This window comes from Gallinula chloropus (assembly GCF_964237585.1).
Source record: "Gallinula chloropus genome assembly, chromosome: 16".
Lineage (NCBI taxonomy): Eukaryota > Metazoa > Chordata > Aves > Gruiformes > Rallidae > Gallinula > Gallinula chloropus.
In genome coordinates this window covers 10,648,034-10,788,800 of record NC_140101.1, presented here as the reverse complement: position 1 = coordinate 10,788,800, position 140,767 = coordinate 10,648,034, and the positions used below count along the sequence as shown (strand labels likewise).

Genomic DNA, 140,767 nt, shown 5'->3' with positions numbered 1-140,767 from the left:
TGACGCAGAGCACACACCGCTCCGAGCTCCTCTCCCCGCAGCAGCACACGGCTCTGGGCTCGGCTTGTCCCGCCGGCACTCCTGGCACAGTGGGAGCAGCTCCTGCGCCAGACAGCCCCTTGGATCACCATCAGGGCCTGGAGCATCTCCCCTTGTGAGGAGAGGCTGAATAAGCTGGGGCTGGTCAGTCTTGAGAAGAGAAGACTAAGGGGGCATCTAATTAATGTCTATAAGTATCTGAAGCAGGGGATGCAGGGGGAATCAGCCAGCCCCTTTTCAGTGTCTGTGGAGACAGGACCAGGGGCAATGGCTGCAAGTTGGAGCACAGGAAGTTCCGCACCAACATGGGGAAGAACTTTTACACAGTGAGGGTGACAGAGCACTGGGACAGGCTGCCCAGGGAGGTGGTGGAGTCTCCTTCTCCGGACATATTCAAGACCCATCTGGACACTGACCTGTGCAGTATGAGCTGGGGAGCTGCTTTGGCAAGGAGGGTGGACCCGATGATCTCTCGAGGTGCCTTCCAACCCCTACAATTCTGTGATTCTGTGATCAGTGTCTCCCGTGCTGTGGCTGGATGGGTTCCCTCCCAACCTCCAATGTGGGGCTGGGAGTCTCTTGCTCTGGCATGTTCAAATTGAAGATTATCGACCAGTTTCCCACCAGTGCCCACTCCAGGGTGGGTTACTCAGTCTTGCTGAAAAGCTCCACTCCAGCCCATCTACCGAATGGTTTGTATCTCTGCACAGCCAAAGATCCTCTACAAAAGTTGTTTGATCTCTTTCCATACAGGCAGTATGCTGCTGTCTCATTCTGCTGCCAGGCAGTGATGTGATTTCAGCTTTGGTCTGCCTTTGATCTGCAGGGACACATGCTCCATCTCTCGTAGTGTCACTCACAGGCAACGCAGAGCTTGTGGTCTGCCTGGGAAGCACTGATCCCTGGGAAGCACCGATCCCTGTGAAGCTGCTGAGCTGGGAGCTGCCAGAGGGAACCTCTTCCATCAACCCATCAATAGAGCAAGGTACCGAGGCCAGGCAGGGAGTGTTCAGGAGCAAATTGCCAAAACCTCTGGATTAAGACGTGTGCTGACAGTGTGGCCGGCAGCAATGCCTGCCCGGGGGGAGCCTCCCATGGCACTGGCTCGGGGCAGGGCCAGGCTTGTGCAGGTATCCTGCATCCGTAGGTAATCCCAGAGGCACGTGGGTTACTGCCTGGAGCTTATTAAAGAGCCGTCTGGAATAATTATCCACATGCTATTTACATGCACGCCAGAGGCAGGTGAGCAGAGCATAGTTCCCCAGCTTTCATGTCTAGCTGGAGAAACAACTGTCTAGAAACATGTTGGGCTATTTTATTTTGTTGCCTGTTCCCTGCAGCCATTGCCTTCCAAACTTGGGGGCTAAGCTGTCTCAGTGACGCAGTTCTGAACAGTGCTTGCCATTCTGCCAACAGGGGCGACCACCCAGCATCCATCATCTGGTTCAAATTTACCTTCGGAGAGTCAAAGGGCTATTGCTGAAGCAGCTCCACACACCCGCCCAGCTCCTTCTGGCACCTACAGCCTCCTCAGGGTTACAGGGAATTATTCACTCCTCCTGACGTTTATTATATTAAATTATTAAAGTGCTTTGATTGTAGCTTGGTGTTAGTTCAGTGTCGTGTTCGCAGCACTGCACGGGCTGGGCTCTTAAAGCCCCCTTTTCAGAGCCCGAGGTCTCAGCTGGGACTCGGCTGCCTGTGCACACAGTTAGGCATTATGTGGTAAAGGGGAGGGGGGGACCAAGGGGGGGCGGGGGGAGACACAGCCTTTCTCCTATGCTGCTGTTTGTGAGCCTTTCCCCCTCCCAGCTCAGCCTGGCGTCGCTTAGTGCTGGGGCTTTAGGTCAGGGTGCGAGCGTGCTTCGAGGTGCATCTCCAGGGGCTTGGCCCTGGGGTTGGAGGTGGGAGATCCCCAGGGCATTTGTGGGTAACACTGGCTGTGTTGCTGTGTCCTCTTCCATGGGAAATGAGGCAGAAGAGGAGGAGTGCCTGGCATGCTTCCCCAGGAGACACAGCACTGCGCCGTCTTGCGAAGGGCTGCCTGAGATGGGCACACAGCTTTGGTAGGCGCAGACCCCACAGCTGCACTGCTGGGTTTAGGAGAGCTGATGTTTAACACCAAGCCTGAAAATCAGCCCTCTCCTTCCTGGCAGTGAGCGCAGGGCATTGCTTGGCACTTTGTCCTGTCTTCTCAACCTGTGCATCGCTGTGTCCCACTGCAGAGCACTGCAGCTCTGTGCATCCCACCTTCCTGCTCGGGCTGCTGTGCTGGGTGACCCAGCCAAGGGTCAGCTCAGCCTTCCCCTGCCACTGCGTTGCACATCCCTGCTGAGACAGCCACACTCATGGGGTGGAACGCAGCCTGGTCCCCACATCACCTTCTGCTCTGCAAGGGCAGGTGGGGCAGGGAGGTCCCACAACACCCTGTGTGTGCGCCCTTGGGCGACGGGGGGAGCAGAAAAAGAACCTTATGGGCACCAGGAGCAGCAAATCACCTGCACTGCCGCTTCCCAGTTCACTCAGGTTCACCAGCTCACTCTGCATGGGAAGGGACCTGATTGTTTCAGTCCTCTGGGAACGAAAGTACCCAACTGAGGACACCAAAATACAATCCCATCAGCTGTTGTCTAGGAACAGAGCCTTCAGACCAATCCTTTGTACGAGAACTTTTAACTCATGGTAACACTGTCCTCGAGTGCAGGCAATGCCGAATTCAAATGCAGAGATTTAATTTGCTGCTTTTCTTGTTTGCCTTGCTGGGAAGCTGGCTGCTCGGTAGTGTGCTGGGGACTTGCCACCACAGAGGGCAGTTGTTCTTTCCTGGGCTTGGGGAAACCAAAGGTACTAATAAAAAATATCCATTTTAGAGGTCTGGGTTATATTTTGTAGAGAGAGGGGGAGAAAAATGCCTGCAGTGCTCTTGGGTATGGAGTCAATGCAATGTTTATGCAAAAGGAAAAGCCATTAGAAATCACAGCAATGAGAAGCCTGCAGTTTCTGGCTTCCCTCATTCTTCAATGCCTCCTTTAATCCAGCCCAACCCAACCCACAAGCCCTTGTATATTCAGGGGTATTTATAAATCCTATATTTTCCTCACTGCACACACACACAAGTGAAATTCAGCCTTTTCTGGGCTTGGGGGATTTATCGACCACACCAATGGCAAACACCAGCCAGGAACAGGAAGCACAAAACCCCTGTGGTGGGGAGCTCTGCAGGGGGACCAGGGGCCAGCCCTGGGGTGGTCACCCCAGGCATAATCCCAGCTGCCCCCCAGCAGCACCAGCACCCTCAAAATGCCTGAGTTTGATAACACAGCGTGGGCTCATCTGCTGGGAAATCCAGATAATGTGGTGCTTTACTGCAGTCTCCTTCTCTGCTCCTGATGCAGCCACTTCTGCTGGTGTGAAGAGGAAGGAAAGTGCTGCTAAAGCACTAAAGCACAGTCCCATCAAGCACTAAAGGTGGTTCCTACCAGCCCCAGACTGATGCAAGCGCTGAGAGGAGGTGGAGCGCTGGGAAGGTCTATTCCAAGGTGTCTAAGAAGCCTCTGCTGAGGATCTCCATCGCTACAGGCAAGGCACATCACTTGGCCTTGCCTGAAGCTTGACCCGAGGCTCTGCAGCCCCCGGAGCTCTGCTTGGCAGCTCCTTGGTTCAAACTCACCCCCAAGGCTGCCTGTGCCCACAACCTGCAGACCCACACTCCCTGCTCGCTGCACTTCAAACTTGGGCTCCCCTTTTCCTGGGGCCTTCCCAGTTTCGGGGGCTCCCAGGCGCGCTCCCGCAGCGTGGGAAGATGGAAGAAAAGAATTAATTAACGAATCAATTAAAAAAAAACCCTCTCCCTGGCTGCCAGGCTCCTGGCAAGGGCCGGGAGTACCCCCGGGGTGCGCACAGCCCGGTGCCGCCGTACCCCCCCTGCCACCGCCCTTCCCACCTGCGCGCAGCCCCCAATTGCCCGTGGGCACCTGCACGGACGGGACCTGCAGGACGGGGCGGGACCCCGTGGGCATACCCCCCGCCCCCCCGCCCTCACACACACCCCCCACCCCCCCGCCTCCCACCCCCAGCACTGCCCCGGGGCTGGGTCGGGCCGCGGCGGCCGTACCCGCCCCCCCCCCCCCCCTCCGCCCGCTCCCCCCGCCCCGTTAAATGCCGCGCGGGGCCCCGCCGCCTTCTAGCGCTGCCGCCGCCGCTCCGCGCACCGCCCCGCTCCGCGCAGCTCCGCGCCCGGCGTACCTGACCCAGTAGCGCGGCGGGGAGCGGCTCCGCGGCCGGCACGGGTGAGTGAGGGGCTCCGCGGGCGCCTCCGCCCCTGCGGAAAGGGAGAGGAGGAGGAGGGAGGCTGTGAGGGTGAGCCCGGCCCCGCGGGGCTGGACCGCGATGCTCCGCGCAGCGCCCAGCGCTTGGCAGCCTCGGGAAGGGTTGGGGGGGTCTTTTCCGCGCAGCGGGGCTGGCTGGGGGTGGGGGAAAGCAGCGACCCTGGGCGTGAGGAGTAGAAAGGAAAGCTGGGGAGTGGGGAGCAGAGCGGGGAGCAGGCGTTATTCCCGAAAGCTGTGGGCTGGAGTCCTCCCGCAGCCCCCCCTTGTGTGCTCCTGTCCCCCCGCAGTGATACCAGCAGTTGCCCTCCCGAGCGCCCCGGCCTGAGGGGGCGGGAGGTGTGTTGGTTTTGGTGGGGCAGGAGGAGGGTATGGTACCCCCCTGTGCCTCTCGGTGCTGGGCGGAGGATGCCAGCGCTTCGCCGTGGGGATGGCGCCGTTTGCAGCCCGCCTGCGCTGCGCACCTTTGCCTGGCTCTCGGGCAGTGGGTCCTGCTCTTAGCAGAGACTAATAAAAGCCTAGCACAGCTGGGCAAGGCGTGCCGAGCGGGAGGAGATCAAGAGCCTACACAAAGCTGAGCTTAGCGGCGTGCCGAGGTTTGCCAGCGCAGTTGGTTTTCAGCACAGCTGGAAAATTGGGGCTGTGAGCGCTCGTAAATGTGTTTGCACATGTAATCGCTCACCTCTGGTTTGTAATTCCAACCCTTTCACAGGGAAAAGTTAGCTTTGGGCCCTTTTGTTCCAAGCAATTGTGTGGGAAAACCTGTTTGGAAAATCAGATTATTCTGCCCTCGGAGTATCTGTGCTGACACGCAGCCATCTGAGTGGAGCTGGGCACACGCACGTTGTGGTGGGATCTTCTGCACAGACCCAGAGGAATTTTGCTTCAATTGAGCCCAGATTATTTCTATAGTTACTGTGAAGCCTTCCCCATGGGACCCTCTGTAGCATCTCTTGATAGCAAGGATGATTTGTTTTATGTTCCCAAGAACAGGAGCAATTAATCACAGGCAGGGAGCTTGAAGGTTCTCAGGAACAAGTAGAAACTGCATTTCACAAGCAGATTCTTGTGATCTCTTCAGGGATTCATTACATTGGCATTTGAAATCGGCAAAAAGTGTGCGGGGGAGCATCTGCTCTCAGATCTCAGCCCTGATATTTGCCACCAGGGTATGGATACATTTGGCCTCACACTTGAAATACAAATTCCCATCTGGAAGGCATGCAAGAGGTCTCTGTGTCTGTAGTAAAAGCAGCGCGTTCCACTGGAGCAGGCAGAGTATTGCTGCATCCAAGTGGGAAAAAGCTGTGGTTGATCTTGGTGGAAGTTGTAACTTTCATTTTTCTTGAAGAATTAAAGGAGATTTATGAGATTAGTCCAAGACAGACTCGAGAGCTGCTCTTGTTGGCTACGGTAAGGAAAGCCAACAAGGCAGCCCATTGTAGGCAAGCTGTGGTCACAGAAGATGTTTATGCTCTGACTGCTCATAGCACAGCATTTCCCTCGAGGTTGGCATTAGGGGTTAAAGGTTTTCAAGAGAAACCTTTGTTTAAACATCTTTAAAGTTTCCAATAGGGGCCCCTTTGTTCTCTTTGGGAGGAGCAGTGTGCCTGCCTGCCCACAGCCTCAGCGCTCCTGAAATGCCACTTACAAACGCAGGATGAACTGGGCTGCAGTGTGGAGTGGGGAGATAAATAGTGTTTGGATCTGCACACCTACACATGTGTGTGAAGGACAGGCAGGCACCGTGTGGGTGGATTAATGGGACCTAGGAGAAAACACAAGGGATTGGGGGGAAAAATGTATTGGTGCCTATGAAGAAACTTATAAAAATCAGCTACTCCCCTAGAGCCAGTCGGTCCCTCTCCTGCCAGATGACACACATGTCCCCTCCAGCCATGCCAAGAGGCTGAGTGGCTCCTGCTGCTGTTGTTACCTCTCAGTAATGGTGTTTTCTCCACTTTGGGCCCAAACAGTGGCAAATGGATCAATTGGGCTCACCTGGCTGACAGGAGCTCACACAGCTGCTGTAAGGGCTCCATTGAGCAGTGGGCACAGGACCTGGTATTTGTGCTCTGTTATCTGCTGCAGGCTGGCAGGAGTCACCCCTCTGTAGGTACTTGATGGACTTTTAGGTATTGAGTAACACTTCTAGCATGTCGAAGACTTTGGTTCATTCTCCCATCCTCGTTAAGTATGAAGGGTTTTAAATCAGCTGTGATAAAGCAGGGGATTGTGTAGACATGCACTGAGGAGGCTCCAGAGACTGGTACATGGCTATGGTGGTGTTTCCAGGTGGGATGTCCCCAGGCTGCTCTGCTGATCCTGTGCTAGAACCTCTTCTGGTTCACAGGCAGCTTGTCCTTCCTGGTGTTTGTTACTAGAGACTGGATCCTTTTCCCCCAGCAAGTTCCTACCCTTGCCAGTGTCTCTTCTGCAAGCTTCTTTCTCACCTTGCAAGCCCTTGGTTGCATGTGTGAATCCATTGCTAACCTGATCCCTCTGGTGACCATTGGGATCTGCTGTGGTCCCTTGCAGAGGGGTGCCTGGGCTGTGTCATTCTGCGTTGCTGGTTTGCTAGTGTCAAAGTTCAGGATTCTTTGAATTGCAGTCTGAGACCCATAGTAGTCCATGGTCTATGTCAGGGATCAGTAGGAGCTGATCTATTGATGCCAGAGACCTGCTCTGCAAAAACCTGTGTCTTGGTTGGCAAATTAGCAGGATGGAAAGATGGAAAAATCCTGCCTTTGGGTGTTCACAGCTCCTACACTGGCAGCTGGACTTGGATGGCTTCCCCAAAGCGTTGCATTAGACACCTCCCTCATTTTCTTCCTCTCTTTGCAGCATCTTGCTTTGGCTTTAACAGTACCAGCCAGGATGAGTGACACCAAACATGTCAGTCTGTGCTCAAATGCCAGGCAGCAATCTCACTACTGCTTCTCCATTCTCCCAATCATCTGCTGAACCTCTCATGTCAAGTTGTTGAGACAGAGGATGGACTGAGAGTGGCTGCCATGTGCTCAGGTGCTCTAAAGCATGTCTGGGCATTTTCTCAACTGTCTGAAGTGCCCATTTCATCCCACAAGGGTCTGTGCCCTCACCCCTCAATGCTGACAGGAGAGCCAGCCTGGGTCCTGGCTCTGCCACAGACTTCCCATGGTCTTGAGCAGGTAGCTTTGACTCTCCTGGTCTCCAGTTCCTCGTGCCACAATGTAGGGTTCTCCATGAGAATCCTAATGAGACCTGAAAACCTCAGAGAAACAACATCCAATTGTTCCCTGTTCTCCTGGAAGCAAAGACCTTGTAGGCACCTTGGCAAGAACCCTGCCAATGCAACAGAACTGGATGACTTCAACTAGTTGCTCACAGGTTGACCAGAAAGGGCTAATCCCACGTAGGGGTGAGCCTGAGGTCAAGTGATCCTCAGCCACGGCCTCACATGCTGCTTCAAGGCCCTGATAAGGTCTTGCATGAGGTTTCCATGCAGCACCTGAGCATGCTGACAAAGACAGGGTGATGCTGAGGCACAAGGGTCCCCAAGGCACCTGCTCTTTCTTCAGCATGGTCAGAAGTGACACCACTGTGGCGCTGGTGGAAGTTCTGTAGTGCATCTCCTCTGGGCTGATGGCATCCTGGTGCAGGGACAGCAGTTCTCCTGCTGTCAGAGGGATGTGGCAGCCATGATGTTAAGTGGGGGCAGTTTCCTGTGCTACCTTGGGGGTTCTCCCTGCAAAATGTATCTAGACAAAGAGTTCAACCAGCTTGCTTTCCAATCTTGAGGAGGCCCGAAAAGTCTCTGTGTGCTTTTCTGCAGCCACCAAACGCTGCTCACTCTCTGCTATTTCAATTAGACATGCAGCAGGATGGGTAGGATGAAGGGGAGAGGCATAAGAATATTCTCCTGGCCCGTTTCCTTGTGCCAACACATTGAGTCACGTCTCCAGAGTGAGAAATACGATATAAAGATTTAGAGAGGGAGGTCAGGCCGTGAATCCATGATTGTGGGGCTGAAATAGCAGGCGCTCGCTGTGGTTGTCTGTGCTGTGTGAGTTTGCTGGAGGTCAGCTGGGGATATTGGTCACAGCAGATTCGGGAGACACACATCGTGCTGGTAACACTCTAGTTGTTGGAGATGCTGTCTCTGATGCACCAGGAGCTCAGCTGACACACTCTGCACCAGCCCAGAAGCTGCTCTGGGCTGTTTCTCCTTCCTTTGTGGTTGGACACGCATACTTCTGGGGAAGTGAATGCACTCTAACACCTTCCTCCCGGAGCGAGATCTTGGGCTGTAGATTGCTGCCTCAGCTTCTGGATGGCCCAGGCCTCCTTTCCTCCAAGGAAAGTGCCTTGGCCCAGTTCAGCTGTCCTCCAGGGACCCGTTCACAGAAAAGCATTTGCCTTTTGAAGAGTCAGTAAGGCAAGTCTTTCCCCTGTTGATTGCTCTCCATCAAAATCTGAAAGTAGGCTGAGATCCCTCCGGTTTCACTTAAACTGCTGGGCTGAGTCTGCCTGTTGTGCAGCTCAGGGCACAAGTGCTGGGTAAGGTCTTGAGTGGGACAGAGAGGAGCAGAGAGGTGCCACCAGCAGTCCAGAAACAGGAGCCTCTCTTGACGTAATTAGTTGAACAAGGGGAATTGGCTGACCACCTGATCTCTTCTTCCTCGCTAGCTCTGTATCCTGCCTCAAAAGGCCACGTTTAATTTGCAAGTGAACACGGCATTTATCCTTGCCTGGTGCTGCAGCCCAGGTACAGAGTGTTTCAGTGCAGAATCTGGCTGGGCAGGAGGCTGAGCTGCAGAGCACCGGGAGTTGTTTTAGGCAGAGAAGGACCCCGTGTGCTGTCATGGAGAACATCTAAAAGGGGATGCTCTGTCCATTGCTACATCCAGCATTTCCCTCCCAAGAGGACTTCAGGTGTCATCTCACAGGACCTGTCCCATGAGCTCTGAGACAAAGGCACCTGTCACTCAGCCTGCAAATGGACCTGGACAGGGAACCTGTTGTCCTCCTGCCCCCTTCTGAACATGCTAATCCCAGTGAGTGCAGGAGCAGGCCCCATAAAACGGGGAATTGGCCTTTTGGGAGAGCACAGGGAGGGAAAGAGAAGTCCCTGCCACATCCAGCAAGGTTTCCCTGTTACAGCACTCCTGCCGATTCGCTCCTGTTTGGTTTGGAGCCATGAAATGCTGTTTGAGAAATGCAGCCTTGTTTTTCAAACAAGGTGTCCTTCCAAGTGGCACTTGGCCCAGTAAAGCTGCCACAGAGTTGTAACCGGAGAGTACTGCGATGTCCTGGAAAGAGTCTGCTCTTGTTCTCCCACACGTGTGTTTGGGAAGAAACAAGGACACACCAGTCCTTAAAAAGGGGGGGAAACCATTTTGGACAGGGAATTCATCCCATTTTCCTGGTCTTAAGGTGCTTGTGCTCCCTGATGTTTCCTTGCTCTGAAAACCATATTGCTGTCCTCTCCTGTGGGATTTGCAGCTCCTTGCCCAGCCTCTGTACAGTATGAGCCTTGACATGCTGGAACTGTGATGAAGGGTAAGGTGAACACTGCCTGTGAAATGGTCCTGAGCAGCAGAGGTGCCATTGAGAGCTGTGCACCTGCAGCCAGGGAGCATCTTGAGTTCTGCATTGTGTTTGGAAAAACCAAGCTTTGGGCAGCCCTGTAGGAGGGGGTGGATCCAGCTCCAGTGCTGTCCTGGACCTCATCTGTTCCCAGGGCTATGGACAGGGTGCCTGCAGTCCATCTCATTTTCCACAGCAAGATCAGATCAATCTGGGAGCACCTCAGAGTTGTCTGTGTCTCTCCAGGTAGCTCTGGCTGTTTCATTGTTCACTGTGCCTGGGGCAGGATGCTTCAGTCATCCCCTCTTGGTCCCACGTGCACTTTTTGGGCAGCCTTTCTCTCAGGCATGAACCTGAAAGATAACTTCTTGTCCTGCTGAGGATGTGAAAATTTGTCTCCCCATCCTCTTGCCTGAAGCCAACTCTTGCTGTCCTGCTCTTGTCCTGGCAGGACTCTTATCCGTGCCCTGGCTCCTGACCCTATTGTGGGGGTTTTTGACACTTTTGTCAAATAACACCCATGTGGAAGCTGAGTTATGGACTCCCAAAAAACCAAACCAGGGTACAAGGAGAGGCAGGTGAGTCTGAGACATCACATCTAGGGCTGCTCTACCATCAGCTGAGGTTTCCAGCACATGCTATTAGCTGGTAGCACATGTGGCATCAGTGCTGTGGACTACTGCCACCCATGACAGTCCACACTGTGTGTGCCTCCTCCTGTGTGCATGGGCACACTGTTGGACAGCCCCCAGCTGTGCTTGTGTTGGGTAGCAGTGGGCTCAGTCAGAGCCCCTGAATGTGCTCCACTCCCTGCAATGTGCAGTGATCCCTAGTCCTGGCTTCTCAGGGGCTCTGGAGCCAGGGAGGAGATGCTGCTGGTCCCACAGTGTGCCACAGGTCTGCCAAGCCCAGGCTGGTGGCTGGAGCTGTGTTTCTTTGCCCTAAATGGAAATCTCTGCTGAACACTGATGTGTCCAGCTCTATGAAATCCCGGATGTGGTTGTACCTCAGCCCTGGCTCATGACTCCATAGCTGTGGTCCCCAACCTGCTTTCCTCCTCGTGACACGGCGGTCAGGGCTTTCCTTGGGCTGTGAATGCGCTGCCCACTGCCACCTCCTGGGCCCTTCTCCCCTTCTTTCTCCATCTGCTTCACCCCCCCTACCATTCAGTACCTAAAGCACCCACACCATAACACGGAGGGGAGGGAGCCAGCCGCATCCCTCCCCTGCTCCCTGCCATGCCCCCTCCTTTTGCCTTGCCCAAGGGGGGATGTGCCTGGGTCTGACCTGCACGGGTGAACCAGAAGAAGAATATTCAGATCTTTTCTGTTAACCTGTAGCCAGGAGAGAGCTGCCAAGGAGGCCAGGCTGAAACCTGAAGCGTCTGTTTTTCCCGAGACTCAGCACTTGGCAGGGAGAGCAGACGGACAAGTGGCGGAGTGGGGAGGGAAGCAAGTGCCCCGAAGGGCAGCGGTGCTGGCGGAGGTGCCTGGGGAAGGCATGCTGGCTTACCTGTTTGCCTCTGGGGATTCATCTCCATGTCCTCCTTGTCCGAGATCACAAGGGGAGCCGGGAAGAGGCTGGGGTCATTGCTGACCCTTCTGTCCTTATAGGTGGCTCTTCCTTTGTGCCATGTACTGGGCGTCTCCTTCAGCCGGGACAAGCAGAGGCTGGTGTTCCCCTTGCATTGCTTGGAAGGGGCAGGAGATGGTCCAAGTGTCCCCCTTGCTTGGCTGCCGCGGGGTTTGGCTGAGCCAGCCTGGCCAGCAGCTCACCCTGCTCAGACCTTTTTTCCTTTATAGCTCAGTGTTATCTCAAGGTCTCCGGCACTGCAGCCGGCACCGTGTTTGCCTTCCCTTGCAGCACCTGCCTGCCAGCCGGCCGCTTCCCAGCCATCTCCCTCCCACGCCTGAGAGCTGACTTGGGGGCAGGGACAACCCCCTCTGAGGGGCTGTGAGTCAGCCCAGTGCTGCCAGCCCCAGGGAGTGAAGACAGCAAGTAGCAGGGGTTAGTTGTCCACCATGGGATGGTGGGAGAGGTACTTGGGGGCATCTGTCCCACCTACTTTGCTTCCACGTCCCCATCAGCCTTGCTGCTGTGTCAGGGCTGGCTGTTATACTGAATAGGGGACCAGGGCACTGTCCCAGCTGGTTCTCTCCTTCCAGGACCGGTGCTGGATGTGTGGCTGAGCCGCCATGCCTTGCCCTGTCCAGGCAGCATCAGTCCCTCCAGCTGTGAGGAGTGCCAAGGCTTCATACAAAGCCGAGATGCTGTTAAAAATAGATCAGTCGTGAACTGGTTTTCTCCTCCTTGGTTCCTGGCCCGAGAGCTCATTCCTGTCTCTGGGCTGGCTTTGAAGCTATCTGGATGCTGCGAGACGCAGGCGGTGTGCCAGCCTGCCATTGCACAGAGGCTTGCAGAGCAGGGAGCTGTGGAGACAGTACCGGTGGCACAGCTGTCCCCAAAATACTCAGTGGTTAGTGAGTGCTCTCTCCTAAAAACATAGTGTGATAGTATTGCTGGGAAAAACATCTGCTATATAAGTGGGGGAATGAAGCTGGGCTGAGGGCGGCTGTTTGCTTCTCTGCTTGCACGTGGTGCTTTGAGGGGCGGCACGAGCACCCACAAATTCCTGGCTGTGGCCACTGACAGCGGAATACAAAGTGGTGCTCACCCCAGCCCCATGGCTTCCTGACAGCAGATACAGAGCTGCAGCCTCCCAGGCTGGCTGGGCTGCTCGTGCTCCCCAGCGAAAGGCGGTGTCTCCCACTTTGAGATGGGTGTGCTGGATGCCTGTTTCCTCTCCTAGCCCTTTTCTGTCCTCCTAACTCTCCCATGTGGCTTTTTCAGGTGCAAACACTGAGTCTGGAGACAGTTGTAAGATGCAGCTGTGAAACCTATTATCAGCATCACTGCTATCAAATACATTGGGTTCAGGGCTGCACATAACCACTGAGCAATTAAATGGCAGCCCTGGTGATGAATTACAACTGAGACCTCCTGGGGCTAAATAAATATCACCCGATAACTACCGATAAAATGAATTTCTCTCTGCTTTTTTTTTTTTTAAGCACCCTTCCCAGTGTCTGTGCCCAGTCCCAGCACTGCCCATCTCCTGGGGGAAGGTGTGTTAACTGTGGCATTTCCCCTGCCAGCACCTTGGGTTCCCAATTGGAGCTGGAATAAAAATAAACTAAATAAATTGGTGTCGCTGCAGGAGCTGAGTAAGGGCAGGGAAAGGTGAGGTGAGGCAGCATGGGCGTAGGCAGGGAGGCAAGTGACAGCCTGAGGTTTTGGGTAACTGGACTAAATAACTATTCCCCCTACTATGCCAAGTCAAACCTGTTGGGGTGCAAAGCAAAAGTGCTGGTGACAAGGTGGGGGAGTTCTGCCAGGTGATGTGAAGGAGAGCTGGCAGTGCTTCACCCTGCCTGGGGGGATGGGATGGGTGCAAGCCCCCCCTTACACCTTATGTCTGCAGAGGCTTCTGCTCTCCGCTCTCCAAAGGTAGTTTGGAAAAAGGCAGAGAATAAATTTATGGAGCTTCTTGGAAAAAATGGTCTTTGGCAGTGACTTTGAGGGTTTTGTCTGTGCTAGTGGCACATCTGGGGGCTTCTCTTCCCAGTGTGTTCCCGTGCTGAGGGACTGTCAGTGGGGCTGGTGTCCCGTGTCCCCCAGCACAGCCTTCCCACTCTGGCTGGCTGCGGAGAGCAGCCACACAGCCAGTGAAAATGCCTTTGGCTGAACATCCCCTCCGCCTGGTTTGCAAGTGAAAATAGGGCTTGTCGGATGGCCAGCTCCACCCAGAGCAGAAATTCAGACCCTTTGGCAGATCCTTTCTCCTGTAATGAAATGGAGCAGCGCTGAGGCTGCCAGTCCTCCGACGGGAAGAGTCCCACGTGGGTTCGGAGAAGTTTGGGGATGGATCTGTCACAACCGCTGCTGCTGCTCAGAGGTTTTGGCACCTGCTGGGGAGACCCACTGCAGGCCCCGTGCCTCAGCCCACCCTCAGCACTGACTGCAACGCCATCTTCTTCCCCACAGCCAGTCCCCCCAGCCTCGGAGCCATGTGGTCCCACAGAGCCATGATGAAGCTCCTGCCCGTGTCCCCTCTCCTCCTGCTCCTCCTGACGGCGCTGGAAGCCAGGCCGAAACCTGCAGGTGAGAACGGGGTGGGGACTGCCTGAGCAGAGAGACGCGAGTCTGTCGGGGCAGGGAAGCCCTCAGAGGATGGCTTGATGCTTGTGGTGGGGGGACCCAATGCTGCTTCTTTAGGGGGCATCCCAGGAGGGTGGAGGACCCCTCTGACCCCCAGCATGGGGGAACTTTCCAGCGCTGCCTGGGGGAGCAGGACCCTGAGCCCAGTCTGAGCATAGTGGTGCCACTTGCTTCAGGCACATCCTCAGCCTTGGCACAGCCCAGCGCAGGGCTTGTCACCCTCCTGCCCACAGGCTCCGACCTGGGCAGGAGGCACAGGCACGAGGAGGGACCTCTCCCCGCACAGGTCTCCTGATAGAGGGACAGAGCAAATCCAGGGGCACCCACTTCTCTCCTCCCAGGGCCAAGGGAGCCACATCAATTCCAGTTTAAAAACAGTGAAGGCACTGAATGGCGATAGGAGCTGAGCATGTCTTGGAGACCTTCAGAGCAGTTGACAGCCCGGGTCTGGGCATCCTCCCAAGGGGACTCAAGTGTTTGCTTACAATTAGGGCCAGATTCTCCCAGGCTTTGGTACACACAAGCCAAGCCAAATATGTTCATTGGCATTTCACTTGCTAAACACTCTCCTGGTTTGCACTGGAAGTTGCACCCATATGTCCCAGAGAGGCTCTTTGGCTCAGCCCCCACCATCTGAGTGCCCTCAGCTGTGCTTCTGTCTCATTCTCTGCCCTTACAACAAAATCCACAGCAAAGCAAGCTCTGGGTTTAGGCAGAAACTAGACAGATGCAGTGTAAAGCGGGGGAAGCTAGAGCTGTGGGGGAACTCTCCAGAACAGTTGCCTGGAGCAGGATTTTCATGCTTGGCCCTGCAGTAGGATGACCCCGTGTGATGCAGAGGAGCTGCCGCTTGCAGAGGAGCAGCACAAGGTGCTGGGCTGGTTTACGCTTTGATGCTCTGCTTTTCCACAGAAATGAAGATGCTGCTGTCTAACCCTTGCCAGGGCAGATGCTGACGGCCAGAGAGGGGTTCCTGGAGCCCCTGGGGCTGTTGGCTGTGGAAATGTAGGGAGCAGGAGCTGGGTCTGGCTGCAGGGACAGTGTTGGGGAGAAGGGGACACTACCATTTCCCCATAGCTTGGCCACATCTTTCAGCCTGTTGTCCCTGCTGCTACTCTGCCAGCCCCCTCCATGGGTTTATTTGGCAGTGGGAGTGTGCTGGTCCTTGGGGACTGCCCAGACCTGCCCTCTCCATCCCGCACTGAGCACCCTTTCACCTGTCAGGGATGGCTCCACTCCCAGCCCCATTCCCCACAGGCAGCCAGGAAGCTGAATCATCTCTTTATTCTCTTCCAGGCCTGAAGTGCAGGACAGGTCCCCTGGACATCGTGTTTGTGATTGACAGCTCCCGCAGCGTGCGCCCCTTTGAGTTTGAGATCATGAGGCAGTTCATGATGGACATCATTGGCAGCCTGGACGTGGGCCCCAATGCCACACGGGTGGGGGTGATCCAGTACTCCAGCCAGGTGCAGAACATCTTCTCCCTCAAGACTTTCTTCACGCGGGCGGACATGGAGAAGGCCATCAACAGCATCATCCCACTGGCCCAGGGCACCATGACCGGGCTGGCCATCCAGTATGCCATGAACGTGGCCTTCACCACGCAGGAGGGTGCACGCCCCCTGCACAAGAAGATCCCCCGTATCGCCATTATCGTGACGGACGGCCGGCCCCAGGACCGTGTCACTGAGGTGGCCACCCAGGCCCGGAACGCTGGCATCGAGATCTACGCCGTGGGCATCCAGCGGGCAGACATGAACTCGCTGCGGGCCATGGCCTCAGCACCGCTGGAGGAGCACGTCTTCCTGGTGGAGTCCTTCGAGCTCATCCAGCAGTTTGGGAAGCAGTTCCAGGACAAGCTCTGCGGTGGGTGAGAGTCGGGGCTGTGGGGTGGCAAGGGTGACCTTGGGGTCTGCTCCTCGCTCAGGCTAGAAGATGACCTTCAGAGAGGTGTGTGGGGTGGCTGCCCTTGCTGGGAGCAGCATGGGCAGGGAAGCAACCTCCCCAGTGAGGTACTGGGACAGGCAGCCTTTCCTCTCACTTACTGTGACTTTTGCTCACCATTCCTGGGGCAAGAAAAGGAAAGCTTGGGAAGCCTCATGAGAAGGTACTTCTCTCCACCCAGCTCTGCCCCACGCCAGGGCACTGGGGCAGCAGTGATGGGAATATTAAAGCACAGGAAATGTGGACCTGGTTTCCCTGGATGTGAGAGGGAGGGGGGACACATCCCGAGCCCTGTGTATGGATCAGTGTGGCTCTTGCAGGGTGCTGTCCTAACACAGACACATCTGCTGTGTGTGGGTTTGCACTGCCCTGGCTGCGTGGTGTCATTCCAGGGTGGTTGGCTGGGCCTGTGGGAGCCAGGAGGCTGGTTTGCACCCTGGCCATGCTGGCTCGGGTCAGGAGCTTGCAGGCTGGGACCTGTCTGTACCCTGCCATGCTGGTGGCCTTTCCTGGAGCTGTGGCACTGCAGCAGGCTGGCAAGGCCTTGCTCTCATGCTTCAGCATCTGTCAAAGGGCAGAGGGAGCTGCCAACCCTTTTTGGGCAGTGTTTCCTAGCCAGGGGCTCCTGTGTGCCTGCAGTGCTGCGTCAGTGCCCTGGGCAGGGGTACAGGGCTGACTGGATAATTGTCCCCCTGGGCCCTGATGTGCTCCTGCACATGATGCCTTTGCTTACACCCTGCCTGGTGCCTGCCCAGCCTGGTGCCCACTTCCCAGGGGTCTGCACAGGCTCCTGGCCACATTGACAGACAGACCTGGCCCCGGCAGCACATTCCATCTGAGCTCAAGCCTTTGCTTACTCAGCTCAAGCTATTGACAGTATCAATTAATATTGAGGGTTGATTTAGTGTTTGGGTAGATCAGAAAGCTGAGACAGTTCAGAAACCTTGCCCCTGTCCATGTCTCTGCACTGGAAATCAGTGGGGGAGTGCTGGGACTGGAAGGATCGGGATGGGTCATCCCCGGTGGCTTCAGTTGCAGGGACTGGGCATGTTCTGGAGTGGGGGTTCCCGTGCATCTGGTGTGCCTGTGGGCTGCTCTGATGCTTGTTCTGTCTTGCAGGGGTGGACTTGTGCGTGGCACAGGATCATGGCTGCCAGCACAGCTGCGTCAGCATCCCCAGCTCCTTCTACTGCGAGTGCAACCCGGGCTACAGGCTCAACGTGGATGGAAAGACCTGTTCCCGTAAAAACCCTTTCTTTATCCTAACTCTTGTGGAGGACTTGTAGTTATAGGCTTCAGGAAAGGAAGCTGCAATGTGGCAGAGGACCCTGCAAGACCAACAGCCTGGATGCTCCATTTGCTAGGCATGCAGCCTCCTGGGGCCGAAATGGCTGTGGATGGGGCTCAGCCTCTAAGTGCCAGTCACCTCTTTGGGAAGGGACACTTGGGGCTCACAGGGGAACAACCAGCTGCCTGTCACCTGAGGGAGCTCCAGGCAGTGGGTCCCACAGGATGCATGTCCTAGCCCAAGTGCACAGTGGTTTGGCCCTGTAATCTGAGTGCGAAGGTGTATCAGTGGGTTCTGGCCACCACCCTGGGATTTCTCCTTGTTTTGGGTGCTGGGGGTTGCCCTGAAGCCCTGGAGCAGTTCCTGGGGAGTCCCTGGGCTGTGCTGGGGAGACCAGAACAGGAGGGCAATGCGTGTCCTGTTCCCCCACAGCCATTGATGTGTGTGCAGAAGGGAGACACGGCTGTCAGCACCAGTGTGTCAACACTCGTGGGTCATACTTGTGCCGCTGCCGGGCAGGTTACTACCTCAACCAGGACAAGAGGAGCTGCACCAGTAAGCGTCCCTTCTCCTTTCCCACCCCTTCTTCATTTGCTTCTCACTCTTCCTCTTCTTCACTTGCCTTTCCCTTTCTGCCCACCCCTCTTTCTCTCACCAGTGATCGATTACTGCAGCTTTGGAAACCACAGCTGCCAGCATGAGTGCGTGAGCATCCCCAACGGGCACTACTGCCGCTGCCACAGCGGGTTCACGCTGCAGCCCGACAGCAGGTCCTGCGTGGGTACGTCCTGCCGCAGCAGGTGAAGCCTGCGGTGTACAGCAGATACCTCATCCTGCCCGGTCCCCAGGGGAAGGACTGTTCCTGGGCTCCCCTGCCCGAAAAGGGATAACCCTGTGCCCTTGGCTTGTCTTCCAGCCACTGACCTCTGCAACGGGGTGGATCACGGCTGCGAGTTCAAGTGTGTGAGCACAGAGGGCTCCTACCGCTGCGTGTGTCCCGAGGGCCAGCAGCTCCAGGCCGATGGCAAGGCGTGCAGCAGTGAGTACCGGGATGTGGCTTGTGGCATCCTCCATGTCCAGGCTCTGTGCTCCTGGTGAAAGCTTACCTGAAACTAGGCTGGGGGGCTGAGTGGGACTTTGAGCTGGGAGGATGGAGAGCTGCCTGGGCTTGGGGGAACACCTCAGCTGCTGTGGGGATGGATGTGGGCTTGTGTCCCAGAAGATGCAACAGGAGCTTTGAGGAAAGGTTCAGGAAAAGGGAGACCTAGGAAAGACTTTAAGGGGCACTGGAGGTGGTTGGGCTGACACCCTTTGGCACACTTTGCCCCACTTCCTGACCTCACCCAGCTGCAGGACCAGGGGCTCCATGTGGTGTCATGAAGCCCAGCATCTCTGCCCTAGCCCTGGGTGTCTTCACCCCAATGGTGCCCCTGGGCAGGCTGGTCCCTTCTCACCTTCCCTCTGTCCCTGCAGAGTGCGGGGCTGGGCACGTTGACCTGGTGATGGTGATTGATGGCTCCAAGAGTGTTCGTCCCCAAAACTTCGAGCTGGTGAAGCAGTTTGTGAACCGCATCGTGGACCTGCTGGAGGTGTCCCCCCATGGCACACGGGTGGGGCTGGTGCAGTACTCCAGCCGTGTCCGCACTGAGTTCCCCCTCAACAAGTACCACAGCGCGGATGAGATCAAGAAGGCGGTGATGGAGGTGGAGTACATGGAGAAAGGCACCATGACAGGCCTTGCCCTCAAGCACATGGTGGAGCACAGCTTCTCCGAGCTGGAAGGTGCCAGACCTCTCTCCCACAACGTGCCCAGAATTGGGCTCGTCTTCACAGATGGGCGCTCCCAGGATGACATCTCCGAATGGGCCAGGAGGGCGAAGGAATCAGGTGCAGGGGGGCTGGGAAACCCTGGATTGTGGTGCTTTGGATATCCCAGGACAGTTCCTTGGGGTCGATGGCTAGTTCTGGGAGAGGCTGCAGCATCCAGCTTTGGGATGCTGCATCACCCGGATCAGCGAGGTGGACGCATTGCTGCTGTGGTTGCAGGGTGCTCTAGGCAGCATCATTTGTGCAGCAGCTTACCCCATGGCAGTGGTGCTGTGTTCCTGCTCGTCCTTCCCAAATCTGGGGAGGCCCAGGGAAAATCCTGCATCCCTGGCTTTGCTCCCTTTGGCCTTGGGGGCCGCTTGGAGCAGGGTGGCTGATGCAGTGCTCAGGGTCTGTCCTTGCCATGCAGGGATCGTCATGTTCGCCGTGGGGGTTGGCAAAGCCGTAGAAGAGGAGCTGAGGGCGATCGCCTCCGAGCCGGTGGAGCAGCACTTCTCTTACTCGGCAGACTTCACCACCATGACCCACCTCGTGGAGAACTTCAAGCTGAACATCTGCCCAGGTGGGTGCCCCAGACCTGACTGTGCTGGGGGCTCAGTCCCGGGCTGAAGGGAGCCCTTCTGTCCCTGCAGGGGTGGTTTGAGTGTCTATCACCCTGTGTCTGGTGCCACAGGGCCAAGCTGGGCTAGTGTGAGCCTGCAGTGTCTCATTGGGCTGGTTTGGGTGTAGAGGTGAGTCTCAGCGAGGCATTTAGAAGATGAGGAGGAGCTGGGAGGTTTAATGTAAAAGGGATGGGGCATCAGCATCCATGCCGGTGCTGTTGTGTGGGCAGAGCCTGGGGTCTCACCTTGCCTTGAGGGATGCTGCCCCAGCTCCAAGGGTGGCCCATCTCCTCCTCCAGACCTGCTCTTCTTTTGATGCTGGGTGGAGGGGGACCATGCTGGTTTACCATGGGGTTCTCCCTGTCCTGGGGCAGACTGGGGCTCCCCAGTGCTCTTCAGGCTCCTGGGAGCTTCCATGGGGCTGCAGACGTTGGGTCAGTGTACCCCCCTGCCACCCTGGCTTGAAGGCAAAGCAAAGCTCAGCTGCCCTCAGCGCGCTGTGACCATGTGTGTGAGATGCACATGGTGAGATTCCTGGGCTCACAGGGGTGTAGCCTGGTCAAAAGAAGCAAAGATGGAAAAAGAGGAAATGGGAGAGCCCCACAGCTCAGTTCCAGCCCCAGCAGGTGGCTGTAGGGATAAGGGACCCGTGCTGGGTGGGAGCAGGGGAAAGCCAGGCACCATGGGGCTGTGGCTCTGACTGCACCCAAACCCCTGTGGCCGCAGAGGAGGGCAAAGGGGAGATGGAGATCCGCAGCCCCTGTGAGTGCGAGGCGCTGGTGCAGTTCCAGACCAACACCGTGGCCATCCTGCAGAGCCTGACTGAGAAGAATATCCTTTGGGCTGATGCCTGGGTTTGCTGGGGCGCAGGGCAGCCTGGGGACAGACCATGTGTGGGGAATGGAGGGGTGGATAAACGGGAGCAGGGAAAACTCTGGGCTCCTTCAAGGGGAAACTGGCCTGTGCACAGCAGACTGTCCGGCTCACGGTTTCCTTAGCACGTTCACTTGCTCAGATGACAGCCAGGCTCGAAGACTTGGAAAAGCAGATTGCAAAGAAGAAGTGATCCTTGCAGAGGGCTGCAGAGCTCGGACTGGGCACGGGGACCTACGGTAGCTACGTGGCATTGTTATTGCTAGGTTATTGTAAAGCATCAGTGTTTGTTCTTGTATCACAAATCCCAAGGGGGATATGGAGACTATTTTAAAAAAAAGTACTAAAACCCCCAAAAGTACCTTGAGCAAAGCCCCCTGCTGTGAAACCAAGGGCTTCAGCCTTTGCTGTTGCCTCCTTCCTCCGAACTGGCAGCTCTGGGATGAGGTGCAATGTCAATGTGGGCAGGCTGGGCTCTGAGCAAGGAGACGTGGCACCCAGCCTTTTCCCAGCCCCCCAGCCTGCTTTGCAAGGGAGAAAGCAACACGAACCTCTGGTGAGTGCACCCTGAGAGCTTCTGCCATCTCGGCCTCTGCTGCCAGGCGTGGGGAGCTGGGTGCTGCAGGCAGCGCATGGATGGGTGCTGCCCGGCCGGGTCCCAGGTCAGCACCCATGGGAAGGTGGGCAGCAGGAATCCACAGGTCCCCTTGGCCCTGTTTTGGCAGAATTGTTTGGGAATCAGTCATTATCTCGTTTGGGTTTGGTTTTTTTTATCACATAGAAAGAATTATTACTGGTTTGCTATAAATACCTATATGTGTGTGTGTGTATATAATTATATATATATTTCATTTTGAGAGCAGGGTAGCACTATTTTTAAACACTTCTTTTATATAAAGAAATTTCTATCCTGACAATAAACACCCTGAAGGTTTGTATGACATGTCTGTCTCCTTTCGGCTGGGCTGGAGGGCCACAGGGTCAGCTCTGCTCAGAACAGGGGGTTTTGCAAAGCCCCCCCCATCCTCAGGCTCTACAGCTCCTTTGGGCAAGTCCTTGCTCTACGGACACGGCAGGATGCTGCAGCCCCACCTGGAGGGAGCCAGCGTGGCACAGATGCTGTGCCACTGTCCCCTGCTTTTCCTTCCAAACCTGTGCTTGTCGGAGCATGGGGAGCTTGGTGAGTGTTTATGGGGGTATAAATGTGCCACGGCCGGGGTGCAGAGCCACTTACACCTGTGGGGATGTGGCCCTGGCGCAGGGACATGCATGCTCTTGGCAGGAGAACCACCAAGCTCCCTGGCTGGCTGCAGGGGGAGGGATACTGGGACAGCTGGGGACCCTGCTCCCTCCTGGAGCAGAGGTAGCTTTTTAATCATGGAAGGCCACCTTGGTGTAGCCCCATGCTCGATGCCTGAGAGGGAAGGAGGTCTCTAGGTCTGTCTCCTGAATGCAGGCAGAGGCTGCTAGATAGGGACAATGGCAGGTTTGTTTGGGTTTTTTTTGGGGGGGGATCTTTCATGTACCCACCTTGCTTGCTGGTCCTGTATGCAGGTGAGAAGCAGGACTGGGAGGAGCTGTTGCTTCTGAACTATCAATTTGAGTGGTGGAGCTCTCAGGGCTGAGCAGCTCTGGGCTGGCGAGAGGAGGAGGAGGAGGAGGGTTATATCCTGTGCTCACACCACTTCAGCACAGCTCCTTCTCCCCAGGATGCTGTCAGTGGCTCCATCACCCACCTAGGCCAGTTTGCTCTGCAGATCCAGGTGGGTTTACAGGGCACTTCCAGGGGTGGCTGGGGGACATATCCTGCTGGTCCCACTTCCAGGAGCAGTTTGCTCCACGGGACATGTGTCTTAGGGGGTGGTTTTGCATGCTTGGGGCTGGGATTTGGAGCCAAGGGGCAAAAGGTGCTGGGCTGTGGGGCTTGCAGGGCCTGCTCTGGGGAACAGAGCTGGGATGTGTCCAGGTATTTGCTTCACGAGGTGAGCAGTAGCTTCTCCCACAGGCAAACAGAAGCAGTGGTCCCTGGGTTGGTGGGGGCGGGGGGGAGGTGGCTTGTGAGTGGGGGGGTCTTGTCCTGCTGGGCAGGGACTGAGGCATCCCCAGCCTCATTATATCTGTTTACCGGTCAGGTCTACCCATAACCCTGCTGGGAGCCCCACAGTCCTCCTGTCAGCTCCACATCCCACCCGTCAGCCCCATATCCCACCCATGCACCCCTTTTGGCTCCCCTATCCCACCTGTGCACCCCTTGCAGCTCCCATAGCCGACCCACCAGCCCCATATCCCACCCATGCACACCTCTTGACTCCCATATCCCTCCCACTCACCCTGCAGCCCAGGGGGTGGGGGTGGTGGGGAGGGTGGGCAGTGGGTCAGGAAGGTGCTGTTGGTCACCAACCCCATCCAAGCCAGATCCTATTGCTACAGACCAACATGCCACAGCAGTGTGCTGCAACCCCAGAGCTGAGGGCTGGGACTTCCCTGCTTGGCATGCAGTTCCCTAAAAACCAAAACTGACTGGTAGCTGCAGGGGGAAAAGGGGCCTCTGAGGGACTTTGGGTTTTGTAACCCTCAGTTGGGCTGACAGCAGAGAGGCTCTGGGAAGGCTGGCATCCTTGGGGATGGCAGAGCATGGGTGGGGAGGTGTGACAGGGGAGGATGCTGGGGACGAGCAGTGGGAGCTGGGCATCAGTGGAGGGGGAATTTTCCAGAAAGCATCTCCGGGACAGGCTGTGAAGTGGCATCTGGGAGCAGGGCCGGGACTGCCCAGCCCTGCGGCGCCTCGACAATGGCTTTTCACTAGATGGCACCAGACACCGGCGCTAATGAGGATTCTCCGGGAGACCCGGCCCCCGCACCTCGAGGCGGTGGAGCCGGCGCAGGGGCAAGCGAAGCATCCTCAGCCGTGAGCCAGGAGGGATGGCCAGGGCTGGGCGTCAGGCTGAAAGCTCTGCATTGCTTGGTGGGGGAGCACGGGATGCTTTGCGGGGCACAAGCTGTCCCTCGGGTGCTTTGAGCACCCCGCTAATGGCCATCGTCAAGCCCCAAGCTGGGGGACCGGGGGTGCTGGTCTCCCTCTTTGCCATTCCCAGGCAAACCAAGCCAGCCCTGCCCTGGCTGGGGAATGGCAGCGCCAGCCCGCAGCATCCTCAGCACGGCACAGCTCGGCCCCTGCTGCTTCAGGAGGAGGCTCCCAAAGGGCTTGGCATGGAAAAGGGTGTGGACGGGGGTGGGGATGGCTCTGCAGGATTCTGAGGCAATGGGTGCTGCACAGGGCCAGGAGGCATCCTGTGCACAGAGACACCATGGCCCGTGTTACTCCATTGGCCTTTGCAATAGGAGCAGGTTTTAGAGCTTCTCCCTGTGGCTTGTGGTGTATAAAGCACTGGCAAAAGTCCTTCAGAGGGATCACTTTCCCCTGCCCCAGTTCCTCCACAGCTGACTCCAAGCCTTGGTCCTGGGTGATTTCTTGTCTCTTGGAGGTACACCAAGCACCACCTTGGCTAGACCCGGGCATAGCACCATCCTCTCCAGCTCCAGGAGCAGCTTGAAGTGGGGAACATGATGAATATTGGTTGGTCAGCAACAAACTATGTAAAGGATGTGCAAAGTTCTGCCTAAAGGACCAGAACGCCAGCACATGGTGTGGATTGTGATATCTCAGGAGAAACAACTTTTCTCCAAGAAGGGGCTGATAAAGAGGAAGAGGGAGAATGAACAGGAGGGGCCTCAGGTTTGCTTAAAATTAATATGGTGCTTGTATTTCTCATTAAAAGTGCTAAATTGTTGGTGCACGGCCCAGAAAGTCTATTTGGGTTGGCTAAATATTCTCCCAGTTATTAAATAAGAGACTTTATGATGAGCTAAATACAGCCATAGGGTCATTAGGGAAACCAGAGACTAATCAAAGAGATACCCAGGATGTCACTGTCCAGTTAATGTGAGTGGGAAAGGGCACAGTAAGATGCTTACCACAGGCTGGATGGAAAGCCAGTGCTCCAGGGACAGGGGGCTCGGTGGCTTCTGTGGAGCACACAGGGGCAATGCCTGGGTGTTTGCTGCTCCTTGCCCTGGCCAGTTGCAAAATCACGGGGTGCCCCAGCCTGCCCTTTGCAGGAGCAAAAGGTGTTTGGCTCTGGGGTGCCTTCTCCTCCCAGGGCATTCCCTGCACCCCTTCCCAGCACAGCTTGGGTCCCTGGCAGCCACAGAAAACACAAGGAAAGGCTCCAGGAACCTGTTACACAAGGCAAGGAGGACATTGACCCACTGGTGGGAAATGGAGTAATTTCCCATTACCCAAGAGCACCTAAAGAAAACAGCTTTGGCTGGAGCAGGGGTACAAGCTCCTCAGGAGGGAGGAGATGGGGATCTAAAGGCTGGTGAGATCTCTGCCCTCTAAGCAAGGACTACAGCCATCAAGTTAGGGCTCAGTCACACCATGGATGATGATGGGCTGTACAGAGCTATGGAGCTCCCACCCAGCTGAGGCCAGCCACCGTCCCTCCAACCTGTTTCCCACACAGCAGTGGCCACCCAGACAAGATGCTGGGGTTCAGGTGACCACCCCCCCCAGACTTTAGGAAAGTCTCATCCTTTGCTAAGCCAAAGCTACTTTCCCCACACTAGTTATGCCACCAGTGGTGCAGGACCCAGCAGAGTTTGGGGCTGGGGTCCTCTGAGAAAACCTCATAAGACTGTCTCTGGGCAGGTACAGGCAGTTCCACACTGCTCTAGGTCAGGATTGGTTTGCAGTGCCCCACAGGAGCAAGGCACAGAGGGGAACCCACATCATGGACCCCCCAGAAGGGAACACAGCATGGTCACCGTGACAGTTTCTCCTGGAGAAGCATACATGCACAGGAGAAAGCAGCTCCACAGCTTCCAGCCTGCCTGGGGGGGGGGGTGGGGGTGGGGTGGGGGGCGATGCCCTGGACCATCTCCCCTTGGCTTGTCCCTCAGCCCCCCGGCGTGGGACGGTTGTGCAATGGGATAACTGCTTTTTGAGCAGTGTCTTGTGCAAAGGGCTTCCGGGAAACAACGCAACAGCAGGGCAGAAAGGTCCAAACACTGGCATGTTCCCAGCCCCCTTCCCCTCCCCGCCCCAAGGGTTTAAATGCCAGCAACCCCCAGCGCTGCAGGCTTGCACCTCTCAGGGACACGGCAGCATGAAGGCGGTGGCCGCCCTCCTCTTGGTGGGGATGCTCATCCTCTGGACAGAGCTGCCGACAGGTATGGGCTGTCCTGGGCTAAGGGACAGCCAGGACAAGCAGCAGGGCTGGGAAGGAGCTGTGTTTGCAGGGGTCGCGTGGGATGAGAGGGAGGGGTGAACCAGCAGCCTGGAGCAAACATCCCCCCCCCCCCCCTTGCAGGCAGCGCCTGGTCCTGCCCGCCTGTCCGCGTCACCTGCGCGATCCCCAACCCCCCGCACGCGTGCTCCGCCAGCCGGCCCTGCCCGCCCTCCAAGAAGTGCTGCCTGACCTCCTGTGGGACCAGATGCCTCTCACGCCCTCCTCCTTTCCGCCCCTCCTACGGTAGGGTCTCAGGATCCCCCCCACCCCCGCACCCATCTCCTGGGGGCTGGGCAGGCACCCGTCAGGATCTCCTGGGTGCTGGCGGGCTGATCACTGGGCACACACGTGGGGGGTATTCAGCACCAGACAAAACCTGTTGCCTTCTCTTCCTTTCCCCAGCATGAGCTCCTGCTCCCAGGACAGACCGAGGGCTTTCTCAGCATCCCTGTGCCACTGCTGACAGCAGCCAGCTGCCCACACCTCTTGCTAAGGCTTGTCCCACCCAATGCCAGCTCCCAGGAGGATGGGGACAGCCACCACCACACGCTCAGAGATCACCTTGGCTCTGGAATCACCCTGCTGACAGTCGCCACCTGCTTGACTCCCACCTTCCCCAAACTGCCTTAACAAATAAAAGAGCATGTCCTAGGGAAGCTTGTGGTGTGTGACTCCTTTCCCTGCCTCCTCCTCACAAGAACTCTCACACCTGAAATCTCACACAAGAAATCACACAAGAAGTCTCACACAAGAAATCTCACACAAGAAATCACACAAGAACTCTCACACATGAAATCACACACGAAATCTCACACATGAAATCTCACATGAAATCTCACACAAGAAATCACACAAGAAATCTCACACAAGAAATCTCACACAAGAAATCACACATGAAATCTCACACATGAAATCTCACACAAGAAATCTCACACCAGAAATCTCACAAGATATCTCACACAAGAAATCTCACACCAGAAATCTCACAAGATATCTCACACAAGAAATCTCACACCAGAAATCTCACACAAGAAATTTCACACAATCTATCTCACACATGATATCGTACACAAGAAGTCTCACACAAGAAATATCACACATGAAATCTCACATGAAATCTCACACAAGGTTGGAAGAGACCTTTGAAGATTGAGTACAACCATTCCCATCCTATGCTAAACCCATATCTCTAGGTACCTCATCAACCCTTTTCTTGAGCACATCCAGGGTTGGTGACTCAACCCCCTCCCTGGGCAGCCTGTTCCAGGCCCTGACAACTCTTTCTGTAAAAAATTTTTTTTTTTAATATCCAATCTGACCCTGCCCTGGCCCAGCTTCATGCCATTGCCCCTTGTCCTATCTCCTGTCACCTGGCTGAAGGGACCATCACCCACCTCTCTACAACCTCCCTTCAGGTAGTTGTAGGTGGTGATAAGGTCTCCCCTCAGCCTCCCCTTCTCCAGGCTGAACACCCCCAGCTCCCTCAGTCGTTCCTCATATGATTTGCCCTCCAGCCCCTTCCCCAGCCTGGTTGCCCTTCTCTGCACTTGCTCAAGGAGCTCAATGTCCTTCTTATGGTGGGGAGCCCAGAACTGCACACAGTACTCAAGGTGTGGCCTCACCAGTGCCAAGTACAGGGGCAGAATTACCTCCCCAGACCTACTGGCCACACTGTTTTTGATACAAGCCAGGATGCCATTGGCCTTCTTGGCTGCCCAGGCACACTGCTGGCTCATATTCAGCCTGCAGTCAAGCAACACCCCCAGGTCCTTTGTAATTGTGGGTTTCCCAATCACCAGTCAGAAACCAGTTAATTCAGTTACAAAGTTTTTTATTAATTTAGCAGGCAGCAAACAAGCAAACAGCGCCGGGTGGCCGGAGAGTCTCAGCTCTACCAACGGCGCACACGGTCCCCGTCTGAACTTAGGTTTTTATAGTCTTTAAGTTCCAGGTCCTGATTGTTTCACTGAGGCTTCTGCTTGATCTTCTGCACATACACCAGTTGTTGTTAGGGGGTCATCTTCTACCTCCTGGTGGTCGACGGGATGAAGTTGCTCCTCTTCCTCACTTGTCCCTTAGTTGACCCCTCTCCCATATTTGGCCATCTTTATCAGCAAGCTCATTTATTGGCTACTCAATTTCCATGGTTTCTACTTCTAAGTTACCTATAACTCAATTCTATGCTTGGTTAGCAACTTACAATATACGTTACACAATCATTCTTACAAAATCAGAATGTTATGACCTGTTTCAAGGTACATGCAGTTTACTGAACAAAGGCTCATCTATCACATCCTTCTCTGCCTGACAGCTCTCCAGCCAACCTCCCCCAAGCCTGTAGCTCTGCATGGGGTTGTTGTGTCCCATGTGCAGCACTCTGCACTTGGCCATGTTAAACTTCATCCTGTTGGTCTCAGCCCATCAGTCCAGTCTGTTCAGATCCCTCTGAGGAGCCTCCCTACCCTCAGGCAGATCAACACTTTCTCCTGGTTTAGTGTCATCTGCAAACTCACTGAGGGAGCATTCAATCCCTTCATCGAGGTCATTGATAAAGGTGTTGAGCAGAACTGGCCCCAGGACTGAGCCCTGGGGGATGCCACTCGTGACCGGCCTCCAGCTGGATTTGGTTCCATTCACCACCACCCTTTGGGCCCGGCCATCCAACCAGTTTGTAACCCAGCTGAGGGTCCACCTGCCAAGGCCAGTAGCAGCCAGTTTCGCAGTCAGAATGCTGTGAGAAACCGTGTCAAAGGCTTTACTGAAGTCCATGCTTTCACCCTGGATCTTCTGCCTGGGGAAGAGGATGGAACAGCCTGGCTTGTGAGCGTGGTTAGTGGCAGGCTCAGAGGAGCAAACCCATCCAGAGGCATACAAGCCCAAGGAGGAGAGGGTAATAGCAGTGGGATGGAGTGAAACACGCAGGGACATTTTAGGGGACTCTAAGACACTAAGACATTAGAGACAAGCATTTTCCCACCAGGCATAACCCCAGATGGGCAGGGCTGTGGAATAGGACTGACCCCAGGGCCATGCAGAAGGCAGAGCATCCCTGGGGGTACCCCTCTCAGAGCACATCAGGAGGGCAGAGAAGGGGGTATACAAAGACCCCCAAATGGTGCTGAGCCACTCACTGAGTCCAAGCTGGGGGGGAAACTTCAGTTGAAGAAAATTGCCTCAAACCAGGGCACAAAACCACAGATGTGTAGAGCTCTTTCATTTTTGTACAGCCAGGTACCAGGGCTAAAAATCCAGGAATGCTGAGACACACCAGCCAGAGGGCATGTGTGCAGCATGCAGGCTGAGGGACCAGCCCAGAGCAGCAGCAGAGCCAGGCATGGCCACCACATGTGACAAGGGCAGAGCATCACCTAGCCTGTGCTGATGCCCAGCAAACAGTGCCTGCCAGACCCCCAGCCCCAGGGCTGAGGCCAGGTTTGCATATCCATCACTCATCTTCCCAACATCAGACCCATCCGGACTGGGAGAGGAGCCTGGTCATTCTGCACACACTAGAGAAAACAGAGGGAAAATTAGTGTGTGCTGGACAACAGGGGGAAAGGAGCATTTGTGTGGGACACAGCCCAGCTCCAAGCCATCACACCTCCCTGCCCAGCACTGCCTGAAGGTGCCAGCATAAGGGCTGAGCTAATGATCCTCACTGCTGGGCACCAGAGCACAGCCACATGCACAGCAGCCAGATCGTTAAACCTCTCACAAACACAGCAGGGAGAACCCTTTGGCTGTGGGATGAACATCTCACATGGCCCAAGGCAGACACTGGAAGGTGCCTGGCCAAGGCTGGGGAGAACATCTGCTGGGGTAAGCCACCCCCGTGGGGGAACTGGAGAGAGACAAGGCTCAGAAGTCATTTGGTGGCTGAGAAGGAAGTCCTATGGCAAAAGATCACCTCCCTGCTTAGCTCAGCCAAGGGAAGGCTGAGATAGCTAGAGAGCTCCAGCAATGCCAGGGGAAGCTTGAAGCACCAGGCTGGAAACTCATCAGCCAAATTCCATGTAAAATCAGACATCACTCCTGACCAGTGCAGTGTTCTGTGGGCAGGGGTAAAAAACCCCCTTACACCAATATACCCTCTGCACAGCAAACACAGTGCCATGCAAACCACAGGGTGACAGGAGCAGAGCCCCAGTGCTCCCAGCCATCCCCACACCCAGGTGGTCCAGGCTGGCCCAGGGCAGAGAAGCCTGATTACACCTCCCACCCATCATTAGTCACAGATCACAGCTCTGCCTCCTCCATCGGGACCAGCTATTATCAGCTATTAAGCAGACATTTCCATACAGCTGGTTAATTTGATAATGCTGCAATTATCTTGGTTTGTTAACAAGATTAAATTGCTAATTGGTTTGATTAAGCACAGAGCTGCAGGCACAGGGTGCCTCTCAGCTGGTATTGCTCACAGCCCAGCACTGATGGCTGCTGTGCCCAGTGCAGCAGTTCCTTCATGCAGACAAGGGCAGGGCAGCAGCTCAAGAGGGGTTCATCATCCCTGCTGCTTGAAGCCTCTAGATCTCCATATGAAGGCCTGGAGAAGTCCCTCCTTCTGCCCAGAGACAGAGCCTGCTTTGCCCTTGTCACCACTGTCACCTAGATGCTGGCCCAGGCAGGCAGGAGACGACTATGGGGCTGGAGAAGCTATGGGGACATCTGGTCTGCCTCCATCCTGCTTCTTTCTGTTCAGGAGCACCAAAAGTTAGACCCCCCTGAGGCAGTGCCCCAGCTGCACACATCCCTGCATCAACAAGTCCTCTGCTGTCCCCTCCCAGAGCACAGGTCTGTGCCACCACACACAGGGTTTCCAGCTACACCCAGCTCACCACCACAGCTGTACTGGGGAGCTCCCATCACCACGGGTTAGCCTCACCCATATCCCCCATGCAGCCAGCACCCACCCAGGAGGAGCTGGGCAATGCCTCAAAACACACACAGGGCAGGATCACCCATCGCAATAAGCTCCTGACAGTGTGCTTTGACTGAAATCCTTTGTCTCCAGGGAGGAAAGGAAAGGAATCCCCCTCTGCATCCTAGGTGTGTGCCAAGAGACAGCAGGAAAGGCAGCGAAGCCTGTGCTGGTGTTTCCATGCTGGGTCTTCCCCTGTCATCTGCTTCCCCAGAGCTAGAGTAGCCTGGGGATGGAGGGGGCTGTTTTCTCTGCCTTGGGGCTTACCACCATGGGACCTTCTGCTGGGACATGCTCACCAGGTCTGGTGCTGGAAATGTGGGTAAAGGACCCAGCTTTGGGCTATAAACATCCACTGTGGCACGTCACAGCCACAGCACAGAGGGCAGGTGGCACAGCAGGTCTGCCTTACTCCATCTTCCCTCAAAAGAAGGGTTTGGGGGTCAGTCCCACTCAGGCCAGTCCCAAGGAAACACCCAGCACTCCCTGACATCCCAGGGGACAGGATCCAGAAGGGATTGCTCATCCCTGGGAGCTGCCAGTACCAGAGGGACAGCCCCTCTGGCCTACTCCAGGGTGCAGACAGGGCAGAGATGGACAAGTCATGTCTCACACACCCCTTGAACACCCAAGTGTCTCTTAATATCTCCTTGGCACCTCTCCCTGCATATTTTATGCTCTGGCTCAGGAGACTAGGCCTTCCAGGTCTGAATACAGAAGAGTTTGGTGCTCCAGAGTGATGTGAGACCTTTTCAAAGGATGATTCAAGCCAGTCTAATAAGAATTACTGCAGCTTTGCAAGCTCGTGAGGAGAGGGTTATTTAACTTGCCTGGCCCAGGAGTGGGAAGCTGTAGTCCCAGCAGGCTGCAGCAATCCCATTGAATCCAGAGGAGGAAAATCTGAGCAGATCCACCCAGCAGCAGCTCTGCCCGTGGTCAGTCCCCATCTCCCCTGCAGAGAAGCAGCAGCAATTCAGGTAGAAAAAGGAGTCAATACCCTTCTGGTCCCCACTAGAACAAAAACACATACACACCTCTGCAGAGAAAGCCATCCTCACACTGCTGAAGGCTAACAGATGGGTGAAATCCCTCTGTGCTCTCTTTGTACAAACTCAGGTCCTCACCTGGACCAAGCCAGCCTCCAGCTGCAGGGAAAGGGTGGCCAGAGCCAGAGCTCTCACACCAGCATTTTCTCTCTGAAGACACAGCAAGGCCCTTTTCCTGCTCTAGAGACTCTGTACAAACCTGCCTTGGCTTGCCTGGCCATGGTGCATCAGAACCCTTCCCAAATGCAGTGAGGGGTACTGTGTGGCACCAGCTCCCACTGCACTGGGAGGGCAGAGGGGGAGCCAGGTCCCAGACTGGCAGAGGGAGGCTGCAGCTGCTCCAGGAAGCCTTTGAAGAGTCAGCGTGGGAGATCCTTCTGCTTGGCTCCAGCACGGCACCCCTGCTGTGCCCCACACCCAGCCTCTGTGGCAGGCAGCCCAGAGCAGTGGGCTCTGGCAGAGGACAGGGCTGCAGCCCCGGGGATGCCAGAGCAGCCTGCTGCAATTCCTCACCTGCCTGAGACCCTGCCAAGCCTCACAAGCAGCTTGTGACAAGATCCTTCATTCCAGTGCAGCAGCCACATTCTCTGTGATGGCCAAGAGGCAGCAGAGCCATGCCCTGCTCAGCTGAGCCACCTGGCTCCATCCTCCCCCTCATCCCACAGGAACCCTCACCAGGCTGCTCACTGCTACAGCAGCATGAAGCTGCAAACCCAGGAAGCCTGTCAGATGCTGGCAGGACTTCCCTGCACCAGGGAGCCAAGGGAAAAGGCTAAAAAATCCCAAGGCACTGCCAGCACCCTGTAGCTGGGGGAGATCCCTGCATGGCAACAGCCCCTTGTCCCCACACAGAAGGGGAGTGAGAAGACAGAAGTCTCTTTCCTCTGCATCCAGCCACAGGGCATGGCAGCATGTGCAGGGGCTGAGCCCAAGGTTAGGCAGCAGTGCTCCAGGGACAGACTCATAGCCCCTCAGACAGCCTGACACCTGCATTCAGCCAGGCATCTCAACAGCCGCTCTGGCAGAGCTCTTGCTCCTCACATGGAGCAGCAGGCAGAGCTCCTTCCATAGGCACCTGCCCCACAACAGCCCCACTCACACACCAACCTGCAGCACAGGCTCAAGCCAACACACACACTGCAGGCAAGGCCAGCACCATAAACTCACCATCACTCCTAAATCTGACAGCACAGGTATCAGGGTACTTACTTACCCCCTCCCAAATGGGGCTACTCACCCACAGAGGAAACCCTCCCAGCTAAAACCAGTACCCCTCCATAACAAGGTGCTGGAGGAGGGGAGGGTGGGGTCTTTATGCTATAGGGCAGCCCAGCCCAGCTCTGGCCACTCCCCAGCCCCAGCTGAGGCAGAGAAGCCATTTCCCAGCTCCTCTGGGTCCCAGCGCTGGCTCCCTGTTAGCACCAGCAGCCTTGCATGGGGGAATTCCTGCCTCCCCAGCCCCGCCGGTGCCAAGGCGCACACAGATGCTCCTTTCCCCGACAACTATGTAGGTTAATAACATGCAATGTGATTGCAAGACACAGGGAACCGCAAAGCTATGTCAATATTTAGCTTTTACACATTTGGCTAATTAGAGAGCAACCTGTGATTCCCTCCAAAGGAGGCACGGCTGCTTCGCCCCCCTCCCTCCCCTTCTGTTCCCAGTTCAGATGGGATAAACGTCAGCTCATTATTTCTGGAGTTCGCTGGTCGCAAACGGTCTGTCCCAAAATGCTATTCCCAGGCACTGGATGTCAGAAATCATTATACTAAATAAAGCCTCATGAATGATTCATGGGGCTGGGTTTCACATTAATCAGGGAGATGGGCAAAAGCAGCGCAGCATCTCAGACCGCCCTGTCGTGTTCTTGCCCAGGCAGGCGAAGGCAGGGCTTTGGCCCTTCAAGGCACAAACCAGAGATCTGAGAAATGCCCTGCTCCCAGCATGGCCAGAGCCAGGGCAAGTGGACACCAAAAGCAGCCAACGGGCTGTTGCCCAAATACTTTTCTGCTTCAGGAGCTCCTGCGGCTCAATCATGTTAATGAGCCCAGGGCAGCCCAGGCTGCTGCTCCGAGCATCCTCAGGGATGTACGACTGCTTTACGCATTAGCCCTGGTCCCCAGCGCAGTGCCGGGCTCAGGACTCACATACTGACTCGTGTCTCTGTGTGCTACAGCCACTGAAAATGGAATAATGTTTCTCTGAGGAGTCATCCAGAGGCTCCTTCCAGCACCCAGGCACACAGGGCTTCTACCTGGACACCACGCTGCCTCCCAGCACGGGCTGTCCACCAACGGGACACAAATTCTTCTTGGGACACAGATAATTCTTGGGACACAGATGCTTCTTCCACTGCTCTGAGACTCTTGGTACCTGAATCTACCTTAAAAGGTGAACCCTGGACCCCATAAATCAATCAAAGCATGAGGGGAGCCCACAGCCTGGCGATGGGCAGGAGGCAAGGGAGTGTGGGATTCCACGTGCATTTTTCCCGTCCCTCTCCCGTCCAGCCTGGCTCAGCCAGTGAGCTCCATCCTCGGGTCTGCCCCTGCATCCCTGGCTGCTCCTCTGCTGCTTGCTCAATGAATCCTAATAAGAAACCCCTAAAACTACAAAAATGCAGCAACAGGAAGCACAGGCAGCACTGAATGGCAGGAAAAATCCATAGCTGGTGCGGTAAAAGCTGGGCTCTGGCATGTGACAGCAGCAATTCTCCATGCAGCAGCAAAGGAATATCTATTAGGAGGCTGAGGAGCCATCAGACACCCCTGTTCCTCCCCTGCTGTGGCTCTGCAGCCTTCCTGGGGCCAGCAGTGAGTCACCAGATCCCAAACATAACCCTGATCTGATGCAAAGACACCTGCCTGGGGCGGAGCAAGCGATTCCTGTGCCAGCGAGGGGCTCCCCAGAGCCACCCCACTCCCCACTGCCCCTGTGTCTCGCGGGGTGGATTGACAGTGCTGCAGCCCCATCAGTTCCAAGTCCTCTTCCTTGGATGGAGGTGTCCTGCCCACACAGAGCTGATGCCCACAGGAGGGAGAAAGGCAGAGGTGGGATGAAGGGAGCCAGCAAGTCCCTCAGCATCTCTCATGGCCTTGAGATCTGAAGACCCCTCTCACCACCCTCAGCACAGCCAAACACTCCCATAGGTAGCCTGAAGACAGCATCCAGAGACAGGTGAGCTGCTCCCCCACCCCAGCCCATGCCCTGCTGGTCTCTAGCTGTAACTGCTTCAGCTCTCATACCCTGGCCAGCACAGATCCACAACAGAGCCCCAGGGCAGGTTGTCTGGCCCTCCTCTGGCCCGTGCCAACCCCCCACCTGCACTTGCCATGGGATCTGCAGAATGAACCGTCTCAGGGAAATGGCCTCTCCCTTTATCCTGCCCCCCTAATTTCCTGGAGAGACCGATTTCCAGCTTGCCCCCTCCCATCATCACTAGCCACTAAGGCAGTGCAGTGCCTAGGGCAGCACCAGGGCAGGGAGCAGCCCTCCCTGCTCTGTCCTGCCCAGCCGTGCCCAGCGAGGCTCAGGGGCCACCATGCCCCCCTCCTCCATAGCCATAGCCGTGGCTATGGAAAGCCAAGTGCAGGGTGAGTGCCTGCACTGCACGAGCCTGTGCAGAGCCAACGGCTCAGCTGCATGTTTGGTTATGAGCCTGACTCTACCTTCAGTAGTGTAATAATTAATTACAGTGAAATTTGTGCTTACATCTTCAGGGGTTCCTCCCCTGGCAGGGGAAGCACGCGGCCTGCGCTGCCCGGCCGAGCTGAGGTGTGATGATTAGTTGCTGTGACTCTGGCTGTACTAGTAAATTAAATGTGCCTGGGCTGCCTCTGGCACCGAGTTGAGGTGGCAGGGAACAGACCAAGTCCTCACTATGAGCATCTCCTCACACACCGTGCTGCCCAGCCCCTGGCAGCAGCCCTGCCTGTGATGGCTCCTAACTCCGTGGGGAGGGTGTGGAGAGGGCTGCCTGGCCCATGGGGAGCCCTGACCTGAGATGCTCCAGCAGATTAATGATGAGCCTGGGAATGGCCCTTGACTTTGCTGAATTAGATTTTGGGGATGTGTCCTGGGCTCTGGAGGGCAGTGAGACAACCTGGGCCAGGGACAGAGCAGAGGGAGTGGATGCTGCACAGGGGAGGTGGCAAGTTGTGCTAGGATGGAGGCAGTGCAAGTGGCATGTGAAGCCCTCCAGACAGTAAATCATGGCTCTGAAGCGCCTGCCCTTACACTGCAGCATCTCCCTGCTCCCTCCCCAGAGGTTTGTCATCTACATAAAAAATAGTCACCGCTGTGTTAAGACTCTCTGATTTTCCTCATGTTTCTGGTCACAGCTTCGGAGCCCAGCCACAAGCCAAGTCTCCAGCAAGCTCAGTATATTAATCTTGCCTGGCTTAGGCACCCAGCGGGGTCAGTAAAGCTCCAAGCCAAAAGAGTTTGAGGCTGTCAGAGCAGTGGGCTGCAGCCAGACGATACACCAAGAGCCTGTCCCACGCCTGCCACAGTCACCTTACTGTGGGGAGGCTGGGTGTTGTGGGTACATCCGAGGGCTCCGGTGCAGCCTTGGGGAGGCTCAAACCTGACGGAGGTTGAAGAATCTCCTGGCATGGAAGGCTGAGATTCTCCCCGATCCCTGACAGCAGCACCTCCAGACACCCTGTGGCTCTGGAAGGGAGATGGTGGTTGTGGGGATGGGACCCCCCAGAGCTAGTGGTCCCCACTCCCCTCATGCTGCTCAGAGGATGCTGCTGTCATGACTCTGGTCTCCCTCCTTGCCATGCTGGGGAGAGGCAAGGCTGTGCAGGGCCTGCTGATGGCAGGGGAACAGGGACAGCAGATGGCAGGGGAAGGAGAAGCCCAAACCCCTCCAAGCCGGAGCAGTCCCCTCTCAGAGCTCACAGGATGCCTGAGGCCAACAAACACATGAGCGAGTGCAGAAACCACCAGAAAACAAGAATACGAAGGGAAACCCAAACATCTTCGCCACTGAGAAACACTGACTTCTGCATCTGCCCTAATTTAGCTCTTTCCTTCTGGAAAGGACTATCTGTTAAATGCTTTGTGCTCTTGTCCTCAGCATTACTCAGCCCCCGTCGGCAGCTGATCCCCACAGATCCCCTGCGCTGGCAGGTACGCCGGCGCTCGCCCGCTCTATCCCACCCTCCCACGTGGCAGACACCCAGCAGCTCCAGCCTTTCACAACGGATGTCCAAGGGGCTGAATAGTGCTTGAAGATTTCCCTGTTAATTAAAGGAGCTCTGCAGACATGCTATATTCATATGTATTTTTTCCCCCTATTTTTTAATTTATTGCTACATCAGCTATTAAAAAAAAAAAAAAGAGGCAGAAAGAAGAAAGGAAAGGAGCTGCCACAAGCTGAGCGCCTTTCGGGATGACTCACTGCAGTCCTGAAATGGCTGCTGGCTTCAGGCTCGCCCTGCCTCTGCGCTGTGCTGCCATACTGCAGAAGAGACCCTGGAGAAGAGGTTTTGCCCCACATCCCCACATGGAGGATTTGCCATGTGCTTATTGACATATCCCCCACCTCCCCGGGCTTCTGCAGGAGGGAGGTTTGCCTGCCCCGGGAGAGGAAGATGGGGAGGCATGAAAGGAAGAGGTGGGGAGGCATGAAAAGAAGAGGTGGCGAGGTGTTTCCAGCTGACCTGATTTTCTGCCTGTTCCCAACTCCACGTCACTGTTTGGGAGTGGTGACATAGGCACGGGGCAGGCCCGTGCTGTGGGGAGCTGTGCCCTCCCAGCACAGCTGCAAACCTGGCTGCACCAAGCAAGGGCCCTGGCACCTCCATTTTCTGGGAAAGAGCCTTAAAAATGAGTCTCTTTTTCCTGCCATGGCTCACCAGTGTCAGTGTGAAGCCAGGCCAAGGCCAACAAGCCCTTGTCAGCTAATGAGAGGGTCAGGCCTTTGGCTTCTGACTTTGTGCAGCAAAGGGACGAGTCACCCCAAGTCCCCTCTGAAGGAGGCTGTGATGCCAGCACACATCTGTGTGGCATCTCTGGAAGGTGAGCTGCTTCCAGCCAGGGCTCCGAGCTGCAACAGGAGACATGGAGGTGTCTCCCCTCCCCAGCCCCTTCGCAGGGAGACCCTTCCAGTCTGGAGCATTATGGGCAGAGCCCCAGCAGCTCCCTGCCTCCCTTCCTGCTCATGCTTCAGCTCCTCTGCACAACTCAGAGGATGCTCATCAAACCTCCTGGTGCTCTGAGAGCTGGGATTTTTTTTTTTGCGGGGGGAGGACAACAGGGCTCAGGTCTGCCCTGTGCTGATGTATAAAAGATGCCCTGACGCGGAGATGAAGCGCTGGATGGAGTGGGGACCCTGGCAGCATGAGGCACGGCCCCTTCCCAGAAAAATGGCTGACTGAGGAATACTTTCAAAGGGAAAAGGAAATCCACCCTGATCACAGGGTGTCAGTGACAGGCAGGGAAAACCCCAGGCGGGAGCCAGCCCTCCTCCCACCCTGCGGGCTGCACCCCGCTGGGGCTCAGCACCTGCTGAGAGCTGGGCTTCCCAGCGCCCCGAGCAGACAAAGCTGGGCATGTTTATCTCACAGCTTCCAGGGATGCTCAGCCATTCCTAATTGCCATAAAAATAAATGCTTTTTGCTTCGGATCACAGAGCAGAGGAATTTCCCTCAGTTTTTTGGTTGTGGGTTTTTTTTTTCCCTCCTCCTTGTGTTTTGGTTTGGGTATTTTTTTTTTCTTTTCTGAGGCCTCCCTCAAAGCCTTCCCTTCCCCCTCCCTCCGCTGCCTTCCTCCCATGTAAACAAGCACACGGCACACACAGCCTGACACATCACACACATGGAAACACGCTGATGGCCCCACAGTGCCGAGTGCTGCCTGGCACGGGGACGGGGGCTGCCGGCACTCGCGGCAGCGGGGGGAGGCCGGTGTGCGGGCAGGGGGAAGGATGCTCGCCACCAAAAAGAGCTCTCAGCCAGATGCACACAAGCCTGGAGAAGGGTGAGCACCCGCAGGCTCCGGCTCCTGAGGCTGGCATCAGCGAGCAGACAGATCCGATGCGGAGGGTGGTGTGAAGTCTCGCCCCGTGCGAGCCGCCTGTCTGACACAGCTGCTCTGTGCCAGCTGCCGGAGCAATGAACCCTCGCTGCGTGGACAGGCGGCCCCAGCCGTCACCCCAGGAAGGTCGCCCATCCTTTCTTTCCTGTCTCTCTGCTCCGGCAGCTGACTTCTGGGGGAGTTGGTGTGCTTGCAGCAGTCCCCAGGCCATGAGGAGATGGCCGTGGGTGCCAGCAGCAGCTGTCTTACCTGAAACACAGCGTGTGCCATGCCTGGGAGTCACAGTCTTCAGTCACCTCTGAACAAGCCTTTAAAGAGACAACGGGGAGCTCAGCAAGCCAGAGGGGCTCTCTCCCAGGGGTCTGCCCTGGTGCCCTATGGACTCCGTGGCCCAAGAAGATGGAGCTGGATCACATAGAGGGCAACGGCAAGGGCAGAGGCACAGCGTCTGCCCGGCACAGAGTGGCACCGCTGCTGGGGACCTGCTCAGCCTGAACACCCGTGGCACAGGACAGCACGCTGCATCCCACCCAGCCCCGGGGGCTCCAAGGTCAGCGTCTCCTGCTTAGACACCTTTGCAGAGAGCTGGGATAGGCCAGTGCTGGGCGAGGCACGGACCCCTCTGCAGCTCCCACCCGTTATCCCGCGGGCTCTCCCGGCTGCTGAGGGCACTTCCAGCGGGTAAGGCCACGGGGGCAGGTGTACCTACAGGCAGGTGTCCTGTCCCACTGCCATCGTCGGCTTGGCCCCACACAGCCACCCCAGCGCTGCCTTCGCAGGGAAACCCACCCGGAGCGCCGCCCACCTGCCAGCCGGTCGTGCCAAAAATCAGGTCCCGGTGGGCTTCCCCGGGCATCCCCCTGCACAGAGCTCAGGGGCCGCCCCGGTACCGGCACGGACACACGGCTCCGCTCCGGCTCTATCGCAGCCGCCGGGGACAGGGGACCGGCCGCGCCTCCCCGCTCCCACCCCGCGGCTCCGGGAGGGCGGGCCGGAGGGCGGCACCCCCGGGAGGGGCTGCGGGGCGGGACCCCCCCCCCTCCCGCCGGCCCCGCGGAGCTTCTGCCGCCGCCGCCGGCCCCGCAGGGCTCCGCGGCTCCGCGCCGGGCGCGCAACGCTGCGGCGGGGGCGGCGCCGAGGCAGGTGAGCGGCGGCGCGGGGCCGGGCTCCGGTACCCCGGGTGCGGCAGGCACCGGCACCGCGGGGACCCGGGGCACCGGCTTCCCCGGGCATTGCAGGCACCGGCATCCCGGGGCGGGGCGAGGAGCGTGGGATCGGCGACCCAGGGAACAGCAGGGAGCGGGGCACAGGCATCCCGGGAACCCGGGGTACCGGCTTCCTCGGGCATTGCAGGGATCGGCACCCTGGGGCGCGGCAGGCACCTGGGGCACCGACATCCCGGGGTGAGAGGGCAGCCGGAGCAGCAGCATGCGGGGGTGAGCAGGGCTGGGGGCAGCGGAACACCGGGATGAGCGGGGAAGCGAGGCACCGACATCCCGGGATAAGCAGGGAGCCGCTCTACCAGTACCCTCATCCAGGGATGCTGGTGGGACCCGGGATACAGGGATACTCCTCCTGGTCCTTCTGCAGGCGGGTGTAGGAGCGTCCCTCTTCCCGAAGGCTTCCCCCCACGGGGGCTGCATCTCCCCCTCCCCAGGGAGTGGGGCAGGGCGCGGGATTCCCCTCCGGGGAGCTGTGTGGGACCTGGGAGCAGAGGCTGGCAAAGGGCAGGACATCATCTGCAGCAGGCGCTGGGCTGCCCGCTCGCAGTAGAAAGCCGAGCTATTGGTAATCGCCCCCTCCTGCACCCCGACACAGGCAGGGAGCACCCCCTAGCCCCCTTCCCCCCGCCGTCATCTGCATCCCCAGCCCTGGGCATTTTGGTGGCCTCTCGGCGCGCAGCAGCAGCTTATGATCTGCCTGCAGGGAGCAGCCAGCAGTGGGAATCCCCCCTCTGTGCCCCCCCTCGCTCGCCTGGCAACCCCCCCTCCCCAAAGAAGGGCTTGGTCCTGAGCATCTTCAGGCCGATGGATACAGGGACGCTCGGCGATGGGGACGGGGTCTGCAAGGACACTTTCGGATGGCCAGAAAGCAGGCGTGTCCCCAGCCCTGCCCCAGCACATGGCTGACGGGGACAGCATCCTGCAGGATCTCGCAGGTCAGCCAGCCCCACTCCCCCCGCAGGGACCCATCGGGGGATCCCCGGCCCCACCCCAGCCCCAAAGGCATCCCACAGACTTCCTCCAGCGCTTTGCAGCCACCTGGGACGTGCAGGGTCACAAGCCCGGGGTGACAGGCGTTTAGGACTGGGCTACAGGCACAGCATGAAGGGTTTCCTCCTTCTCTACGCATATCTAATGGCTCCTTTGAGACAAGCCACACGACTCCCTGCTGGGAAGCCTCGCTGAGCTGTAAGTACAGGGCTTTTTATTTGGACTGTTAATCTAAATCCATTGTACCTGGCTGGAAAAGCCCCTGTGTACAATACTCCCTGCGCTTGCTGCATCCTGACTTGAATGTCTATTAGCATCTTCCTTCCCACTCCCTTGGGTCCCCTCTGCCAGTTAGGATAAGCGTACATAACTTCCATTTGAAAGCCTTTAAGAAAGCAAAAAAAAACCCCCCAACGTTGTCAAGGGAAACTCTTCTGGCATTTCTTACAGATATGCTCGATCTGGTTTTATATTTTTTTTACTGTCAGAAATGCATATAGCAGAGATTTATTTTTTTTTTCTCCACAAGATACAGATTCATTTGAACATCCAACACCCAGCTCACACTGGGCTTGTGTAATTCTGATGGTTGTCTCCTTAAAATAGCTTACAATGTATTTCATCATTTACCAAGAAAAGACTGGCTTTATCTGTTCTATTTTTCCAATAATTCCTGGGAATTTGGGTTAGCTAAAGGAAAATTTTGCAAATTCACATTATTCCAGACAGACACATTTATATTCTCTGTCCATTGTGCTTTAAAATAATAAGAAACCCCCAACCCAACCTTCCCAAAGTCAGCTCCTGTTCCCCAGCAGATACCCCTGCAGATGTGAGGTGGGTGCCTACTTTGATGATCTAACAGGGGAGATCAGCCAGGTCTTAGTTCAACCCCATTTTGTTCTAAAGCTGAGCTTAGCTAGTCGTGAAACGAGTAGGCAAGAGTTATAAAACTATTAATTGCTGCTTCAGATGCCTGGATGAAAGCTGTATGTGGGCAGAAATAATTTGCTCTATTCAGAAGCGAACATCAGAAAGGAGCAGCTCAGACAGTTCACGACCCTTCTTGTTCTGCTTCCTGCACAGGAGGGGTTTCCCCAGGGTGCAAAGGCTTGCAGGGGCCTGACACCCACTGGGGCTTGGGGTTTTTTTTAAGCAGGGAGAGAGGTGGGAGCTGGTTCCCTCCTGGCTCTCGGTGTTTGGCACATCTCACCTAGAGATGCAGCGTGCTGGGGATGCTCCTGCTGAGCTGGAGGCTTTAGGCTTGTCCTGCCATCCCAGCGCAGCCCCTGGTAACCCCCCTCCCTGCCGCCCCATGCCCTAACCCAGCCCTAAACCCACCTTCCCATGGATTTTGGTGCCATTTGGCCTGCCCTCTGGAGTGGTGCTGAACAGGGCAGGTGCCGAAAGAGGCTGAGGATGGGTGTGGGCTAAACCGGATCCCAGGAACCCACTCGCACAGCCGTGTGTGTGTTTGTAGCCTGACTGCATGAGCATCCTTCTGGAAGGAACCTGGATTAGTCATCTCCACCCCACAGATGGGCTGCGTGATGTCTTCCCTGGAAAAGCTAATCTGTCTCAGAAATTCCAATTTATCCCTGCAAAGGAGCATTTCCACCCCTTCTGCTCCATTGCTTTTGTCTTAAGCATTAAAAAAGTTGATACTTCTTTTTCCCCCCTCCCCCAGGAAAGGCAAGACAAGGAGCCCATTAAGCTCTGGAGCTTATCACAAGCCGGCTGCCTCCTCCGGGCTTGGAGTGATGGGAAGCGCCTGCTTTGTGGAGCAAATCCTGTGTCTTTAAGGAGCCCTGGCTGGGAGATGCAGTGGAGTTAGCAGATGCCTTTGCCAGGCTATTTCACACAAATCTGGCATTTGCTGCACCCACAGCCTTGCTCAGCTTAAAAACATACCCCTAGGGTTTATTTCTAGCCGCTCCGCCGGCACTGCTCCTCTCTGGCTCTGCTCTGACCCCCAGATTTAGATCTGAAAACATCCCCCACGGTCCCTTCTGGTCTGACAAACCTTCTGAGTCACTGGAAATCATTCAGAGCCCTTCTCCTGCTTTGGTGTTTCCTCCATAAATTCCATGAGGTGTCCTGGGAGCAGCACACATCTGGGATGCGATGGGGTCCAAAGGGGAATTGGGATTCCCCTGGGGGTGGGGGGCTGCCCTCTTCATCTCACTGACCTGGCTTTGGTCCTCGGTGGCTGCTGTCTGAGTGGACTGTCCTGTGCGGGGTCTGGTGGCATCTCAGCATCACCACCAGGGATGCAGCTCCCACTGCCCGCCTGTGGCCTCTGTCCCTGCGGCACCCAGAAGTTGTGAGGTCGCTGGTGAGAGGAGACAGAAGGTGAGGGGTTTTTTTCTAACAAGCAGCTGGCTGATTCAAACCAGGGAGGGAAGCATTTGAGATGGGAAACAGGTAGGTCCCAGAGGTCTTAAATGCTCCAGTGACCTCTGCAGTGGCTGCAGAGAGTTGTGTTGGTACCAGCAGCAAGCAGAGCTCAGGAGCCAGTCGTGCCTAATAGAGGGGTTTTCCCAAAGCAGCTGATGCACAGGGAAGAACATAATTCCTCAACCAAGAGAGCAAACAGCATCCCTGCTGAGGACACCCAATGCTCGGGTGCCAGGAGCAGGGTGACTGAGTGGGTGCAGGGTTCTCCCTGCATCCCCAGGCGTTTTGACAGGTGAGGGAGGTGGAGAATGATTTCAAGGTGACACAGCAAGATCACAAACCTTTTTATTTGCCTTTTTATTCGTTTGCCTGTCCTGCATTTGAAGGTGTGGGAATGCTTCTCTCTATTAGATGCTTTCACTACTGCTCATTCCCAACACCACGCTTTCCAATGGAATTTTGGCCACACGGAAGAGCCCCATTCCCTGAAACACAACACAGACCCAAACGTTGATTTTCAGCTCCCTATCAACACACAGGGATTTTAAACCAGAGCCATCAATCCTTCAGGATCATGGGTTTGTTGTGTTTCAACAGCCTGAAAAATACTATCAGTATTTTACAGGACAGAACCCAGAGAGGAAACAAAGGCAACAGATTAATTGTTTTGACACTTCTTCCACTGAAATTCTCCCTTAAACTGACACCTCCTGTGGAAACACTTTGATTCTGGCAAACCTGGGAAGATCCCAGCACCATCTAAGGACTTTCTGACCAGGTCTAATTAGCAACATAGGCAGTGGGGGTACAGAGTGCCTTGGCAGAGTCCCTGCAGCTGTGATTCCGTGTGGTGGGGCAGCGTGAGACCTGTTTCTCCCACAGGGGAGGCTCTTTGTGGGATAAATCCCCTTTTCAGTGGCTAATTACCTGTTCAGACAAGGAAAGCCCCATGATGATGTGCTGGAGGTGCAGTAAATTGCCTCTCATAGGCCATTAGCAAAGGGAGAAGCTTTAAAAGGTTAAAAAAAAGAACAAAAGGGAAAGTTTGACCTGGATAAATAATTAGCATTTTGTCTTTTCCCCTTACATGCCACTGAAGAGCAGCTGCCCAAAGCCCTGCCCTCCCTCTGGCCCTCACTTTTCAAAATGTAAACATCCCTCCCCACTCCCCAGGGTGCTTCTGGTCCCCATGGGAGCACCCGGCATGGGGGGGAACCCTGTGTCCCCTTCAGCCCCGCTGTGTCTCACCCGCAGGTGGAACCAGCTCCTGCTCTGCTGATCATGGTCAACAAGACCTTAAATTACTGGGGTCCCAGTTTTGAGGAGGACGTTATCAACATCAACGTGGGGGGCCTGAGAAGGCGGCTCAGCTCCAGCGCCCTCTCCAAGTTCCCCGACACCCGCCTGGGACGCCTGCTCTCCTGTGACTCAGAGGAGTCCATCTTGCAGCTCTGCGATGACTACGACGTGAGTGCCAGGGAGTTCTACTTCGACCGAAACCCCGGCTTCTTCCTCTACGTGCTCCACTTCTACCAGACAGGGAAGCTGCACGTCATGGAGGAGCTGTGTGTCTTCTCCTTCTGCCAGGAGATCGAGTACTGGGGCATCAACGAGTTCTTCCTGGACTCCTGCTGCAGCTACCGCTACCACGAGCGCAAGCTGGAGAGCCGGCACCACAACTGGGATGAGGAGAGCGAAGTCAGCAGCGTGGACACGTCCCCCGATGAGATCTCTGACATCAACCATGACTTGCTGCACTACAGCACGCTGCGCTGCGGCAACGTGCGCAAGCGCCTCTGGCTCACCATGGAGAACCCCGGCTACTCCATCCCCAGCAAACTCTTCAGCTTCGTGTCCATCAGCGTGGTGCTGGTTTCCATAGCCACCATGTGCATCCACAGCATGCCTGAGTACCAGGAGATGGATGAGAATGGCAATGTGCTCGATGAACCCGTCCTGCACAAGCTGGAGTATTTCTGCATCTCCTGGTTCACCTTCGAAGTGTCTTCTCGCCTCTTGCTCTCCCCCAACCCCAGGAAGTTCTTCAAGCACCCGCTGAACCTGATTGACATTGTCTCGGTGCTGCCTTTCTATTTCACCCTTGTGGTGGACCTGACCATGGGCAGTGACTCGGAGCTGGGCAACTTGGGCAAGGTCGTGCAGGTGTTTCGGCTCATGAGGATATTCCGGGTGCTGAAGCTGGCTCGGCACTCCACCGGCCTGAGGTCGCTGGGGGCCACCTTGAAGGTAAACAAGCTCTCTATCTCCTTATCTACTCCTACAGTCCTTGGTAAGGTGAAGGCCTCTGGTATGGCCAAGGGACGTGGACATTCCTGTTCCCAGTGGGCTCTGGCTAGCATGCTTGGGGTGGTGGGCTGGCTCACTAGCCTGTACGTCCACTAAAGCAGCCAAGTGTGAGGAGCACTGCATGAGTCCTCTGTGTACTCACGCTCACCGTAAGCAGGGGTTCAGCCCACTGCTTGTAGACTCTGCTTCATGCAGAACTGGTGCTTCCAGGGACTCAGCCCCCCCCTTTTCCACTTGCAAGCCCTTTTGCACCATGTTGGAACAGACTCAACCATGCATGGGTGGATAGGGAGGTCCCACCAGAGGTGGATCAGTGCCTAGCCTGGCTGTGAGCAACTCCCTGAGCAGGGACAGGGCCAGCCAGCAGTTGTGGGTATGCCAGCACCAGCATGTGTGGCTCTGACCTGCTCCTGTCCCTCATCTGAGAGAAGGGGGAACTCCCTAAGGTCATGCTGCCAGGTAGCCAGAGGCCAGTCTCCAACCCTTGGTGGGAGATTGAGATCCTGGTCCAGCTGAGCTGATGCTTGGATGCTGCTGAGTATGATGAGGTTGGGACTGGCACACGGGTAACCTTGGGTGGCACAGAGCAACAATAGAAAAGCAGAAGGTTAGTTGCAGGGCCTGAGACAACAGCCCAAGGCAGGCTGCATGTCCCCAGCAGAGCCTGGGCTGCCAACAGCTGTTCCTCTCTGCTGGAGAGGCTCAGGGAAAGCAGGACACGCGGGGCTGGAGAAAATATCCCAGGACCATTTGGTCCTCAGGAGGAAGAGCTGGATGAAGTGATGCTGAGACAGCGAAGGACCAGGGTCCAAGCATGCTGGGATGTGGCACCACTGCAGGTTTGGTGAGAGGAGGTCCTCATGCTCCATGTCATGTCCCAAGGTTGCATCTCTCCAGACCCCCCTGCAGCAGCCCCAGCCTCCTTCGATAAACTGAGATCAGTTGTGACAAGGGTCACAGTATGAAGCTGTCACAAAAACCTCACCAGCCTGGCACTGAAGCCCAGACCTCTATCGCTGCAGCTTGGCTGCGCAGCACCAACCAGCCAGAGTGCCCTGTGCAGCTCTGCTTCTGCCCACTGTCCATCCCTCATCCATCCCCCTTGTGCTGAGGGCCACGTGCCCAAATCTGGGGTGGGTGGAACTGTCCCCTCACCTCCCATGCTTACACAGAAAATTCAGAGGGTGCAGAAGCCAATTAAACTCAGCCTTTAATTGCCTCTGATTCTTAGTGACCACACCAGGAGGAATCCTAAAGCCAATCTGTGAGCTTGATGAGATGCAGAGTAACACATGCTCCTAGTACCCCACCACACATGGGACTTGTGCTGCTCACAGGGAGGGGATCACCAGGGCAAACATCTCCCATCCTCATGGGATCATCTCTGGTCCTCACACTTTGACCAGAAGGCTGGTTTGCAAGCACTTCTCATGAGATACCCCCACATTGTACCCCCTGTGCCAAACAAATGGCCAAGGAAAGCAAACTTTGTAACAGAGCTTACCATTCCAAAGGGATGCTCTCCTCCCATGCAGCTCCTGGCAGGGGCCACAGCTCCTGGTGCTGCTCCCACCCAAGGGCCATCCCAGGGTGACATGGGCATGGCTGCAGCCACCCCATTTCTCACTGCTGCAGCCATGGCAGGGCTGGCATGGGACATCCTGGTGCCATCAGGACTTGGTTGTCAGGCTTGGACCTGTTCCTGCAGGTGAGCCATGGAGAAAAGCAGCCCTCAAGTGTGGCTGGGGACAAGGATGGGCAGTTAGTAAAGATCTGCTGCCAACTTCCACTGGGAAGCAAGACCTATGCCCACAAATCCAACAGGAAAATACAGCTGGCATCCTTGAAACCTGCCAAAAATAGGATCCAGGCAGGATTGTTTGAGATGAAGATGCCCAAAGTCCTGAACATCCACCTTGGAAGGGCGATTAGGAAGTGTCAGAGCAGCGTAACACTGCTCACAGTTTAGATAAAATCCTACTCGTGGGAAGGGCTTCCCGAACCCTTTCCACACTCCATGTAAGCGTGAGCAGCACGTTGCAGCAGAGCAGGGCCTGCTGAGCTCATCATCTTATTAAGCAGACAGAGAAGATCCGGGGAGCCGGCAGCATCCCGGCTCGGGCCTCTGCCGCGCCGCTGATTCACACAGAGCGTGACGCGCTGGAAAGCGCGGCTTCTCGGGGACTCCGCAGCCAGCGCCGAGCGGGGATGAGCGAAGGCACGAGCCTGACGCAGCAGCTTGGCATCGGGATTTACTGGGCACATAAATTAACAGCGTCCCACTAATCATCATTTCCTTCCTCTCGCGAGCGCGTGAAGCGGCGGCAGAGGGGGAACGGCTGCGAGCAGCCAGGAAGCGGGAGCGATGGCTCTGGCAAGCCGAGTAATTGTTCCCCTGCCACAGAAGTGCTAGCAGAGGGATTTCTGCTGTTTGTGCATCATAAAAACCCTGAGCTGTCTTCAGACTGCCTGGGGCCTGATCCGGGCTCTGTTTGATTTGAGGAGAGGCTTCCCACACGCCGCTGCTCTTGCTCCCCGCCGCGCACAGCCGCCGTCACCGCGCGTGCAGCCTCCCGGCTGCGGGCTCGGGGCCCCATCTCCCACGGGCAGTTGATAGGTGTTAGGCACAGAGTAATTTAGGTATCCACAGGGATCTGCAGGAGTTGCCATCCATCCCCTTAGGGGCCTAAATACACAAATAGGTTGGAAGAGCCAGAGCTGCACGTCCCCCTGACAGCGGATGCATCACCCTGCTGTGGGTCATCTCTGCGCTTGGTCCCCATGCCCGTACCTCCAGCCATCCTCCAACCAGGCACTTCCACTTCATCTGTTCTCTGCAGCAGCGGAGGAAAAACATGCATTTAGCAGGGGAAGGAGCTCCCTGTGGGACCCATAGCTGTCCCAGGGGTGGGCAGGCAGACCACCCACCAAGGCAGGAGCCCAAAAAGGCAACTGCTGGGGTGGCTGCTTCCCTGGAGCCTTTTATTAGCCAGCATCACCTTCCTAAGCCTGCACCCCACCCAAAGCCCAGCTGCAGGTAGCTATCCCTGGATCGATGGGTGGATCACAGGTTTTGAGAAGTGGTTGCAAATAGGTGACAGCTGGTGCCTGAGGGTCAGCTGGGACAGGCTGCCCAGAGAGCCTGTGGGGTCTCCTTCTCCAGAGAGCCACAGCCCTCCTGGATGAGATTCTGTGCTACCTGCATTGAGGGCTGCTGGGGGGCTGGACTGGACGATTTCCAGAGGTCCCTTCCAACCTCGACCCTTCTGTGACTCTGGGAGATTCCTGGAGCCTCCCCCATGCTGCAAGCCCTGACCCCCCAACCTTGCTTGTAAATTAAAGCAGTAGGAGCTATCGAGCTGCCTGCGTTCCCCCTCGCCTTCCCTCTCCAACACATCCCAGGGCCATAACTGATACTCTTTAAAGATGTGTGAGGTTATCAGTCTCTGCTGCTCCCCAGCTGAGACATACCCACGTGCTGCTCAGCTCCAGCCAGGAGCAAGCCTTTCATGGCCAAGTGATACATCCTTGAAACTCAGTGGCTCTGAGCTGTTTGTCCTTCCCAAGGAGCTCCCTGGGAGCTGCTGCAGGGTGTTTGCAGCCAGGGGCATCAGAGGAGGATATAATGTCCCCTTGGTAGTACTGGCATTAGCTGAGCAGCTTTTGCCAGCAGTGGAAGCAAAGCCTCCTTGCTGCCTGCCACGGATCCACCTCCTTTGTCTCGCTCTTTTCCCACATCTTCTGCCATTTGCTTTGCTCACACCTTGTTTTGTTTAGTCATTATGTGGCCTCCACTGAAGCCTTCTCTGCCTGGCAGGAGGCTGGGAAAAAAGCCCCCGGGACCCAAGCTCTGCTCTCCTTTCCTCCAAAGATGGAGAGCAACCTGGCACACCAGTGGGCAGAAGGAGCCAGGAAATTCACTTCTCACAGCCAAAACGCAAGTGGACTAACCATACTGTGAAGCTGCCTTGTCTCCCCACTGCCCACGGTCCTTGCCTCACCCTGGGCATCTGGCACAGGTTTATGCTTTGCTCAAAAATCGAGATTATCCATGGAAAGACTGCAACACAAGTGTTTTAGTTTGAAACCAGAGCAATGATGGCTTCATCACAGAGTGCTGCACACCTCTGCTGCTAGTCTGTGCCCCCAGGTCTTGGGAGATTGGGTGACCCATGGTCCCTGTCCCACTGTGGCTCCCAGAGCCCTTGGGGAGGGGCTCACTGAGCAGCCCCTTGTGGGGGTGGGTGCTAAAACAGCTCACACTGCTAATGAATGGATGGATGGATGGATGGATGGATGGACGGATGGACAGATGGATGCCCAGAATGAACCAATGACTGGGGCTACTTAGATTCACATCAGCTCTGAGCTTCACTCTCATGGAAGAGCAACAAAACCTAAGGGGAGAGTTTCTGTAAGAACCTCCCTCCTTGGGTAACAAAGGGTTAAGTGGGTGCTGTGAAAGTAGATGTTGGGATACTGGAGCAATCAGGTCCCTGGGGCTCTGGCTGCGGGGTCCGGGCAGCTGGGGAGCCTGGGGCTGTGTCCCCAGGTAGGCCCTAGAGCTGAGCCTGCAGCAGTGGCCACGTCATCCCTGTGAGCACATTGCCTGTGTCTGGGGAAGGGACAAACCACTGCCCTTGGAGGCTGCTTCTTCCGTGATTTCTGGGGCCTGCCAAGATAAAAGGAAAACGTGTCAAACCCCTGTTAGCTGAGGTCAGGTCTGAGGGAGCTGGGGGGCACAGGAGCTGGGCAGCACACAGCCCCTTTCCCTCCCAGCACTGCCTCCCCTTCACAGGCTGGGGGAGGGCAGAGGGGCAGCTGTGGGTCCCAGGCCTGCTTTCCTGTCTGCCCCCTCGCCCCAGGTGTGGGTCACCCACACACCCCCTGTCCTGTCTGAGTCTGGCCCTGCAGCGGGACATCCCCAAGCAGAGGTGGGCAGAGGCACCCAGGGAGGTGCAGGGAGTCTGGTGCAGGGCTGCACCTGCGCTGCCAGACCCCAGTGTCCTGCGATGGGTGTGGTGGCACCCCCTGACCACCACTCTTCTTTGCCTTCCAGCACAGCTACCGGGAGGTGGGGATCCTGCTGCTCTACCTGGCCGTGGGGGTCTCTGTCTTCTCTGGTGTGGCATATACTGCCGAGAAGGAGGAAGATGTCGGCTTTGACACCATCCCAGCATGCTGGTGGTGGGGCACAGTCAGCATGACCACTGTGGGCTATGGCGACGTGGTACCCGTCACCGTGGCAGGCAAGCTGGCTGCCTCGGGCTGCATCCTGGGGGGCATCCTGGTCGTGGCACTGCCCATCACTATCATCTTCAACAAGTTCTCCCACTTCTACCGCAAGCAGAAGGCGCTGGAGGCAGCTGTGAGGAACAGTGGGAAGAAAGACCTCGAGGACATGGAGAGCACCTCCAGCCAGGACCGAGACTCGGAGGCTCTGAGCGAGACCTCCCTGGGCAGAGGCAGCCCCGACCGCCGTGGTCTGACCCCCAGTTCCCACTCCACCCCCTGACCCCACCGCGCTGCGGCACTGGGGCCTGTGCAGGACCCGCTTGCTCACTGCAAGCACAGTATGGCTGTTGCACCAGGACACAGTGAAGAGCCAGGTTCTGTCCATCTCCCACCACACCTGGTGTCCCCCCAGCCCTGCAATGGACAGGAGGGGTTGGAGGAGATGCCCAGTGGGTGCTGGGTGGTTCCAGCTCCTGGGACATGTCTCAGCCTTCATTCAGCGACATCCCCGCTCCCCTGTGGCTGCCAATGGAGACTGTGGTGCTGGACGTCCCCCTGTCAGAAAGGAAGCGAGAAAAAGAGGAATACAGGTGACCCCCACTCAGGCACTGCCCGGGCTGCATGAAGGAGAGTGTTCCCCTGCCCCAAGGTTTTGTATGTTCCCCTGCCCTGAGGTTTCATGTTGGCCAGGGTGGGGTTACACAGCCTGAGGGTGAGGCAGCCCCTGACCCACCTGGCTGCCCTTGCAGGTCCTGTGCCAGCTCAGCACCAGCTCCAGCCCTGACCTCATCCTATGCCCAGGTGGGAACAGCCTCGAAAGGCTCAGCTGCCCCACCGGCCATGGGGAAGAGGGGGTTGGGAAGGAGTCTGTATGGGAGGAGATGTGGTGTCCAGCTCAGCGTGAGCCCCACTGTCCCCAGCCCTTGCAACAGGACTGGCTGGACCTCACCTTCCTCCCATTGCACCTGGGTTGAACTGCCCTCCCACATCGCTGTCACCAGGACCCCCAGGAATCTGGGTCTGGGGGCTGTGCTGGGGGTGGGACACAGCCGGGAGCACGGTCCATGCAGGGGGGCACCCGCTGGGAATGACCCAGCAAAAGGGACCCTGCCCTCTGAGGCAGGAGCAGCCAGGGGGGATGGAGCTGGGAGAACCGAGGGGCCACCCCCAGTGGGGGTCTCCCTGCCAAGCCCTTCACTCCATGAGGCTCCCCCGCTGTGGGTACTTGTTTTGGAGGAGGAGCTGCTCTGTGGCTGCTGCCTCAGCCTCTGGCGCAGAGAGGAGGCAGAGTCCCTGCCAGGGGCCATCGGGAAGTGGACCCGGGGGTACGCGCCTGTGCACGGGGAAGTGCCTCAGCCCTTGCTGCGTGCTCGGAATTCCCGCTGTGGGAAGAGCTGTGGGAGCCCAGGGGTTGCAGGTGATGGGGGTGGGGGGGATGACCAAAGCCACGGGGATTCAGTTCATGCCTGGTCCCGCTTGCCACAGCCCCCAGCCTGGCTTTGCTCTGCAGTCTCATCCCTCCCTGCCTGGGGTCAGCCTGGAGCACTGTCTGGAGGGGGGGGGGTCACCTCTGTGCCCACGGGGAGCCGAGCTCCCTGGGTGCAGATGCATTCCCCTTCCCTCTGCAGGGAGCAAGCACCCCATGTCTGTGGGAAGAGCAGAGGGGAGCTCAGTCACCGCAGCCTCTGAGCAGCTCATGGTGGGCAGGAGGTCCATCTGTGAGCCAGGGCCCCTTCCCACCCAGCTCCCCCACCATTCAGGGCTGCTCCCAGCACAGCATTAATTCCCTACAGAGTTTTTCCTTGACCCCCTGTTTGGAAACCGTGTGGCTCCTTTGTGCACAGAGGAATACACCCAGCAACACCTGTTTGTTCCAGGCAGGAGAAACGTGCACCTCATCAGCCCCAAAACATGGTGATGGCTGCAGGATGGCCCCAGGCACCTGGATTGAGGTGTTTGCCACAGGTTGCGCTGGTTAGCATTTGGCACAGCCGCAGTGACTGGTGCTGGCTCTGCCTGTAGCAATCTGCTCATTGTGGGGAAGACAAACCAATGCCAGTGTGGGTCCAGCCTTCCTGAACCCCAGTGGGACTCAGGGAGGGGTCCCCAGGGAACAGCGGTGTGGGATGGGAAGGTGCTTATGCTCCTGGCATCATCGAGTCTTCCAGTATCAATGTTTTGTGGTCTGCTCTGCTCTCATTCTTACTGCGAGCTGGGACCGGTGAGCTCCATCATCTGCTCCGACCAGCTCCCGCTGCACTGTTACTTGAACCAAGGAAGGAGTTTCCCCTTCTCTCCATAAATATTCCAGTAGCAAAATGTATTAAAATGTGAAGAATAAATTACATGTATTAAAGAGCATTATGCAAATAATTAAAAGAGCATGTAAATTACTTTTCTATCTATGCATGGGATGCATACTGTATATTTTATTAAAGCCCTAAGTGACCCGCTTTGGACGCTGGTTTTCTGTTCCACGGCAGCTTGGTGCCTGTGCAGCACATCAGCTGGGCTGGGGGCTGGCTCGTTGGGTTGGTACAAACAGCCCCCAGGGAGCAGGAGCAGCCAGGGTGCTCCTGGAGCAACCACAGGTCCCCATGAGCCAGCACCAGGGACCCTCTCGGAGCACCATGGAGCTCCCAACCAGACAGCCCCATCCCTGCCCTGATGGTGGGCGACAGCTCATCCTCATGCCTGGACCACTGGCATCATCCCAGCTGGAGCATTTGGGAATAGCCCATCTCCCAGCAGGCACAGTGAGGGGAACTGGGAGGTGACATGGCCGGGACAGCTGAGCCCCATGACCAAAGGGATGTCCCAGGCCGTACGGTGTCATGGTCAGCAGGTAAAGCTGGGGGAAGGAGGAGGAAGGGGGGACATCCGGAGGGATGGCATTTGTCTTCCCAAGTCACCCTGAGGCGTGACAGAGCCGCGGGGCAGAGGCTGAGCACCCAAGGAGCAGCATCTCTTGCCAAGGCAAGCAAGCCCAGCACCGATTTTCTCTCCAGAGAGAAGACACCCCACCAGTGTGTCTGGCTGCTGCAGAGGGTAGCTGCTCTTCAGGAGCCGCTCTCTTGTGTTCCTGGGAGCGTAGCCGTGCTTTGTGCTCTGATGCTGCTTGGCTTGGGCTTCATCCTCCTTTATCCCAAGGCAGTGTGATGGGCTGAGCTCGGTCCTGATGCTGATGGGGTGAAATAAGGGGGTGTCTCTAGGTTTCGTGCCTCCAGGGGACCGTCTGGGGAGGGGAAGGCTGCTGCTGTCCCTGCATCACGTGCACTCCTCCACTACACGCGACAGGAGTGGAGGATTAAAAATAGAATTTAATCTTTATTCCTATGAGAGTTTTCCCATTAAAAAAATATAAATTAATCCACACATTGCTAATCTTTCCAGGGCAAAGGCTCCCCCAGCTCAGGGGTTAAAATCAAGACAGGACCCTCCGTTAGCCGCACTGCCGCTGCCCTGGGAGCCAGGCAGGTGTGTGAGAGCTCCGGGCTGGGGTGTGGGAAGGCCAAGAAAGGCATTTTCTTTTTTTAGCCTCCTGCTTTCTGTGAAGACATGAGGTTTGTGTGGCTGTGAGTAACTGCACTGGGAAAATCCTCCCACCGCTGCGCAGACGGATCTAGCAGAGCTCAAGCTCTGCAGAGCGGGGAAGAACTGGGTGCAGGAAGGTGCCCAGCACTGGAGGAGTGGGTGATCACAGCCCACGTTCACATTAGCAAGATGCTTCTGCACACCGACAGGATGCCAGGACTGGTCTAAGTTACAATTTCCAAGGCAAGTAGGAAACTCGGGTTCTTTTTGCTAACCCCTAATTGGTTTTCCTGAGAGCAATGGCATTGTCAGCAGGTAAATCAACTAAACACTTTATTGGGTTATTCCTACAGAAGCTGCTCCCCACACTCACAAACTGACTGGTGAAGGAGCGACTCTCTTGCCTCTGGGGAATGGTGATTAAGGAGCGACCGTATTAAGCTATTAATGTAGCCAAGAATTAGATGACGCTGCTCAAAGAGACAAAGTGAACTTCATTACTTTTGTTTGAAACTTCTTTGGCAACTCTCAGACCCATGAGGACCCTGGACAAGGTCTGTGCACTCAGCCAGTTATGGGAAAGCCAGGAAGTTTCTGGCTCTGCAGGAGGAAAGACCCCTTCCCAGCAGCATTCCTGGGATCTGTCTTCCTGTAAGCTTCTGCAGCTCTGCTGAGCTCAGGTCCGGAGTCAAAAGCCAGAAGTGCTCAAGTAGTACCTGTTAAATCAGCATTACCTGGAATTCCTGTATCTGCTGAACTATGTGTGGGAACCAGTCACAGAATCACTGGGTTGGAAAAGACCTTTGAGACCATCCAGTCCAGCCATAACCAACACACACAGTGCTGAAAAGGATTTTTAATTTGTTTTATTACAAAATTCTGCTGGCAGTAAGAAAGCCCTGAGTTAACTTCAGCCCTTACCCGAACCATAGCTATTAACTTAGTTGTAGCAAACAAACTCAAGGCTTTCCTACTGAGAGCGAAATGAACAGCCTTGAAGGTGTGGAATTGTTAACTGAATATACACCCAGACAAGCCACACAACTCCAGGAAATGAAACCAGCAGGTCAGGCATGCCGGGAAGCACAGCACCAGCGATGCAGCTTCACATCCAGCCCTCCAAGCTGGTGAGAGCAGCAGAGGAGGGAAACCACCCTGTACCTTGTGTTTCAACATCATCCTCTCCACAGCCAAGTGATGGGCCAGAGCTTGAGAGCCCCTCAGGGCTGAGGGGAGGCCGCCCAAAGCTCAGCCATCAGATGATGGTGGAGAAGCAGGTCTGCAAGAGGCTGCTCTGGATGGGATGTTCAGGGGCTCCGGGCTCTCTCTGCTTCCAGCACTGTATTGATTTTAATAGCGACAGCCGAGAGGGGAGCAGAACAGACTGTGCTTCATAGATGGAATTGAATTGTTTTAAGGTTTTTTAAACAAGTTGGCTGTCTTCCTGGCCTCTTAAATTAAAGGGCGATTAAGGCACTTTCAGTCTGGAAAGAGCTGATGGGTGTTTCCTGGTTTGACACTAAAATTTTGCTGGAGCAATTAATGCAATGAAAATTTGTCAGCTCTCAAGACAGGGGCTGTCAGCCAACACTCAAAGCGTTTATCTGAGCACATGCTCAGGCTCTTTTGGCCTGAAGACAGGGGGAAATGGGACAAAATCAGAGTGTTGGAAGGAGTGGCTGGGCATAAAGGACACTGGCACAGTGACATCTGTACCTCTGTACTGATGAGCTGTGAGAGGAGAAAAGCTGCTGGTGCTGCAGCTCCATGGGAAGTCGACCTTCCCCCTGTGCTGGGGAAAAACACTCTCCTGGTAAGGTGGCTGGGAATATGGGAGAGTTCCAGGCTTTCCCAGTTAATAGAGATGCCTGCCGTCTCCCTCCCTTTGATTTCCACGCTCCTTTCCAAGATCTAAAAGCTCAAATCTATTTTGTTTCTTCCGGGATTGCTAACCAAAGCTGACTCCTGAATGAATTCTGTCTCTGCTTTGGTTAGTCATCCCTTTAGGACGGATTTAGTAACCGCTTGGGGAAACCACACAGAAGCCAACAGTTCACCGTTGGAAGGCAGCACCCACTCGCTGTCAACTTCTTCTTCTGAGCTAGAAAGCTGGAAGTGCAGCAAGTCAGCCAGAATTAGGTGAGCGAGCCTCCAGCCTCACCCCTCCAGCAGGAAGGCGGATCAATCGATACATACCTAGTCCCAAACTTGACTGCAGGCTCTGGGAAGTTGCTGCAGTGTGAAATAACAGAGCAGAGAGAACAAATTATCTACAGCAGAGCTCACCCCTCCCCATCTGCCGGAGCGCCCCGCAGGGCACACAAACCCTCTTGGCCACTGCAGCTCCAGGCAGGGCTGCCAAATGCTCCTCAATGCGGGCAAACAGCCCCAACAGCCACCACAGAACCATCGCAGCGCCTGGACCTGCCCTGGGACTCAGGCAAATATCCTCTGGAGGGGCAAAATTGGTACCGTTCTGAGGCTAAAGAATTACAGAAGGTGTTTCTGACACAGTCCCTGCTCATGTTTATTAAAGCCTATACGCCCCTCCAGAGCTGTGTGTAACGCTGGGTGACTAGAGGCACGTCACGTTAACACTCACCCTGGTAAGCAATAATACACCAGAGTATGTCCATGCATAAACACGAGTCCTGACACTGCTGCTTCCAGGTAAGGACAGTTTATTTGCCCCTTTGAACAAATAAGGCAAGATATTTGAGAAAGACCAAACAAAAATCTCCTGTATCAAACTCAAAGGAATGCAATAAAAGTTACTATTTCATACATATACAAACTACCAACCAGACACTACCACATACAAACAGCCAGACACTGTTTGTATATAGCATATATAGACACTGCTATATTACAAAATAGCATTTCAAGTCAGCACTTTATGCCAGTGTTGCTAATTTTCTTTGTTACAAAAAAAGTTAAAGCTACAAACTTCACATTTTAAAGTCTCACATGACTGGCATCATCCCTATCACTAGGTTTTCAGAAGCAAAGGTAACAGTTTGTCCAGAACGCTTTCAGTGATGCACCTGGGCCCAAGGAGCACTGAATGCAGTGGCACAATTAAGCAGGCATTTTGCTCAGCCTGCCCTTGGGGTACAAGGCTTGATCTGCACCTGGAGGACTCTGAGAAGTGAGCAGGTATTGTGGTCCTAGATAATCTATTAAAGGGCCCAAAAAGGGAATAATTTTCTCTAACATTGACAAATCTGTGAAGGAAAAAATAATTCCTCTGCATTAGAGCTCCAAGTGCAAGAAACATCACCAAGTCTCAGCCACTGCAAGCATTTACGAAAGGTTCAAAGACAGACAGTTAAGTCACTGGACCAGTTTTACTTCTTTTGGTTCATTTGCTGTATTTTAAGACAATCACATCAGCAAAGCAGAGTATTTCAAGAGTGCTTACATTCAGTTACAGCAGTTACGGGTTGCATATTCCATAAACAGACACCCCCCCGTGGGGTTTCACCCAAAACTTGGGTGTGATTTCTAATGCCCTCTGATCACTAGAAAGTTACCTACAGAGTGCAGAGGTAAAACTACTCCCAGCAGAATCTGCTTGACCCACACCACATGCAAGCAGTGCCTTGTTTCCTGTGTCATATATCCACCCCGCTCTGTCGCACCAGAGGTGTTGGGCCAGATCCATCCAAGCAACTAAAGATCCAGATCCATCCAAGGAACTAAAGATCCAGATCCATCCAAGTGACTTAGACAAGATCCAACACTTGACCATAAAACTCCCTCCTAGGTTGCAGCGGGGTTTCTTTGATGCCAAGGGCACCCATGAATATTGCTCGTAACACACACGTTTAGGGCAAATCGTATTGCACAGCTTTCAGACGTGCACTGTGAGTCCTCATGTTCACATGGCACCTCACCAAACCTCATGAGAGAGTCCAGACTCGAGGATTTTAGCCCATTAACAGCAAAGAAGCTTTTAATTACCTGGCTTTCCCAATTTGAAGCTTTCCCAGTCCTTGAGGTGACCACACAGCTGGTTATCCCAGGATGTACTCTTGCTTCAGCACCCCGACTCACCGCCCTTTCCTTTTCCCCTTAGGGAAAAGTGCTGGTTTGCTGATCTCCTGAAGAGCTGCGTTCGCACTGCATATCAAACGGAGCCAGACTGACACAGCCAGATCTGCAGAGGGGGTATGAATGGCTTGGTTCCTTTCACAGCAACGGAGTATACCTGCAGCAGTAGCCAAGAGCCTGCTCCAAGGGGAAAAAGAAGCACCTACGGAGGCATGAAATGAGCACTTCTCTCTAGCAGCATTTGACATTCAGGAGACACTGCTGTTTAGTTTAACTATCCAGGTGATGCACCAAGGCCTGTTTCAGAAGAATGACATGGAAACTGTTGCCTCTATCACAGCAAAATCCAAATAAATTGGCAGAAACACTGGCTCGGTCCAACCACTCCCCCACACACCAGGGATGTGTAAAGCAATGTACCTCTTGCTGTCCCAGCCCACGGGGCAGAGGCATCGCTCGGTCTCTGCCCTGAGACTAGACTCTTTGCTGCTTCTCTTTTACTCTCCACTCTACTGGCGTGAGTTAATTGCACCATCCTCACACCGATTGTACACGCTGGGGCATTTCTGTTGATTGAGCAGGAATGGCATGGAAATATAGAGAAAGAATGCAAGAGCATCTGGAGGAGCTGGAGAAGAGACTGAACCTCTTCTGGCCAGACATTAGTAACTGTCTTCTCATCCAGATCAACTCCGCCTCTCCTCCGCCACCACAAATGCACATCTTTGTTCATTCAACTCAGTCTTTACCAGCAGTTCACCTTTTCTGATGTGCTAAACCTTGGAGAAGTGTGAAGGATTGTGAAATTAAGTTTTGATTCAAGCATCTAAAGACATCAGCCTGAAACGAAGCCTATAAAATATTTCACCAAGTGTGGAGATTTCTAAGTCCTCTCAGACACAGCAGAAGTCCCTAATTCCTGAGAGAGGTTCACACACCTTCCACCCATCCAAATACTGTCTCCTTTTCGCAGCACTCCACCATCTGTAAGGTCTCCCCATAGGACATATCCAGACAGACAGACAAAGGGGAATCAGACCATCAACTGGCTTTTGGCTTTAAGTCAGTGTGGATTTTAAATTCCAGAGTGTAATTTCTGATGGAGGAACAACATGCGTTATCTACTTGTGTTACTCCACAAAGGACACAAGAAGAGGACAGAATGGAGGTCTTGAAGAAACCACGCTTGCTTAAAGCACACAGTGTAAGGCATGGGGCTTGTTACAGGCTTTCTAACAAATGAGATTGAAGTTTCTTTCAAAAGGCTGGAACAGTATGTACATACTCTCACCTGCTCTCTTCAGCAACCTAAAACTTATCAGTACCTTAACAGTAGAAAGACACAGTTAAAAACAGAAACAAAACCCACAAAAATGCAGCTGTTAAATTCCAGGTTAACTTAAACCAAAATAGGCCACTGAAAGTTCAGTCTGAAAAGAGTGCGAACCAACTTTCAGTAGCCTATTTCTATCCGTTCCTCTGGTTTAAAAACAAACACCCCCTCCCCCCCCCCCCCCTTAAAACCAGTAACAAAACTCCTTCGGAATAATGTTTTAAATATTTGTCTAAATTTAAAACACACAGTCAGGACTTCCCGCTTGTTGGCATTCCTGAGTTCACAAAGGTGCTATGGAAAAATAAACGAGCAGAAGGATCGCCCTCTCTTTTGCTAGCGTATTTCAATAGAAATCAACCTGTTCAGTAGTCGTAAAAGCAAGGAGCTGATTGTTTGAGGATGGAAGAATGTTCCAGCAGCGGCTCAGTTGTTCTGCTGCCGCCGCTTCTTGGCTTCGATGGCATCAAGGATGGGCTGCCGCTTGGACTGGTACTTCTGGCGGATCTCCTCGATCTCCTGCTCCATCATGGGGTCCAGGGCCGTGAGCCTCTTCTGAAGTTCATCCACACTCCAAGTCTTTAGCTAGCGGGGAGACAAAAGGAGGACAGACACGGGCATCAGTACAGCCCCATCCACACACCTACAGGGATTTTGCTGCCCTTCTCATGGTCACAACACATCCTCCAGTAGGATGCTCCAGGCTGTTGCTCTCAGAGGGACCGTCATGAGCCTCAGGATACCAGGCTGGCTTCTGCTCATTTTACAGATCACAGAATCATTAAGGTTGGAAAAGACCTCCAAGATCATCTAGTCCAACCGTCCCCTTACCACCTATATTACTCATTAAACCATGTCCCTAAGTATCTCATCCAACCTTTCCTTGAAACCCTGAGGGATGGTGACTCCACCAGCTCTCTGGGCAACACCCACTTGCTCTGAGAAGAAATTTCTCCTAATTTCTAACCTGAACCTCCCCTGGTGCAACTTGCAGCCATTCCCTCTTGTCCTATAGCTACAGATCTGTGAGAAGAGGCTGACCCCCAGCTCACCACAACCTCCTTTCAGGTAGTTGTAGAGAGCAATAAGGTCTAATGAAAAAACACAACCAGACAGATACAGAACATGCTGTTTAGTGACACTGGGTGTGCAAAAAACAGCCACTGAAATGTTTCCCCCATTGAGCTGCTTTTCTAATGCTTCATTTTGCAGGCGTAGAACAGAAATCCTGTTCTGAGATGGAACAGAAGCGAATCTCTTCCCCCCTCCCCTCTCCTTGCAACTCAACTTCCTTCTGCTAAGCGACAAGAGGAGACAGAAGGGAACGGGGAGGGGAAAAAAAAAATCATTGCCTAAAGTTGCACTTGAAAAAACCCAACAACTGAGCACCACAATTATATACAATCAGAATTAACCTCAATTGTGGTGAGGAGTTCAGACTCCTCTAAGCCAGAGATCCCAGAACACACACACAACAGCTCACTTTGGGTCAGCCTCACACCAATATGATATGCAAGGACAATCTGTATCTCACTGTACCTGTGAAGATGTCAGGCTAGGCTGGACAAGCTTCCCTTCCTGGAATTCCCTTTCTGCCTGCCCTTTGTTTAATTGGCTCTCTTGTGCATGGCCAGTTTACTGGGAACTGGCCCAGAAGAGTTTTAATCTGTGATGGGAGAGGCCAAGTGCACTGTGGGACAGTCCAGGCTGCCATAGCTGCACTCTTTACATAACATTATAACCCATGGAACTGAACGGATTTCAGGATTAAGGTAAGGAATATGGATGCTGAAATTGCTTCCAGTGTTCCCCAAGCACCAGTCCTCTTCCCATCCAAAGCCAAGTGACCCCAAAACCCCATGGGAGACGCAGTTTTACAGCCATGGCAGCAGGATGGGAACGACCATCTGCACCACCTGCTCTCAGTGACTGCCTACACCAAGGACGTGCAAAAGAACTGGCTTGGTTTGGGGTTTTTTGGTTGGGTTGGGTTATTTTGTGAAGAAAGAAGTGTCAATTTTTAGACTTTACACAAATGTTGTAATCCATTGACTTATCTTTACTGCAGTTACATGCAAGTGACACTGCTGTCCTGGTTAAGCTGGTAATTAGTGAGCTGTGACGGTTATTTTTCAAGCCATTTCTGAATCAAAACACACAGTGAGATGCTTGCCATCTATTGTAAAGCAACAACTGAATTACTGGCTGTTGAATGGCAGTTGTGTAGTTTGCATCAGTCCTTAAAACGTACGTGAACACTAAAAAACGTGAAAATCCTGATCCTTCTTCCTGAGGAGGAAGAGATACCAGTCCCCAGACCACAATGTCATCTGTTGGCTGGTTTCTCATAAGGTCTTTTGAAATTCTTTAGCATATTCCTCTAGATAAGATATTTCATTGTTACAGGATCACAAATCCTCTTTAATAATCTAGGCACAAGCAAAACAAGACCTTTTCAGCAAGGCTATACAGTCTTTCGACCTCTCCAATCAGCCAACTGTTCACAGGAAGACAAAGCACTTCCTCCACACAGATATACATTATTTATACACATTAATGCAACTTTACCAGACAGCAGTTTAAGTGGATGCATGGCACCAGTTGCCTTTTCACACCAATTTATCACAGAGCAGGTAATTATTCACCATTCCCCTTCCTCCCGGTCCAGGGAATTGAAAAGTCAAATAAAAATACAAAAATGAAGAAAACATTAGTTCAAGTACTGAGCACCCATACACTGAGCAGCTACATCAGCTCAAAGGGCTGCCAGCTCACCCAGGGTACCCAGTGCTAGACGGAGAGCAGAACAGATTTACAGTGATGGTCTCTACAGACCCCCAGAACGTGGCAGTAAGCAGAAGAAATCCCTGCCCTATGGATGTTTTCAAACAGGATCTAGCACCATGGGACATCATCCTCCGTGGATACCGACACACAAAGCCTTTCTGCTAACTGTAAGCAGCTGCTTGCCAAGGGATGCAATGGCTTTGGCAGTCCCTGGGACTGCGTGACTGTCAGGACAGATGGCTAACGGCACGGATGATGCTCAGAGCACAGCTCAGTCTGGGGTGGGAAAAGCCTACAGACTGATATTAATATGAGCAAATCAGGAAGTGGTTACCTGTGCAGACGTGTGATGTGGGACAAAGTAGCTACTTAAGGAGATAGATCACAGGTTAAGGAGAATGGGGATGGTGGGAGAAGGAAGAGAGGGAAGTCGATGCAGAGCAAAAACTTAAGGCCACTGAAACACATCCTGGGTGCAATGCTGTGTGTTGATGGGGATGAACTAATTACAGAGCTTTCACCTGGAATAATGTCAGTGTCACTGCAAATGCCACGCTACCTCTAGAACAGGCAGAGAAGCCAAAGGGCAGCATTAGTAAAAGGTCCAGAATGTGACTGTCCACCGCAGACAGGCAGAAGAGAGACTGACAGGCGCCAATTACCAGCAAACAAGGGCCAAGCGCCCACGAGGTTGCAGAGGATGCCCAGCCCTCGCTCCCACTGTGCTTCAGGCCCACCACACCACCAGCCCTGGGATCTGGGCCAGGCTATTTCTCAGCTCATCCTTCCACTGGCACACACATCTTTAAAGGAAAGTAAGAAAATAAAAAAATAAAGAGATCTGTTTAAAGCACGATGGCCCCCATTTCCCTGTGCTGCGTGGCGTTCCGCTGGAAGCCAATGCTGCAGACAGTCTTTCTCCCAGAAATGAAGTTTTTAAACTCTGGCATATCTGTCTCTGCAGTGGCAGGCTCCTGGGATACTGACATTATTCTCTTCGAGAACTGCCAGAAGCAAAACGAGAAGGACAAGGACAGAGCATCTCACGACAGACAGTTACCCAGGGTAAAGCCTCAGCGCTGAACAGCTGCAATTAGAGCTGGTTTTAGCCACGGGCTCAGCCCTGTTCCTCTCCTCGCTACTCCTCAGCAATTCTTCTGTTACAAGAAGTCGTAAGTGCCTTTGTAAAAGCTATCTATTTTTGTCCACAGCGATCAAACAGCTAAGACAAACTTTTAGAGGAAGGAATCTCATTTCAAATATAAAGACTGATAGAAAGCACTTGTTCTAAGGTTGGTCAAACACATCTATCAGCAGGGAGAGGAGGCAGAGCAGTGGAACTCTTCAAGCAAGGTTGTATGGGCAGAACGTTAATTTTTAATCACTTAAGTAACAGATGTATCTTCACTCAAGGTTTTGAGAATGATCTTAACTTTATAGAAACTGAAGACCAGCAGCAGAGGTGCAAGGGTTCACCCGAAGCCTCTCCCATGTGGCCACATGTGCTGCTCCCTGTTCCTCAGGCTGCAGACACCACCGACAGCAACACCTTGTTTTACCATGCTGAGGATTTCTACTATGTAATTCAGATGGGCATGTATAATTACATCCTTCAGAAGGACATAATCTACGGCCTTTCCATGCATATCCAGTGACAGTGGACAAAATCAAGAACAGATCGTTAGATACAGAGTTTCTTCTTCAAGGAGAAGACTCGTGAGCTACTTGTGACATCCCTTCACCAGCAGTTCAGACAGACTTGCAGATAATGACTTGGCTGAACAATGTTCACTTCAAACAGCTTCTGAGTCCTATCAAATCAGCATTTTAAAAAGGTGGGGGTGAAACCCCAAAACCACTTGCATTTGTTCCAGCCAGGTAAAGTGTCACTGCTACATGATATTCTACTGGATGTAAATGAATCTAAGCAGCAAAAGGAGAATAAATAAAGGCTCTCTGCAGACATGCCAGACACAGCCACAGGTTCGATATTCAGGGGCACCACGGCCTGAAATTTATACCTGTGTCCTGAGCAAGAGGCAGGTTAAAAACCTCCCACAGGATTTTTAAACAGCCCGAGCCAGATTCATATTTCATACAAGATCTGATGTAAAACACAAGCCTGGAGGATTAGCTCAGCACCTTCCCAGTCCTCAAGGAAAACAAACAAAAAACCCACTCAATGACAACTTTCTCATTTAGAAGCCGATGCCAATGCCGTACCCCAGCTCTCTTGGTACCCATAGCACAGACAAGCACCCCTGCCTGGCTTATCCTGCAGCAGGGGCTGGAGCTTGACCAGTTTAGGACCTGGCACACTCCTCTGGTCTCCTGACAGCCCTTTAGCAGCACAAGGTCACCACTGACTGGGACCACTCTGCACTAGTGACATCAGTATGATGTCATCCCTGAGTCACTTCCGCTATCATTCCTATTTGCTCCTCTTCCAAGAACACTGCCAGCAAAACCCTCTTGCTGCATGAATTATAAGTATCAAATAGAAACAAGTTGCTTCCCAGCAGCTTTCACATGTTTCTCCCCAGCCGGAGAGTTTCAGCAGTGCCCTTTTAAGGCACTGGCTGCACAGGAATCAGACTATTATCCTGGGGCAAGAGAAAAACATGTTCCTCCTGCAAGGTGCTTTCTACTTGCTCGCACTGAATCTGATCCCTGGATTAGCACAAAGCCTTTTCTTTGCATCTCTGCAACATTTCACGTTAGCTGGGCTTTGTTTTTACATGCTTAGAAGTCCTGAAGCTTGTGCCAACCGCGAAGCCTCTGTCTCCAGGGAGAGGATGCAGTTCTTCTACCAGCAACTTGCAAAGGTGTGACCTTTGAAAGGGATGACCCCTCATTTTTGGAACAAAATAGGGATATATATGACACTGGTGAGATGGGGTTATTTTCCTCATGGTAGGAATATCTGAAGAGTTTTGCAGGAGGAGTCTTTTAACTCTTGATCCTACAGTAAATCCTACAAATAAAATTAAGAAGTTGCTGCCTCCTTCCTTAGCCCTCATCATACCCCTCTACCATCCTTTCTGTGAGTTTGAACCCTTGTCTTCCACATGCTCTCACAGAGTATTTCCTGAATATTCCCCCCCCCTCCTTTAGTGCCTTAGGAAGGAAATGCCAAGCTGCAGCGATCGGTCTGCCTTTCACCCAAATATTCCAGGTGGCATCTACTGCTCAACACAACTTGATGTCAAACTTTAAAGTTTTAAATAGCCTTTAGAAAAACTGACTTTAGCAATTATCACTTCATAAGGGGCAGTGGGAGTTTGAAGACTAAAATACAGAAGTAATAAAATTGCAGCTTCCCACGCTACACAGGGAAATAAATTCTTAGTGGAAAAGATATGAGCTAGATGGGAACTAAAGAAAAACATTAATTGTCTATTTAGCACAGCTTTTATTGTTATATCTTCCTTTTCAGCCTAGTTTTATACTGCGATCTAGCAGTTCTTGGCTGCCTGGCTGGTGATCAAGGCCCCCCCCAGAGAAACTCAAAACACCTTTATCACAGCAACAGGGAGCACAGCTCATGTACACGTGTGTATTTAGACAGGCAAAACCTAAACATGGCTTGAGAAGGGTTTTTAACCAAAGCACTTACCCAAGCTAAACATTCAATCCCAAACAGCAATTTGCTGCGAGAGATAATGGAAAAATATTCCTGCTGTAACACAGCAGCAACAGGCTACTCTGAAAAACAAAACTCCAATTGTGTGGGGAAACATCTGAGCCCCTTGCAGGAGGCTACTGATTATCACCCTGGAAGTGGCTATGTATTAGAGAGAAGCAGAAAAGAATTCCTACACATTCAGATGTCCTTCGGGAGGGGAGGCTCTTCACAGAGAGACTAATTAAACCCTTGCTGCACTTGACCTTGGCTATCAGCAATGCTATCACGATGTTTCCCTTCAGATAAAACCAAGGGCACCACGTTGTCCCCAGATCCTGCGGATCGGTTCGATGTGTACCCACCTCAACTTCTGAACTTTTCTTCTATCATCTCCTCAAGCAGAGTTTTATTTCTGGGAGGCGATCACTCATTGGATGCCACTTGCTGCAACTATTTGTAGCTACCACCTCGGAGCGTCATTCAGCCCACAGCACGCCAGAGTGCATGGATGCTACAGAAGACCACGAGCTAGGGAGAGGTGTCGGATCTCAAGGATTCATGAATGTGAGCTCTGACTAGTGTAAGAGCTGAGGTTATTCTGGAATTAGCCTTCTGGAACTTGAAAGACTGGTTAAACACAGTATCAATTAAATGCTCGTATCAAATATACTCTGAGGGAACAGATTACTGAGCAGTGCTGCTCACCTTTTTTAAGACAGCAAAAAAAGCATTCGATTTCTCTGGCCAAAATTAAATGCAGAGGGTGATTTCTCATGCTAAGCAGTGCTCCAGACTTTGGGTCTTGAAACCAGTGATATAAATCGGTGTTGGAATAGCATGCCATTTTTTTCTCTCAGCATTTTTCCTGAAATGCTGGCTCAATACCACTTGGCATACTTTCAATCACTGATCTAAAAATTAAGTGCCTTGTTCTCATTTATGTTTCTAGCATAAGGAGGCCTCAATGTAATGTATGAGCAGGCATTAACTATTTATTCCCTGTAAGTCGTCCAATGCAAAGGGACACACGAATCTGAGAACCTGCAGGGACTTACCACCCACTTTTCATCACGATTGTCAGGTCCCTACAACTTCACAAATCCATCAAGCACCCGTGCTACAACAGGGGCTACAGTAAATCAGACCAAACCCCAGTGCCTACACAAACATTAATTATCTTGATTTTCCACCCCTTTTAGCATTAGCATGTCAGTGAAGTTCCTCACTGTTATGAAAGCAGTGGATGAAATGCACTCACCGTGGGATTTCATGCAAGAATAAAAATACAGATATTAATCTTTCAAAGGATTTGAAAAATAAGTCTCAGCAGCACAAGCTTCTGCTTTTAATGCATCTTAATTATTTAGGCAATGTGCTAGCAAATCACATCATGGGCTGCAGCATCCCGCACAAGTCAAAACAGCACTGCAGCTGGAGCTTCCCAAAGGAAACAGGGCAGGATCGGAGAGCAGTGCACATCTGGAGACAGATGTTTCAGGCCACCTCATCTGGACAGCAGATGGCTTCCCGCAGAGAAGTAACACTCAACTTTCAACTAGCTCAGTGTACGCTCGAGGGACCAAGTCAACTGCAGGCAGCACAAGTCAAGTGGCTGGAAGAGTTGAATGAGTACAGTGACATCACCTTTTGTGGAGGACAGACAGGCACTAACACACAGTCGTGGATCTCCAGGCAACCTGGAAGGAAGTATTTTAACACAGATGTATCAGAGGAGACCCAGGCCGTCCCAGATAACGTGCTTGGGCCAGCTCTACCTTTCACACCTGGGGAAGTTTATGGCTACCAAAAGTGAAACACCTCACTGCCACAATGCCAGTAAGGAGCCTGGTTATTTCCCAGGTATTGGATTAAAATAGAGGTGTATGATACCAGACCGTTGTATCTGTACTACCCTACAGAATCATCAGAAGGCAGCATGTGCCGTTCTTCTTCCTGCCCCCTCCCCACCAGACACACCGTGACCACCACTTCTAAACTGGAAGCCTCCCTCTGTCCTGTTGCCTGCAGGAAGGCCTGCAGCCAAGACTTCTCATCTCAGCTTAGCAAGGCTTCTCCCAAGCTGCAACACCACCACGGGGTTCTTGGGAAGCTGCCCTCGCAGTATCAGTACCTCTTCACTGATGGAGCCTCACTCCCCAGCAGCTGCCAAGGCTGCTGATCTTCTCCAGCGAGAGCTGCCACGGTTTTATTACTCAACTCTCTTATTTCAGGCTATATTTACACACGTACTGTTTGATCCTGCAGGTTCAGCACGGACCTTCCTGAAGCATGCTCCCAGAAGCTAATCCTTTGACTGCTACAGACAAGACATCCATACCTGCTTTAGATACATGACTGCTCCTTCACCAGCTGAGAGGCATCTCTTCTCTACTTTCACACCCTCCCCACAGCTTGGAAATTCCCCCCCATTTCTTAAAAGCCTGTGAGAGCCAAGGAGGAGCTTTGCTGTTGGCACCATGTCAGAAAATTCCCAATACAGAAACCAATTTCAGAGGATTATAGCAAACATCCAGATCTCCCTGGCTGCTCTGGCTACCCAGACATTAACTAGGCAGCGATTATGCAGAGCGGTTCCCCACAGAGCGGAGAAGATTGCACGACTGCGGGAACACCGCAGCCCCCATCAATAACGTTGCCATCCCTGAACTGCTTTTTATTGCACTTTATTAATCTTTACTGTAATCCTTAAAAAGCTCAAGAAAGTTTTGGTGTTATGGCCAGCAAAACCTTATAACCTCAGCATACCGGTACTGCCCCTGGCATTGTGCTGAAGTTATATTAAGGGGAAAAAAACCCATCCAAAAGCTCTACTCATCGATATGAGCGGTCAGTAAGAAGAAAAAAAAGGGTTTTTTTAAAAAAATAGTAATGCATTTTAATCATTAGCTCCAAGATTAAGTTTCCTTTTTTAGTCTTAGCTCCAATTAAGAGTATGAATAACATTCTTCACTTCCAAAACCACCCCAAGTCCCGTAACACGCTTCATCTAAACAAAGGAAATGACAAATGGTGTCAGTGTTATTCTGCAGCACTGGAACTTCAAGAAGTCCAAACCTTAAAATCCTTTAGGGACTCAGAAAGTGGCTGACTAATCCTGTAACCACAAAGACGAGTTATCTCACTGTTGGGATTTTTTTTTTTTCAGTAACTGAATTAGAAACCAAGCTAAAAGGTCAGCCTGTCTGGACAAGAAAAGGAAAAAAGAGAGCAAAAAAGGCACATCCCTTGCTTATAAAAAAACTTGCTTGCCAGAGATTTGATTAAGGAAAAACACAGTAGATGGCTTTTTTTCCCCTTCTCCAAGTGATCGTGATTTAATTTTCTTAAGTAAGAGTACCAAAATACCTCCGGACATGCTAAAATAAATCATGTCACTGGGCTGTGAAGATCTGGCTGGCTGCACAGAGTGAGTGTGAAGCTGACCAACCTGGGCTTTTTTCCTCTTTTTTCCAGAATAGCAGTCTGTCAGAAAACACAGATTCCTTTAAACCAAATAAAATCCTCAACACACCTGAGAGGTTTAACTAAGCTCTGCCAGGAAAGGTACATGGGTCTGTAATGGAGCTTCCTTCCCAACCAACATACTGCTTCCTTCTCTCTCCCTTGTTCTTAAGGGCTCTACTTGCCTAAGGATTAACAACTAATTTAATGACTCCTGATCACTTATCCTGAATAAAGCAGAACTCATGAAGAAGTAAAAGTAAGAATACCTGAAGTAAGAGAGATTCCTTTATTGCTCAGTGTACTAACACCATGAAACACAACTGGAACTGAAGTGATAACCAATTAATTAACATTAAATCAGTATGTGAATGTGGTCTGCTGTTACTAATGTGGAGTGAGAGGTTCACTATGAGCATAATTAAATTCTCTGAAGACTTTCACACCTACATCTGCAATGCACAATGAAGGGTTAAGACACACAGCTTCAGTTTCAAAGGCTTTAAACTGTATCATCCATGGTAACATAGCCACTCCGTGAGGGCAAGGAATCAGGAGAGAGAATTAAAAGCTTTCTGAGGAATGACTGAACTGGAGAGCCTGGAAGGGCATTTTGAAAAACAAATAGCTGCATAACCATGGGAGAGGCTGTCATCTTTAAAACCAAGGGCATATACTTAATATCTCAGAGACAAATATTTTTGGGGCAGTCCCCCAGTGAAGCATCTCCTTCAATTCCCTGTCACATGAACCTGTACTCCTCGCCACGCAAGGTTTTCCCAAGTGGTCACTATCACTTGGACATATATTGATAATGATTCAAGTCACTAGAAGGAATCAAGCATTCCATTTCTGAATTCCATCCCTTGCAGACTGTTATCAGTCTTGGATCATTAGGCTCCTCTATCTTGAAGATAAGAGCTTGGGCTTTGAAGCCATCTGGTCACTGAGGTTACTGAAACAAGAATGATACCCTGGACATTGGATGCAGGATGGTCAACTCCAAACTCCACTGCCTGCTTTGCATGAGCAAGACCTCAAACATGCTTTGCACATGATGAAACTCCCCCTTGCAAAGTCTCCTGGTGAGGTAAGCAGGGAGACACACAGTAATTATATGCACCAAATTACACTGGCAATAAAAAGCATCTAGATTTTTCTGCAGGCTTTACAGTAATGCAAATACAGAGTGCACCAAGGCAAATGCACCAGGTCCTGAAGTCAGAGCTGAGATAACTCTGCCCCTTCACGGTACATCAGTTCAGGCACTTGTCTGGATGAGACCCTGCCCACTGGAAAGTATCCCCAGAGGCTTCATGAGATTTTATCCCCAGGCTCTTCCCTTATGGTCCAGAGACTCCATCCTCCAGGAGGCATTGCAGAGCAGCTACATTAGGCTCCTGATGCAGAGTCCTCAAAAGGAGCCCTTTTTGCTACAGATGAGAAAAACCTGGACAAGGTTGTCTTTTTAAGCTACATTACCCTTTACAAACATTTGTACTGACAGATGAATTGCAAGAAGATTTTAGATGCATTTCAAGTAGCTCTTGTTTGAGCAGCAGTGTTCTTTCTTTAAGGAAGATGCTGTGCCAAGAACACACCCAGACTTGAAAACAGATCTCAAGGCATAACAAGGCTCAAACAGGTTTCCTAAAGAATTCAGTACGCTCAGAGGGTTTTTATCCCAGCGTCACACCTTCAATTATTAATTCCTCTTCCCTCCCTCCCAAAGCAGAAACGCACGTTGCAGCCTGACCTTAAACATCCAGCAGTAGTGGAATAAATCCCATGATCAAAGACCCTGAAGTTCTCTTAGTTACTTAGTTCATCCACAAAACTTTCAGACAACGTCTCAGCTGATTAAATGCTGGAGTAAGAAACAGGACTCCAAGGCAGGCCAGGTTGTTGAATTTCCAAGTCTGAACACTCTCATTTAAAGTTGATTTCAGGTTACATTATTTCAGTCTCCATTAAGGGCTATGACCTAAGCAATTCAACACGAACAACAGCAACTCATTTTAACTTCCCACTCACCGCAAGTTTCATTTAAAAAGCCTCATGTCACAGAAGGCCTGCTATATACAAAAATATAGCCAAAAAAAAAAAATTAAAAGAAAAATCTGACAGCAAGTAGTGGCAGTAAATGCTTTGCAATCAATGTCAGTACCAAAGTGAAAGCAGGTGGTGAGCAATGACCCTGTTACCGAATGGAAGAGAGCAGAAATCTATTCTCTTACACAACAGATAAAAGAGTCAAGCCATGGAACCAGCTTTTTCAATTTAAAAAAACCCAAATTTTGGTTTTTGTTTCGGTTTGTTTTTCCTGGTTGTTTTATATAAAGGGAATTTAGTAAAGTTTATAGAACTTACAGACATGGAGCTCGCTGTGAATCACACTGGTGGTTTGAAGAAGCCGTGAATTTGGCGAGGTTTGCAGTAGGGTTCAGAGTGTCTTCGCCATGCAAATGTTACAGAAGATTCAAGACCACTTAACAAACAATAAAAGAGAGAAGCAAGCTGTTCCTGGGCTTATTTTTAAAATGACTGCATGTTTGATTACAAGGAGACAAAACGACCCATTTTGCCTTAATAAAGATGTCACAAGTTAAAAGTATTTGCTGGGAAGAACATACTAAATATGCTGAAAAGGTAATGCTGAAAAGACACAAACAATTAGCAGAGTTTAAAAAATCTTGGCAGATGGCTGAAGGGAAAAAAAAAGAAGGAGGAAATCCATTTAAGGGACATCAGTGTTATGAATCAAGGCAGGTGACATTTAAAACCAATGAATAAAACATCACAAAACCTCCATCTCTCTTTATAAATCATACTTCACAGTGGAAATTACAGCTAGGTATATACTTTAGGATCTGCCTCAATTAGCAGGAGATACCATGGGGGTACCTTTTCAGGTTTGGAAATTAATAGTTGTCTAATCTGCACTGTCTTCTGTTGTCAGAAAAATACTCTTTTTACTAGATACTGTTTTTTTCCCCCAAAAAAATTATGGTCTTAACACTCTCCCACTGAATGAAAGCTTTATTTTAGATTCAGTACAGCACAAACAAGTTTACTTGTAACTAGGAATGAGCCCTGGCTCCATGGGACCTAGACAGGGATATCTATCAGCCATCCCAGATCTGGCTTTATCTCTCGAACTGATGAATGCCCTAGCAAGTAAGATCACTTTGGGATCAAAGTAACACCACTGGAAGAAATCACAGCCTGAGAAGTAGTTTTTATTCCAGCCAACATTAGGGAAAAAAGGGGGAGTCCATTTATAGATGGAGGGAAGAAACTTTTGGACAGAGAAATCCCTGGAGGTGCACTTGAAGAGTTTGGTTTAGTCTTGGATAAAATGTTACTGAGAAAAGCTCTACTTTAACCATACTTTATTTTTTTTCTTCCTTTTGCCAATACCTGTGCACATTCCAACGAATTTCTGGAACAGTCAATCTTTACTCATCACACAAGGGTCAGAGTAACTTGCTCTCTTAAAAGGGAAGAAACGTATAAGTTTCTCAATAAAGCAATAGAGGTCTCAAGATTATGTGTCTCTTAAATAATCCCATTTAAAGGACCTGCAAATACACACACTCCAATAAGGGCTTTTTCACTCCTGTCCAAGTGACTTTCTGGAGCTTTAGTAACCAGATCAGTTTACTCACTCGAGTAATTTAGATGGGAGAAAGAAGGAACAGAAAGATTAGTGCAGAGACCTGCCTGTTGACACCTTTACCAAGCTGCTTAACAGACAGAAGTAAAGAGAAGATAAAGCTCAGAGGATTATACCGTAGAGTCAGGAAAGACCATAAAATGATAAACCACAAAAAGTCACCCAACGGCAGCTTACTCATATAACGCAAGTACTTTTCTTCTAGCACCTGCCTTATCCATGTATCCTCAGCACGCCTTCCTCCTACTGCTAGGAGAGAGCCAAAGACCAATTCCAACAAAACAAGAGCCAACTACTCAGGCTGCCGTCACTTCCAAAGCCTGCAACTGGACAGAAAACACTCCCAAGTTTTGAATCGATTGCACTTCTAGAAGGACAAAAGGTAGTAAAGCTATAAAGCATCAATATTAGATTGCTAATAAATGCTATCCAAATGAATGTTCAAGAGAAACCAAAGACATTGAATATTCCAGGTACTGGTAGACAACAAGCTGTTCACAAGACAAATGACACCTTCACAGACAGAATACAATAAATTAGAGACTGTGGTCATTGTAAAGCAGGATGTGTTTACTGTTATTGATAAGCAATAAATCACCTGCCCTCTAACAGTTCCTCCCTATAAATCACTTCCAACGAAAGAAACAGATGGTTCCAGTATGCAGCCATCCTTCACCACAGCCCTGAGCTGGGAGAAGAAATACGCTGTGCTGAGCCATCTCCATGTTTACCTGTAGTCTTCCCACTGCAGCGCCGGGGAAGGAGCAGGGCCATGCCAGAGACCCAGCACGGCATCGCCAGCCCCAGCGTGCATCGGTCACCGCGCTGCCCTGGCTTGGATGCCAGGCTGCAGCCATCCATCATCCTTACTGCCCTGATCTGTGTTAGCACACTCTGACCTGGTCTGTCTACCACCAGACTCAAAAATTCCGTATTTGACTTGCTTTGAATTAATTAAGCTTTTATAAACTATTCAGTACAAACTCAAACACCAATACCTAAATACCGAATTTGGCTACCTAGAAGGAAAAGGATTCACATCCATGATTTCACCACTAACTGACAGCCATTTGTCCAACTGAACAAGCTGAAGACACCAACAGACCAACACACTTTCCTTCTCTGCTGGTTTAGATACCAGAAGTGCCTTTACCTATTTATTTGTTTTAAAATCGTCGTTTCCTATATGATATTTCAAACTACTAAGTAAAAGCACAGAAATTTGGATGTTAATAAACCCTGCATACCCCAGATGAGAGCAGCATAACAAAATGCTGTCTCAATACATGGAAAAATGTATTTTTCTTTACTACTTCAAGAAAAAGAATTGTATCTCCACTACGGTAAGAGGAAGGCTTGCTTTCATTTGCATTATACTTGTAAAAGAGAAAGACACAAGCAGTAGCTGCTAAAATCCCTGGCTAGAAGCTGCTTACAGACACAAACCCCATCAGTTTCCTGTGCAGTAGGGTTAAATGGACACAGTTATTGGAAGGAGACTGCAGCTGCGATACCAACTCTTGCGCTGCGGATCACTCAGGATCTCCAGGAGATGTGAGTATGCATTTAGAAACTGGGCTGTGTTAAAATGTGTTTCCTTCATGTTTTGTTTCAACAGTCTGCCAGACCATTGCTTTGTTTCTTACCTGAACAAACCCAAGTGTGAAATATATTTCTGCTTGGAACCATCCAACTCCTACAGCTGCCTGCTCCAGGAGCCCCTGCTAGGACCCAGTGGAAGGAAGAGGAACGCTGACTGGAGCAAGAGCTTCTAACAAAAATCAAACCACAGCGAGCAGTCTACAGATGCTTTTTAAACAATCTTCCAGAAGCATAAGCAAGGGGGAAGTCAGATACCTAGTGTGCTGTGTCCCAAGCACTTCGGAAAGCCAGGTTACTGGAAAGCAATGGCTTGCTGCAGCAGCAAACCCAGCCCTTGCTCCAACTCCTGTAACTCAGCAAAGCCCCGTTGCTGCCCAGCTCCTTCAGGTGAAGTGGAGGAACTCTTGCTCATATGGAGGGCTGTGCAGTCCTGCCAAAGTGGCAGCTGATCAGCACTTATGTTCTTCCCCTCAATTAGACACAATTAACACCTTCCGCTCATCCTTCTTCTTTTGCTCTGAAAGAACTGCTGAAGCAGCAGCTCTACAGTTTGCAGGATGGTCATCCCCAGCAGCAGTAGCTGCGCTAAGAAATGATGAAGCCTGTTTTGGGACTGGGGGAAATCACACCAACCTTTCCTGCCCAAAGAAACCCCCCATCAGCAGCCAGTGAGACACTTGCGACAAGATGAGGCAGCGCAGAGAGTGGCACTCACAGTGTGCAAACACAGGACCTGAAATACCCGTTTGCTGATGGCTGACTGAAGAGTGATGAACTTGTGAACAAATGCCATGACAGCTGCTGTCTTCCACAGACAGCTAAGGGGTTTGTGGTGTCTTCTCCTTCTGCAAACCATGACACGCTCGAGGCCGTAAGTTAATTTTAGTTTTGTAAGGAAAAAAGAGTTCTGCTCCAAGCGTCTTCTGCTTCAGTGAGGAAACCCGTGAAGGCAGATCCTCCTCATTAAGCCAAGGCGTGAGAGGGAAAGACCCAACCTCCTGGCTATGGAGAACTGTAGGAACAGGGAAGGTTTGATTCACCAGGACCTGGCAGGTACAAGCAAATCGAAGTCTTCCTGACAGAAGCAGGGTATTTCTTAGGAGAGAGACAGGAACCTTGTTTCTGAATGTCAGCTTCCTTCCCAGAGCTGCAGCAGCAGGATGGAGATTGCCAGTGCAGAAAATGACTGCTGATGGCTGCAGGTCCCCACTGAGGTCCTGCAGCTAAATGGCAGCGCTTCCCTTGGAAAACTCTGCTATCACCTGGTATTCTTCCAGTGAAGCACAGGCAGCAAGAGCAGCTACACACTGTACAAGTGTCTGCACCAATTCAGCTCCTACCAGGCTGCCTTACACAGGCAGGAATGGTGGGCAGATATACAGTTGCTGGCATCACAACAGCCTTGGAGCAAATGGCTGCAACACCTTGTGTGAAGCCTGCTGAAAGGCTCCATGTCCTGTGTTACTCATGCTCTAGTGTCTGGTAATGATGACTCTGCATCCACAACTCTGCTAGGATACTTAATTAGCACAGACTTGATGATAAAAGAAAAAAAATGAATTCAAATCACAGCAAAACCTAAGCATTACACCAGAGATACTAAAAACCCAGCAGCTGCATCATGATGGCAAAATTCAAGATGGATAGGGGCACTACTGCCACTCATTTCCCCAGGGACAACACACCCATGAAATAAAACTGAAAAGGTTTCAGTATTACCATAGCCCCCACTAAGACACACATGGCTGTAACCTGCTAGTTTGCTAACAAAACAGGCTTTCATCAGAAGGATCAGGGACATAATACATCCATGCCCAGGTGAGCCACAAATACCTGCTCTGCTTGGGTTGGCAAGGCCAGAAGGAAAAAAGGGATCCCCCCCATTAGCCACAAGTGATATTACAATACCGACCTGCTCAGAGCAATTGAAAGGCTTTTAAAATAGGAATAAGCAAAGAGTTTGTTGTGTCTCAGGGCAGGAAATACCACACAATTAATTTGGCTGTACGTTACAACTACCAAAAGATTAAAGTGAATAAAATGTATGGCATTGTCTAAAGAAACCTTCCAGCATTATGAATGTAAGTCTGTGCAACAGTATGTAACTAATATTCACCGGGAAAATTAAATTCAACTACAAAAATTTCGAGATGATTATGGCAATTAGGAATCCTACATAGAAGGCAGCCTGCCCATTAGCAGCCTACCCCTGCAGCACTTTCCCATTAGTCTGTTCGACTCCTTCTAAAAGCAAGAATTTTTGCCCATAATTAGAATTTTTCCTCCCATGTTCAGTCAATTGTAATGTTCCTGAAAACATTTTTCGTAATCAAGTAGGGCCTAAATCTTCAGAGATCCTTGTTCAAGCATGAGTGGAGATAAACATTAACACCATCAGGCTTTGTTGGTAACAACCTCTACCTCGGAAATCCAAGGCTGGAAAGACATTGCTGGGAATACACTGGGTTTCTGCCACGTCAGACCATAACCAGGACACAGCCAGAGCATCAGGTCTGGGAGGAAGGGACTCCATCACCTTTTATAACGGGTTTTTAGCTCTGTGGTGGAGGGGGTGACTTGATCTTACCCTTACTTAAAATGACATTGCCATTGTGATATAAATAGTGTCTCATTTGCCTGTTTCAGAGGAACAATGTTAGTCAAGAAAAGGTCAAATGGTTTTGCTACAGGGGGAAAAAAAACCAAAACACTTTTGTAATTTAATATTGGCCTTTTTTTTTTTCCTTGTAAGACAGGAGACTCCAGGTGCTAGTCACACAGGAGGGAGAGGAACACAGAAGAGAAGACAAGGCATATTTATCTAGACTGCTGGAGCACAAAGCAATAATATTTCAATCATTTCTTAAGGCCCAGGAGGAACTAGTATCCACCTAGCACCTCATGATCTCATCTTACTTGGAACCCTGAAAACCCTGTAGACAAACTCGGTTCAAATCTGCCTTATTTGACATGGCAGAAAGAAGTTACAGATGTATCACAGAATTATTAAGTTGGAAAAGACCTTAAGAACATAGAGTCCAACTGTTCCTGTCCTATGCTGACCCATATCTCTAAGTGCCTCATCTACCTGTATTTCAGATGCATCCAGGGTTGGTGACTCAGCCCCTCCCTGGGCAGCCTGTTCCAGGCCCTGACAACTCTTCCAGTGAAAAAATTTTTCCTAACGTCCAATCTGACCCTGCCCTGGCCCAGCTTGAGGCCGTTTCCCCTTGTCCCATCTGCTGTGCCCTGGCTAAAGAGACCATCGCCCACCTCTCTGCACCCTCCTGTCAGGTCAGTGGAGGTGGGGAGAAGGTCTCCCCTCAGCCTCCTCTTCTCCAGCCTGAACACCCCCAGCTCCCTCAGCTGCCCCTCACATAATTTGATCTCCAGCCCCTTCCCCAGCCTGGTTGCCCTTCTCTGGACTCACTCCAGGACCTTGATGTCCTTCTTATGGTGAGGAGCCCAGAGCTGCACAGAGCACTCGAGGTGCAGCCTCACCAGTGCCGAGTACAGGGGCACAATCCCCTCCCTGGACCTACTGGCCATGCTGTTTCTTTCACAAATGATGTACTTGACAGACCTACTAGTGAATGCTGATTTTTCACCCTACAATGCTTATTGCATTCACACTTACAATTAATAAAGCATTAGCAAACCTGACTTTTACCCACAGCTAGCCAAACTAATCCATTTGTAGCCAAACACAAAAGATACCCAGCTTTAAGCCTTCCGATACATTACACAACCTCAGATAAGCACGACTGAAATACCCACGTGTACTTATTGTGGTTGCTTTCAAGCATTTTTCTCATCCTACAGAAAAGAAAGTAGCTCTGCTGTAAAATCTGCATGCAAGACAGGCTGGGACATTCATACAGAGTCAAACTAGAGAAATACATACAGCTGGGAAGGGCAATTTCTACAAATTACTACATGAAGGTGACCCAAAGCCCGATTTATTGCTAGCTTTTATTGCCTGCCTTTATTGCTTCCAGCGTGCTGGTAATCTATGCACATGGCAATACTTCAGTACTAAAGGAAATCAGTAAACAAGGTCACAGGCGTGTCAAACAGTTGCTTGGCACGTTCTAAAAATACTTGTAGGTCGTGTTTGCTAGGATGGCACTGACCTCTCCCTACGTCATCCGCGCTGCTGGCTGGGTGCAGCCCGCACCTGCAGCTCCCGGTGCGCAGGGTGGAACACATCCCACTCAGTGGAAATAAGGGTAATTGCAAAACTTGTTATCAATCAAATTAGGAAGTAAAGTAATTACAGCAAATTTCCCCTCGGGCCAGCTTCTGCAGACTACAAAAGGCTTCTAAGATATTCCAACCCAGCCTGCCTTCCCTGGGAAACACCATGCATTCAAAAGTAATTGTTTATCGTTAAATGAAGTTACAGCAGGCAAGGTGAATGAGATAAACAATGTATCTGACTCAGCTGGATCCCTGTGTTTGGCCCAGACCCTGGGATACAGAGGCTGAGGTGGGTGATGTTTCCAAAAGGTTTATGCAGTGGCTTGAAGCCTTCAGGCTAAACATAACGTAGCATGAAGGGCTACAAGAAAGGAAATGCAGCAGGTCTCCTCTCCTTTTCAGTCTAAACAGGAAAACTGGAGATGCAGCAGCAAAGACAAGAGACCATATGTAAGAGCAGTAGCCTATACAATCCGTACAAGGAGAACGAAAGGCTCCAGCTATTATCCCAGCCCTACAGTAAAGCATCTCCTGGAGTCGTGACTAGCAGAGGGATTTCACTTTCCACGCAGCTTTGCGAAGGTGGAGCGAATCTCAGCAAGTGCCGAGCGTGGCGTGACAAGGGGCACACAAACAGACACCACAAGGGCACACAACGTCCTCCAAGCACAAAGTGTTTGCACTGAATTATCACTGGAAGAAAACGCAGCACGGTGGGGGGGTGTGTAAGAGTGTTCAGCGTCTTCTGGCATTTTGAACTCAAACCAGACACTTTCCATCCTCACAAAAAGAATCACATCATAACATCTATAAACAATAGTGGGGGGTTTTTTTGGACTTCCTGAAAATTCTGAGCATGTGAACATTACTTAGAAGACTGAAAATGAGGATTTGAAAGAAATGTAAAGGCAAGGTCAACGTTTATATAATAGAACAAAATCCAGTGCCAAAGCTTGAGGAAAACCAAGGAACTTCAGTGGTTCTGAGTCTATACATTCAGGATTTGCATTTTCCAACTGCCATCTGGAATTCTGTTTTTTTGTTTTAAATGCATAATGGGGAAGTAAAGCAAGATAGCTTGTACCTTCATGTCCTCAGGCTTTTTTGTTCATTTGTTTTTAAACAAGGGAAGTATACAGATAATGACTGGTTAAGATAACCAAGAAATAGCTAAAGAAAACAAGTTTTTCCAAATGCCCTATCCAAATGCATTAGCAATTAGAACCTCCTCAAGTTTCCATTAGTCTCTCAAAGCAAGAAATAATCTTATAGCAGCTCTGACTAAACTTTTAAAGATTGTCACACTGATTGAATTTCAAAGTATAGACTTACAAATTCGTAGTCTCCATCCTGTGGTACTTTCCAATCAGATGAATTTTTTGTCTGGCCAGACACGTTCTTCCCAAAGCTATTGATTTGATTCTCCTTCTCCTTCTGCTCAAAATATTCAAGGAATGATGGTCTGGCTGGCTGCATCGTTTCATCCCTCCCTGGAAATATTAAAAATAAATAAAAGAGTTGTTTTGAAAAATGTCTTTTCTTTTATACTGCCTTACATCATGCCCAAAAGTGATTTTATTTTTTACCACACTCTAAATCACATAGTACTGCTCAAGTACCACTTTTTCAGCAGCTTTTCAAACGTAAAGCTGACTGTACAGTGAGGAAACTGGAGAAGGGATGCTTAAAGCCCACCACATGAGCAATTGCGATGCTGGAGGCCTTGGCCTCTAGACCTGCAATCCATCCATCAAAGCGCGCTACCGGCTAACTGAGCTTCGTGCACTGAATGCTGGAACTAAGAACTGCTGCTGCCCAGAGATGTTGGGTGTTTTCATAACAGCCACGTTGCAGGCACTGCAAAATACACAGAGTTCCAAACCTAAAGAGCATTGTTAGCAAACTCATCTTTATAGTCATACATGGAATAATACAAAAGTGAGGCTTTGAAGGCCACATCTACCATACAAATACCAGGTAACTTGTCTCCAAGTAGCCAAATTCTACATTTCTTGGGTAGAAAAGATTTATTAGTTTGCAAAACTCCTTTTTTTTTCCCCCACACGTTTTATAAAGAGCCAGCTAGTAGGTTCTCCAGTGTATTGCCCTAGTTTTCTTCTTGTAAGTTAATTCCTCTGAACACACTTATTGGGTAACTCAAAGAAGCCAGATATCTAGATTAACCATTCAATTCTAGACTGCATTTAAGAAACCTGAGGTAATAAGAAATGGGCAGGGGTACAAAATGAGACAGAAGAGTCAAAATAACCCATTAAATACAAATACTTTTCATTTTTAACAGGTGGTGCTTCGGATGTTTGAGAGACCTTTCTGAATACCAAGGAGTTCAACCACAGTGATGGGAACAGAGAGGATGCAGCCAAGAGAACAAAGCTTTAGCACAACTAGATTTACACTATTCTCATTTGTCTAAATTATCCTTTGGAACAAGCAGGAGTTTAGAGAAAGGAAGAACACTGCTGACCCATTAAGAGCAATGAGCCAGTAAAACCACATTCTCACAGGGTGCCCAGATACACCAAGTAGTTGGTGGGATGAGGGATACGAGCACTAATGCCCCCCTTCTTCCTCCACCCATCACTCTATCTGAATCTCTGCTCATATGATGTAAGCACCACTGCATACAGCTAGATCTAGCAACCCACTGAGCAAACAGGCTTCCCTCACTGAAGGAAGAAACACGGCGTCACAGGTTCTGAAGCCAAAGCAGATCCCCAGTGCTCTGGAGAGGGGAGGTAGGCTTTGGGAAAAGCTTCAGCTGGAGGGTGATGACAGTGTGATAGGGAAGGACATGATGAAAAGTGAGAGGATGAAAACAGAGATTCCTAAAACAGGCAGCATAAAAGCCAACCCAGAAAGAAAACACAACATTTAACTTCACAGTAAGTCAAGATCAAAAGACTTTCAGTACCTCCAAAGGAAATTTCTTTGCTAGTGTAACCAGAACAACATCAGATGCCAGTAAAACTGGCCTGGCCTGTGAGTTACAGTGCAGCAAATATCTTGTGAAAAGTGTCAGTTGGAATGAAGAGGCAGGTTTGCACGTGCTTTAACTGTGCTGCACCACACAGCCTGACAGCTGCAAGTGCAGCTAAAGACTACTCACAGCTTAATGCCACCACGCTGCTCCTGATGAGACAGAGCTTCACAAACCCCTGTGAGCGTAATGGAAGCACAGTAACAACACCTCATAAAGTACTTCTGTTCTGATAAAATATGGTTCTCTACATATTCCAGTAGGTTAATCATACTTGAAACAGATGTTTTAGGCAATGCAGAAAGCAGGATTAAGACTAGAGTTAGCAGAAAAAGGCATCAAGAATAAGCCTAATTCTAGACCGTGGAAGTAAGTTCACTGTTGAATGCCAAACTTTTGAAATACATACAACCTGTCAGGCAGGTAATCACCCAAAAGCTTAGAGCTTCAGGGAAGTACACGGGATGGAGCCATCCTTGGATGGGTTTGTGGGGTCTGAGTAATGCTGAGACGCTCCTGCAAGAGTTCATACAGAAGGCAGGCTCCAACAGGGCAGTCCTCACTACAGGTAGCAGGGCTTTTCTCTTGACAAAATATAAGCCACTCCAGAAACCAATTAAGATTTAATCACTGAATATTAATTTTACACGTAAAATTGCCATCCAGTGATCCAGAATTTCCCTGGCAGACACTGTCTGAACCTCAGACAAATGTATGAATTCCTTGGTCAACTATTATAAGATACTTTAGGAAGTTATTTGCCTATGGACATGTTAACTGCAGAACAAATTTCTGCACAGTACGAGAAATCTTGGCAGGATATTTGGGTTGCAATACCAAGACAAGTGTGGTTCTACACAGCCTGAAATGTCATGATGCATTTTGAAAAAGCACTACAACATACTGCCTCTCTGGGGTCAGCTAAAAGCTCAAGCATGAAGTGAAGTGCTTATACTTTTGCACTGTGACAACTGGAGCAAAGAAATTATTCTACCCCTGGCAGCAGTTTCTCTTTTTTTTTTTTAAAAAAAAAAAAGAAAAGAAAATAAAAACCTCGTTGTACAGAATTGGATCTGGAAAGACACCTTCAGATAGGCTGCATGAAGGTCAGGGAGGGAACACCTCTGTGAAGAGGAGAACAGAGCTGCTGTTGGGAATAATTACCAGGATACAATAGCAATGCAAGTGCTGCTAAGCAATAAAACATTTATTTATAATGAAGTAAATACACCCCTCATACTGTGCTGCAGTCCAGCCTGTTTGAAGCAGGAGGTGAGTTGTTGTGGCCAATCAATGCAGTGCTCAATGTAGAAATACAGGGATTCATAACTACCTAGGCTAGTCTACACCCAGCTCAGTGACAGCCGGCCCTGGCCTCAGTAATCAGGCTTCCTATCAAAAAAAAAAGAGAAAATCTAAATCAAGCCCCTGCTGTATGTTTTGAAAACAATTGTTTGCAGCACAGGAGATGCTGAAAGCAAGTATTTCACTCCCTGACATTGGCTCTGTCAGTTTTTTGCTGTTTTAAAAATTATTTTTTATTTAAAATACTGTTTGCTCCTACCAGAGCTTAATTCACATAATTATGTGACATAAAATAATCGTGCTCATTTCCCCACATCTTGTATTTTACCAAGAACCGTAATATTTGCAAATGACTAGTTACACACCTCCTGAACAACAACCTATTGTAGCAACACTGAATTCTCCCAGGCTTTATTTAACAAAACCTGTTTTCACACAGAAATGAAACAGAGGAGGAAGCACATGAAGTGCTGGTGGCAATTTATAATCCTGAAGAATACAACTGGATTTTCAGACTGAACAGCTGGAGGGTTGCAGCAGAAGGCTGCCCGGACACCAAACAGGAGGGTGGGAGGGAAAGGGGGATTCTTCAGCCTGGGGAGGGCAGGAGAGGCTTTAGCTGGGATCTCCCACCCCAACAGGCCTCCAGAGCCCCACTCTCCCCAGTGAAAGGATGAGAGGACCCTTCTGAACTGCAGCGACTCGTCTGAACATACAGATGAAAAGTTGTCACAACAGGGATGGTTGTGCAATGGAGAAGGGCTGGAGGGACTGCGCAAGGCCCCAAGCCACCGGATCTGACATGGCACTTGGTCCCAGCCACCACAAAAGGAACCAGAGCCATGACCGGCAGAGGTCCCTGCCAGGCAGGCTCTTCACCACTCTGACCTTAGGCCTTTCACTGCACGCAACATCCAGCCACCGGATTTAGCTCACTTAGTCACCAGTGCTAGTGCATTTCTACACACCAACACGTACCAGCCCATCTCTCCTTAGCACTGGGGCTCTTTTTGTTTGTTTGAGCTGATTAAAATAGAAATTATCAACTGACGAATAAAAAACCAGAAAAGAGAGAGTATAAAAAAGAAAAATATCCAGACTACAGATCTAAGATGTCTGAAATTTTAGTTGCTGCTGTGATCTCAGCAGGGGTGTGTATGCAGCCAGGCTGACAAACACTCCTGGAGACAGAAAGACATTGCACCAAATCAATTATCAGCCCAGCACGACTGGATTTCTTTTTGTCAATCCTGGCACTTAACAGCAGTGTCATCTTTCCAGAGATGAGCCGCTATTAATTCAACACAAGAATCACACCGCTGTATCTTTAAGATATTGATAGCAGGCAGCTGAAGGCAAAAATCGATCACTGCTATTTGCAGAAGCAGATGCTGCTGAAAGATGACACCGCACTGAACGTGTCTGTGCCAAAAAGCATTTAACTTCCTAGTTTTATAGGGTTAGACTAAAATATGAACATTTGACAGAAAGTGAGCTCACCAGCGTAGAGGGGAAGAGAAGAGAAGGTCACCCTGCGGTGACACGAAAGGCTTCACCATGCATTTATTTTGGAACTTGAAGAGTTGCTTTGTAAGGATGAGCCACGAGAGCTCCCTGGAGCCACTAACGGTCTACCATTTAGATACACAATCATCTTTTCAGGAGCTGTATTAATTACACAAATGGAACACCACAGCTCTGCTGGAGCCACTCCAGCTGACTGCAGAACTGCAGGTCTGGGAGAGCTGTACGGAGCCAGAGGCACGGGGAGGAACACTCGACATCCAGCCCCCTGTGCAGTGAAGAGCAGAAACCTCTGAAAAAAATAAAATCACAAGTGCTGTCTGGTATAAAGTCACGTTTAGAGAAGTCCAAGGACATCAGCATTATGTGTGAGAACAGAACATCTGAAATTGGTGGGTCCAAAGGTAGAGAATGCTGTAACTTGTGAGCAGCAAATATTCCCTTTTGTTTGGATTTTTAAAGTTTACTGCTGATTTCAGTAGTAGCGTTACACTTTCAGCACTGGAAAGTCAAGTCCAACTGCACATGGTACCATGCAAGCTGGGACAGTCCCTACCCAAAGCACAAACAGCCTAGACAAGCCAGAAGACAACTGATGGATACAGGCAGGGCACTGCAAGAGACCAATGAGGCAACATCAGCGACAGCCAGTGGCATCACAGACTGAATCCTCCCTCTGCTAGGCTACAGCAAGGGCAAGTGTTAAGGAAAAATAAACCAATGTGCTCCCTCCCAAGAAAATCAAGCAAAAGATGAAGGCTCTCCACACCTTTTTTGTCAAGACATTTGTATTTCCATGCGATGCTGCAGAGAAAGTACAATTATGAAGAAGAAACAGCACGGTCAATTAAACCAGCAAGAGACTTTGGGGTTTTTTCCTAGCAGTAAAGACTATCCATGAAAAGAGATCATTCAGTCCCAGAAATCAAAGCACTCATTTTGTTGATTTTATCAAATTAGCTCTCGCAATTGAAAATTTTCAGAAGCTCCTGAGCTTCAAAGGATGCCTTCAAAAGGAAAGTGGGATCTTTACAAAGTCCTTCCCTCTAGCTGAACAAGCTTGCTGAGCAATGAAAACTGGAATTCCTGCTTTCTCGAAAATTGGTCTTCTCTACTCCAACTTGACAGAGTAAGGTAACTTCAGGAACGCATTCTCTGTGCTTTTTACTCAAGTTGCTTCATACAGTTAACACTCAGAACACCTGTTCTTGGAGCCACTGTGAGAGATTTCCTCTCTTTTATCACAAAAGTTGGAGCTAGAGTTGTGGCTGGGAACAGTCAGATCATCATGAATTAATCTACAAAGAAGGTAATGTGAATTGACAACAATGATGTGATCAATTCCTGCATTAGGAGTATGAAATTAAGACAAGATACTTGGTAAAAATAGACATATTTGTCAAGATTTCAGGAGCTGCCATCTTTACAAAGACAACTGGCCCTGCCCCTGGTGTCAGCAGCAACAAGACCAAAAACTTTTAAGCTGACTTGTGCTGGTAAAGTACAACACAGCTCCTGCACAAATTCAGGAAGATAGAACCATAGAATGGTTCAGGTTGGTAGGGACCTCAAAGACTATCTAGTTCCAACTCCCCTGCCAAGGCCAGGGACACCCTCCTCTAGATCAAGCTGCCCAAAGTCCCATCCAACCTGGACCTGAACACTGTCAGGGATGGGGCTTCCATGACCTCTGTGGACACCCTGAGCCAGGGCCTCCCCACCTTCAGAATAAAGAATTCCTTCCTAACGTCTAATGCTTCCTAACCTCCCCTCTTCCAGCTTGAGGCCCTTCCCTCTTGTCCTATCACTTCACTCCCTGATGAGCAGTCCCTCTCCCACGTTCTTGTTGCAGCCCTGTGAGCAGGAGCTCTGCAGAGATGCAGTGAAGAGCACTCGTGTTAAACCTTAAAGAAAGCAGAGCCAGAAAGGATCTCCTGGGACAAGCAGCACAGCCTCCTGCTATCATAGACAAGCTTATATAGTTCTTTTTGCAGAGGGGTCAAGACCTATTGTAAAACAGCCAGTTTGCTTTGTCCTTGCTGTTTTCCCAGAGTCATAATCCCTCTCATTTCCAGTCTGAAGTTTATGGGCACCCGGTGTATACACACTCGTTCTTGAGCAAGCTTCAGCTCTTACACACTCAATTTGTTACCCTCTAGAGCCTTCACCAGCCCTCCTCACCATGTTAAATTACTGTTTTTTTTTAAAAAAATACTTTTAATATCCAATGTCATCTTTCATTTGGGTGCTCAAAATAAGCACAGATCTGTCTGACTTCGCACATAGCAGGCTTAGTCCCCAGGAGTCTCAGTAAGCTTCTCTCTGGCTGCTTTAGATTGAATTATGTAACTTTAAGGCTTAAATGCACACGTACTTTGGATGCACAAAACAGTGCTCGATGATTATGTGCAAGCAACACTTCATTAATATTAGATTTCAAATGGTATTGGAGTTTTATTTGCTTCAGGCTATTTCTTAGAGATCACAGATGAACTTTAGCAGCTGGACAGCATAATTTGTACAGTATGAACAGGACTGAGTCATTTTATGCAGCAGAGCAGAGAGAGGCCAATTTATTCAACCAGAGCAAAAAAGTGCTCCATCATTAATGGATTCACCCCATGGCAACTGAAGCTGAGATTTCCTCACATTAAAAGCAGACCACATAACACTTCATATCTATTGAAGCTTATGAGGACAAGTCTTCCCATAATAACGGCCTATTTCATACTAAATCAAAGCAGAACATACCTGACAGGTCCTGCATTTAAGAAAGAGCTCCTAAATGACCATAAAAGTCAGAGCTACATATCATAACTAATGTCTTTTCATTAATATATGACAAAGTCAGCTAAGGAACCCAACACTCATTCAAAGCTGTGGTGTATGTAACTGAGGACTCTTCCTGAATGGGGAGGAAATCCTCACAGTAATGAAAGCTGTTTAAGACCAGGTTACCTCCTTCTGGATCTCTTTTATGTAAAGCCTCAGAAAAGATTATAAATATACAACAGCTTGCTTTCTCCATCAAAGATTTTCAGTGGACACCTACATCTTTCACCTCATTAGCTTGAATTGCTAATTTAGTCCAGCAACTACAGCAGGTGACACAGGCAGGGAGATGCGAAGGTGCATCAGGACAAAAAGTGAATGTTTCATATCCTGCATCATCTGGCTCAGGTTGTGATGAATGTTAATGAGAAACCACCTCCTCCACAGGGCTGCAGTCTGCAGGTCCAGCATGCTGTGGGCACCAGCTCAGGAGGAAAGCTTTCTCCAGGGTTTATTTTGATGCAGTAGGAAGTGAGTTTATTCTTAGAAGAGACAGGTTACAGTTTGCCTGTACATGCAAAGAGATGCATGATCTGGGGCTCAGACGTACTTGCTAAGTGTTTTCCTACTACTCTGCCTCTCGGTTGGGTCTCCTAAAGCCTATTTCCTCCTGTATGCTATCCAGATCCGTGCCAGTCATATTTCCCATCCTTCTCAGGACAATGCTTCTGTCCAGAAAAAAAACCAAGCCCTCTACTTTCAACCTCCTGTCCCCCATCACAAATGCAGGGGTGCTTAATAATGACATGTTAGGAACAGGAAAAGCAGCTGTGTTAAACACATAGATCTCTTTCTCCAATATCAATGTCTCTGAAAATATAAGTATTAACAGATAACGAACTTTGTCTTTGCATTAAAGCTTTGTAAAATGTTCAGGATAGGTGAAGGTGGAGAAGCATCCAGATTAGACCCCAGACTTAACTTTCCCCTATGCTTCAGTCTGTGCAGAACCACTATTTTAGCTGCTCACACACTGTAGGGAGGTCTGGTAGCCCACCACTATTCAAACAGAAAAGCCATAAAGCCACAGCACAAACCCAACAACAAAGTGACAGCGTGTACAACTCCTCCCATCACACAAAATACACTGTGGCCACACATCTTGATGTTCTTAAAACTGTGCTGGCTGCTGTTTACGTTAAGTTTGCCAGCAAAGCTGCTATTATGATAGAAGGCAGAAAGTAACACTGCTGGAAGACTTATCTGTGAAGATTTATATTCTCCACACCTCAAGAGTGGCAGCCTAATGCTTCTTACAGTTCCAGAAGAATTTAATCAATGGAGGTGTTTCCATAAACAGTGTGTTATTTAAATGCATAAGAGTGTTTTATAGTCCGATTCTGCCTAAATGGACCAATTTATTTTAAACACAGAAATGTACCACTGGATGCTGACAACCCTGAGTAGCAGGAAGCTGCTAGGAAAAGCTATTGTCTACAGAGAAAACCACCCAGTATCTTTGACATACACACAACATAAATCCTGACAAAAAGTGGAGCTATTCTCTGTAGTACCTGCATTAGTTACCCTGTATCCTCACATTCTGGGGCATCTACTGATCCTACACCACCTATAGCTACCTCAGCTACATACCAGTAATACTTCATCAATTGTTAACACTAATGCAATCACATAAACCTGCTGTCATCCATATTCGTTCTGCTGTTCATGTTACAGCTTTTACATTCATTGCTTTAGGAGAAAAATTATAGGTTAATTAGCAGAGACAGAAAGTTTCCTGAGTCTTGGCAGCAACACTTCTCTGGTTCAGGTTTAAGTGTCAACCACTGGATGCCTCACAAAGCCACCAAGACCAATGAGCTTACTCTGAATCATTTTTCTAACAGGAAATTGCCAAGTTTGCATCTTAGCTCATTTAATTTGCTAATGAAATCCCATCTCCCCTCTAAAGGCAAAGTATCTTTTCCAAAGGACACAACCACGCTCAGCAGCACGGGCATGGCAAAAGCAAAATAAACCCCAAAGCACCCATTGTAAGAATTAAGCCTAAAAGTGTTTAATTTAAACATTCACAAAGTATTAAGAAGTTTTACCTGCACATTCAATTAGAGGGAGAGGCAACAGCATTATTAGAGCTCCTGATGCTCTACTGAATGGTGCCACCTGAACCAAAAGCCCACACCCCCAATTAGTTCTTCCACCCTCTCCAAAGCTGGTGCTCATGTCAACCCAAAAACCAGGCAGCCCAACTCACACCACTGTTGGCAGTCCTACATCCTCCAGTGTCGTTTTATTTGGTGCCTAAACGAGCAAGAGGCGCTTTAACATAGATCATGGGTCAGATGATAGTACTAGAGGAACCAGATTCTATTTCATTTGGATCTGATTGTTTGCAGAGTCTGAGGAAGGCGCTATGTTTATGTGCTTTATTATAAAATTACATTCTACTCTTTAAATCAAAGTGGAAACTTGGCATGAGTTTCTTTATCTCAAAACCTACAGCAAATAAAGCAGAAAAAAAAACCCCATCAAAAAAGCACTGTGCTGTTTATGAGCACTGTGTATTCTGTCTTGGAAGAATTAAGGAAATATGGTTTTGGATGTATTCACAGTTCAAGAGTTATTCCAGCTCTCCAGCACAACGGCAACGTCTGTTATTACAAATGATTGTCCATCTATAGTTCTTCAGCTACTTCCAAAGTTTTCCTGGAATAGTTTAACTGCAATCCATAAGTAATCTGTTAGCAATCGATTTATAAGTAAAATGTGTCGCGGAGCAATTTAGTATCTGTGGTTTCAGGCAATCACTTGAGTGCTTTCAAAATGCCTAACAGAATGTCACAGCGGCATTTTTAATGCTGCCTGGATATTTATATTGAGTGATGAGAAAAAAAAAGCTAAGGAAAGGAAAGAATTTAAGCAAACAGAATTACAGCTCAATTGACTAGAAACCAAAACTTCCCCTACAATACAAAATACTAGAATTTAAGACTGTTCTGCCTCTGAGCCTGAAAAATAATGATCTATCCAAGAATCACTTTCAAGGGTACTGGAAATTGTTTGCTAGAGATTTCTAAGACAATCCTGCCTGAAGTGTCATATTTTAATGTCCTACAAACATTTTTTACATTAAAAAGAAATAAAAGCAAAGCAAAAACTGGTGAAGAGACAAGATTTAAAAAAAAACAAACTAGGAGGAAGGGCTGGCTCCAAAGCCTGCAGTTAAAAAGCCCCAGACACCTAGGAAAGATAAATTCTCCTACTAATGCCTTGCAAGAAACCAGACCTGTGTGCACCTGGGTTTCATAGATACTGCTGTGTGTAGCCTGCAGAGATGAAAGCCATACCAGCACCAGTCATCACTTGCACTCAGGATGTCTGAATGCCTCCTCCAGAAGGCAGAGCTGCTCAACAAGCACTTCTGCCACATACTCGGCTTTGAATACTGATACGCAGCAGCACTTGAGTGTGTTTATGAAGTCTGAAGTCTAAGGAGGGGTTTCAAATAAAATTTAACTTTCCAATTGGAGATCTAGAGCTCTTGGAGCTTGTTCTGGAGCTCCCTCTTGAGGTTCGATACTACACTATATTAAAGACACTGCTAGATCCTCATAACTGATTCCACTCAAAACAAGAGTATGTTCTGGCAAATTATTATTATTAAAGGCATCTCCTCAAATTGCTACACACTGCTTCACAGAGACCACTACATGCTCTGGGAGTTAAGAGCGCTGAGATGGTGAGAAGATAAGCACATGTTAAGCACAGGAAGATAAACTGAAGAGGTGCTTTACCTACACACCTCTGGTAGCCAGTGCAGGAGCAGCAGAGAGAGAAAACCCTGTGTTACTGTGAATCACGAAATGGAACAGTACAGAGCCATGGTGAGAAACAGTCTCGTCTATTTGTCAAGAAACTGCAACTTAACTTGAATTATTTAAGGGTTTAACATGTCCCACTCTTTGGGGACCTTTTAGCTACTCTAAGCATCCATCCATCTCCTTGCTAGAGCTACTTTCTTCCACAAAACCAATGGCATCACTCCATTGTCTTTGTTGGCAGAAGCTGCTACACGGGCTGACAACTCCCTGGCTCTCAATGTGTCGAGTCAGAGTTTGCAAAGTTTGGAAAATTCTTTAAATGTGTTCTGCTGAAATTTCCCTCTTGAAAAGAGCATCTTTCCACAAGCTCTAGAGGGCCCCCACAAGGAAGAAGCTTGTGACACAGAAATTCCCAAGAAAGGCACTTTTCCAAACCCCCGATGAGAATTTTTTCCTTTCCCACAATAGCTGAAGGTTCAAAAATCAGACAGCCAAGGGAGTTTTTGGAAGCAGTTTAAGACCCAAAAGAACAAGCCTTGCCTACGATGGTCGTATTTTACCCTTGCTGAGCTCCCACTCAGCACTTTCCTCGGTCCTTGAACAAACATCCACGCTGGCCAGCTGAGTCATCTCTGACTAGCTTTGCTTCATCCTGCTGAGACTACCAACTCTGTGGGAATGGGTCTCTCTGAGAATCCATAACTGAGAAAAGATGCTCTTCCAGTCATACTTTTCCCTGCCCTCTGTAAAAAAAACACCCCTATTTTCCCAGGTCTAGCTGTAAAGTCTTCCACACGCTATAAGGGATCAAAGCCATGTCATTTTACATCTTAGCTCCTATGACAGGCCTTGTAGTTTTAGGACAGAATGGATTTCAACTTGAATGTCTCAGAACACCAAGGCTCAGTTGATTTGGTTGACTTAGTGATTAAAGTAACACTACAGAAACACAAGTCTGGAGAGATGCTATCTCCTCCCGCTCCACGCCTTGCTCTGCTTGAAACAGGCAAGATATTTGTCTTTTCCTAAAGGTAACCCTTAATTTGATGCATCAGTTCTGAAACAGACTTGCTGTTTTCAGATGCCAGGTTACAAGACATTACAATAGGTGTGATCCACAACCCATCAAAGCAGGTTGGGAACACACATCACAGCCCACACTGTGTTCTAAGTGAATTTCTAAAAGTTAAAAATGTTTTCTTACTTTTCATGGTGCCCTCCTCCTCTTCCTCTTCTGTGTTTATGACCATTGTACCCAACTGGGATTCCAAGGTGTCATCATGTTCTATCATTGTGTTGGCTCCATCGCTCATTGTGTTGACAGCTCTTATGGTACCAGTTTCATCTCCACTTGCCCTCACCATGGTACCTGAATCGGTTTCATCTTCTTCCTGTACAAGGATGACATAAATACATTTTTATTGATGGTGGTGAAGACCCATGAAGAGCATCAGTACTCAAGGACACTGGCAAGTCTTACTAATCCAGAGATTTTTACAAACACACACAGCAGCCAACATTTTATTCAATACACTTAGTTCTCTCCCTGTCATCTCCAAGCACGTAATAAAAAGTCTTCACACTCTTCTGCCAGTTTCATAAACAAGAGAACAAATGAATAATCAGCAAAAGCTTCTCAATGCACCTTGTATCTCACTGCTGACTTGGTGAGATCACTCATTGGGTCATTAGTGTTTCTATTCACGTTGCCAGTTTTAACAGTTGATCTACAATCCCTGTCTCAAGTGGTACAGCTCGCTGAGGAGTTGTTAAACAGCAACAGAGCTCAGGGTGGAGTGCACGTGGCACACTGAAGAAAAATGGTCACCTCTATTTTTTAGGAGTTTGTCTACATTTAGTTAGTTTTATTTGCTGGAAATTTCAGAAGCACTGCAGAAAAATGAACTGAATTTGAAAATCTTTCAAAGGGAATGAAATTATCCATGTCGAGTCATTGTTTTCAGATGAAAATTACTTCTTAACCTTTCCAGTTATCAGGTACTAATACTATAGAAGTTCAAATTATTGTTGTCAAAGCTCAAGAGACTGACTCTGCAGGAAAATACAAGCTCCTAAAACAACCTCTGGTAGGACAACTCCCTGGCAGAGTTACGTTAGCTAGAGGCAGGAGTTTCATTGGGTGGTGTGTGCTTCACTGAGTATATATTGACTGGGATTTCATGAAGAAAAAGGTCAAAAATTCCACACTCCATTTAGTTATTGGAAATGTGGCCCAGCTCCCCAATTGCAACAACAGAAATCACTCCCTAGGCTTACAGGAGAGTTTCCAGAATCTCCCCTTGGATGAAATGCTCATGGGTTTTGTATAAGGATGAAGTTCACAGCTTTTTATGTGTGACCATGGGCTTATTGATCTGTATTAGTGTTAGAGGAAAACACAGGTCTCACATCAAGCTGTAATACTCCATCTCAATATCACTGCAAGAAAGAAGTACACCCCTCCATGTTCTTGTGTTCCATGCATTTCATCTGTTCTGTCAAGGGTGTCTATGTAATTTACTTCCCAAGCTGAAAACCAACAGCAAGAGCAGGAGAAAACGATATGAGACGTTAATGGAGAAGAAGTAATTTTGTGTGGAGATGAGTGGGTGAGAGGAAGTAATTAATTTGTTAGCCACACATCATTTAACAAAGGACCACAGCAGAATTTTTCACAGCACTTGGAGGTGCTTGGTAACACTTTTCTGCTAGCAGACACGGAGTGGAGAAGCTTCAGGAAAACACAGACACTGATAAAGACCACTCAACTCCACTACTGAGACACCATCTCTCAGCAACGGGACTCCAGATCAGTCAGAAATGAAGAAGACAGGGTAGGGACAATACTCTTAGAGTCAACATCATGGCAACACGACCAGTAACGTTACTTCCACACTGAATAAACAGGCGGTCCTAAAGTGGAAAACAATGTCTTGAGCACAGATACTGTGGACCATGCTCTTCACATCTAACCTCTGCAAAGGACTGTTGCCCATTTCATTTATTCAGGTTGAAGCAGGCAGAGGCTAAAAAAAAACCCCACAACAAACCAGCTTTCAACATGCTTTCCATATTTACATGCTGTAAGCACGGAAATAAGGAGCCCAAACTTAAATTCACAGCAATCCCCTGAACACTTGCCATGCCCTCACCTCAGGCTTCTGTCGGTTGCTCTTGTGTTGTAGAAAGTTTCTATAAGGGGGGTTCTAAAGTACAACAATAGCAAAACAATGTAATGTATGATAGTGCATCATAGATGATATTATTATTTTATACTAGGAGAGCAGCCTAAGACCTGAATCTACAATGAAAAAAATCTCATTGCTGCATAAATAATAAATCTACAATAATAGTGGGAAATGTATAGAGTCTTTTTACATACACTACCTTATCCTAGGTACACTCTAAGCTAAACAGTAAGCCACACATGCTGGCTATCCTACTGAAATATAGGGACTGAGCAGGGACCAAGCACCAAGTCATAGAGAAGTAAACTCCAGATCTGAGTCAGTTCCAGGGGCGATTGGACAAAATGTTGTAAAACCAAAAAAAAAGCAGCTAAGCCTTATGAAAGGTGCAAGAGTTTGGACTTAGTACACTGTTGCTATTAAATACTCACTGAGTTTTCTTCATCATCGTGGTCTACTTCCCGCTGTTGCGCCTCTTGACGTTTCAGCTTGATGTCCATTGCTTCATTAATCAAGTCACGCAGAATCGACACTCCTTTGGCACTTTTAACAAAGGGATGCTGAGAAATATTTTGCAAACAAATTAGCACTGCATCCAAATCAACATGCAACAGTAAAACCCTGTTACTACGGCCTACTTCCAATCAAAATTAAGGTTTAACTCAATACATTAGTAAAACAAAAATCCAACACTCCTGTTTGGCACAGGAGGGAGACCTCCCACCCTCCGAACAAGATCATGCTCCAAAGGCACTACTGCTGGGAGAACTTGGGCCCATTCCCCTCCCACAGTCTTCTTTCTTTAACAGCTTAGCCATCAAGAAACAATGACACAGATCATCACCGTGCCTAGACCATTCTGAGCAGTTGCTTCTGTTTAGCCCAATTTTTAGTGTTTTAAGAGGCAGTTTCTTGGCAGTGCTGGTGAGAATTTGAAAGTAAACCAAACCAAACCAAACCAACCTCAAACCTCCAAAAACCAACCAAACAAAAAACAACACAGAGAAGACAAAGGAAGTTGAAGTCTGACTGCTTCTTAGAGAAGAACCGAAAAGCTGAAGTTAAGGCTTTTAAAATGAGATATTAAAGAGTAAAATCTGCAGTAAGCAGGAGCAGCAAGAAATGAAACTAATATCCCAACAACCATGCAAGCACTGCCTACCCTAGCAAGTCTTCTCTAGAGCTTACGTTGTGGTAAGAAAAGGCAGACCTGCAGCAGCTGCGTTGCGGTGGCACGCTGGTCCGGGCTCTTAATGAGACACTGCTTTACAAAGTCCTTAAAACTGTCTGACCAGAGCTCTGGTTTCCTGAATGTTGGAGGTGGATTGGTTGGAATCATGAAAATTGCCTGAAAATGAAAAAATATTCCGGATTTCCAAAGTTTAAAGCTGTCCAACAATACAACATAAGAGTTTGTGCATATATTATGTATAAATTTGCTCAGAGGGATCAAGCAGCAAAAAATGTGACTTTTCTCCCTGGGTGCTTACACTTCTGTCTGAGCCATTATGTGCCCCAAATAGTGTGGATCTGCCCTTTTTAAGTCTTAAAAATTTATGTCTGAATTAAAAAAAAAAGTAAGAAAGAGAGAGAGAAAGAAAGAGAAAGAGAGAGAGAGAAAGAGAAAGAGAGAGAGAGAAAGAGAAAGAGAGAGAGAGAAAGAGAAAGAGAGAGAGAGAAAGAGAAAGAGAGAGAGAAAGAGAAAGAGAGAGAGAGAAAGAGAGAGAGAGAAAGAGAAAGAGAGAGAGAGAAAGAGAGAGAGAGAAAGAGAAAGAGAGAGAGAGAAAGAGAAAGAGAGAGAGAGAGAGAGAAAGAGAAAGAGAGAGAGAGAAAGAGAAAGAGAGAGAGAGAGAGAAAGAGAAAGAGAGAAAGAGAGAGAGAAAGAAAGAGAAAACTTTGGATAATACAGCTGAAGCTATGTTTCTTCACACCCAGCACAGGGAGCTACAGCAGTGTCTTAACAGAAGATGATCGTAATTTCCCTTCCCATGCAGATTCTCCTTTCTCAAAGACCTGCTTTTCATTTAATCAACACCACAAAGAACTGACAGAAAACAAATAGTTTCTGCTGAATTAAAAGCAAGATGGCACATTGGTATGTTATTCTACCAGCTATAACAGCAAAGCCTTTCCATGCAGCCATACATTTTAAAAGGTCCCAGCCCTTACCCTCATAGGATGAATATCTGCGTAGGGCGGTTTGCCTTCAGCCATTTCTATTGCAGTGATTCCCAAGGACCAGATGTCTGCAACACAATTATACCCAATTTCTTGAATCACTTCTGGAGCCATCCAAAACGGGGTCCCTATAACCGTGTTCCGCTTTGCCATGGTGTCCTGAGAAGAAGAGCAGGATAAAGACGCAGACAAGGGCAACTGTATTAGCCACAAACATTCATTAATGAATTATCACCCCAATTATCTTCCACTTGTGCATGTGATTAGATTCATTAAGACTGGCATAAGAAGAGGAACTGAAATGTGCTTACAGAAGTCGCAAATATCCTGAAGAAAACAGCAAATGCTGTTGCAAAGCATTATGTGGATAGAACAGCTTCTACAGAGGAAGCGCCGCGCTAACCCGCTGCTGGTTTGGCCTCTTGGTACATCGATGTAAAATGCTAAAAACCAGTTCAGAACAATTTCTCAAAGTCTCCACAAGCACCTGAACTAAGTGTGCACTGCCATCTTGCTTTTACTTACTGTGAGCTGTCCTGCCACTCCAAAGTCTGCGAGCTTAGCATGGCCCTCGGTATTCAGCAAGATATTTCCAGCTTTGATGTCCCTGTGTATTTTCCTCATGAAATGCAGGTACTCAAGTCCTTTCAGCGTTGATTGCACTATCGTAGCAATTTCCTCCTCTGTGAGCTAAAGGGAAGAGGTACAGGCAGCCTGTCAGTTGCTGAGATGTAACACTATTGTGTTTCAGTCCTCGTTTTCCTGAGATTCACTAATTGCTATTTAATTGCCTTCATTAAAGGTTGTCAGGCTAACGCATTATGCCATACTCGCAGCATTATGTAGTAGGATTAGGTTACAAACAGCACATATACACACATACCATATCCCTTTCTCAACTGGTAATTCTTACCCTGCAATAACACAAGGAAAGCAAAGTCAAGCCTGGTAATCAGAGCCTGAGTTTTCAGGAAACCCAACAACCCAAAATCTGCCCCGCCAATGACACTATCCAGGTAACCAATCAATGTAATCAACGTTCTCATTTTCAGGGGAACAAAGGACCTGCATCTCGAGTTACAGCCAACAGTGGTGTCAGGCATTGAACATGGTGAGAATCACACCCAAACTGCTCAGCCACTGGACACCCCTACTTCCCACTGATACATTCAAAGGAGAAACGACGTACGGTTTTATTTCGTAATCGAATAATATCAGAGACGGATCCAGCGCCGCAGTACTCCATCACTATCCACAGGTCTGTGTTCTTAAAGTAGCTGCCGTAGTATTTCACCACGTGAGGACTAAGAAACGTGAAAAGAGGGGGAGAAAACAGAGAGTCAAACACCAGGAACCAGCATTACCGAATAAGTAGAATTCAGGACAGAGTCCTAACAAAGTTTTAGAAATTCAGAGCTGAGGTGCCACTGAAACCCTCATGAAAAGCATTCCAAAATGGTCTGAACTTGCACAGGGTAACTGCAGTCCTGCCAAGCCTCTTTCCCACAGCGATGCCCATCTGACCTGCCAGCAAGTCAGTTCAGGGAGTTAAACCGCCTGAAAATAAATCTTGTTGAAGGCTAATTGCTCCTTATTTCTATCTGGTTTAGCTCCCTGAACTGGATTACAACAAGGTCAGTGCTGTGGCAAGCAAGATAGCAGGACAAGGGAATGAGAAACAGACCATGGCCGTCCCTGAGAAAGCTGCTGCAGGGCATTTGCAACCAAATGGGAACGCTGAATAAGGTCCAGAGTTTGCTGGAAAGCAGCTGTAATGTTCATTAACAGGAATATTCCCCCATTTTGACATGCACCTACTTGTTGCTACACTTCAGTCCAGGATGTACATGAAGAATGCAGTCCAACCTAAGGCTGTCTCTCACAGTCAGCTACCCGGCTGCCCAAAAAGCAACCAAGCTAGTACAGTATACTGGGCAGAATAACCTTTTGTCCTCTGCAAAAGGTAAAGCACAAAACTAACAGACTGCTCCCAGTTGTGTGGGAACAGAGCTAAGGAGCAAACCAGCGCTTACGCTGCTCTCTGCTGAATGTCTTCTAAGGGAAAAAAGGTATAACTAGAAGTTGGTCACACTGCAGCACATCCCTTAATGCCTGCACAGAAAACAATCCTCCAGCGTTTCACTCCCTCTGCTGTTTGTAACTGTAAGGTCTCATTTTAGGCCTTACAATGTTAACATTTAATTTCTTTCAAGAAGGGGACACCCAGCAATGTTTCCAAGTCACACAGTAAGATTTTTTCACAATAGTTGTCACCTGCCACCAGCCACCTTCATTTATGGATGGTGAGAGTGAAGTGCAACAGAGCAAGTGATTGGGGTGATAAGTTTTGTATTGCTGCTGTAGTTTCTTTTATATGGTTTTCCATGCCTGAAGTCCACCAAACTGGTGTTTTTTAAGGCTAGATTCATAACCCCAGGTGAAATCAGTGTATTTTAAACTCTCAGCCTAGGAGACTTTGAGAGGAGGTCTTCTGCACCCGCAGGTTCCTCGCTAGCTACGTTAGGCCACCACCTTTCCCCATCAGAAACATGCAAAGACAATTGAGAGAGCCAACCATCAGCCCGCGGAGCTGCCAGCAAGCTATTCTGGGATGCTCAGCTCAGCAGACAGCTCGTACCGCACCACAGCCTGCACAGGCAGAACGGCCGGCAAGGACAACTCTGCCATCCAAGCAGAGGACAGCACCTAGATGATGCACATGCAAGAGCAGTCATGCATTAGTGGCTCTCATCCACGTGCCCCCCTGAAAACAAACAAACAAATCCCTCTTCTAACCGTTTTCTATGTCCATACCCGAGGTTGGTTGGAATTCACTGCCCCTTTTGGACACTGGAGCTGCTGTTGAGCACACAATCAAGTTACCACTGTTCAACAAGTGATGGCGCGTGGGGAGAACCGCAGTAACTGCTCACAGGCAGCAGAGTGCAAGGTTATTCAACGTAGCTTAACGCTCTCTGGGTGCAAGCTAAATTCTCGGTGTCTTACCTTTGCTTGGCTTAACACTACCCAAACGGCCAGTTAACATGACTCAGTTGATACGAGGTAACTTGATCGTACAAGTCCAGCCTTTTAAAAAACATTTAAGGCAACATCATGGCTTTTATTTGATAAAATGCCAGGTCACAGACAATGCTTTTCTTCACAGACTGATAATGGGTTTTGCAGTATCCGTTTACCTGTCACACTGCTGCATTATGGATATTTCCTTTATAATCTCTTGCAGGTCAGATTCCACAGGAACTTGTTTAATTGCAACAACTTGACCTGTTTCTTTATGGATGGCTTTGAACACGCTGCCATAGGAACTAGGAAACAAAATGTTAAACAAATATCAAACACAGTACCATTTTAAAAATGCAAATGTCATGGGTTTGCCTTGTGCAAGTGCAGACATCAGGTAAAAAATTAACTTCTCCTGAGAAAAATAATTTGTATTTTAATGTAAATAATCAGTCCACTAGCTTCTACACACTACAGTAATACAAGTAAGTTACAGCACACTGAGATGGTCAGAAAGGAGTGAGCCATGACCACACTGCTCACACCTTTGGAAGTGCCTTTTACATGAATCCAATGCACGTGTCCCCCTCTCTTCCCAGCACACAGCACCAGCTGAGCATCAGTAAGAACTACAGCTCTGGACAGAGAGCTTTGCTTCTTCTCCTCAGATCCTACCTGTCTTCTTTCCAGCCTCTTTACTCACAGAGCCAGGCAGATTTACAACTCATTTTTTACAAATGAACTGCTTCAGGCAGTAAACATCCCTCACCCAGCACTTCCATGCTGCTATGCCTTACCAAGCAGCACAATGCAATGCAAGTTCATTTCCAACACACAGATCTTCTGCAAGAGGTACCAGCGATGAACTACAAAACCTCTGGAGCTCCCACAGAACCCTATAAACTCCAGAGTTGCATTTTTCAACAACTCCCCACTGCTGAGTCGTAAAAAACTGGATCTTGGGAAATAAATCCTTTACTCTGTTACTAACCAAACAGTCACTATGCTTCGCAGTAAAAGGATCACAAGAAAGGGAGACATGAGAGACCACTGAACACATATCCACTATGTAGATTTGTTCTTAGAGAAACACACACTGGGCATGTTGGAATAGATCACATACCCTTCTCCAAGCTTCTCCAATACGTCAAAAACTTCTTCAGGCTGTTTGGTTAAACTGTCTTCATCTAACTTCTTCAGCTGCCTGTGTGTGAGAAGAGAGAAGTTATTACTCTCAGGTTTACAACAGAGGGGCTTTGTTGAAACAGAAAAACAAATAGCACTGCTTAAACGTCCACAAGGCTTAGAACAAAGCAAACTGATTATGAACTAAGGTTATTTAACCTGACCAAGAGACTGGATATTGTTAGCATTCAACAGTGAAAGAGGAAAGAACTGGGACTGTTCAGCCTTTAGAAAAGAAGACTGAGAGGGGATCAGATCAATGTTTATAAATATCTCAAGTGTGGGACACAAGGAGAAATAGGCAGCCTCTTTTCTATGGTCTGTGGGGACAGGACAAGGGGCAATGGCTTCAAGTTGGAGCACAGGAAGTTCCGCACCAATATGCAGCAGAGCTTCTTCATGGTGAGGGTGACAGAACCCTGGGACAGGCTGCCCAGGGGGGGTGTGGAGTCTCCTTCTCTGGAGATATTCCAGACCCTTCTGGATGCTGACCTGTGTGACCTGTCCTAGGGACCCTGCTTTGGCAGGGGGGTTGGACCCGATGAGCTCTGGAGGTCCCTTCCAACCCCTACAATTCTGTCATTCTGTGACAGAGAGAACAGCATTTGATCAGGCACAGAAATCTACAGTTCCTCTTGGTGGAAACGCATGTCGGGATCAACAGCACCACAGAGTCTCGCAGCCACTGAACGTAACTGCTAAAGTTCAGCATGGTATACGGAAGGATATGTACTAAGGCCGTGCAAAGGGGAACACCGCCTTCCCTGACGCCTCAGGGTACATGTGGAATACATCTGTTGGGAGGAGGGAGGCAATACTGATCTCACTTGTGCCTTTTTAACATCAGAAGCTCAGATATTGACTTTGTGGGCCTGGACATACACTAGGAAAAGTTTAAATGGGGGTATTCTGAATGCACTGCTAATAGGAGTCTGCTGGGACACTTCCTAGGGCAAACCCCACACCATGTACTGTGATCCTCAGTTTCACCCCCCTACAGCTTTCAGGGGGATTCTGAATGCAATACAACCAGACCAACTGCATCTGGTTCTGCTCACCTCTACCACAGCGGAGAGACGTTTACCAAGAAGCCCCCTGCAATAGCTAAGAACTACATGAAGATAAAGTTCTGGAAACAAGGTATTTTACTCTCAAACAAGCAGCCCCCAAACAAGTGCTCCTTCCTATTCACACAAACAAAACAAACAAAAAAGAAAAATCTGAAACAACAACAACAACAAAAAACCCACCACAAAAACCACCCAATCAACCCCCCTCCAAACTCCTCAGACCAGCTCATACAAGTTTCTGAAACACAAGTTATTAGCCCAGAGTTTTCAGACCTGAACCAGTGAGCAGCATTTAAAATGAAAGGTGCGTGTGGTCTCCTGCAACTGCAACTTACTACTGAAAGCTCTTTCTGCTGCTGTTACAGATCCCGACTCCAGCCACAAACAGGCCAATTTTAATACTAAACACCTAATTTCCCCCCCTCAATTTCTTCAGAAACAGAGCAAGAAATCACTCATTGATCCCCGGGTATTATGTTTATGCACAAAAGCGGCACAGGAGGAGCGGCTCACGCATGGAGCACATACAATGGCTTCCTGAAGCAAAGGAAACATTCTAAACCAGCAGACTCAGGAAGTGGTGAAATACTGAAAGTAGTCACCAGCTTCCCTGCGATGATAAGCGTGAACCAACAGAATGTTACTCGTCCCTGTGAAAAGAAGGAGCCAGGAGAGCGTGGGAAGAGCAGAAAAGGCGGAGGGGGGAATGATAAACGTGTAAGTGACCACACAAGCTGCCATTTCCGAGGAGCTCAAAGAGCGGGGATGCGAGGGCCACCTTCACTTCAGCAAGGAGGCCTAAACTGTGTTTTTGGGGGAAGCTTTTCACGTGCCCAAACGCAGTAACTGTGGGATAACTACAGCATTCGCACCCAACTACCTCACTGCTGCTACAACCCACCGTTACCCTGCACACCCCAGCTCCTCCAGCTGTCAGACACACTCTGCCTCTTACTGAGTCTTGCAACTACGTGGGCGGAATGGCAGCACAAACCCACCCCCCCACCCCCCGAAACCTGTTACTCGGGCCCACTCCGAATCCCCCTCCACGGCCATGAACAGAACAAAGCCGGGCGCTTTTCTTTGGTGGGGTTTTGTAATGTAACGAAAGATGCCTTATGAAGACTAAGCCCAAAGATGCTGCATGTCACCAGCGCCCCGGGCCGGCGGCTTCCGCCGAGCGCTGCCAGCAGCGGCTGCGAGCCGGCGATAGGGCTCTGCCTGCCCGCCGCTCCGCTCGGCGCTCACAGATAGGCGGCTGCCGGCTCCGTTCCGAGGGCGCCCCGGAACCCCTCGATGAGCCGGGGGGAACCGCGCCCGGCCGGGGCGGCGGGAAGTGCCCGCACGGCCCCGGACCCACCCGAACCGAGACGAGAGAAGTTGTTACGGGGGCTCTGCCATCCCGCTGGCGCGGGACGGCACCCCCCGGGGTCCAGCCTCGTTAATCCCAGCAGGTTTCGGTTAAAGCCATTTCCGCCCCCCCCCCCCCCCCCCCCCGAGCTCGGCGCTATCACACCCCGGGCCCTGCCCCAGTTGAAGCGGTTCCCGCCTCCGGCCGGCAGCTCGCTGCGCCGCGCACCTGCAGAGCCCCGGCGGGCAGGAGCTCCGCGCGGCCGCCCCGCCAGCGCCAGGCCCCGCACAGGCACCCTCCGGCACGGGACGCGGCGCCACAAGAAGGCCGCGGTACCCACACGGCCCGGCCGGCAGCGTTCGCGGTCCCCAGAGGGTCGCACCCCCCCCCACCCCCTGCCCGCTTACCGGCGCGGGTTCCGCAGCTGCACCGTCTCCATGGCGCTGTGGGGCGGCGGCCTGCCCGTCCGTCCGTCAACCGATGGGTCACTCCCTCACTGCTCCATAGCCGCCCGCCGCGCCGCCGCTTCCGCCCGCCGCCGGAAACCTGCCGGGAGCCCCCGCCCCGGCCGAGAAGGGAGGGGCCTTTCTTGGTCCCAGCCCTGGCCCCGGCCCGGCGCGGGCGGCGCGATGGCGGCATCGTCCAGCGCCAGCCCCAGCGCCCTGCGTCGGGCCGGCAATGAAGAGTTCCGCCGCGGGCAGTACGGGCCGGCCGCCGAGCTCTACTCCCGCGCCTTGGCGCAGCTGGAGGCCGCAGGTACGGACCGGACCGGGCCGCGGCGGGGGGGTGGGTGGGGGGGGTGAGATGGGGAGGCGGGCGGGCGGACCCCGGGTGAACTCCTCTCCCCGTTGTGTCCCGGCCCAGGGGAGGCCTCCGCCGAGGAGCGGAGCGTGCTGCTCGCCAACCGCGCCGCCTGCTACCTCAAGGACGGTGCCCTCGGCCTCTGCGTCGCCGACTGCAGCGGGTGAGTGGCGGCGGGGCGGGGACGTGGGGGGTGTGTGGGGTGGCGGGGCCGGGGCACCCGTTCGCTTGCTCTCCCCTTGTTGGCTCGGGGCGGGAGGCGAGGCCACGCAGCCCCAGAGCAACGCCGGCCGCGTCCGAGGCCGGGGCTCGGCTCCCTGCCCGAGGCCGCCCGCAGCCAGGCCGCGCTCACGCCGCCCCGGGCTCGCTCTCTCCCCTCTGCTGCAGGGCCCTCGACCTGGTCCCTTTCGGGATCAAACCCCTCCTCAGGCGGGCCGCGGCCTACGAGGTCCTGGAGAGGTACCAGCTGGCCTATGTGGACTACAAGACCGTGCTGCAGGTGGACTGCTCGGTGCAGGCGGCTCAGGACGGTGTGAACAGGTAATGCGGCACAGTGCCCTCGGCGGGCGATGCCCAAAGGCTTGGGAGAACGGCAGCTTGGTTAGCTGCTGCTGCGAGCCTTGCCTTGTTCCTGCAGCCCTGTCAGGAGCCAGCTGGGGCCTGGGACGTGAGTGAAGCAGCCGCACACAACTTCTGATGCTTAGTGTGAGGCGCAGGTTTGGCTGTGCTGCCTTGGTCTGCTGGTGACTCCCTTAGCTCCTTTCAGAGGGCTGGGAGTGAATTCTCCAGGACTGTTTCTGCTTTGTTCAGGGCCCGGTTTAAAACAAATAATAAACTACAGGCTCCAATGCCTTACGTGTTAAACCTCCCCATTCTGACTGGGTTTACAGGTGGCAACAGTCCTTTTCTTTTCCTGGAGCTGGCAGCTTCACTTCACTGCTTGCCAGGCTGAGTGACCCGCACATCTCTTGCTCGCCTGAGCACTGACCGTCCCAGCTCTGATCCTGTGGTATTTTTAGCCCCGAAGAAGCTCCTTTTATTAATGTCCTGTCTGTAGAAGGAGCCGGGTGTAGATCATGCAGGGAGGTTTGTGGAGAGACACTGCCCTCAGTACATGAGCCGGGTTAAAAAGTGACCTTGTTGGGTGCTGCATGGCCCATCCGGTCAACAGCCGGGGTGACTGCCAGCTGCCTCTTCCAGGATGACTAAAGCCCTGCTGGAGAAGGATGGTGTGAACTGGCGCCAGAAGCTCCCGCCAATCCCCACAGTCCCTGTCTCTGCACAGACAAGGTGGAGCGTTCCTTCTGCTGGATCCCCCAAGGCAAACACTCCTCCTGCAGCTGCACCACGGGCAGAACCAGGTGAGAGCATGCCCCAGGCTGGGCACAGAGCCCTGTTGCTCAGAAGGGCGATGAACAAGGCAGCCGCCGTGCCTGCTTGGCCTGTCTGCAGCTGGGGCTGAGTTCTGCCACAGTCTCTTTGGTTCATTCTGGATCCTTTGATGTCTGTGTGTCTCATCTCTGGTGTGAGGATATTTGCTTTCTGAGAGGCTGTGCAGATCTTGCCGGTTTTATAGCGTTCTGTATTCTTTCATGCTGTTTCCAGACCAGACTGTTGCTGCCACAGAGAGAGCTCGAACTCTGAAGGAAGAAGGAAATGAACTTGTAAAGAAAGGAAACCATAAAAAAGCAGTTGAGAAGTACAGTGAGAGTTTAAAGCTCAACCAGGAATGTGCAACTTACACCAACAGGTACTGCTCAGCTCTTTGCCCAGGAATTTCTTGGGCCTGTATAAAATCCACCATGGTGCTTCTATCAGAGCTGCCTCAGGTTTGCTCCCAAAACCGTGAACACAAACAAATCACCCACACATATTTGCCCCAGGTGCAGTCTTCCCTGTAGTTTGCATAATGTTCTTTGATTGAGTACTGCAAAAACTCTTGGAGACACTCAGCTTGGGGCTGCTAAGGGCTTTCCCCCTTTAGTGCTTGGCTGCCAGGATGGTGGTATTTTGAGTAGTGTCTGCCCCCCTATGAGCCCCAAATTGCAGACTGCTTATACTTAGAAGACTCAAAGTACTTCTAAGGCATCTGCCACAAGCAGAACGTGTTCTGGGCTGGTGTTGCTCGGATCCCACATGCAGGGTTGTTGCTTTGCAGCAGGTTGCTCTAAAAATCCTTTTCTCTTTTTCAGTCTGGGAAAAACTGTTTCCATTTCCTCCCCTTAAAACTGAAACAAACTTGAGCTCCAAAGTAATGTTATGTAACAAATGAGAATAAAGACTGGTTGGGGGCCCAGCTTTGTGCTGCGCAGGGGCTGGCTGAGATCTGCTGTGTGTATCTCAGCAGTGGAGGCCTCTAACCAGGTGCCTGTATTGCAGAGCGCTCTGTTACCTGACCCTGAAGCAATACAAGGAAGCAGTACAGGACTGCACAGAGGCTCTGAAGTTAGATCCTAAAAACGTTAAGGCACTCTACAGGCGTGCTCAAGCATCTAAAGAACTGAAGGTAAGCTAGGGGTTTTTGAGTAGTTTCAGACTAGGACTAGAAACCTGTCAATGTGTGATCAGGGCAAGAGATGCTGTTTGGAACTTGGTTCTGTACTAGGCAACGTCTACTGAGACCTGTGTGGCCTGGCTGGGGGTGCAGGGGGGGGTTGGATTTTCTTCACCATCTCTGTTTGCTGGTTGGACATTGTGAGTTTCTCAGCACCAGGTCATTTTTCTGGAGATGCTGGAAGCAGCCACATGTTGTGTCTAGCCTTCATCTTACTGTTCCTGGTGAGAGATTCTCTAAGTGATAGTGGAAGTTTTATTGAATTGATGCTGGACTCAGAACATCCCTGAGTTATGAAACTGTGTTCTCAGCCCTACTTTAAGCATGTTTTAGAACAACTTGTGTTGATGTCAGTGCTTATACAATTACACAGAGAGAAGCACAGGCTTAGTTGTGTTGTGGGGCAGTAATTCTGCACCAAGAGCCTTAGGCTGCACTTTCAATGTACTAACACTTAAAAAAATACTCTCCTTCTAGGATTACAAATCAAGTATTGCTGATATCAAGAGCTTGTTGAAAACCGAACCAAAGAACACAGCTGCACTGAGGTTGCTGCAAGAACTGAACAGAGCCTAGGGTAACCAAGCAACAAGGGAAGCTTTGTTTTCCACTGCAGGAGAAGGCGTTTTCCCTTCTGATGTTGTTACAGGGACCAATCTGTCTGCAGGATCAGTATTGAAATCTCTCTCCTGCTGCTGCTGAGATCCAACAGGTTCCGTACCAGCACACGATCTGTATCCAACTGTATTACCTGGCTCTATAATCATTCAGAGTTTTCATGCCCTTCCCTCAGAGGCACAGAGGTTAACTTCCCTGGTTGAAGTCAACTTGCCTGTAGCTGCCAGCCTCAGGGACCCTTTCTACATTGGCTAAGATGCATGTGAAGTGGCTGTTCTCTTTCTGAAGAGCTGCAGAGATTAACTGTTCTTTGTCCTCACGCAGGTGACAGTTTTGCTGTGTTTGTGCTGCTCTTAATTTAAAGGTTGCTGCAGGAACCACTCCCCTGGCCCTGGCACCACGTCCTGCTCTTACAAGAGGGGCATAGGGCTGAGTGTGTTCCCTCTCCCACTTGATGCCTGCTGGCCCTCAGCTGAGTTCTCGTTGCTTAGTGGGGCTGGACAGATGTTTACAGTAGCAGCTTTCTTTACTTTTGATTATTCTGCACATTTAAGACAACTGCAGCAAGTTAAGCCTGCCTGTTACACTGTGCACTACTCCTTTCAGATGCTGGGTGCTTGGGAGTTTTGTATTTGTTTTTTTGTGGGGTTTTCTTTTGTTTTTTAAAAACCACTTGAGCTCCTCTGTGCCTTTTGGAGCAGTTTACTAGCGGTTGTTACAAGGAGGAGGATAGGTAGTAGCATCCCAGCTGAGGGCTGGCTTACTACTTCAATGCATGTTTTTTTCTTACCTGGTATCAGTGGCACTGACTTAAGGGGAAGTAGAGGGATCCTTGGAATTGCTCTATGAACCATTAAAAGCAGTTCTCATTAAAGCCATGTTTATTTTCACTGTAGAGCTGTGTTTTTTTCCATGACAGAGGGTATAGGGGAACTGGAAGACTGTTTAACCCCTCCATAGTGTCTGCCCTTTTTGCCAGAGGACTTCAAGCACTGCTGCACAGGGCCTTGCTCCATCATGTACCTCAGGGCCCCTAACCAGTGCTCAGCCTTGCACACTGGGCCTGAGCTAGAAAGTTAGAATGCTGGCCAGCACTAGACCTGGGCTGCCTCACAGTACAGACCAGGAGACAGAAACCAGCCTCTAAGTCAGGGTTCAAATACCTGTTTCCCACCCTACTCCTCAGCACAGTCAGGGTTTCAGGCAGGTACCCCACTGAACTGAGTTTAGAGAGCAGACAATCACTTTGATGCCATTAAAGACAAAGACTGCTGATCTAAGCCTGGCTTTAAGTAGCTTTTTGTATGTCCCAGGGCTGCACTCCATCAGCTGGAGTGGCCAGGGCCTGGAACAACTCCTCACCCAGGGGCACAAATTGCTCCCTTCACTCCCCTCCCAGGCCTGAGTGCCACAGCTCCACTCATCCTGCAGCCAGCACCTGCCCAGGCTGTTGGCAGGAAAGTGTGATGCACAGGCCCAGAGTACACTGATAACCAGAGTAAGGTCACAGAACACAGAAGGAAGCCTGGCTTCACTTCCTCAAAAGCTCTCCTTTTGGAGTCCTGCTGCCCCGTGGAGCTCCACCACCTCCAAGCAGCAGCAAGGTGTTTCTGTTCCTTCTCAGGCTTTCCCCAGCAATACCAGCAGACAAAGATCCAGCAGGACATGCCACTTAATCCCAGGCTGCTCCCACCTCCCTCCCATTCATTCCAGCATGGCCTGGGCTTGTAGAGCAGAGGCTGCCCCCATGGGCAGCAGAGTGTGCTTGCTGGAGGCACATCTTCACCCACCCCTTTCAAAAGCCACAGTGACTGTTCCAAACTAGAGACTTGAGATTCACATCACTGCTCCTACCTTGGCTCCCTAAAGCTTCACCCTTCCCTGTGGAGCTCAGCCAGGGAGCTGTTCTGAAACCAGTATCCTCCAGTATATGCAGGGTCCAAGCTCCACCTTCACCTCTTCTGACAAGCATTTTAAAGACCCTGGTCACTGTTCATGTCCTTTCTTAGGCTATTCTGGTGTCCCTGCAGCACTTGGCACCGACTCCACAGTTCCTCTACCTCTACAGCTCTCTTCTCAAGCCCAAGACAGCTGTCGTAGGTGGTGTCACAGATCTGAACTGGCCCATAAACCTGAGAAAGGCTGCAGACAAGCTAGCCAGCAGCAGAGTGATGTGTGCCTGTACAGTTCTGATCCAGCTTATCTGTGGTACACTCAGGGATAGATATAGTTCTCTGGAGACAGAGCGCAAAAGCCTCCAGCTACTTACACCTTGGGAGGAATAACAAAGGTCCTGCACACTAAGTGGATTAAAGTGCTTTACAAGCATCTCACTGAGGAGGAGTATTTATATAGTGCACACCTCAGGCTGAGGCATCCACTATGAGGGAAAGATGTAAGGAGGTCAGAGGAAGAATTAGGGAAGGCGGGGGAAAGAAATGATGAAAGTGAAAAGCCCCAGGAAGAGACCAGAGAGGAGTCCCAGCAGCCCAGACAGCAGGCTGGATGAAGGTGTAAGTGGAGGAAAAGGAGAGGTGGGAGGGCTGACTCAGCAGCCAGCTGAAGTGAGGGTATGACACAGCACAGAAGATAGATGGAGACAGCAGCACCAGCATGGTGCTGGACAGGAGAGGTGGGTGGTGCTGACAGAGGTGTGCTCCTGCCAGCCCATGGAAGCAGTCAAGTCAGGCCAATACAGCACCAGCCTCGAGCACCAAGGAGCCTCTAGGGACTGAAATTCCTTTCCTAAGTGGGAAGAGCAGAGCATTAAGGCCAGGATGGCAACAGCCACATGCTCTAGGAGAGGCCCAGAGAGCAGAACACATAGCAATGTGTCCCAGCTGCTCCCAGGAGTGGGGAGTGCCCCAGTGGGATGGAACATGTTTAGGAGTGTGCTCAGACCCATCAGTGACTCCTCGAAGCCGCTGGTCAGGAACACACTGGAGAAGCAGCTTTGGATTTACAGCTACTCCACACTACCTCAAAAGCTGGGTTTTCTGCACCACAGACACGCTGTGGTGATCAGCAGAAGGCACTTGGTGCCAGAACTCCTGCAGGTACATGAGGTCCCTTGCAAAGGGGAACCACGGGAAGATGATGCCTTTTAAAAGAAGGTTAAAGATGGCAAGCTAGAAAGGATGAAACCCAGGGACATGTTATGAAATTTGCTTAAAACTGCTCTCCTGGAGAGTCAGGAAGGATCAGGAAACTGTTGTTTGGCAATTCAGTAATCCTGTATGTCCCTGGGAGCTCCCAGGATTGTCTCTTCCCCCCTGCCCCAGCACCACAAGCTTCAAACACTAATGACAGCAGCCTGACCAAAGTCCATCCCTCCACCTGCCTGGAACAGAAAAGGCAGTCACCACCTTTGTGCTGAGGGAACCAACCCATGCCTTGGGGGTGGAAGCATCAGTTCTTTATTAGTGTCAGCTACAGGAACAAGTAAAACTACAGAACCCAATAAATTCACTAAAAATGATGATTCATCAGCACTTGACATTTCCTGGGCAACTGAACCAGGCTGGGTTCCACACTACTACTCACAAGATGCATTCAGGAGCAAGAAGAGAATTAACATGGGGATTTTTTTTACAGGTGCAGGGCAGGAGGAAGCAATTCTACAGGGCTTACAATATACACACAGAACAGGATGGGGCATTCAAGTCAAGCCAGGGTGACTGTATGAGCACAATTCCAAGAGCACGATGGGGTTGCTGCTGCTGTTCTCCAAAGGCAATGGCTCTCCGGGCACACGCTTGGTCCTGAAGTCTACAAAACAACCCCCCCCAAAGAATCCACACATGCAGTTTTCAGTCACTAAAGGAACAGTTTCATCCATACATTGAATTCACCTGAACTTGGATTAACACAGTTCCCTCACGACCACAAGAAAATACTATTGCCTGAATCACTTGTCAGCAGGTCCATCCCACCCCTGGCAGCAGAGCCACCTCTCCTGCCTGAGCTCACCCAGGACCAACCACATTTTGTCATTTCTGCAAGAAACACTGGGAAATCCCAGGAGAGGTTGTGTGCATCCCTGCTAGACCTACACAAGGTCCTTTCCTATCTCCCTAGCTGCACACTCATTGATAACAAAGAAAACACACATAGAACAGTGTCTCTGCAGTACAATTGGGTCTGGAAAGCAGAGGATGTGGTTTAAGTGGAATATTGCAGTCAAAGACACTGATGTTGCTCATCAAACCAGGTGTGGTCCAGGCAAGAAACCCAATCCCCAGTTCTAAGTCAGAAACCAGAGGCCCTGCACACACCAACACATGCAAGAGCCCCCCACACCTACCTGAGGTCACTGCAGGAACACCACAGCACCCGTCTTGCGCGAGGTGTCGGTAACCTGGTGCGCTTGGAGAACAGCGACTGCTTCCTCGATCTTACAACAGAGAGAAGGGGGGGGAAAGAGTTGAGTTGCTCTAACACAGGTACACACGAAATGCAATATTCAGGTCCTGTCCTCTGCACAGACCCTCTTCCAAGAGGTAAAAGATTAATAATAACAACACTCCAAGTTTGTTGCTTCTGTGAGAGACTGATCAGCTCACAGACCTCATCTGTCCCATCCCTAGAAAGGGCTAGGGCACCTCTCCTTTTCTACAGGAGTCAGAACTGTCCAGGGAGAAGTCACACTCCTCTGCAGGTGGAGCTGCCCGACACCACCCACAGAGCCCAGGCTCCCTCAAAGAGGCCAGTGAAAGGGAGTGCTGCCTCCACAGAGTAACACAGAATTGCTTCTCTGCAACTGTTCTGGTGGGAACTGAAGCTGAACATTCACCAGGAATAAGGAGGAAACTGGAGAAATCCTGCAGAGAGGCAGCCTTTACCTGGCTTCTGTTCTCAGAAGAATGTTTTCCTGATCATCTTTCTGGGAGCAACACCCACCCTGATTTTCCCTTCTTGCTTCCCAGCCACTTCCAAACCATCAGCTTGGTCTGTGACTTTGGGAAGCTGCTCCGAGCTTCTCCTGCTGCTGACAGTGGGCAGGCCTTCAGGCACCAGGTGTGATGCCATCAGCCCAGGGCACTTTCAGCTCATTCTTCACTTAAACCCAGCTACTTGCTCTCCCCACAACTCCCTGGCCCTGGCCCACCTTCTGGGACACAACCACCTCTCCTTACAGCAGCGAGTACTTAGCCCTTTGCCACGTGAATTCTTTGGGTGCTCCTCCCACCTTGGAGCGCAGGGAGTCGGGAGACTCCAGGAGCAGCAGCAGCTCCGAGTTGTCTATCTCCAGCAGCATCCCAGTGATCTTGCCAGCCAGCAAGGGATACATCGCGTGGATCAGAGGGTAGAGGCGCTCCCCTGCTCCAGACACCAGGGAAGGTGACATCAGCACAACGCAAGAGCAGCAGCACTGCCAAACCCAGCACAAACCCCCCTGCCGCCCCCAACTCTGTCCTTTCAACAGGAGAGGGGTATGAGGGGGGTGGAAAAACATGTTAATTAATCACTGCTAATAAGCAAATCCACTCTAGCATGTCACAGCAACCGTGTTTGCAGGCAAAACATGCCCAATGCCACATATCAGAGCAACCCCACAAAGACTCACAGCTTCTCCTAGCAGTTAAGTGTTGCCCATGACATGCAAGTCCACACACAGCCCCAGAGCTGGAGCTACTCCAGCAGAGCAGCCCCAACACCCACCTAGCATTTGCTTCTGCTCCTGGGGAGGGGCTGCTGCAAGCATGGATGCTGTCAGTGGCTCCTGCCCCTGGACGTGCACTGCAGGTTCTCCCACCTGGGGAAGAGCCAGAGAAGAGCAGGAGTTGGAAAGGCTGGAAGTGGTACACAAGTCCCCTGGCCTGTGGGAATGGTGTCTGTCACCAAGCCCAGTGGGGCATGTCCCCCTCCCGAGCTGCTCATGCAGACTCGGACATTGCCTCCTTGTATCCAAATACCAGCTTCCAGGAAAGCTGGAGCCAGGCATCACAGCTATGTGGCTACTGGATCTGTAGCCCCAGTTACCCCACAGGCCCCCAGGAAAGGTCCTTGTAGCACCAAACAGCCCTGGGGCTGCGCGGGGTCAGCAGCCACATCAGCCCAGAGCAGGACCAGGACCAACACACGCTGCAGTGACGCCGGGAGCTCGCAGAGCTGTTACCTGTGGGGCCACCATGGGCTGCACGTGCCCCATGGGCTGGATGTTCCTGACAGCTGAGGAGTACTTGTACTGCGGGGCACCCCGCGGCAGGGTGGGCGACGAGGGCACCCGGGCACTAACCGTCTGCGTCCCGATGTTGACTGCAACAGGGATGGGAACGGTTGTGAGGAGGAGCCCGTTAAACACACGCCTGTGCTGAGGAAGCTAAAGCTGTGAGGGAAACGTGCTCAACCAGAGGGTGGGAAGAATCGCTTGGTTTCCCTCCCCCAGGGCTGAAAGTAGCTCCCCTCCTCCCACCCCGGGTCAGTCAGCATCCCTGGGACAGGCAGGGCACTGCCAGCCTGCCCCCAGGGGCAGGAGAGCTGGTGAAGGCACCTACACCCTATTGTCTCTCCCCCAGAAACACCCATCTACATCAGTAGCTGTAAGATGGGCACAGCACCATGGCACCAAGGAGGGTGGGCTGCAAGAGCAAGTGCCCCAGGCTCACCCTGGCTCCCCTCCTGGAGGGGAATGAGGGGACAAGGACAAAAGGAGAGGGGGCAAGCCAGAGACAGCCCTCCTACTCCCCTTGCTTGTTTCAGCGATAAAACAATGCCAAAGACCACCTAGGGTTAAATTGCATGAAGCCAGGAGGACTGTAGGTAGATGCTGCCCCACCAGACAGTCCCATGTTTTGGGTTCCTCAGACCTTCATCCTCAGCTCCTTCTGCCTCTCCTCAACTCCCACCCACAGAGGAGCCCCAGAGGGGGCTTCGCTGTGGGGCCTGGGAGCATCCTCCCTCCCACTAACACGAAAGACAGACCTGATGGGATTGACACAGGGTTGAAGCACTCAGGACAGCAGCTCAGCCACCACCCCACTGCCCTGCAGCACCACAGCCACACAAGGCAGAGGGGACACGCTGGGACACAGGGGCAGCCCCAGCACAGCAAAGCACTGGGGATGCCAGCACAGTCTGGTTCTCAGGCCATAGCTCCACACACCTCTAACACGAGCATGTCTTACCATAAGCTTGGATTTGGCAGTGGTTCAGCTATGGCCAGTGAGAACTTCTGCCCAAGAGGTTCTGCCCCAACCTCCACCCCAGTCTGAGCACTAAGCCTGAGGTGCCATCACTGCATCACCATCTTTAATGAACATATCCAAGGAACAGTGGCCCACAGGATCCATCTGCATATCAAAAGCCTGTCCTGTTACCTGGAAGACTCCCATCTCCCCCAAAAGCTGCACACTTATTTACTACAGGCACTGCTCCAGTCCCTTCACATATGGGGGCACCGTGTGGGCTCCTCCACAAACACCCCCACAGACCTCTTCAGAGGCTGACCCAAACTTGCAGCAACCCCCCTCGCCCTCACACAGCTGCTGTGGCAATGCCTGAGCTGGGTCTGTCCCCTACTCACCCACTCTCTGGGCCTGGGAGGGCACACGGGGCACCTGGGTGGAAGCCTGTCTCATGGTGCTGATGTTGGCCAGCAGGCGCCGGGGCGGCACGGCAGCCCTCAGGATGGGGGTAGCTGCAGGATACGCTGCTGTAGAGATGGAGCAGGATTAGTAAAGCTTCCTAGGAGCAAAGGCAGACATGGCAGGGAGTGACCGTGGCTGGGGAAAGCTCAGGAGCACCTCACCTCCAGGTTCAACCCCAGTGTCCCATCCTCCACTGCCCATCACCGTGACCCCTGCACCAAACCACCTGCACCTCTGCAGGCAGCAGCCCCACACCCCTGTGTTTCCGTGCTTCATGCTGGTTTTACAGACCCTCGGTCCCTAACGGAGCCCAGCTGGCACAGAGATCCCCGGGGGAGAGACGGGCTGACTCACGGGGCGGCCGGGAGGGCTGCGCACTCCAGCGAGTGGCAGGACGGACGGGGACAATGGGGCTGGGGCCATAGAAGGTGGCTCTGGTTTGTGGCTAGGAAAGGAGAACACGTCACCCAAAGTGACCTGGGAGCTGAGCCAGACCTAACACAGAGCATCTCAGCCACCCCATGCCCAGGCAGCAGAGGCAAAGCCGCACTCGGCAGCATTTTAAAGATCAGCCTTTGGTCCTGCTGCCTGTGTGTCCTCCAGCAGCTCCCCCTGTCTAATCCCCATGAGCTTCTGCACCTCTGTAACCATTCTCCATCCCTCCCTTTCATCAGGGGACTCACTGTCCATGCTCACACCCTCCCACCAAACTCCTCCTTGGTTTCCTCCTGCAAGGAGCAGCCAGTAGCAACTAACCCCCCACCCCATGGCCCGGAGCACCCTCAGCCCACCAGCATTTTGAGAAGCCCTGCCACTTGTGTGGATGCCCAGGGCTGAACCCTCCCAGTCCCACAGCAGCGTGTGCCCCATCCACACAAACCAAGGTACGCTCCTCCGTCCCACTCCCACCCCCTCCTCCAGCCCAGGGGAAATTCAGGTCCTGGGAACTCACCTGGGGGATGGGGGGTAGGAAGTACCCTGGGGGGGGCTGGAAGGAGCCCAGGAGAGGGCCAGGCAGGGCCCTCATGGTGGCCAGTCTTTGCATGTACTGGTTGGTGAGGATTGCTTTCCGCTCCTCTTTCCTTTGAGCGAGCGCGACGTAGAGAGGCTTAGTGCTGACAATGCGCCCGTTCATTTCTGTCACGGCCTTGGTAGCCTCTTCTGGGGAGGAGAAACATACAAACCCAAACCCTTTGCTGTGGCCACTCTCTGTCATCACCTAAAATTAGATTAGAACAAGACAGTTAAGTCCAGAGGTCTCTGCAGCACCCGCGAAGCACAGTTTGGGGGTGAGGGGCGTGTGTGGTGTGTGTAGGGGCATGTGGGACCCACAGGCACCCCATCACCCCATCAGAGCTCCCATACCCTGGGTGGGATGGAAGGAGCTCCACAGAGGGGGTTTCTCTGGGGAAGGGGAGTGTTCGCTTGGGAAACCCAGCAGGTTTGGGAAATGAGGATGGCAAGCCCAAGATTTGCAGCATGTGATATTCCAGGAGGTCCATGCCCCCACCCTTGGGCCAGCAATGCTCCAGTGCTTAATGCCACAGAGCCAGTGAGGGCTGGGATCAGTGGGACACCATACCCTGCTCAAGGGCCAGGCAGCATCCATCCCTGGATGCTGTCCCTGCAGCTGGCAGGTCACTGGTACCTTAAAGCCAGACCATCCCTCCATGCTGGTACCCACAGCCTTCAAGAGAACCTTGACACTAGTCTCGGTGGCAAGTGACACTTTTATGGTTCTCCAAAGGGCAGAAGCCAGCGTGTCAGCCAGGCAAACCCCCCCTCACCCCAGACCAAGGCGACTTGTGGGTCATTTCAGTTGTATCAGTGTCCCATTGGTCCCTGGGAGTGGCTGCGTGATGTTTGGGATGCTGTGGCTTTAAGGTTCCACCCCCTGCACCCTGGCAAAGCTAGGAGATTGTTGTGAATCAGTAAGCTCCTTGGGACAGCACAGGGTGCAAGTGGCATGTCCTTCACGCTCAGCTTGAAATACAAGCCATCCACAGGATGATCATCCTGATTCATTTCCAAGGGCTGGACACACCGTCTGGCTGACCCCAGGAGTCCCAGCGACAGCACTGGTCCCTCACCTTGGCACTGGTGATGGTGCCGTAGGGAGAGAACTCTTTCCTCAGCTTCTCATCATCTATCCCATCATCCAGGTTCTTCACATACAGGTTGACCCCCTGCAAAAGGTCAGAAAAGCAGCTTAGCCTCCCCAAGGGCACGGTGAGCTCCCACAGCTTTCTGTGGGTTTCCAAGCTGGCTACATGTTTCACCAGCAGCTCAGAGGGTGGGACACCCCCAAACTTGTCCTCTCCAGAGCTGCTGCAGGACCAGTGACATGGAGAGGAGCCAGGACCATGCAGGCACACCAACTCATGGGCAGGATGCCCTGAGTGAAGATGGCACCTGACCATCACCACAGAGCTGCTCCAAACCCTCAGGATGTTGCCTCTTTCTCACACTAACATTTTAATTTTTGGAAAAAAGCAGATTGGTTTGTCCACCTGCCAACATCACCCTGGGCTCAGATCTCTCTTCTCTTCCCTGCTCCTGCTTCCCAGAACATCACCAGGCAGCGACTGGGTCCCTGTGTGGGTCTGAGCTGCAGAAGGGACCCAGCACATTGACTTGCTCTGGAGAGTCCCATGCTGTACCCAAGCCCAGGATGTCCCTGGATGCCTAAGGCAGACCTGCAGGATGGCACACCCTGCTCTCCCCTTACCTGGTACCTGCTCACTCGCTCCTGCTTGATCTGCTCGAACTTCCTCTTCAGCTCGCTCTGGCGCTCCAGCCGCTTCTGGGCCCGGCCCACGTACACCATCCGCCCATTGATCTCCTTCCCGTTCATGTCAGCCACGGCCTGCCAGCAGGGAGAAGGGCTCTGAGCACAGCAGGCAGCCCATGGCTCTTCACCCACCACCCCAGCGCAGCCTCACCACCTGCAGAGACACCCTGGGGAGGGAGGCAGAGCTGCTGCCCTTTCCCAGGTCCTGCCCATCCGAGAACCCAGGCAAGCATGAAGCCAGAGAGGTTTGCAAAGGAGAAGGGAGGTGGGAATATCAGCAGGTGACAAGCTTGGGTCTGAGACAGCAGATAGGCAGTGAGGAGCCTCTTGCCTTTTGGGCTTCTTCATGCTTCTCAAAGTTGACAAATCCGAAGCCCCTTGAGCGGCCAGTGCTGTCCATCATGACTTTGACACTTAGTGTCTTTCCTGCAAGAGGGAAGGAAAAAGTCCCTCTGAAGAAGGATGGAGTGGTGCCAGCATGCAGCATCATGCTTGGTAGCCACCATGAGACACCAGACCAACAAGACCAGACAGCTGTGCCAGCACAGAAGAGCCAGAGAGAAGGACAGAGAGCAGGATCCCTGCTGCAAGGTGGGAGCTGGAGGCTCTGTGGCGACAGGAACAATCTAGATGCTGCCCACACTGCTCTTGGCTTTCCAGTTTATCCAGCCAGAGCACCGAGCTCCTTCAGCCAGGAGTTCTCATCTCCTTCATACATGAGCTCACACACTGGGTTTATATAGAGGGTATTCACAAACGACTGAGTTAACACCAGCAAACCACAGCCATGGACTGTGGGTTGGCACAGCACTAAACCCTGTCACAACAGGCATCCTCCAGTAACGGACCACAGGGAAAAGCCTTTTTCCTTTAAATTCAGACCTGGTGCCTCTCATTCCCAGGGCTCCCATAACCTCACACATGGTGTTTTAAGACAGTTTCAGAAACCAACACAACACCCCACAGCTTTTGTCACCCAAGAAAGTAAACAAGCTTTTCAGGAGCACACCTAACACAAGGTATCCCCCACCAGTGCAGGGAAGTGCACATCCCATCCTGATGATCTGAGCCACCGCAGTCCTTCAGGGACATGGTGTTTCAGCAAGTCCAATCCCATTGAGAGAAGGGGCTCGGTACTCCAGGCAGTTCAAGCCCCCTCCCCAGCTTTCCTCACAGTTGCCCCAGCCCCAGTTCATCAGGCAGGAGGACGTTCTGCTTCACCAGCTGTACTCACCAAACTTGGAGAATATTTCCCGCAGCCTGTCATCATCCATGTCATCCCCGAAGTTCTTGATGTAGACGTTGGTGAACTCCGTTGCCTTGACCCCAAACTCCGCCTCGCGCTCTTTGCGGGATTTGAAGTGGCCGACAAACCTGCAGGGAGTGAGGAGAGGGACATGAAACCTCCATGTCCCTGCAGAGGGAAGATAGACATGGGCACGTCTCTGCAGGCCAAGAGGGACCCCTCAGGCTGTGCTTTGATCACCCATAAACCCACCCTTCCTTGCACATTCAGCAGTTGTCCCATCCCCGTGTCCCCTTACCCAGGGCCCACCTGACACTACTGAAATGGGAAGCATGGTGCCACAGCCCCACACTGAGGGTGTCTCCCCAGGGGCCCCAAAAAGATGCCACCAAGCACCAGCTCTCTTCCTCCGAGGTACCCCCAAGCCCTCTGAGCAGGCACCTGCCTCTGCAGAGACAGGGATGAACAGAGTAAGATGATGCAGTGTGAGCACAGAGCTGAAGAACAACAAAACCTCTTCCTGGCCAGACTGTGTGATGCTGACTGCTCAGATGGAGGAGCAGCCCTGCTTTGTGAGCACTTGTTACACCTCCTCAGCAATAACACACAGGGCTGGGCTCCTTCCTCACCGCTGGGTACAGTGCCAAACCACTACCCCACTTCCACCAGCATCACCCAGAGGGCTCACTGCCCCAGAGAGCAGCAGAGCCACCGTGCCCAGTGGGGATGGGATGGGAGGGAGGACAAAACAGAGAGCAGGAGGTGGCAGCCCAAGCAGAGCAGGCATTTGCTCCTGAGCGTGCACCAAAGCAAGAGAGCACCAAGCACAGAGCTGAGGAGAGGCTCTCCTCCCTGGCACTTACACCTTCTGGTCGTTGAGCAACATCCCATTCATGGTCTCAATGGCCCGAGTCGCTGCCTCGTGAGTCTCAAAGTGAACGAAGCCATAGCCACGGGATCCATTTTCATCACAAACCACCTGCAAACACAGGGTGAGGTGGGGAGAGGGGAAAAACCCACCAAACCACCCCGTTTTTCTCCATGCTTGCACATGAGCAGCAGGAAACCCCACATTTTCCTGGGGCATTTGCCCCCCTGACATCCTGCTCCCACAAGCACTGAGCTGCATTGAGGTGCCAGTGGCAGGTCAGGGAGCCAGATGAGAGCCCCTCCCCGGGATGCCCAGGGCCAGGTATCCTGCTGTGGCCATGGCAGCTGCATGCTGCACACAGCGCTTTATACAATGCCTGAGAGACCACAGCTCACTGAGACCCGAGCACCATCGATGCACCAAGCTCAGGCAGGACAACACACAACATCTCTGTGCAGGGATGGGGAAGAAGGCAGTGGGGCAGAGGGAAAAGCCCTCATTCCCAGGAGGAACACAGCAGGGTCTTTTGACTTCAAAGCAGGTGGGAATTTAGAGTAAACTTTGTAGAAAGCCAAACAAGAAAGTGAATTCCAGCTGGCTGGAGCACACTGCTGAGGGCACAGGGCAGCTCCATGGCTGTTTCTTTCCCTGCAGGGCCCATGGCACATGTACCTTGCATGAGAGGATGTTGCCAAAGGCGGAGAACGTGTCATACAGGGCTTTGTTATCAATGGAGTCATCCAGGTTCTTGATGAAAACGTTTCCAATCCCTGACTTCCTAAGCCCAGGGTCCCGCTGGGACCACATGATGCGGATAGGACGGCCTTTGATCACCTCAAAGTTCATGGTGTCCAGGGCTCGCTCAGCTGGGAAAGAAGTGAGCACAGAGCAGGAGAGGCAGGTAACAGACACATCAACTTCACATCCTACAGCAGCTGAGGCCAGCATAGAGTCAAGGACACTGTTGGACAGGGGCTCATTAACCTAAATGATGCAGACTGCTCTGCCTCCCAGGGCTGCAGGGCCAGGCAGGGGCTGCTCTCCTCCCCTACACCCACAACACTCCTTCCCTGTTATTTTTTCCCCTCTCCAATCAGGTCTGTCTCCCACAGGATCACTCATTTCACTGCAAGCTCCAGTTTGGCAGATGCCCAATTCATTTACCCAGTAAGGATTTCAGTCTCCAGGGCAACTAACCCAACACCTCCCCATCCGCTGCCTCGCTCCAGCACGAAGCACCTGCTGGGTACCACACTACACAGCGCTGCATCACCACACCGCCTGCCAGGCAAGAGGCCTCGTTCCTCCACACCACAAGCCAGAGGGCAGCTGGGCACCCCAGGGAAGGGCAAAAGGGGTTCTGGTGCCCCTCATCAGCTCCTGGAGGAAGGCAACTCTTACAAGTCACCTTCCTCCTCCCAACCAAGCCCAAAGCCCAGCAGCTGCATCCTCTCCACCTCTAAGCAGAGACGGGAGCTGGGCAGGTCACCTCAGCCACAGATCACAGAGCAGCCGGGGAGTAGTTACAATCAAGACCCAATGTTAGCAGAACATTCCAAGCCGTGACAGCTGAGGCATCCCCTCAAACAATGACCACCCCCTTTTCCACTGCCTTTCCCTCTCTCCTGAGGGCTGCCTTACCATCTACGGGCTGCTGGAAGTTTATGTAGGCATAGCCCAGCGAGCGGCGCGTGGCAACATCCCGGCAGACGCGGATGGACATGATGGGCCCAGCAGGTGAGAACTTCTCGTACAGCATGGCTTCAGTCACGTCTGGGTGGAGGTCCCCCACGTAGAGAGAGGCTAACGGATAGCCAGGGCCGCTAGCGTTCATGGTCAACCACAAAGCTCAGCTGCAGAGGAAGACAGACCTGAGGCTGCAGAGCTTGGCTTTTGGGTCATGTGCAGCAACCACCAACACACACTGGGGCTGCCTCCACCGCAGGGGTGCGAGCTGCGCCCTTCCCACCAGCAGGACTGGAAACGCCCCAAGGATGCTCCAGTTCCCAACTGTTTCAGGGATGTTGGTGCAAAAGCCAAGTCAGGGAGAACAGCACATGCTGGAGCCCCTGCAAACCTGGGAGCGGCCAGAGGGACACAACACACCACACACATGGGTTTATTCCTTCCAGCACTCCAAAACCAAGAGATATAAAATGGAATTTCATTCCCCAGCAGGTAAAGAGCCCTTCTCCAGCAGAGACATTCATTTCAATCTCTCCAGCCAGATCACACCGAGGAGCAGGGGTTTGCTTTGAGGGGCAGCCCTGCAGCCCACACCAACACAGCCTGCACTCCCCACAACCATTCCCACCTCTAACAAGGCAAACACAGGTTTTCAGCCAGCCCTTCCCAGAGAAACGAGCCTCAGCTTGCTGGTGAGGCCCCAAAGCAGGGAGAGTGATGCTCAACCCCCCCCTGCTTTCAGTTGGGTTTCAAGCTGCATGTGAGGATGCCGAGGGACTCCCAGAGCACTTCCCAGGAGAACAGAAGCTCCGGGAAGTTAAGCCCAAGTTCAGCTCCAAAAAGGAGCTCTTAATTCAAAGCCTACAACCCCTCTGGATGCCCCCAACAAACGTGCACACGCAGGACGGGTGCATCAAGCAGCTCCTCAGCCCCAGGCCAGCAACTGCCGGGGGCAGAAGACGGGAGAGCCATCCCAGCCCCGGGGAACGCAGCCCGGCCCCGGGACACAAACCCCACAGGCACCTTCCGCGCATCCCCGGCAGCACACGAGAGAGGCCGAGCGAGCGAACCCAGCTTCCCGCTGCAGCTGCCGGGCACGGAGCGGGGGAGGGAGGGGAGGAGCAAGGCCGAGCCGGGGAGCCAGCGAGACCCGGAACGGCCGCGGCACCGCACGCTGCCCGACCCAAGCAACCGGACCGGGCACACGCCAGAGACGAGGCGGAGGAGCGAGCTGCACCCCCGGCCCCACCGGCGGGGACCACCGGCCGCCACCCTGCCGCCCGCCCCGGGAGAAACCGCCCTTGCCGGCCCGGAGCCGGGCTGGGCGGCGTGACCCCGGTCCCGCACTCACACCGAGCACTCCGGCCAGCTCGGTTCGGCTCCGTGCCGCTCCAGCTCCAGCTGCCTGCACCGTCCGCCTCTTCCCACGGCGGCAGCGGGGGCGGGGCGGGACGGGACGGGCTGGGTCGGGTCCTCCCCGCCCTCCGCAGCTGCGTCCCGGCCCCGCCCCGCCCCGGGCAGCCCCCGGTAAGCGCCGCAGCAAGACCCGTAGCACCGGCGGGTGGAGGCAGCGAGCCGGCACCCGCATCTCCTCGTTCCTGTCTCTTTCCCCTCCCGCATCCCGCAGCCGCCGCCCGCTTTTCCCCTGTCCTCCCAAGTGCCCGGCGGGGAGCGGGGCTGCCCCGGCCCTGGGCACCGGCAGCGCTCGCTATTGCCTGCCCCCCCCCCCCCCCCGCACCTCTGGGAAATCACCCGTAAGATCCCGTGGGTATTCCCTGGAGTTCAGAGATCCAGGTGAGATACCCACAGCTCGGAACCAGTCCTTTATCATTAGGCACTTAGCAATCTCCCTCAGCAGCTCACAGGACACAGAACCAGGGCTCTGCCATCACCTTTGGGCTGGATGACATGAGTGACACCCTCATCCACAGGGATCGCACCATTCTGTGCTGGACACGATGGTACCTGTATGAGAGAGGATGAGCTGTCGTTAAACAACTTGTTGTGGAGCTGAAACCCAGGATGAAGAAGCAGGGGAGCCTGGGGCAGGGCACAGCAGTCCCACCAGCAGCTTCCCCAACACAGCTGCGTGGGGCCTGGGTCACTGGCAACCCCAGGCTTGGGGCAGACCCTGTGCTTGGAGACACACTCCCTCTGCTCCAATGCCTTTAAGCAGGGAAGCTAGCACAGCAGGTTGTGTGTCTTATGGTGGCTTCAGCTGAAGAAGTTGGATGGATTTAATGAAAAGATGGCTCCTCTGCTGCCATGGAGCCCTTGGACACTGCCTGGGAGGCTCTCAGCTTCTCATGCACCACCACAGTCCCCCAGGGTTAAAGTAAAGCTAACCCAAGCAGGGTTGCTCAGCTCCACACCATCCATGCCCTCAGAAGGGCTGGCTGAGGTGCAGACTAGGAGAAGCCTTGCCTTCCCAAAAGCTTCCTAGTGGTTCCCCACATTGAACTGCCTCAGCAGAGGTAAGATGAGTATCAGCACCAGCAATGAGAAGCTGCAGCAGCACCAATGAGATGAGTTGAAACATGTAGAGTACACCCAGTTTTCCTGTGGCTGGCCCAGCTGGAGCACCCCTTCCCAAAATGATACAATCACTTGGAACACAGATGAGTTAACTCCCTTAACTCATCACTGCTGCAGACCAGCCTCTGGGGCTCATCCTTTTCCCCAAATGAGAAAGCAAGGGCAGGAGATGTCTCCTGAAACAACCATGTTTGGACAAGTGCTCCATGACTCAGGGCTCTGAGCAGGACCCAGGAGGTTTGTCTTCTTGGAGGTGACATCATCAGCAAGATCATTTAAGTGCAGGTATAAGGCCGAAGTGAATGACAAATTAGCACTAATTACAGATCTGCAGAGGCGGCAGCACCACCTAAAGCCACACACAGGACAGCTCTGTGCTTGATCAGCACCTAGCTAGATTTTGGGTTAACACCTTTGCAGCAGGGAATCAAAGTTGAGGAGCATTATCTGCTGAGCACGCATCTGTGCCGCTCACTGCGGCAGCAAGGGGCTTTGAGAGGAGGGAGGACACTTGCTTCAGCCCCAGCCAACCTCCTCTGCATCACTCCAAGCACTTTATTTCCAGGAAGCCACATCTGGGCAGCTGCACCCCCGTTAGCACTTCTGCACAGCACCGGCTCAGATGAGCTGGGCGAACAGGTGCCTGTACAGGCCACAGCTCACTCGTGCAGCCAGGTGTGCTAACAGATGACTGACAGAGGGGCAGCTGCAGAGCAAACCCACATTCACCAGTGCACATGTAAAATTCCCCAAGGAAGAAGCTTTAAGTGTAACCAACAGACTTCTCTCATGTAGGGGACACTCATCTGTACAAGCTGCAATGCCTCCTGGCAAGTTAAACAGGTATTTATAGTCACATTTAAGTCCTGCAGTGACAATAGATTCCAAGAAAGACCTCAAAAAAAAATGAGGAGCAGCAGTGTTCCCTCCTACAACTCTGGCAGGGGGGGCAGGGAAGTCTCTCTGCAAAGGAATGAGTAATTAAGCCTTCACACCATTTGGAAACCATGAATCAACTCACACACTCCAAGGTCTGTGCATTTAATAACGTGGTGATTTTACTACCACAAGGGTTTTTTGCCACTAGTACAGCAAAGATAACAGACACAAACTGATAAAATTTTTTTTTATTACTCACTTTTTTGAATTCTTTTACACTTCTCCTGATTATTTTTGTGTAAGGTGAAACTAGAACTGTTTAAAAGACATACACAAATCTAGTACATCAATAACCAGGTATTTCTTTTTGCTATACTATTCTCACAACCACGTGTGTGCTAGGCAATATAACCGTCACAGAAGCAAACTTTAGGCAGAATACTGGTCAGTAAAAACAAAGCGAAAAGAGCTACCAGATATACAGACAGGCTCGGTTCCACATTCACTACTGCATTTATCAAGCGCCAAGTATTAACTGCACAATTTGTTCAGCTAGTAGAGGGGAGTTTTAAAATCAGTGCATGAAATTCTCTTCAGCAGACGGATGGACAGACAAACAGATGGATCCTATACCTACGTGGAATGTGAAGGTCGGGGGATGATACCGCGAGGAGACTGATAGGTGACTATTCCTAATCTCTTCCACTGCATTATTCACGCAACTCTTATTAGGGTTTATTTAATGGGACATGTTTGAAACAACTAGGTGAAGACGTTTGGAGCTCCAATCTTACAAGTGTGTAGGTCTGCATTCCAGTACAACACACGGGAAATCCTGAAGGTTTGAGCCAGACCCTGGTACTCCCAAAAAACGGCAGGCAGAGCTGATGACTGCAACAGCACGGGCAGCTCTCAGCCACTCAGGAAAGGAACCTGTCCTGGAGCAGACTCGGGTCTCACCCACCATCCTGCCATCACCCATCATCAAATGAAGGATGATGTCTTGTGTGGGAGTCCAAAATTGCTTTAATGGAGTTTGAACAGGTGAGAGGGTCATGGATGAACAGAGTCCAATGGGAGAAAACTTTCTGTAAAGTGGACTTAAGGATGGCTCAGTGGATTCCTTAGGCAGTTTTCAGGGTAAATTCAGAACATGAATACCATGGAGATGTCAATTCACCTAAGAGTAAAGTAATGCGAAAGCGGCAGATCACTTCATGGCACCACCCAAACTAATAAGGCCATTCAAAAAATTGAATCGTCTCCTATTGCAAGTCCATGGCAGTGAACCAAGACTCCTCACTACTGAAGAATACCTAAGGTATACTAATCAGGTGAGTTATTGCTGTGGGAAGGGGCTTAGTCATGCATGTCATATGAGCATGAAAGCGCTTTTAGAAGTCAAATCCCAGTTATCTGCCAGTGTAAAGAATTTGGAAATCAAGCTGCTAACTCCCCCATTACCCTCCTCCCCAAAACAAACCCCATCCCCAGAAAGACAGGACTGACAGAGTGAGCTTCGGACTGCAAGCGGTGCCTGAGACTCGGTTACAAATGTCTACAGAGTGTGCCTGTTGAACTAATTGATAGCAGTGTCACTAACTGGAATGCCATACATCGGATCGTTTTCCTTCCATGCCCCAGTGTCACAATAGAATCTCTATAACTTTCTGTACAACTTTACAATAGAATTGTACTTCGACTATTTTGGTGCCAAATTAAGCTCGCCAGAGTTACATAATTGATGTCTACTTTTTTCTAACCAATAAGAGTTTTGCAAAGTCAATTGCAATCACAAAACCCATAATCACAGTGTTCAGTTAAAAATATAAACACGGTAATCGTCACTGTAAATGTTCATAATAGAAAGCTGGAATGCCATTGTAATAACCGACCTCGCTTTGAGTAGGCAGAACACCAACCAACTGGTTTTACCCCACAGACAGTTTTTGCTACGTTGAGGTTGTGAAAGTCGATGTACTATTCTTTTTGCTTGTCGCACAAAGGGATATATGTGTAGGATACAGGGTGACATTGAACATAGAGTGAAGCGTGACAGCCATTAGTTCTCTCCCTCCCCAGCATCCCCTTCGTCTCCCTGGTTTTCCGACGTCCATAGCTGTAAGAAAATACAAACACAAGTTTAGGCTGAAAGCAGGCAGTTAATTAGGATTGTGAGGAAAGAGAAGGCAGCATAATTAGCAGTAGCTGCCCAATTTTCTCAGCTATGAGCAATGCAGAACTGAACACAACAGTAAAGCTAAAGAATAATTAATGACCTAGAAAATTAACAGAAGATAACAAGTAAAAAGCCAGTGCAGTTTTGCAAGCTCAACATAATGCTGGCTGTTGAGACCAGACAAACTCCACTTTTTGCTACCACAAGTCTGAGTGCCCTACAGTGGCTAACAAGTGATTTCTGGATGAAACAAGCAAGTCCAACTGGTCTGGTTACAACCAGCAGTGTAGTTAAGGCAAGTTAGTGCCTCAGAAAAGGCTTCTTATGGCACAGAACTGAAGTCTCAGTTCGTAGCAGCCTGCAGAAGAAACAGCCCCCAGCAAAGCTGTTTGCCCCTGATACTTACAGTGAGGTTGTCCCTAAGCAGCTGCATGATCAGGGTGCTGTCTTTGTAAGACTCTTCATTCAGCGTGTCCAGCTCTGCTATCGCTTCATCAAATGCCTAAAAACACGCAAGACAGAAGCACTTTCACACTCCGCTCTCCGAACTCACTTCTGCTTGCACAGAGCTTGCAAATTTGCTACATTACCACTCAAATTCCATGACAAAAGCTTCCAGGATTTTTCTTTTCCACCAAGAGATGTAAACCAAAGTGAGCACCAGATCGCTAAACAACCAGTGGGAAAACATAAGCCTTCGCACTGCAGAGGCAAGCACGCTCCATCATGCTGGAGAATAATTCACACAGCTTGAAGCCACGCTTAAGTACAGCACTTAAAAGCAATAGTTCTGTTAAAAATTAAAGTCTCGCTGTTCTAAATTGGCAGTAAAAGACAAAAGCACCATTAAGTTGATCTATATGTATTATACATGAGCAAGCAGGCAAGAAAGTGGAAGACAAGGGATTTTTTTGATGGTGGGGTGGAAGGTTTCAAGTTTCTTTTCAAAACAGCATAGGAAATCAGGTATGTTCCACTGGAGATTAATAAAGCCATTCTTCCCATTGATCTGCCACACATGAAAGCCCATGCTCCAGGTCTGAGAGCCACGACTAAATGCCATTTCTTCGTTCAGGCTTCAAACAGACATTAACTGAAAGAGCAGGACCAGCAGGTTCCCACAGCAACACGTTATTTGTTCCAAAGTTTTTGTTGAAGCATGTATTAAGAATGTGAAGATTCACCTAATGCCACGTTAGTCAAGTTATTACCAGGTAACTTGCACAGATGTAAAGAGGAGAAGGTGAAGACAAAAACGACTGGGCATTTCTTTGGCACAACTCACCACATGAGCTCTTTTTAGGTCTTCAGAGAGAGAAACACACACAGATACACAAGGACACTTAAGGCTACGACCTAGCTAAGCTTAGCTGAGTTAACTAACCTACCTGAAAATATACTACAATGGCAGTAGTTCAAAGATTTTTAAGGAATTTGACATGAAAAAGCACAGTCACCTACAAAGTGCTACTGCAACTGTGTGATTATCTCCGTTGGCTCCACAAAAACCAGTACCATGAAGAGTCTGCTTACCGTCTTTGCCAGGTTACAGGCTTTTTCAGGAGAATTTAGGATCTCATAGTAGAAGACAGAGAAATTTAAAGCCAAACCGAGTCGAATGGGGTGTGTTGGCTGCATCTCCTTCTTGCTAATTTCAAATGCCTCCTGGTAAGCTTGCTGAGAGTTTGCTACCGTTGCTGCAAGAAGTAATTACAATCATATTAACACACAGAACATCACCATACTTCACAGGGGAAGCTATTATGTTCTTGGTCTAGACTGTTGTGCCACCAGAAATTCATACAATTACATACGCACAGATGCTGCTTTCAGTGTTTTCAGATGTCAAAGCCTCCCACTGGCTGAACTATTAAGGCAGAAATACTTGTTCAGATAAACCTCTGAGATACAGAAATTAAGAGCAACATTGAGAGAGATTTAAAATGAAATGTATTTAAAATAAACTCCAACCAAACTGAATGCACACAAGCTCTGCCTAAGCCAAAGCATATTGTGATACTCTTCCAGCCTAGCTGAAGCAGTAGAGCTGAGTAATAAATCCAGACAAAACTCAATGGGAAAGGAGAGATCACTAAGCTACCTATTTCAAATGAAGGAAATGTTTAGTGGGTAGGTCATGAACTTTCTATTTCAGTTTGGGGTTTCAGAGGAAAGGCAACAGTCCCTTCCTGGCTAACGGGTAACAATAAGCTCTAGAATGGCGTCAAACTGAGTTTGCAAGGCACAGACTACATCAGACACTCACCAGGAATTCAGGCACAAGTCCACGTCGCTTTTGACATTTCAGGACTGTCCTAGGACCCAATAAACCAACATCCCACATTTGCATGCAGGAAGCTTGCAAACAGCAAAGACTCCTGAGCTAAATTCACAGTTTAAACAAGAAATGATAGTAATATAGCCTTTTCCATGAGAAAAAAACCACACGTTCTCCAGGAAAAGGATTTTACACTGCCAAGTATCTTTGAAAATCAGTCACTGAGGTGGAAGGGTTGGCAAGCAGAATTTGAGTGGTTTGATGATTATCTGTCAACCACTTCTATTAATTTCAGTGAAGTCTTTCTCTAAAAGTGACCTGGCACTGCACCAGTAGCAAAAATAAATAAATACTTCATGTCAGGGGAAAAGAACACAAGTGGATTATGAATTTCATTCTGCTCAGGCCCCAAGCAGAACAAGAGATTTCATCTCTACTTACTTTGCTTATTGTCCCCGGATGCCACCTCTGAGAGGTATCTGTAGTAATCGCCTTTCATTTTCAAATAGAAGACCTTGCTTTCTGGCTGCGTGGCATTGACAATAAGGTATTTATCCAGGAGTTCCTGAGAAAGGAAATAATCACTTTTTTTTTTCCCTCCAAGTCATAAAAATAATGCCTGAATCAGAGCCTTGGTTACAATGGCAAGCATGAACATGAACAATGACTTACGCATATTGATGTGTTAATCACTTTGCCTACTGTTGTCTAAAAGCAGAAAAGCATCCCAAACAACTATCCTATTGTATCCTAATCCCTGGAAAGCAGAAAGCTTATTACACTGGGGCTATCCACAATTCTTTCCTTAAGAACCTAATGGCAACCAGGGCTTAAGACCACAAAGATTTTCCTTGAAACACACTGACACATCTCATATCTGCAACCCAGCAGCAGCCTGACATCACTACAAGTCTAGTCACTTTTGCTGCCACAAACTTGGTTTCTATGCAGAGCAGTGAAGTTATCCCCAGGGAACTGATGCTATCTGCAACTCCAGCCAGAAAGCTGAATAGTGGCAAGGTCAGCACGTGTGCATTGAGAGAGATGCAAAGACTGACAGTACTGACAACCACTGCTCCTGACACATCTTCAGCAAACTGAACAGCAATAAAAAGAATCCCTCTCTTCTGTGCAAGAGAAATAGCAAAACCAGTTTGGTGGCGAAGAAGTACATACCTCTTCCATCCCCTGCTAAACAAGCCTCCAGACACCAGCACTCATTAATGAAAGAAGCTAAGGCTTTTCAGCAGGACTCATGAAGTGCCCCAGACTGAAATTTGTCTTCATGGGACCCCCAGCCAGCAGCAAGGGGTCTTCAACATCGCCTTATTTTTTTTTTCCTATTAAAAAATCAATGCTACTTTATAACGAATTCCCTAAGAAACAAGCTAGATGACTTAGGAACTAGAGTCAGACCCAAGTATGTGGCTGTCCAAAATTACTCCTTTGCTAAGGTGGTGCAGCATCTACAGCATGAGTAAGATCCCTTAAGCCTCTCTGAAGAATGCTGCAGTACTAACTACTGTTATTTTTGCTGTTGGATTATTACCAGAACATCATTGCAGATATCCTGCAATTCAGCCTCAATTTTCTCACGATATTCTCTTCCCATCTGCTGTTTCTTCTCATTCCTCTCTGTTTTCTGTTCAATGCTGGAAATGACACGCCAGGACGAGCGACGGGCACCAACCACGTTCTTGTAGGCAACCGAGAGTAGATTCCTCTCTTCATTGGACAGTTCGTGTCCTTGCTCGGTGACAGCTTTCATAGCAGCAGCCATGTCATCGTAACGCTCGGCCTGTTCAGCCAGCTTGGCTTTCTGTACCAACTCACTTTTATCCATGGCTCTCCTGTAATTACCAGGGAATAAAAATAGAGAAAAATGTCTCTTGCTTGTCTGCAGAGTTAATGCTGAGGGGTGAAGCAGAACTCGGGCACTAACAAGGGGGAAATCTATCAGTTCTCATCAAGTAATACAAAGGGTTTCTTTTGAAGAAAAGATTGGACCTTTTGCCAAATACATACAATTTCTGTGGGTAAATGACTAATCACAGTACTGAAGACGTGTAAGCACTGTTCTTCAAAACACAGCAGAACTCATACAGGCATTAAGCACAGCACATCAGTGCGTTCCCTATGTAAATCTCTCCCCTTTCCCAAGCTGGCCACAGCTCTACCTGGGACACACTGTATGTTCCAACCTAGAACCCACCAGCTCTGGTTGTGTTTTTGGGTTTTCTTCATTTTATTTCTGCCCCACTATTATACAACAGCAACTACTTTGGAGCATTGAAGCACTGGACAGCTCCTCCAAATACTGAAGATACTCTGCACACTCCAGGACTTGTCTGTGTGGGTTTAAACAAACCGCACCCAGGAAAGCTGTAGTTGCTGGCAACTGTTCTACCAGGTTGGTTTAATACATGCATCAACCTACATATAATGGACAATTCTACACAGGTTTTTAATCTCCACTTTTCAAGACCTTTCAAGCAACACTGGCATTCACAAAACCTGAATGGGACGTGTCCCACGGGATGGGTCCTGCTGCACAGCTAACTGCTCACATGGAAACAAGCTGCTTATCATTTCGGGTGATGTCGTTTAGGAAATGAAGCCAAGAAAAACACATCACAGGACCACAAGACCCCTAAAGAGCTTAAGCAGTGAAAAATGATGTTAGTAAGGAACGTGTCAGTGAGGGAGCTCGAGTGTTGCTTACTTCTACGAGATGATGCTAACGTACAGTTAACTCAGCCACTGAGCTACCAACCATACACTCAAATCACTTAGGGCCTGCTCCACAGAACTGAAACAAGTTTCTTTGCCTTTATCAAATTAAGTGGGCCTCAATACCTCACAAACTCCCAGACACCCCAAATTAATCTGTAAAATCTCTCCAGGTATGTAGGTTCACTCTTGGACAGACCCAGTACTGTTAATCTTGCCAGCTGAGCAACAATACTCCTCTCTGCCTCCCTAAACCCCAGTCAGGACTCTTAGTGTCCAGATGAGTTTTCAGGCTGAGACCTAAGAACAACTTCTCTGACAACAGTATAAAGTAACCAAGAACAATAGGTTTACAATTGTCTTTCACAGGTTTCTCTTCACCAGACAAGCACCTACAGCCCTATGAGAAAGGCCCAACAGGCTGAAAGCAACTGCTGTACCCTTTTCCCTGGCTCCCTCCTTTGAAAATCCCAGTCTGACAAACTCATTATGGAGAACGTCTTGCACACAGTTTCTATTTTAATCCAGGTATCACCTATCACAGTATTAGATGGGGAAAGCAGTCCCCTATACTATATCCTCAATCAGGTCAGTGAGATGCAGACCCAAATTCCCACTGTGTGTATGAGGAGTTTCAGAGTTTCCTACTGCCAAGGGTGGAGTCCTAACCACAAAATTATTTTGGGATGATATTCAATCCCTCCACCTGAAGATCCTTCACTTTAAAAACAAAAAAAAAAATATCACCCAACATATCAAGCCAAACATAGTTATTTCATGTGAAAGCTCCTGCAGTAAACCCAGAAACCAAACGTCCTACCTTGCCAGTCAAGTCACACTCTCTCCTGCTTGCATGTGACCCTTTGTGGACCTAGCCTAAATGCACCCATCCACGTAAAGCACCCAGCAAGGCTATGCAGTGTTAAAAGCAGCCTCCAGGAAAGAGACCTCTCACAGGTCTGCCAGTCGTGTTGGGCTGCAGTTTGGTTCTGTAGCAAGTACTGCACACAGGGCCCAGTGGGTTCTGGCACCTATTAAAAGGTGAGACATGGGCTCAGACCAAAGCCCCCAACCAGACACACTGACTGTGGTGGCAGTGTGTCCAGCTCTTGTAAGGCAGAGTAATCTGGCTGTGTCTTTCTCAAGAGGGGATGTGTTACATTAACACTGGTTCTGCAGGACCTAATCCTAACCATCCAAGGATAGCTCCTTAAGATGGAGAGAAGGAGTAACTGGAGCTTGTGAGGTGAATTATTTCACCCTATTCTGAAGCATATCTTAGTACAGATAGGTAACAAGCCTAAGGAAGTCAGCAGACTGGTTACCTCTGAGAACCCAGGCCACCTTTCACTGTTGAGTCTATCAAACCTCGTAAACCATTCCCTTAACTCAGCACTAAATTTAGACTATGTGCTTAACGCAGGAAGTAATTTGTGAGTGGCATTTCCCTACCCGCTCACTAAAATCTGAACCTGAACAAAGTACACCTGAAGACTGCTTTTTACATTACAGGAGCCAACTTTAAACTGGACATTAAAAAAAAACCCAAACAGTTTCAGAGCAGTTCTACTAGCAGCCTGCACAGCTTCCAGAAGCATTTCTATCGTAACCATCTTATCTTCTCCTCCTCCTACAGAATGCAATTATTTTGTAGGAAAATCCTGCTTGTTGAAGTCCAGAGGCAAACAGCTCCGACAGTTTACATTTTGCCATTGAAAGGTCAGTATTATCTTTGATCTGCACTTTGGCAATACTAGTCTAATTCACAGACAAGTAATCGGTGCAGAATCCTGTTTACAGGCAGAATGGAGTTTAGTTTAGAAATGGTGCAGAGTTTGTTTTATCAAGCTCACTGACATGTTTGTCTCTAGATGCAAGTCTGTTCGTGGCAGTGAACGGGTTCATATAAGGACACATCAAGGAAATGACAGAGGGAACCGGAAGGGCATAAAGACCTGGTGGATAAGAGAGATCCAGAAACCAGTTGAACATATAAAATACCAGCACAAAGCACCAGAACGTTGCTTCTCATCAAGCAACTTTCCTCAGCAATGTAACTAATTCATGCACACCAAGCCATTACTGAAGGTGAAGTTCCTCAGAACTTCACTGGCTCACTTTAACATAAAAATTCAGTATACAGGGGCTTGGGTTGTTTAGTTAATTCATTGTAATATCTGTACTGTTAGTAGGTTTGCTGCAAAACACAAAGTACTATTCAGTAACATGGATTTAACAGAACTTAAATGCAGTAAGAAAATCATTGCCCACACCAAAGCAACTGCAATTGACAGCAAACCTACCATTATTTCGTTCACAGGGTGCTGCAGAAAGGAACACTTAAAATCCTTACTTGATTCTCCATTGCTTACCTTGTTAGAGGCTTGGAGAGAGCTTTGCAGAGCTATGCTGGCTTGAGCTCCAAAAGAGGGAAGTGTTTGCCAGAAGGAAAAAAAGATACAAGGAAAGGAGTGATGTTTGAAAAGGCAAAGAAGCGACCATCAGTTACAACTGGTCCCTCCCGTAGAGGAGATGAAAGCCACGCTAACAATGGATCAGTGTGCCACGGTCCGAAACAAGCAAAGCCTACAGCTAAAAATACTCCTAGGCCACAAACAGAAGCCATCTAACAAAGGTTACCTGCAGCTAGGAGCAAAACACACAAAGGTGATGAAGAGGAGGCCAACAGGAACGATCTATTCTAGGACTAATGAAGCCATGCCATGTTGGCAAGGGGGGAAAAGAGGGAGGATGGCAAAAGGAGCGGAGACGTGCAGATGGCAGCCATGGAGGAGTCCTGACAGTTGCCCGTTCTAAGCAGAAGATTCTCATGTTAGATGCATTAATACATTTCAAATTCTTAGGACATCATCTTCTTAATCATCTGTCAAACCACAACTTAGTAGCCCTCCAAAAAGAAGCGGCTGGACGCTGTTTACAACAAGGAATGCCAACCACCAGCCAGCGGTTGCAGGCAACAGTACCAGCTGCCAGCAATTTGAATCACCCTACATCCCACACTCAAAATGTATTTTTAAAATTATTTTTCCCCCCCTCTACCTCCCATACAGCCCAAGTTCTTTGATTCTCTTACAAATCCAGAACAGCACATATACAGGTACTGCTTACTGCCCACCCCCAGAAAAGCTTTACACCTGTGCAGACAAGATGGAAACTTATTACAAAGCATGAGAAGTAGAGAATCAAAGGTCAGAACCTGTGACACACAGCAGCTTGTCATTGCTTTGCTACTTTTAGTAGAAGATGCAGTAATAAGGGAATGGTGCAACCATTATGGGAATGGCACCCAAAATCAGAACAGCCACAGATCCTGCAAGAGTGGATGGACACGCAGAACTCGAGGTTTACATCTCAGTAAAACATACAGTGTTCTTTAAAGAACCACAGGAGCTCGAGGGAAGCTACATCTTGCTGCTCAGCAGTTACTCCACTGGTTTCATAGCTTTTATTGCTTCCAATCTCAACGGGCTGTTTTAGGACAAAGCCAAACAGATCAGAAGTAACCGTGTTTCAAGTCCGCAGAAACCAAATGAAAACCGACACTGAAAAAAATCTGGCTTATGTAACGTATTGAACTGACAAGGCAATACTAATAAGCCTACGTTGGCCTGAAGTCTGCTGCTCTCGATGATCTGTTCTTCTGATGCTAATTAAGTCATTGATTTCTGTGTACTGTTTTTCTCTTTATAGCAAGCATCAGAATCTCTATCAGGCAAACACTTCCACTTGGCAAAAAAAAAAATTAATTAAAAAAAAATCAGTGAGAAAGCAATGTGGTTCCTAGTTTGACATACTGGTCCCTTCATGAGTCCAGTAAAGATGCAGGTTAACAGGCCTGCATGTTGCTTTCACCATGAGAAATGAATGCAAAGCCAGGTTGGGTGAAATGGGATGCCATCATACTTCTCAGCACAAACTCAGTAAATCCTGTCAAATTCTAACAGGAGGAGCAGCAGACTGGTACAGGATCTGTAGTTCAACCTTCCAGCAACGTGCAAACGTACCTTACTCCACTTCTAGATGGGCAATTCATTCTGCAGTTAAACATTCACATGAGGTAAGTGGTATTGCAAATTGCAGTTCTGTAATTATGGGCAGTGTGTTCTGGAGACACTATTCCTAAAGCAAATGGAAAATCCTTCTCTGTAATTCAGCTAGGTGCATGCTGACACAGGTACCTGCGGGATGCTGATGGCATTCGCTGTCAATCAGACATTGCTCCCAAGAGATTATTTGCAGAAAAGGAATCAGCTCTAGGTGGGGTGCAAGAAACCTTCCTTGCACTATCATAGCATCTCACTTCATTAGTTGTGCTTCTTCATTTGGTTTCCCTCAAAAGCTACCATGTATCATTAAGTAACTGATTAGAAAGTCAATGTGTCTGGTAAGGTCTGGCCCCTGCAATCTTCCCCAGCAGTCAAGGCCTTGGGAATAACGAGCAGTTCAGTAAAACACACTGCAAATATGATGAGGGCAAAAGGAGAGTGACTTCATAGCTGGGGTATTACTGATGACCTTGTGCAGTACATAACTTGGGCCTCCTCTGCATCTACTGATGAACTGCACACCCCGGCCTTCAGCTCAAATCTTTATGCAAATGTTCAGATAAAATTAACATCTCATAAAGCTGAGCCTCAGCCTGCTCTGGCCATCCTCTGCCCTCGTTACTTGTTGCCTCCCAAAACCAGCCAATATACTTTTTGAATAAAAATGTTCAGCCTCCATAGACAACTACAACATTTCCATGACAAGTACCAACAGTGTGTAGGGATACTCATGGTGTATGGCCAACTTAAACTTAGCTGATGTGCTTCGCATCGTTTAAAGGAGGGACCGCAGGCTGGAGAGCGCTGCACTGCTACATGCCTATGGTGCTTTGCAGGGGCCAGCTGCAGGTGGAGACAAGCACGGGGTTCCAAAGCACAACATACTTACGTGGTAACACCTTTTCTTCCAGCTAGCAGAATTGGTTTTGGCTAGAGTCCAGGTGGAAATAAGTGAGTTATCCCAAAATATCTTCCCCCCCCGGGCATAAAGTTCGTGCCAAACTGAGGTATTCATATCACAGGTAAATCACTTTTGTTACCAGTAAACGGAAAGTATTCGTGTTACAGGGTGGGGCAGAAAGTGTGGGGACAGAAAAGACACACTACTCTAACGCCTGGTCTTCCTGGGATGTATCAGGATACCGGACAGATCACAGCACCAGCTTTTTTTACCTCGTTATTCAAATAATTATTTACTGAACTCCTCCTCATTGGAGTTTATTGACAGGCAGCACAGCAAGCTGCATACTGGCAAAGGGCTGCTTAGGAGGGGAGGGGAAGGGGGGGGGGGTGAAGAAAAAGAGACTCAACATCAAAATAGCAGAGATCAGAACATGCGGTACTGACATAATGAGGTTGAGAAAACTGCACCAGGCCCATCTGTGCAACGAGTCTATCACTTTATCAGTACCAATCTAATAAACAAAATATTATACAGGCTATGTTTTTGCAGTCCTTTAACACGAAGAGTCACTTGTTTTCTTCTCTAGACCAGTTAAGGTCTCCAGGTTATTTTAAAATAAAAGCAAGCCTTTATTTTCACGAGGGAGTCTTCAAATTTTGGGCTGGGGTGTCCTGCAGCAGGGAACATGTAAAGGCACAAATATTCCTACAGCCACCAAAGTTACAAAACCTTACCAATGCTCTCAAGCTCTCTGGTATTTTTTATGTAGGAATTGAGCTTTAATGGAGCTGCGTGAGGTGCTGTTTGCTTTCCAACCATCAGGAAAGTTATTTTAACTATTAAAAAGGAATTTAACTGAAAGCAGCCAATTTATGTTGCGATCTTTGCATTAGATGCATTTTTGCTCCCACATGTTAACACAGTGACTGTAGAATGCTGACATTTCCTCATCCCAATTAACATCTGGTTATACATACTTGAAATAAAACCTGCAGTGGCTCGTTGGGGGTTGCTGCCCAGCCTTTTTGTAGGCTGGGGCTGGCCTGAAGCAACCTTCTTTCCCCTGGGGTCCTCCCTAAATGCATCTCTATTCCCAAATGGACATAAATGACCAAAATCAGAAAAAAATAATAAATTCGTATTCTTTCCTTTTAAAGCGCTCACGACGCTTCTGTGACGGCCTCTGGTCCTACGTGAGCTGGCTCGTACTGACCGGCAGCAGACGCGGCATCTCCCCCCTTGCACCAATGGAGCCCAAAGCTCCGGGTTCGGCGAGGACACCCAAACCCCGCTCCCGGTTTCGGGCCGCGAAGGCAGAAGCCCTCGGGCAGAGGAGATCTGCGACCGATACTGACCCTGGCGTGGAGGGGCTGGTTTCCCTTCCCGTCCCGTCCTCCCCCGGTCGCCGGGCAGAGGAGCCTTCGCCGCCGGCCGCTGAGTACAGGTGTGCTCGGCCGGCCGCGCCCTCCGGGGAGCCAGTGACTCACTCAGGGCGGGGCAGGGCCGGGCGCTCCGGGAGGAGGCGGCGCCGCCCGCTCGGGCTCCGCAGCGGCAGCCGAGGGAGGGTCACACCGTTACTCGGAGCGGGGAGGAGAAGGAGAGGGGGGCAGGACTCACCCACCGTCCCCCCCCCCCGCCCTTCGCGCCGGGACCCTCCCGCAGCGCCCCTCCCGCAGCTCCCGCGGCCTGCTGCGGCCTCAGACGCCCCTCCCCGCCGCGGGGCTGCGCTGGCCCAGCAAGCAGGGAGAGGCCGGGGCCCGGCCGGCGGGGAGGAGCGGGCCCGGCCGGCGGGGAGGCCTCCCCCGCACAGTCCCGCCGGCGCCAGCGGGGCCGCGGCGGCCCGGACCGGCGGGGCCCGGCCCCAGCGGCGGGAGAAGGGAGGGGGAAGCCGGGCGGCGGGCAGGGCCGCGGGGGGGGCGTCCCGGGACCCTCACCTGGCGGGGGCGGCGGCACCGCGGCCTGGATCCCGGCGGGGCGAGGCGACTCGGAGCGCGGCGGCCGCTCAGCGCACGCACACACACCCTGCGGCGCTGCGGCCCCGCTTCCGGCGGCGCCGGCACGCCCCTTCCGGCGCCAAGGGGCGCCACCGCCCCTCCCGCCTCCCCATTGGGCCGGTGGGGCCGCGGGCGCCAGCCGGCTCCCGGTCGCCATAGCGACGGGAGGGGAGCTCGGCCCCCTCGGCTCTGCGGGCCCGCCCGCCGCCGCCCCCTCAGCCCCACCGGCCCGGAAGCCCACCTCGGCTCTCGGAGAAGTGGGGGGGGGGGGGGCTCGGCCTGGCTGGGGGGCTGAGGGGTGGGCGCCTCCCTCAGCGCGGCACCTCCGCCCCAAGGCGCTGGTGGCGGGGAGGCCGAGGTGAGGTGACCGCGGGCTTAGCCCCGCCTGCCGTGTCAAACCACCCAGAGCAAGGCCTGCTCTTTCTGTCGCGCCTCGGCACCCTTCAGTCCCTGAGCCCTTTGTCTGGGCTGAGCCCCTGCCGCAGGCGTGGGGCGAGCCCCTGCGTGCCGTCCAGCGGTGCCCGCCGCCGTAACCAGGCGGGGTGGGTGCCCTGGGCACGGACCTGCCCGGGCCGGGGAGGGCGCAGCCCCTCCAGCAGCGTTTCTGCTATACGGCCGATTCTTGTGCCTCACGACGGGGGGCATCTCCGCAGACCTGAGGCATGGAAGCCATGCAAGTTAAAATCTGCACATGCTTTGAATTGCCAACAGTCTTCCAGCAGTGACTCCTCCCTACAACTTAAATTGCATGTTTTCACGGACAAAAGAGGGATCCTTACTGGCTAGATAAATTTCATACAGCTGTAATAAACGACACTTCCTAGAGAAATGGCCAGAGAGCATTTTTTGGGCCTGAGGAAAAGCGTAGTGTGGTGTCCAAGAAGGAATCCAAGGAAAAGAGTTTGATTTTATAACGCATGTAATCCTTTCGGATAAGGAGTGACTCAACACAACCTCTCCCTGCCCCCAAGTCTCAGGTTTACAGCAGCATCGCTGTCAGAGCATTATTATTTGGGCTGAAAGGCGGTCTGTGCAGTCACAGCATCCTGGAGCCCCATTTTCTATCTTTCAGATGCAATCTTTGTCCCGTCAAAGTCACTGTCAGGTTCCTTTTTGGTGCTGGATGTTCTTCATTAGTTTCCTGCTTTGTCTTGGTCCAAAGGTTAATTACTTTGGAAAGTCAGGAGGAAAATTACTCGGCAC

The 140,767-nt window shown here is 51.0% G+C and overlaps 8 protein-coding genes across 9 annotated transcripts in view; 4 read left to right on the top strand and 4 right to left on the bottom strand.

The window, feature by feature from the left end:
- Positions 1-11,472, bottom strand: part of RBPJL (recombination signal binding protein for immunoglobulin kappa J region like) — a gene marked incomplete at both ends in the record, with an annotated part of 19,590 nt that extends 8,118 nt beyond the window's left edge. The window contains 2 exons of the mRNA XM_084271792.1: positions 4,285-4,360; positions 11,445-11,472. Of these exons, the coding sequence (XP_084127918.1) occupies positions 4,285-4,360; positions 11,445-11,472 (104 nt within the window). The remainder of the gene's footprint in view (positions 1-4,284; positions 4,361-11,444) is intronic.
- Positions 11,473-14,017: 2,545 nt separating this feature from the next.
- On the top strand, positions 14,018-20,877 carry MATN4 (matrilin 4; the record flags this gene model as incomplete). The annotated part of the gene is made up of 10 exons (XM_084271455.1): positions 14,018-14,093; positions 15,447-16,016; positions 17,214-17,336; positions 17,815-17,937; positions 18,041-18,163; positions 18,299-18,421; positions 18,856-19,269; positions 19,619-19,771; positions 20,538-20,665; positions 20,827-20,877. The coding sequence occupies 10 exons, from the start codon at positions 14,018-14,020 to the stop codon at positions 20,875-20,877; spliced, it is 1,884 nt and encodes a 627-aa protein (XP_084127581.1).
- A 4,962-nt stretch (positions 20,878-25,839) lies between these two features.
- On the top strand, positions 25,840-26,622 carry LOC311197580 (antileukoproteinase-like). Its single transcript, XM_084271355.1, has 3 exons — positions 25,840-25,916; positions 26,057-26,218; positions 26,378-26,622. Exons 1-3 carry the CDS (start codon positions 25,853-25,855, stop codon positions 26,380-26,382), a joined length of 231 nt encoding a protein of 76 aa, XP_084127481.1. The 5' UTR covers positions 25,840-25,852; the 3' UTR covers positions 26,383-26,622.
- Positions 26,623-40,452: 13,830 nt separating this feature from the next.
- KCNS1 (potassium voltage-gated channel modifier subfamily S member 1) lies at positions 40,453-51,416 on the top strand (the record flags this gene model as incomplete). Its single annotated transcript, XM_084271730.1, has 3 exons — positions 40,453-40,485; positions 44,849-45,841; positions 50,961-51,416. 3 exons carry the CDS (start codon positions 40,453-40,455, stop codon positions 51,414-51,416), a joined length of 1,482 nt encoding a protein of 493 aa, XP_084127856.1.
- A 9,066-nt stretch (positions 51,417-60,482) lies between these two features.
- On the bottom strand, positions 60,483-104,348 carry STK4 (serine/threonine kinase 4; the record flags this gene model as incomplete). The annotated part of the gene is made up of 12 exons (XM_084271518.1): positions 104,250-104,348; positions 101,360-101,440; positions 100,413-100,541; positions 98,405-98,519; positions 97,741-97,905; positions 97,207-97,374; positions 96,248-96,385; positions 95,469-95,597; positions 95,002-95,055; positions 93,054-93,240; positions 80,741-80,898; positions 60,483-60,641 (listed from the first exon to the last, which is right to left on the bottom strand). The coding sequence occupies exons 1-12, from the start codon at positions 104,279-104,281 to the stop codon at positions 60,483-60,485; spliced, it is 1,515 nt and encodes a 504-aa protein (XP_084127644.1). The 5' UTR covers positions 104,282-104,348.
- Positions 104,349-104,366: 18 nt separating this feature from the next.
- On the top strand, positions 104,367-108,710 carry TOMM34 (translocase of outer mitochondrial membrane 34). The gene is made up of 7 exons (XM_084271565.1): positions 104,367-104,598; positions 104,707-104,806; positions 105,031-105,183; positions 105,844-106,004; positions 106,249-106,393; positions 107,023-107,149; positions 107,675-108,710. The coding sequence occupies exons 1-7, from the start codon at positions 104,472-104,474 to the stop codon at positions 107,771-107,773; spliced, it is 912 nt and encodes a 303-aa protein (XP_084127691.1). The 5' UTR covers positions 104,367-104,471; the 3' UTR covers positions 107,774-108,710.
- A 3,414-nt stretch (positions 108,711-112,124) lies between these two features.
- Positions 112,125-122,307, bottom strand: PABPC1L (poly(A) binding protein cytoplasmic 1 like; the record flags this gene model as incomplete). The annotated part of the gene is made up of 14 exons (XM_084271688.1): positions 121,954-122,307; positions 120,985-121,178; positions 120,305-120,420; positions 119,430-119,569; positions 118,527-118,621; positions 118,133-118,270; positions 117,495-117,590; positions 116,357-116,623; positions 115,759-115,849; positions 115,341-115,469; positions 113,934-114,073; positions 113,477-113,570; positions 113,004-113,134; positions 112,125-112,208 (listed from the first exon to the last, which is right to left on the bottom strand). The coding sequence occupies exons 1-14, from the start codon at positions 122,144-122,146 to the stop codon at positions 112,125-112,127; spliced, it is 1,908 nt and encodes a 635-aa protein (XP_084127814.1). The 5' UTR covers positions 122,147-122,307.
- Positions 122,308-125,645: 3,338 nt separating this feature from the next.
- Positions 125,646-139,589, bottom strand: YWHAB (tyrosine 3-monooxygenase/tryptophan 5-monooxygenase activation protein beta). Of its 2 annotated transcripts, XM_084271597.1 has the most exons (6): positions 139,505-139,589; positions 131,419-131,719; positions 130,311-130,434; positions 129,125-129,288; positions 127,998-128,093; positions 125,646-127,531 (listed from the first exon to the last, which is right to left on the bottom strand). In XM_084271597.1, exons 2-6 carry the CDS (start codon positions 131,710-131,712, stop codon positions 127,475-127,477), a joined length of 735 nt encoding a protein of 244 aa, XP_084127723.1. In that variant the 5' UTR covers positions 131,713-131,719; positions 139,505-139,589; the 3' UTR covers positions 125,646-127,474. The 2 variants fall into 2 exon arrangements, with proteins under 2 accessions (XP_084127723.1, XP_084127724.1); XM_084271598.1 differs by lacking the exon at positions 139,505-139,589 and having other exon boundaries at positions 131,419-131,761.
- Between the last annotated feature and the right edge of the window lie 1,178 nt (positions 139,590-140,767).

Coding starts and splice junctions, on each gene's coding strand:
- TOMM34 (XM_084271565.1), top strand. CDS start 104,472: ATGGCGGCATCGTCCAGCGCCAGCCCCAGCGCCCTGCGTCGGGCCGGC. Junction 105,184..105,843: donor GCTCAGGACGGTGTGAACAG/GTAATGCGGCAC, acceptor TGCCTCTTCCAG/GATGACTAAAGCCCTGCTGG. Junction 106,394..107,022: donor TGTGCAACTTACACCAACAG/GTACTGCTCAGC, acceptor CCTGTATTGCAG/AGCGCTCTGTTACCTGACCC.
- LOC311197580 (XM_084271355.1), top strand. CDS start 25,853: ATGAAGGCGGTGGCCGCCCTCCTCTTGGTGGGGATGCTCATCCTCTGG. Junction 25,917..26,056: donor CTGGACAGAGCTGCCGACAG/GTATGGGCTGTC, acceptor CCCCCCTTGCAG/GCAGCGCCTGGTCCTGCCCG.
- YWHAB (XM_084271597.1), bottom strand. CDS start 131,712: ATGGATAAAAGTGAGTTGGTACAGAAAGCCAAGCTGGCTGAACAGGCC. Junction 130,435..131,418: donor ATATCTGCAATGATGTTCTG/GTAATAATCCAA, acceptor TTCCTTTCTCAG/GAACTCCTGGATAAATACCT. Junction 128,094..129,124: donor CCTGTAACCTGGCAAAGACG/GTAAGCAGACTC, acceptor GCGTGTTTTTAG/GCATTTGATGAAGCGATAGC.